Source organism: Eucalyptus grandis, chromosome 3 (assembly GCF_016545825.1).
Source record: "Eucalyptus grandis isolate ANBG69807.140 chromosome 3, ASM1654582v1, whole genome shotgun sequence".
Taxonomy (NCBI): Eukaryota; Viridiplantae; Streptophyta; class Magnoliopsida; order Myrtales; family Myrtaceae; genus Eucalyptus; species Eucalyptus grandis.
The window spans coordinates 19,700,954-19,822,333 of record NC_052614.1 but is presented as its reverse complement, the minus strand read 5'-3'; the positions used below and the strand labels follow the sequence as shown (position 1 = coordinate 19,822,333).

Below are 121,380 nucleotides of genomic sequence, written 5' to 3'. Positions count from 1 at the left end.
TTCCCTGTTTTTGGACAAAGCCGATCGCCAGTTCAAGGTTATAATTTTCTCAGGTTCCGGACATGCTCAGATTCAACAAGTTGCTCATTTATGCCATGTTTGCCCTAGATAAGTCATTTATTTAGTCCATTTCACTTTTTGTCGCCAAAATACAAACTTGAACGCTCACGTTCCTTCCCTTGCTTGGTACAAAGCTATCTATGTTCAAACAGCGGCTCCAACAACAACAACTGAAAGCCGTCGGATACAAGCGGAATGACATACCATTTCTTTAAGGGTATCACTGGTTGGAAAATTGACAAGAGTCAGATTTGATTACCGACTGAATTGATACTCAAATTAAAGTTAATGCTATTTTACTAAACAAAAAAAATTAAGCTAAAATTGGTAGCTCCATAACTAGTTATATTTACATATTCATGTACATACATACATACATACATAGATACATACCATATATATATTATGACTTGAACGTTATTTAGTTATATGTCCGATGACCCGAATCTGTACAACCGAGAGAGAGCGAGCGAGAGAGAGAGAGAGAGAGAGACGTGATTTGCTTGGAACAAAATGCGACATGATAGCTGATAGCTGGTCAAGAAAGAAATTTCTTCAAGAGATCGAAGACATCTTGGTAATGCCTAATCCTTAAAATTCGAGTACAAAGCGCACATTTTGTATCCATATTAGTTCTGCACAGCGCCTTGGTAACGATAGAAACACCACCGATAATTTTCGATCAAGAACGACGCGAATAAGGAGGGGGATTGCACGAAGAAATATGATTCTCTTGCCACAAGGGAATGTGCGATCAATGCGAAGCAAATTCAACATTGTTTTTTCCCTTAATTGTTTTCTTTTCTAAAAAGCATAAGGCTGTGGGTATAACTGGAAGTAATTGCGTTCACCCGGTTCAGTTAGCACAGCATGTGGAGTCCACACAACCCAAGAATGACTTGTATTGGACCATATGATTCGGGTGCGGTCAATAATTTCTTATAACCATGTATTAAAATGTTAAGTCAATACCGTAACAGAGGAACTGAAAAAGGATGTGGCATGATGTGAATTATTATATATTATTAAACGTTTTTGGTGCAAAAGACTGTCAATGAAAGATCCCATTTGAGTTGAATTGAGTCCATGAATCTAGAAACCAGTATTGACCATAAAATAAAATCTAGAAAACAGTGAGAATTCTTGATTTCTCTGATTCTACGTGCTTTTCATTGTATGTCCACCCCCGTGTACTTATGACTATGAATATTGAATGGGAAAAGTACCAAAAAAGTCCTAAACCTCTTGCATTGGTACCAATTCGATCCTAAACTTTTCAATTGGACCAATTCGGTCCTAAACCTTTTAATATTGGTACCAATTCAGTCCATCCGGCCAATTTTGGCCGGCCGTAGCACGTGGACGTCGGTCGGTGGCCGGACGCCGACGCGTGGTGATTTTTATAATTTTTTATGATTTTTTCAAATTTTTTTATTAATTTTTTATTAATTTTTATTAATTTTATTCCTTTTTTTCTGCTTTCTTCTTCGCGGTTGCCGGCGAGCCTCCGGTGAGGCTCGCCGCCACCGGGCGAGGGGCCGCGAAGCCCTCGCTGCCGCCGGCGGCAGGGTCGCGGCCCTCGCCCGGCCTCTCCCGAGCCGCCGGCGAGGCGGCCGCCGGATCAGGGCAAGGCCGGCCTCGCCGCGGGCCGGCGAGGCCATGGCGGCCATCGCCGGGCGGAGGCGATGCGCGAAGCCCTCGCCCGCCACGCGACGGTCGCGACCCTCGCTCGGCCTCGCCCGGGGCGCGGGCGAGGCCGACCTCGGAAGAAGGAGAGGAGGGTGTTGGGGCGACGGGCTAGGGTTTCGGAGGGCGAAGATCGGGCGGAGGAGCGGCGGCGTGAGTCGCTGGAGGTGGGGGACCGGGGCCTCGAATGGGATCTCGTGGAGGTGAGGGCGGCGATGACGAGGTCGAGAAGCTCCGGGGTCGACGGCGGAGGAGGCGCCGGGGACTCGGCCGGCAAGGCCGGGCGAGGGTCGTGACCCTCGCCTCCGCCCCCCAGCGATGGCCGCCATGGCCTCGCCCGGCCGCGGGCGGGCTGGCCTTGCCCGGATCCGGCGAAGCCGCCTCGTCGGCGGCTCGGGAGAGGCCGGGCGAGGGCCGCCCTCGCCGGCGGCGAGGGCTTCGCGGCCCTCGCCCGGTGGCTGAGCCTCACTTAGGAGGCTCGCCGGCAACCACGAAGAAGAAAGTAGAAAAGAAAAGGAAAAGAAAAGAAAAAAAGAAAAAATTAATAAAAATCATAAAAAAATTCGAAAAAATCATAAAAATTGTCACGTCGTCGTCCGCCACCGGCCGACGTCCACGACAGCGCCCGCCAAAATTGGCCGGATGGACTGAATTTAGTACCAATATTAAAAGGTTTAGGACTGAATTGGTCCAATTGAAAGTTTAGGATTGAATTGGTACCAATGCAAGAGGTTTAGGACTTTTTTGGTACTTTTCCCATATTTAATATTCATTTTGAAACGTAAGTAGTTACTTCGAAGAACCTTACATTCCATATAATTAGAATGAATCGGCCATGCAAGATATCAGTTCCACTAGCTACAAATTGGATTGAGAAACAATCTAAGCTACCAATGTACCAAAAAACCCAGAAAACAAAAAAGGAAATTGAAGCTGGGGTTTCGGCCTAAACGTGCTCAAAGATCACCAATCCATAAAATCGAGCCCTCAAGGCCACACGGAAACGAACCAGATGCACAAGCGAAAGCTGGATATGGCAATCAAACCGCAAATTTCACACCAAAAGCTGAAATTGAAGCTATGGAACAGCGTCGAACCTGGCGAAGGAGCGCGAACGGTAAACCTCGAAGCTGCTCTAAACGTGGCAGCAGAACAAAGAGAGAGCCAAGGTTTCTCAAAGGCCTGGCGATTGGAAGCTTGCCGAGTGGAGAGAATTTGTACGAGAGAGAGAGAGAGAGGGATCAGCTTCGTGTCACGAAAGTAAGCCGATCCAAGAGGTTCCTAAGGGACGGCCGTGACACATCCGTGGATCAAGCGACTCTCGACTTGTATCCCGAAGTTCTAGAGTTTTCTCGAGTCTTCTAGAATACTCCTGGGGGCAGGCGATACAGTAATTGTATTCGTATATAATAAATGCGGGTAGTTGGTAATTGGGGATATGCAATCTCCACCGTTAAATCAAAGAGAGATCTACGGATACGGTTTGCCTTGTATTTGTATTTATAGGGGTCTCCTCCCTCTCATTGTACTCATCTCATTCATAAGTAATACAATTCAAAGCTTCTCTCTCTAAAAGATCCTTGTGGGTTAAGTGTGAGAAAGACTGCTTGGGAGAAATCCTAAGGCCGCACGGGCAAGGGAATGTTAGATCGATCAACCTGTGACATTCGCTTGGTTTATGCGTAGAGAGAGAGAGAGAGAGAGAGAGAGAGAGAGAGAGAGAGAGAGAGAGAGAGATGAGGTCGGGTTGCTGTGTGTCAGCGCCGCATGCGATCTTTCTCTCGTCCCATGCGTGAAGTTTATGTCGCCCTTTCATTTGGGCCTCCACGGAATTGACCCATATCTCATCGACGGGCTCGTGATTCGAATTAAGTTAAATAGTTTTCTTACGGATTATTAAGGCCTCAACGAGTTAGTTTGGTTTGGGTTTTTAAAAAATCCGAACAGATAGAGTGAGCAAAAAGTAAATTCAGCAGAGACAAAAGAAGAGATAGAACCAGGTGAAAGAACCTCTTTTTCACCATGTTCATCCGCCTGGTTTATTGCTCATTCCTAGAGATCTAGCCATTCGATTTGGCTGAAATTTGGAGGGTAGGTTCCTCTTACCATCCTCTTCCTTTCCATTAAACATATTTGTCTGGGTTGGTCTACAGCTTGAGATCTCACTATCCCTAGAAGATTCGACCGGTCTTCTTCTCTGGTGCGTTTCTGCTCAATGTGGTGGTTTTGCTGCTCGACCGGTTCTCTCGCTAGTTTGAAGGGGGCTTAGCTTCTTACAATTGGAGTTTATTGAAGCTTTTCCTTGCTTTGAACCTTACATCTTTGGATTTCCAATCGCGGGTTTTACCTTCTTGCGTCTCTAGTGCGTTTCTGCTCGGTTTGCTTCTTCGGTGCATTTCTGTTCGGTATGGTCGTACTCGACCCACTAGTTTGCTCTCGGCCGTGACTGCTAAGCCATTTTTCAAGCTGAAATGACACTGGCTCGGTAGTTCATTTTGGCAAACAGCAAGTGCCCATAGGGCCCCCTCACGTTCGGGTTGCTCTAGGGGTAGGAGCCGCGTTTGGGCCTCTTCCAAGCAACTGAGTGGTTCTACCCAGCAAATAGAGGATCCAAAACATTCTCCCACCCGAACGTTGGCCAATGTTACGAAGCTAGCAGCGAAAGGATACGATTTTGCTTACTCCCTCCCTACTTTTATGGATGGCAAACTAGTTGTTCACCTTGCGAAGGAAGTCTTGGAGGCTTTTGATCCCAAATGACATGAATGCCTTATTGGTTACTATGTGGCAAAGAAGCTTCCCTTCAAACAAACGGAACAAACTTTGATGCAAACTTGGGGCTCCAAGCTTGTAAAGGTGATGGCGGACAATCAAGGCTTCTTCCTCTTCCATATTCCAGACCTAATGTTTCGGCATAAAATCCTAAAAGATGGACCCATCACGGTGGTGAGGATTTCTCTCGTTTTGTAGCAATTGAAGCCACTTATGGACTTGAAGAATGACAAGCAAACCACCGTTTCGGTCTGGATTAGGTTGAATAACCTCCCTCTTGATCTATGGTTGGCTTCGGTTATTGGAGGCATAGCTAGTGCCATTGGGAAACCTCTCTATGTTGACCAATACACGGAGCATACGAAGGTGCTTTCCTTTGCAAGAGTTTGTGTTGAAATTTATGCCAATCAACCTAGATGCTCTACTGTTGATGTAGTTTTAAACGGAGTCTCGTGCTCAATTTCAATTGAATTTGAATGGAAGCCAGCTGAATGTTTGTCTTGTGGCACCTTCGGGCATAGGTGTGAGGTTACTGTGGCCAATATAGGTAGTGGGGAGGCTCCAGATCAGGCCGCCTTAGACCTGCCCGCCCCTACTCAGGCTCCCGTTTCAGCTCCGGTTGTGGTGGAGAACTCGCAGGCTTCACAGCTTAGCTGGAACTTGGTGATAGGGAAAAAGAAGAAGCCTTTGCAATTGAAGGATCGTCCTTCAACCCAGCTGCCTCCTCCTGTTGAGACGGGCAACTTGATGAAGCTCAAAGGCCTTGCTACGGACCAACCTCTTCCCCTGTCCATAGTTCGGAAGTCGTTAAGGAGCGCAAGTGTTTCAAAGCCAACATCCCCTCTTAACCCTTTGGTGAAGAGACCTAGCTCACTGCCAGAGGTTCTTTCCTCCCCCTTTGAGGAGGATAAAGACCAGACCGTAGCCTTCAATTTTGATCATAATGCCGGTAGGGATTCCGTGCTTTCAGATAGCTACTTTAGCTTAGACGATGATTTGCTCTCACCTATTTCGTCCTTGAAGGCTCCTACCTCTTCAAGGAAGGTTGAGACCATCAAAGAGAAACTCACGGCCCTTGATCCGACCCCTTCTCCTGTCGCTACCTCAGTTGCTTCGGTGGCCTCACGACGAAAGCCAAGTAGGCGGAGGTAGGCCCTCCGCTCCTCCACCTGCTCCTCTTATTTTCAGTTTTATATAGATATAAATATAAATAAATAAATAATATATATATATATATATATATAGACACACACGTACATACGAATATTGGTATATGGAACGTCGAAGTCTCCATGATCCCTTAAGACAAGCAAAAGTTAGGAACTCGGTATCTTCTAATGGGCTTTGTCCAATTGGTTTGTTGGAAACCAAAATTTCAGATTCTCTTTTTGACTCTATAACGCTAGACTATTATCGGGCTGAAATTGGGTGGCCAATTATGAGTTCTCTTATAAGGGTAGGATCCGGGTTGGTGAAACCCTTTTTTGGTGGATTTTGAAGTGCTTTCATCCAATAGCCCGGGCAATTCATGGTAATTTGAAATTTATCATGTCTAGTATCTCTTGTTGTGTTTTGATGGTTTATGCTTTGAACATACTTTTTAGCTGAAAGGCCATTATGGGCGGACCTTATTCAAATAAATATTTTATGCCGAGATGTTGCTTGGCTAGTAGCCAGAGATTTCAATGCTATCAAGGATCCCTTTGATCGGATTGGTAGCTCTAACAATTGGCTTCCTTACTTTGATGATTTCAACTTTGTTTGACCCAAGTTGAATAAGAGGACTTGAGATATGTTGTCTTTTGGTTCATTTTGTCTACTTCCTTGGGGGTTAATCGCAATGCTAGGAAAATTGATCGAGTTCTTGTGAATGCTAAATGGAGTCTTCACTTCCTTTATTCGTAAGCATATTTCCTTGCACTTAGTATCTCTAACCACTCTCCTATGGTGGTTAGGGTTTTGCAGCCGGTGGTCTCAAGGAAACCTTTTAAGTTTTTCGACTTCTGGACTAAACACCCGTCTTTCCATAGCATTGTGTCTAAAGTCTAGGAGAGTCCGACTAAAGGGGTTCCTATGTACAGATTGGTGAGTAAGCTGAAGGCCCTCAAAGGCCATTTAAAGTAACTTAACAAAGAATCTTTCTCTAATATCTTTGAGAGGGTTAGTGCAGCGAGAGATGCTATGTTATCCACCTAGGTTGACTTGCAGCAGGATCCTACTAGTGAGCTTCTTGCAGACTTGGAGAAGATGCATCGTAGGATGTTTCTGGATTTGACGAATCAAGAGGAGTCATTCTTCAGACATAAATCCAGGATCAGGTGGCTCAAGGAAGGCGACCGAAATACCAAATTCTTTCATCATTATATTATTAGGAGACAGCTGAGAACATGATTCTCTCTGTTATGGATTCTACTGGTTTTATTATCTTAGACCCAAACTTGGTCCATCCTACCTTCGTTTCTCATTTCCAAGAGAGCACCATGCCCCATGTCTTCCAACCCCTCATTACTAGATCTTCGGGAGGTTATACGGTGCCCTCTCAATGAGGAACGGATGAGTTCTCTATCTTGTCTTTTCTCTGGTTCAGAGATTCAAGATATTATGTTCTCCCTTGCTTGAGGGAAGGCTCCAAGACCATACGGTTTTGGTGTCGAGTTTTTCAAGCATAATTGGGAGATAGTTGGACCTTTGGTCACTAAACAATTAAGGATTTCCTAACAACGGGGAGACTTCGCAAGGAAATCTACAATACCATCCTAATAATTATCCCGAAAGTTCCTAATGCAACGTCTGTTAATGATTACATGCCTATTGTCTGCTGTAATACTATTTACAAATGTATTACGAAACTTTTGGCTAATCAACTTACTGTAGTCCTTAATGATATTATCAGCCCTTATCAAAATGCTTTCGTCAAAGGCAGGAGAATTAGAGACAGGATTCTTATTGCCAATGAGTTATTTGCTGGCTTCCATCTCGATCCTTATGTGCCCAAGTGTGTGGTTAAGATGGACTTTCAAAAAGCTTACGACACAGTAGACTGGGATTTTATGGAGCTGGTTCTTCATGCCTTCAATTTCCCGGATCATTATGGTATGTGTTCGCACTCATAAGTTTTCCATTTCGTTGAATGAAGAACTTCATGGTTTCTTCCCTAGTGGCCGAGGTCTTCAACAGGGGGATCCGATCTCTCCTTACCTTTTTATCTTAATCATGGAGGTTTTTTCTGAGATCCTTAGTGTTCGCACTAGGCAACCAGGCTTCAAGTTCTTTTGGAGATGCAAGGCTTTAAGTCTTTCACGTCTCTTCTTTGCAGATGACGTTTTTCTATTTTGCGAAGCTAACTTGGTTTCCATTTCACTCTTAAAGGAGAGGTTGGATACCTCCTCTTCTTGGAGTGGACTCAAGCCTAATTCTAATAAAAGTGAGATATTTCTTGCTGAATGATCTGTAGATTTGCGCAAAGAGATTCTCCTAGTATTTGGTTTTCAAGAGGGGTCTTTGCCGGTGTGGTACCTAGGAGTTCTTATTATCTTCTCTTGGCTCGGCAAGGCAGATTACATTTCCTTTATGGATCGCATAACTACAAGACTCCAGTCCTGGACTCGACGTTTCCTTTCTTTTGCTAGACGTCTTCAGACTTATAAGGTCGATTCTTCATGCAATCCAAGCTTATTGGGCTAGTGTCTTTATCATCCCTACGGCGTGTTGGATCGTATTAAAAAGATCTTGAGACAATTTCTCTAGAAGGGCCCCGGCCTAGGGAGGGGTGGTGCCAAGGTATCCCGAGATGATGTTTGCCTTTCAAAGGAGGAAGGAGGGCTAGGCATCCGTAGTTTGAAGGATTGTAACAAGGCAACGATGTTGAAATACATATGGATCTTGTTTACAGACAATGAATCCTTGTGGTGTAGGTGAATCCGCTCGACTTTCCTTTAAAGGAAGAGCTTTTGGGTGGTTAAGCAACCCACCTACTGCTATTGGGCATGGAAGTGAATCCTCCACCTTAGGAATGATTTTTGGTTATCTTTTTTTTTTTTTTTTTTTTTTTTTTTTTTTTTTTTTTTTCTGGAAGTTAGGAGATGGCTACTCTGTTTCCTTTTGGTTTGACCACTAGCACCCGAGAGGCCCCCTTAACTTGATGTTTTACGACTCTTTCATTTACATATATGGCCTTCCTAGGCATGCGACGGTGGTGATCTTTTTTTGGCTGTTTGGTCGGACCATGCGAGAAGTTTTACATTCTTAGGAACATCCCCTTCCCTTTCTAGTGTAGGCTCCTGATCGTCTTATTAGGCAAGGAAACACATCTGGTTTATTCTCGGTTGCTTTGGCTTGGCACCTCATCCAAAAAAAAAAAGAAGCCTTAGGTCATTTGGGCTTCATTGATCTGGAACAATGCTATAGCTCCAAGATATCAGTTTATTCTTTGGCTTATAACAAGGAACCGTCTTCCTACGCATGCCTTACTCTTATCACATGGTAGGATTGGGGATGCGGTGTGCCCTTTTGTAAAGTAACTCCGAATTCTATTTATCATATGTTTTCATTGTAGCATTACGGCTAGTTGTGCCTTCTCTTGGGCTGTCGGATGCAATCTCCCTTGGAGGAATGGGACTTGAGTGACAACCTTTGTTGGGCTATAAAGTTCTTATTCAATAAGGACTTCTATCACTCTATCGCCTGGTTCTCTTTTGGGGCTCTTTGCCACTTTACTTGGAAATTTAGGAATGAGATTCTCTTTAGGAACTATACCTTCACGCTTCCGATCATAAAGAACCACCTTATTAAAGTGGTTAAGGATAAGGTTTTAACCTTCTTGAATGTTGAAGATAATCCAACAAACAAGAGACTTCAACATAGCTAGGGGATAGACCCTTGCATCTTCTCTTCTACTCCGGCGCACCCGTAGTATTTCCAGATTGGAGTGGTGGAGCAGTAGAGTTCACTGCTGTGCTTCGCGTTCCTAATGTTTCGGTGCTAGCCTTGATTCATGCCAGTTGTCTCATCCTTTATGCTTGGGCAATGACGTTTTGTTTGGTTTTTAGCTTGGGTTGCCATTGTTTGGCCGACTAGTCACCTTCTTTTTTTTGGTTCGTCTTTTGGATGTGGCCGTAGTTGTGCGGCTTAACCGCGTTTTGTGTGATAGTCTAAATTTTTAGAATTTTTTTTATTAAATAAATCGGGTCTTTTGTTGACGCGCCGATAGTGCTATTCTCTGAGCTAATCACTCACGAGATAACTAGACTATCTAAGGAAGTAATTAAGGAATCTAAATGCACTGGACTTGAGAATTCGACTAAGAATCTACTGCTTGACCATGTTGGTCTACAAGGTCATTACGGCACTGTCAAAAATCAATCAGAGACCGAAGATAGGTCGATTTGATTGAGACATGTGATCAGAATGTGGGTGATTCCACCTTATTGCAAAATACTCATCGATCAACACTAGACTGATTTTTCTATCATTTTGGTACCCAAAGGTGCCCGTAATTGAAACCTCGAGATTTTCACGACAACCGAAAGTTGTCAATGAGTCGAAAATGTATATTGTGACTCGAGATAAATCGATCACGGGTCAATTGCACCAAAAAATTCCTAAAAGTTACCCGGTAAACTAGGTCATGTTAAAAGCGCGTCGGATTGAATTAAGCTGGAATTTGAACCCAATTTCAAAAATTGAAAGTTATGTGGTGTCATGATCTATTTTGGGAACGTCGACTCATCTTTCGAATTTTTTTTGGAGATTCCAGGATTTTTACGAAAAATCGATTTGAACGTTGCGAAAAATTAGTGGAAATTCGGATGGGCTCATTTGAAGGAAATTTGGACTTTCAAGCCGGGCTATGTGCTTATGGGAATTTATAGAATTTATGGGGACTTTTTCTTCTTCAAAATAGGACTTGAATTGGAGAATTTAAGGGTGAAATTGAAGCCAAGGTTGTGTGAAATTCGGATCTATACTTGGGGATGGAATTTTGACACCAAAAGTGGATTATTTTGTGATATTTAAGCAAGAAAGTAATATAGGGAAACATTGAGATATATATGAAGACTAAGGGGACCAAGCATTGATGGATTTGGCTAAGTGTTGGATTTTAACCCTTGCTTTTGATCCAATCTCTTAGTCAAGCAAAACAACTGGCCCTCCCGTCGATATCTCCTTTCTCCACCGCCTTGATCTCTCTCTCTTTCTTCGAATACACGAACAGCCCTTCGGTTCTGCTTTCATTTTCATTTTTTTCCGCTGCATCTCTTTCATTTTTCCTCATTAAATTCCTTCTGCCTTCGACGCCTACTCTCCACCACCTTTTGTTTCCTCAAGTCAACCATTAGGCTTTAGTTGGTGACGACCCCAAATTTCCACCAAAACCAGCGTCAATTCCACTGCTTCAACCATCGACGCTTCTCTCTCTTTGCTGCCCGTTCATCCGTGTCCACTACTCCTCGACACAGCCGCCCTTAGCCACAAATTCTTCTCTAGGTGGCATTGATCCAGCGGTTCGTGTGAACCCGCACGCTTTGTCGCTTGCGGCCGTCACGCAATCAAGCGTGCCGAAGCCGCTTCCACGTCCCCAACTTCTTCGCCTTGGTCAGCGTTTCCTCGGTCTTCCCTAGCTTGATGAGAGCAAGCTGCCCAAAGTTGATTGCTGTCTTCCATTGAACGTCGACCCAAGTTCCCAGCTCAGCCCATCAACCCAGCAGCCTTGGTTCAACCCACGTGAGCGTTCCAGTCCAACGAAGCCCATCTTCAGCAGCCCAGTTTTGAAACCAACGAATTCAGCCCATTGATTAAGTCCACTTGAGGCCCGCAAAGCAAGCCCAAGCCCAAGATCAAGCCCAGCCCAATTCAGCAACAAACCTCAGTTTGGGCTGAGATTTGTTGGGCCAATTCCAGGCCCGGCCCAAGTGTCCATCAACGCCACTGAAAATTTGGATTTCGGCCGCTGTCGCACTGTCGTTGCGATGAACCGGTTTCCACAATAAACCGATGAATTTATGCACTAAACTCTTCTTAGTAGGCTAATGATGTTTAAGGGGTGTTTAGATTTAATTGATTAGGAATTAGGTGGTTAGTTAGATTAATTTAGTGATTTAATTATGCAATTATGCATGTTAGGTGGTTAGATTAGATTAAGTGAGGCCTAGATAAATTGTACTATTTATCTAGAAGGGTTCGAGAATTTTTCTGGTCCGTATTGGTATTTAATTTAGTGATTTTAGCCTAAGATAATATTTTTAGAAATTAAATTGAATTATTTTAATTAATTTTAGAAATTATTTAATTATTAATTATTTTCCCAAAATTAGGCCGAGATAGCCGGTGATCGAAATTTCGTGCTGATTGCAATGATGTGATTAATTTCTGCCATTGAGTGTTAATTTCTACAAATTGAGTCTTGATTGGATTTTGGCATTTAACTCCAAAATTTGTGAGTTTCCAATATTTATTCAGAAAATCTCGGATGTTAGATTTTGACATCGAAAATATTTTTAATGCTATATAAAATAGTGAGATTTTAAATTGGAAAATGTCAATTTTTCTGGATCAAGTTAACCATGTACCCACACATGACTAATTTACAAAGTATTAGAAAAAGTCCAGGTTCACCATTTTAATTGAAGCATTTGAGTGCAATGCATGATGCCCTGTGTCATATTTGAGTAATCATGTGATGGTTAAGAGAAATCGTCCCAGGCTGTTAAGCTGGATATTATCCCTATTTGGGATACCCATTGACAACGGGAAGGTGATCACAGTAGATTCTAAACCCTATGCTCCTTTGGGAAAGTCGTCGACATAGTGACGTGCCGTGCTCAATGGGATGAGACAATGCCTGGCAATGCCAAAAGATCGCCGAACAAAGAGTAGGCCATGCTATATGCCGAGATTAAAACTAGGAACGCACAAATAATTGAGTTGAATGTGTCGGATTATGGGACAAAATTGTGTGGAACGGAATTGGACGTGTTATAATGATTTGGCCATATAATCAGGACCTATGTACTGGTTTAAGAATTGAGTGTGGCGTTCCAGTTGTTGGAGTTTATTTATTGCTCATGCTTTGATGTTGTTTAAGATATAAATTGTACTGACCTGTAGGGTGGATTTAAGAGGTGGTAAGTCTCCTTGATTGTGTGATTGTGTGATTAAGACTCTTCTTGGCGTATTTCCCTCCTAATCGGGGTTTAGAGCATGGACTTGCTGAGACATTATCTCACTGATTATTGTATAACCATTTTTAAGGTTCTTAGAAGGTGGTCGTGGAGGACTTGGAGCAAAGAGGAGGTGATCTGAGGTGTAGGTCAGTTAGGACCGCTTCTTTTTGGAAAGATAGTCCTTTGTAGCCTTTTGGTCATAGACCTTATACATGACTCTATGTGAATATAAGGGCATGTTTGTTTGTGAATTTATTGTTCTGCTTTTCTAGACTGAGATGGTTACTATAAGGGGATTTATTATTCACTTCCACATATGTAATAAAATGAAAGGGTCGGCGACTCGTCTTAGGACGTCACAAAATTTTATCGACCAGAGAGGGACATTTTGTGCCTTGTTAGCTTCCCTCTTCTTCTTCTTCCGGCATCCTTCCACTCATTATGCCTCTGTTCATTATAAGTGTATGTTTTGGTGCCGTTTTTGTTGTAAATATTGGTTATAGCTTATTATGATTACTTTCACCAAAAAAACAAAAAAAAAAGATAGAGTGAGTAGCTGAACTGAACCCAATGTGAACCAATGTGGACCTAATTTGGTTTTTGGTTTTTGGGTTTTCCATTTTTTGCCTCATTACTGGACCAAACTAAATAATGGATGAGATAGAGGAGAAATTTAAGATCGGCATTCAGTTTTTGTTGAGAAATTTAATTCGGCTCGATTGACCAAATCAAATCAAAATGACTCGAACCAGAAGAAAAAAAGGGTTATTTTTCCACTAACGAAACCAAAAACCGAAATGCATTTTTTGGTTGGGTTCAGTTTTGGTGGAGTGCCGAAAGCCTCCAACGACATCAAACCCTACGCTTTCGTCAAGAAACCAGCTACCGATGCTCATCATCGCACTGTGACACAACACGACCGTCGATCTCAGCCAATTCAATGAGTCGAGATTTATAACAAAAGACCGCAGCTGAGCAAGCTGTAAGCAAGAGCTACATGTATCATACTAATATCATGCGCGTGTAAGATCGGGCTCGCCGAAAGCAATACCCTTTTCAGCTTCAAACAGAGTTGATCTTTTTAAACAATCCGCTAGTAGAAGGTGTTATAATTATGGTTAATGGATCAACGAAAGCCAATAAATTAAGATACGTCTTTTCTATTCATGTATCTATTGAATTCATGAATTTCCTAAATTTATGTATATTTTAGTTTATGTATTTATTGAGTTCATGAATCTCTTGAATTCATGTGTCTATGGATTCATGAATCTCTTGGATTCACGTATCTCTTGATTCATGAATTTCTTATACATACGTCTATTTTATTCATGTATCTCTTCAGTACATGAACCAGAAAAGCTCTATAAATAGATAGGAGTATAAAGCTTCATTAGAGTTTTAGTTTTTCGAACTAGATTCCAAAAAGAGCTTTGATATACTTTTCTACTCTTTTGATTTTTCTTGGTATGCTAATTCAATTGAACGGTTCAACTGAGTTCTGTTTGCATAATGCTAATCCAAATAGGTTTAAGGTGTTGTATCTTGGGAGGCATAGTTCATGAATCTATAGAGCACCGTTGACAGGAACTAATCGCCTTAAGGAAATTCGAATATCCGTACCTCACCTCCATTACATTGATATTATGATTACAACAAACATTGTGTTTTCTTTGGATTATATTCCAACAGAAGGATACAAAAGAGAAAAACTACAAGAGGAAGACACAAAGATATATTGCTAGGGCACGCCGTATTGCATCAGCTTGTCTACTCATTTCCGATCGAAAGACAAATATTGCATCTGCTTGTCGAACTCCTGTGCGACGCCTTGATCCTCTGCAATGTCAAAGGAAAATTCAGCTCGTAAGACATTTATTTCGCAGAAGGAAAGATCAAACTTTAAATGAGTTGCATATGTCCTTTTCTTATTTCAAGGTGAATGAACCAACTCATTTGTGCTTCTTTCAGATGTGGGAAGGGCAAAGAAAAGAAAAAATTGACGCAACAAGGCCCTAGATCGATAGTTAACTATGAAAACTGACAGCAACATTTTTCAAGTTGCTGCTCATTATTTGTTCCTCCAGCCATGCCAGGCCGCAAGCCTGGTCGGGCCGTGTCGTTCTAGACCGGTACGAAGGGAAGTACCACCATCTCAACTAGTCATTACCAGCACGGCTGGGTGGTGACGGTGCCAAGAAGGTGATGATATTAAGGATCGGCAGCTTCTCTTTTTGTTTCATTTTGTTCATCAGCTTCATTGGTGAACAAACAACCGCGACGACGATAATAATGCAAACCTAAGTAGGAACTTGAAAAAAATGTTTCTTACCAAAGCAGAGTGATGATGCTGGCCGTGCAGCTTGAGGTGCCTGTGAGGATCATCCAATCGCCGTCACCCGTGCTGTTGGTCGGAGCAGTGAAGGTCACGCCCATGCACGAGACGTACGCATCTAACACGGGCACCCACCACGGACCCAAGTGCAGCCTCCGCTTGGATTTCGCCACCACGTCGATGGTCACCTCCTCACCCTTCAACGAGCTCACCAGGCCCTTCACCCCGAAGTCGTTGACCATCGCAATCATTGAGAGGGCCTCGGCTCGGACTGTGGTCACGTTGTCAGGGCCTTGAGTGAAGGCGGGAATGAGGGAGGGACGAGAGAGAGCGAGTTGGCTGTTAAAACTCAAGAGGAGCTTCATGTGAGGGTACTTGACGGCTATGAGTTTACTGGGGTTCTTGATGGAGAGAGCGATGTTCCATCGGACGGTGACGTAGGTGGTGGAGATGTTGAGGGACGAAAGGGAAGAGCCCGGGTCGAGCCAGAACTCTGGGGGCATTAGGGCTGGTATGGCCAGGAAGATGACCATGAGGAGGCTGAGAATAGTGGCTATGGCATACTCAATACAGTGGCTGATGATGAGCTTGCACCGGTCGGACTGTAGCAGCCCTGGCGAGGGTGACGCTGGATCGGACTGTGGTGGCCCTGGTAACGGTGACTCTGGATCGGACCGTGGCGGCCTGGGTGATGGTGAAGCCGGATTGGACTGTCGTGGCCCTGGTGACGGTGACGCTGGATCACCGATAGAATGGGGCGAGACGGGGTGGGGGGAGATCATTTGGAATTTTTGTGTTGTGTGCAGGTTTTTCTGAGTATTTCTGGGTAAAGTTGTGTTAGGGGACGGGAATTTGAAAGAGGAGAACCACGCAAGAAAAAGGGTCCTCGTCGAATGAGGACGTCTCAAAGAGGACGTCTCATTGAACGAGAGACGTCCTCATATGAGACGTCCCCATTTGCGAATGAGAGACGTCCCCATAATGAGACGTCCTCTCTCATTCGCGCATGAGGACTCCGACGTCTCATTCGTCAAATTCCTCTTTCTACCATTACGAGGAAGCTGCCGTATACTTTTATTAGGCCTTTGCACGGGAATAGGTTTCCTTGTTGCATCTTTCCGCACAGCAATGGTTCCGTCCCTTACCTTACCATTACGTATTAAATCCTTATCAATTGTATTTTTTTTTTTAATGTTTTGACAAAAAATTCTGTCATTCATGGACAGTCACTTGGGGTATAACCGTATTTTCATCTCCAAAGAAGACAGGCGAAAATAGGTTCCCTTGTCTGGGCGCTATCAGGCGCTGTTAGACGAACGGATTATTCTGCTGGCAGGTCATGACCTTCGGTCAAATTGAGACGTCAATGGGACGTCCTCATTGAGACGTCGAATGAGAACAAGGACCCAATGTCCTGATCCCGGGGAATTTAATAAGGTGGAATGAATTTGTTTTATATATTAAAAAAAAAAACTGTAGACAACAAAAGAATGATAGAGAATCTTCACACGTATTAACGAGGTCTATCCCTACTAAACTTCCAATATTTTAAAAGGTGAAGCAAGACCATCCTTGATGCTCCTTAAACCCAACGAGTAAATCCGTGTTTCACCGCATCTCACCGTTTCTCAGGACATCTAATGATTTCTTTTTCCCCATCTAAGAACTCATGCTTTAATTGAGATATTTAACCTTATGTTTTTCTTCGTTTCTGTTTTTGCATAATAATAATAATAATAATAATAATAATAATAATAATAATAATAATAATAATAATAATAATCACACTTTGCACCTCAAATGGATATTATTAAGCCTAATTCCTTAAAAAGCACCAACTTTAACTTGAATCTAATTTATGATCCAATCTTTTTATTATCTCATAAAAAGAAAAACACAAAGATCAAGTTTGACGGTTGGGATAAAATTTCGGATAGAATATGATTTATCCGATCCTACATTTGGTGCTTATTCAAGACAGGATAAAGTCAGATATAAGGAGAATATAAATAGGATCAAATTATCCCATGTGGGAGGTTGGATAAAGATGAATAGGATTTCTAATATCAATAATATGAAAGCTATTTTTCTTGAATAACAAACTTATTAAATTAACAAAATTGAAATTATATTTCAATATAAAAAACATTTGAATTATAATTTAGAAAATTAAAAATTAAAAATATTTTTAATTAATCTTATTTTAATTTATATATTCAACTTTAATTCTATCTTATAATAAACATTCAATCTATAAATTAAATATTTATATTTATTATATATTTTAGGTATTTTTGTATTTTAGGTATGTTAGTACAATTTACTATTTGATAAAATTTTATTAAAGAATGATGAAAATGGAAAAAAAAAATGAAAATAATATAAAACAGAGGAAGAATAAATTAAAAATAAATTAAGAAAGAGTGTTACGAAAGATTTTCACCATCTCGGTTTATGAACATTTAGGTTCATTTATAATGATATGCCGTTTATATTATTAAAAAAAAGTACATGATATGATGTGAACATATTCGACTTTAATAATGCAATTCATCAAATAATGGATGGGATATAAAAAAAATCCTATGATTTTATATCCTATCATATCCAATCTTATTCTAATTAGAAATCCAAACGATTAAACGTAGCCAAACTTTTTCAATTGGCATCCAAATCTTGCCCCCATTGGGTTTCGTCCAATGATGCCGTGTGACGCGTCACTCCACATATACTTGGTGGTTCATGGTTGAGTTGACATGGAAGGACTGCATATAATACGAGAGCTTCCCCTATTTTTGGACATAGCCAGTTGTGAGTTCAAGGTTCCATTTTTCTCTTTTGGACATGCTCGGATCCAGCGAATTGCTTATTTGTGCTATGTTTGCCCCCAGGTAAGTCATTTCTTTAGTCCATTTCAATATTTGTCACCAAAATACAAACTTGAATGCTCACGTTCCTCTTCTTGTGCGATTTGAAAATATCCATATTCCAACAGTGGCTCCAACGACGACATTCATGAGTCGTTAGGTACAAGTGGAATGACACGTTGAATCTTTAATGGTATCACTGGGCAGAAAATTAACAAGAGCCAAATTTGATTAACGATTGAATTGATACCCAAGTTAAATTTGGTCCTATTTCATGAGGAAAAGAAAAAAAGTTGGGCTGGAATTGGAAGCCGCATCTGGTAGACGTTACTTAATTATTTGCCGATGACCTGAAAAGAAAAATAATCGGCAGACCATTGTCACATCTTCTAGCATATCATTCAAGTATGGCCATACGAAATCTTACATAACGATTTGGAGAATAAATAGGCGATTCTAAAAAATCATTTTAGATTACAAAAGCATATTTACATCGGATCATACTCAGATTACATCTCATAACAAGCACAAATGCATGTGGTATTAGGCTAAAAGATGGGTCTAACTTCATGGTAAACATTACACAATATAAATCACCGGAAAATAAACTGCAAAACCTTCGATAATATGCTCATGATGCCCTCTAGATTGCAGCAGTTGATCAGTGCATGAGTGAATCTCTAGCTCTTGAAATGAAGGTTACCCATTCGAATCCAACCAATTGTATGCCAATTGTTTTAGATCAGGACCATTTGTATAGTTCAAATGTCTTGACTTAATCAATTCAATAGGATTTACAGGGTAATCCATAGGTCTCCAAATAATCGGATCTCCACTCCATGCTCTTCCATTATTAAGAAAAAAAAAGGACCACCAATTAATGAGTTTGCGTATAGTTTTCAAGAGCGTGTATGATAGGAATACAAAGTCTGTGAGGACTGGCCATGCTGGTGGCGGCACATGCCATGACGTGGCCATGGCCGTGAGCTCAAGGAGCCGGACGATAGCGTGGAAGCCGCAGCAGAGGTGGTGGAGAAGCCTTGGCACTGGCCAACATTGGAAGAGGGTTGTTGTGTGTGCCATCACATGCGTGATTATGAAAGTGGATATGTCCTCACCACATCTTTACATCTGAATGTCCAAAACACATATACAAGTTGATCATATAATTTCGTGAAAACTAATGAAGTACGGGACCGGCTATCCAGGCTTGATGCAGGCGTGCCCAAACTGGTCTCAGGAGCCAGAAGAGGAAACTGTAAACTGGTTGATAATGTCCATACTTCTTCCTCTGCTTCTTCCAAGTCCTTCAGAGACAGCGAAACTCGAAACTCGCCGGAAGTCAATGAATCTTCAATCTCGCTACTATTTGCTTGTTTCTTAGAGGAAACTCTCGCCGCCCTCCTAAACCAATGCCACAACCACTGCTGGTCGTATGGTTTCCGAAACATGTTCCAAGTACAGGAGCATACGAACGTCGAACCCAGTGAAGGAGCGCGAACGATAAACCTCTAAGCCGGTCCGAACGCAGTAGCAGAACAAAGAGAGAGCAAGGGTTTCTTTATGGACTGGCGATTAAGATTGCCAAGTGAAGAGATTCTGTGCAAGCGAGCGAGAGAGAGGGAGATTCTACACGCTCGGGAAGAGGTAGAAGGACCAGCTTTGCTTGGTCTCCGCGGGGAGAGAGAGAGAGAGAGAGAGAGAGAGAGAGAGGTGATTTGCTTGCAACCCACGCGACATAATAGCCGGTCAGGAAAGAAATTTCTTCGAAAGCTCGAAGACATCTTTGGTAATGCCTAATCCTTAAAATTCGAGTATACGCGCACATTTTGTATCCCTATTAGTTCTGCGCAACGCCTTGCTAATGATAGAAATCCCCCTGATAAATTTTGATCAGGTGCGATGCGAATAAGAAGAACTGTACCGAGAAATACGATTCTCTTGCGACAAGAAACCCGCGATCAAATCGAAGCAAATGTGACATTAATTTTACCCTAATTATTTTCCTTTCTAAAAATCATACGGCTGTGCGTATAATTGGAAGTTACTGTGTGCACCTGGTTCAGTTAGCACAGCATGTGGAGTACACTCGACTTAAAAATGACCTGCATTGGTCCCATATGATTCGGTCAATATTATTATGACAAGATATTAAAAAGTTTACGATGTCAATTATTATATATTATAAAAGGTTTTTGGTACAAAAGACTGTGAATGAAACATCCTACTTGGATTTAATTGGGTCTATGTATCTATAAAATAGTATTGACCAAAAAAAAATCTAGAAGTCTTGATCTCTCTAATCGTATGTGCTTTTCATCTTATGTCCACCTTCTTATACTTATGATTATGAATATTGAATAGTCAAACGGAGATGTAAGATAGTTATTTCGACAAACCTTACATCCCATATAATTAAAGTTAATCAACCACGTGAGATATCAGTTCCACTAGTCGTTCTAATACAAATTGGATTGAGAAAGAATCGAAGCTATGTACATATAACATGGAGACAATTTCAAAAATGGGCCTGAAATGCCCTCATTTTCTCGAATAAAAGTCTGAAGTAAACCTTATTTTAAACAAAGGCATGAAGTGGCTTTGTTATTTCAAATAAGGGTTTGAAGTAGTCATGGTTGTTTCAATAAGGGCTTGACCTCGTCGGTCGCCAATCGACTAACTTTTTCATCAAGTCAAGGGTGTTTTCATCCAATTTATTTTTCTTTTCTACTCTTTTCCTTTTCCGGTGTTGGCTAGCGGTTGCTAGCAAAGGCCAATGAGGGCTCCGTGACCCTCGACGGCCACTGGGAAGGGCCGATCAGGGCTTGCAAGCACTCACCAGTAGTGGGCGAGGGCCTACAAGCCCTTGTTGGCTTTTGGTGAGGGTTGTCAAAAATCCTCACCCGGGGTAGGCGAGGCCGACCCTTGCTAGATTTGGCAAGGGTTAGCCTTGTTGGCAAGGGTGGCCTCGCCTATGGTCGGCGAGGTTGTCCCTAGTGAGGGTTGACCTCGCCTAGGGCTGGTGAGGGCCAATATCGCGGATGGCCACGAGGGGTAGCCTCCCCCTAGGCGAGAGTCGCCTTGCCCAAGTGAGGCCGTCCCTTGCTTGTGCCTGGCATGGTGGTCCTCATCGAATCAAGCGAGGGCAACCCTAGCCCAACCCTTTGTGGGAAAGAAGAGGATCCCAAAAAAGAAGAAGGGAAAGATGGTAAATGACGAAAATATTCTTGCTTGCTGAAAAGTCAAACCCTTATTTGAAATAGAGATAACAACTTCAGGCCTCTTTTTGAAACATATATAATCACTTTAGACTCTTATTTGAAACAAGATTTACTTCATACCCTTATTTGAAAAAGTGATAGCACCACATTTCCCTTATTTGAGAAAATGACAGCATTTCGGACCCTTATTTGAAACAAAGTCTATTTTGAGCCTTTATTTAAGAAAATGAGGACACTTCGGACTTTTTTGAAATTTTCCATATGACATGTCTTGCTTTAGATTTGCCAGATGAATCATCATGCATGAGAAAATCTAGTAACATCAAAACCCCAACTTGTTCATCAACATGAAGTCACTTAGATCTCGCCATGGATCTCAACCAAATTAGAGAGTTGAAAGTAATAGCATCGCGGCTGAGAAAGCTTTTGAGCAAGAGCTACACATATCATGTACCTACAATGAGCCTCACTAAAGCGATAAGAGCACAAACTAGAAGGGAAACAAAGAAAAATTATATCATAAAGCCACACCATACTGCATCGGCTTGTCGATCTCCCATATAACCCTTCCATCCTTTGCAATGTCAAAGGAAATATGTATTAATTCATGAGATACGTGTATGGCAGAGGGAAAGATAAACTCGCTAGTTAGACAATGACATGATACATAGTATCGAAGGTTATATCCTAGACTACTACAAGCACATGAAAGCAAAACATGTTCCCAAAGAATGAGCCAAGTACATCAGCACCACAGCAAATGCATGTCATTCTTCATCAAAACTAACCAGTAACAGTAACTCATAATTTTCCAGGAAAATTGCACCACAAGGCCTAAATAATGACATGGAGTCCTAAAACTTTGGCAATTGAGTCCCAAATTAAGTGAAAAGTTTAGGACTACATGAATTTGGGTCTTGCATTATAATCTTTCCATGAGTTTTCTTACCAAAGTACAGTGAAGATGTTAGGCTCACATTGTAGGGTGCCACCGAGGATCATCCAATCACTGCCGTCCTCGCTGTTGTTCAAAGCCATAAAGATGTCGGCTTATACCTATTAGATGGGGGCAGCACCGGCGAAGGTGACGCTGGATTGTTATTCGCAGCCAGTGGAATGGCTTGGAGGGTTGTCATCTGGAAGTTTTATGCTCAGTACTTTTTTTTTTTTTTTTTATTTGTAAGTATTTCTATGTGAAGTTTTACGACTACACGGCAAATTGAAGGGGGTGTTGAAAGGTCTTGTTTTATAATGAGATGCTCATTGAAGAGAAGATGTGAGAGGATCCATCCATCATCCATTAGTGAGAGGTCTTGCAAGTATTTCTAATGTTTCCTCCCTCTAGAGAGAGGATCTTAGGTCAATGTTCCTACTCTCTAGTAGGTGTTAGTGAGAGGATGCGAGAGGATTCATCCATCATCCATCCATTTCCTCTCTAATGTTCACTCTCTCTACCCATCTCTACCCATTAGAGAGAGGATGTGAGAGGAGCCATCTATCATCCATCATTAGTGAGAGGATCCATCCATTATCCATCCATTTCCTCTCTCTAATGTTTCCTTTCTCTGCCCATTAGAGAGAGGATGTGAGATGATCCATCCATCATCAATTAGTGAGAGGTGTTGTAAGTATTTCTAATTTTTCCTCCCTCTAGAGAGAGGATCTTGGGTCAATGTTTCCTATTCTCTAAAGTAAGAGGATGTGAGAGGATCCGTCCATCATCCATCCATTTCCTCTCTCTAATGTTCACTTTGTCTACCATCTAATGTTCGCTCTCTCTACCCATTCGAGAGAGGATGTGAGATGATCCATCCATCATCCATTAGAGAGAGGTCTTGTAAGTATTTCTAATTTTTGCTCCCTCTAGAGACAGGACATTGGTTCACAATGTTTCCTACTCCCCAATGGGTCTCATTAGTGAGAGTGACAGGGTGCGAGAGGATTCATCCATCATGTATCATCGGTGAGAGGATCTAGCCATCATCATTAGTGAGAGGTCTTGTAAGTATTTTTAATGTTTCCTCCCTCCAGAGAGAGGATCTTGGGCCAATGTTTCCTACTCCCTAATGGGTCCCGTTAGTGAGAATGAGAGGATGCGAGAGGATCCATCTATCATCCATCATTAGTGAGAGGATCCAACCATAATTCATTAGTGAGAGAGAGGTCTTGTAAGTATTTTTAATGTTTCCTCCCTCTAGAAGAGAGGATCTTGGGTCAATGTTTCTTACTCTCTAATGGGTACCATTAATGAGAGGATGTGAGAGGATCCATCCATCATCCATCCATTTCCTCTCTCTAATGTTTCCTTTCTCTACTCATTAGAGGTGAGATATGAGATGATCCATCCATCATTGAGAGGTCTTGTGAGTATTTCTAATTTTTCCTCCCTCCATTTCCTCTCTCTAATGTTTTCTATCTCAATGTTGCCTCTCTCCAATGGATGGATGATGGATGGATCCTCTCACATCCTCTCTCTAATGAGTAGAGAGAGTGAACATTAGATAGAGGAAATGGATGGAAGGTGGATGGATAGAGGAAAAGGATGGATGGTGGACGGATCCTCTCACATCTTCTCGTTCTCAATGATGGGCCTCGTTAGAGAGTAGGAAACGTTAGAGTGAGGATATGGATGGACGACCCAAGATCCTCTCTCTACAGAGAGGAAACATCCCATTAGAGAGCAGGTAATAGTAGGAAATTAAGGATTTGAAGTCCGTCCATGAAATATCTTGGCCATTCGAGACAGCAACTTAGATGTCAAATCTACAGAAGGCGCTTTAGCTAACCCAGCTGGCGATGGAAACAGAATGAAACACATCAGGAGACTTATACTGTTTACCCCCTTGAAGTTTTGGGGTTGTAGCAAGGCAAATCTCAGTGTTATAAAGTTTTTGCATATTACACCCTAATTTGGTGAAATTGGTGCTAACATGCCCCTTCCGTTGGTTCCAACCAAAATTTTTCACATATATTTTACCATGTGCTTGCACCCAACCATGGAAGGAAAATCGGTCATATATCATTTATAAATGCAAGAAAAAAAAAAGACTATGCAAAAATGTAATATGCAACCATATGTTTGATAGGTCTACTATTTTTTAAATGAAGTGTGGGACCTACCGATGCTTTTCACCTAACTGAACACGACATTATCAAAGATAATAAACTGCATCTGAATACTGAAATGACCATGAATTGTCAATAAAATAATGTATCATTTTGAGAATCTTCTCATCATTCTTAATTTTTTTTCAAAGCTCATCCATTTTAATCTTATTATCCTAAACTTAAAAGTTACTTTATGTGAAAAAAAAATGAAAAGAACGGTCTATAGAATAAAAGAAGGATGAGGACTCTTGACAAGTTTATCGAAAGATTTATTCTTACCCGAATTTCCATTATTTCTAAAATTGATAATTTATTTTTTCAATGTGTAAGTATTGGAAAAGTGAAGCAAAACCATTCTTGACATTACTAAAGCCTAAGGGGAAAAAAAGGCTTTCCCATGATTCCGATTGACGTGAGAATATACGTAACGAGAGATGATGGTATTATACTCTGGGGCTAACTGCTATTTCCTTGTCCCAATCAAGCGCCTAAAACTCTTGAATTGATGGAGATGATGGTGTTTTGTAAATTTTTTTCCTTTTTTGAAATACCTTAGTGATCAACAAATCAACTTCTTCCTACCGAATTACTTCAGTCCATTCTGAGAAATCCAAGAAATTTGGTAGCAATTCCTTACGAAACCCGTTCGACCAAGCAAAAATTTCTTGGAAGCAGCAGCCCAAGGGAAGGTCACTTTCAAGTTTAAGTAGTGGTTCTCTTTGGTGGGCCTAAGCCTCCCTCGCATGATGAAAGGCTCGGTCTAAGCATCTATAACTCGAGCTAACCTATCGAGAATTAAACTAAAATATTCTTTGCGGTTGCTGAAGTCAAGCAAAGCGACTGAGTTACGTCATTCGCCGAGCGGCGGCTTAAGGGGGAGAGACTTATGAATTAAACGAGGGATCCTTTAGTGGCGCTAGAGCCTCATCCTTCGGTGCAATTGTGAGTGTTAAGTGTGCTCATGGGAGAGTTCTACCAAGACAGATGGCCTTTTGGGAAAATACTTACTCGTATGCTGAAGGTAAAAATTGTGAGGCTCGGTAAATGACGGGCCAAAGTGGATAATACTTTGAGTGACTTATTTGAAGGATGTCATAATAGGTGCATGGTTCAAGGACCAACAATGTGGAAGCTAATGGGCTTGTAATGACATAGTCCAACGATGGTAGGGAGTGATCGCTTGGCCAAGGGGTCTAGACAATGAGTGACTCTTGCTAGATTTATAGAATGGCAAAAGTGGCAGGATCTAACTGTATTACGCACCAAAATAGTGTTCTTTAATTATATACATGAAATTGAAAATTGATTGAACTCCTAGAAAATGCTTACTTATACCCCAAAAGACAAAACCGTGATGCCTAGTAAAGCGGATAATACCTTAAGTGAATTAATTCAAGAATGTCACATTCATCGTTATCGGAATTCCCTACATTTGTACAGATTTTTCCTAAACATTCTTTATTTTTCTCTTGTCATTGAATCGTATTCATGCTGTACTTCTAGTGAATGTTTTACTACATAATCTAGTTAATAGTTCGCAATAGAGCCATTTTGGGTTTTGGCCTGCTAGATTGCTAATGTGTTAATAATGACTTGACATTTATTTTTTGTTCTTTTAGATTGTTAATCATTTCGAAATACTTAAACTATTAAAAGTATCTAAATAGTACGCCAGAAATAATTCGTTCATTGATTTTCAAAGTTGAGAAATAATTTAAATTATAATCATATGGATATTTAGAATTAATAAGAAAATGTTCATGATTACAATTGTGGACCAACAAAGGGTGGGCCAAATTGCGTTACCTATTTCTCAATAGGAAAATGATACAAATGGCCCCCAAATTTATTTTTTAATCTTTAATTTATTTATTGTGATCCTTGAAGTATTAGTAAATATTCAACGTAGTCCTTCCATTTACTCAAGCGACAAGTTATACATTATTTGATTATTTGGATTGCTATATGCTTAGTTGCAGCATTAAAAATGATGAGTCAACATCTCTATCTTTTTATCCATCTATTTAGAAGAGGAAAATAAAAATAGGGCATTAACAATGGCCATCGCTATTTGATCACATAAAAGGTCATATGATGTTTCAGGATGAATATCTTATTTGGATAATCCATGCATGACTCTTTTTTTTTTTTTTTGCTGTTTAAACTTATTGGATTTGAAGTCACATCAGCAAATTTGATAAACTGAATTCTTGATTTCTTTGATTATATGTGCTTTTCATCGTACGCCCATCCCCCTATAATTATGAATGTTGAATATTCATATTGAAATGTAACTTAGTTAATTTGAAAAGCCTTATATCCCATATAATCAATGTTAATCAACCAAGCAAGGTATCAGTTTCACTAGCCGTGCTTGTACAAATTGGTTTGAGAAACAAGCGAAGCTACATACATATAACATGTCTCACTTTATGTTTTTTAGATGAATCATCATGCACGAGAAAATCCGATAACATCAAAACCCCCACTTGTTCATCAACACAAAGTCACTCAGATCCAGCCATTGATCATAGTCAAATTAAAAAGTCGAAAGTAATATTAAAATATCACAACTGAGTAACTCGTATTTTTCTAGGAAAACTACACCGCAAGGCCTAAATAATGACACGGAGTCCTAAAACTTTACCAAAGGTGCAATTGAGTCCTAAATTAAGTGAAAAGTTTATGACTTAATTGCATTCCTTACATGAATTTGGGTCTTGCTATGTAACTTTTCCATGAGTTTCCTTACTAGAGTACAGTGAAGATGTCAGGCTCGCATTGTAGGTTGCCGCGGAGGATCATCCAATCACTGCCACCCTCACTGTTGTTCGGAGCCGTAAAGGCGACGTCCATGCACGAGAAGTACACATCAAACATGGGCACCCACAGCCACGGACCCAAGTGCAGCCTTCGCTTGGCTTTCACGACCACGTCGATGGTCACCACCCCGCCCTGCAAAGAGTGCACTAGGTCCTTAATGCCCAAGTCATTGATGATCAGCAGCACCGATAGGGCCTTTGCTCGGACTGTGGTGATGTTGCAGGGGCCTTGAGTGAAGGCTGGAATGTGGGAGGGACAAGAGAGAGAGAGTTCGCCTCCGAAGCTCAAGAGGAGCTTCATGTCGATGTACTTGACGGCAATGAGCGTACTGGGATTCTTGATGGAGAGAGCCATGTTCCATCTGGTGGTGACGTCGGAGGTGGAGATATTGTGGGACGAAAGTGAAGAGCCTGGGTCGAGACCGAACTCCGGCGGCATTACAGCAGGTATACCTAGGAAGATGAGCATGAGGAAGCCGAGAACAGTGGGTACGGCAAATGCGATACAGTGGCCAACGATTGGCTCGTACCCATCAGGGGCCGGTGGTGGTGCCGCCGCAGGAACTGGTGGAGATGACAGCGCCACCACCACCGGCGGAAATGGTGGAGGTGACGGCGGATTATTATTCTCAGTGGGTGGAATGGCAGGGAGGCTTGCCATTGGGGTTGACTATAGTATGGAGTGCTTTCTTCTGTTTTGCGGGGGTCCTTGGGAGGGAAGATCGGCAGTTTATACGGGGCCAAATTGTAGAGAAAATATTGGGTACGTCTTATGTAGCCAGCCTGGCAAACAAGAAGGCGGTCGCAACGCGACACGTGTCTCGTGGGACCCACGATTTCAGAGGCGCCCATTTTGAAAATTTTCCTGTACTGTAGCTTCGGAGAGGGGTTTTCAGTCGCGGGTTCTTTCTTTGCGCCTCTGTCTCTACCCTCGCTCTCTCTCCCCGACGAACTCCCTCTCCCTCTGCCCTCTCCTTTTCTGACCGCCGAAGCACCGCGAGCAACCGACGAACCAGGAGGACCGACCGGCGAGACGACCGCGAGCAACCGACCGGCATGCGACCTCCCTCTCTCTGCCCTCTCTCTTTCCGACCGACCGGCGTGCGACCTCCCCCTCTCTCTCTGCCTTCCGGCGTGCGACCACCCTCTTTCCGACCGACCGGCGTACGACCTTCCTCTCTCTCTGCCCTCCCTCTTTCCGACCGGCGAACCACCGCGCCGCACCTCTGGCTCCGGTTCCGGCCCCAACTCGTCCGTCCTTACTCTTTCTCTCTACTCGCGTCTCTGTCTGCCCTCCCTCTCTTCGACAGCGAACCACCGCGTGACCAGCGAACCACCGCGCCCCCTCTGGCTCCAGATCCGGCACCGGCTTGTCCAGGTAATTTCTCGCTTTCTCTTTTCTCTCTTTCTCTCTGTACGACGGGGTGACGGAAGGGATTTTATAGGAGTTCAGCGATGCCTAAAATGTCATTAGTAGTATGCTTTTCGCCTGTAGTTTTTCTTTAATCTTGGGTCTGGCTATTCATCATGCCAGTAGGACATACTCCGAAAAGGCTCTAAAATGAGTGCTATTGTTGCAAATCATGGATAGTCCTTGAAAAGCCAGATCTGTTGTTCTTCCATATTGATGTTTATATGTATATTCCCCAATAACTTTGCTGAGATGCACGGCAAATGCATCCGAGTCTCAATTGATTATTGTCATGCAGTGTAGATTTTTATTGCTTCGAGATCATTTGGTCATATTTGTTTCCGTGTGTTTGCGATGCTTATGGTATAGACCTATGCGATCTCCTGATGATGATTTTTTTTTTTTTGTCGGATTTTAACTTTCTCTGTATTTAATCCAATCGCAGGATGTGGCAGTGAAGGTATTCTCGATGCAAGAATATTCAAAAGAATTGATAAATTCCCTTAGACAAGAGGTTTGTTTTCTTTTTTGTTTTACTATGTCTCATGAGTTCTCTTTGTTTCTAATATTATTCAGCCAGACATGCTTTGAGGGTCGCTTAGACTTTTTAATTTGAATAAGGCATCTCTCGTAGGACATGCTATGCAGGCTATGTCTTGCTCTAAGCCTGTTGGCCTGTCCTTGACTTGTTAATTGAAATCATGAAAACTTCGTTATGATAGCGTTTAGTGATTGCTGGATGCGAGGTGGCTGGTTTAATTTTGATAAGGGCCTTCCTTGACAGGTTGTAATTGCAAACTGATAGTCTAGATTCAGACTGAGGCAAAGAGGGATAATGGGTTGGCCTTTTAGTTGATAATGAGCCCAAAAAGTGATCTATATTATCCCAGGATGTGACGAGTCAACATCGAGGTGCCAAATGACTCCATCTATGGTGTCACTTGCCCCTACATCTTCTGATTGTTCTTTTTTTTCTTTTTCCTTTTGCTGATAAGAACTACATAGTCAAGATGGTTTAGGAAGAACGTTCTGAAAACCAGTGTGATAAAGAGATGAAGTAAGATATACCAATATGTTCGAACTGCATGCATTTATCTCTCTCTCTCTCTCTCTCTCTGCACTTGTATGACTAGCCCGTATTTTATTATTTTATAAAATTCTGAAGCCTTTTAATGAACAGAATTTTTGGTGCTTATTCTGTAGCAACTGGGATTTTTTCCCCAAAGCATGGATATAGTTTATTGGCGTCGGCTCTATTAGTGATGGCATTGGCAATTTTAATTCAAGTGTTGTTCCACTAATACAGCAACACAAACTTTTCCGGACATGTGGTGACAGCAGGTTTTGATCTTTTTTTTTTTCGCCAAAGGATTATGGATATTTTTCTTTATATTTTCCATGCCTTGATCCATTGCATTATGATTAATTGTGTTGTCTTGGATAGATGTAATAGCATGTGGGTCTACGGAAGGATTATACCTTCTCGTTTTACTCAAAATGAGGAACTTTCTCATAGGACTTTGCGATTGTTATATGTCCATGCTCTCCCCCTCAGCGTGCGTAGTACCATGCAGATTCTGAGAACCTCTTTTGATGTTGCCACAATTTTTCTCACTTCTCATAAAGTACGTTCATGTAGAATTTTATGAAACCTCATTAGCTAGTTGTGGAACTAATCTTAAACCTGCAGGGAACTTTAGAGTGTGGTAATTTTTTTTTTAACCAAAAAGTAGTGAAATCCAAAAGTTTGACAGATGTGATGCTAACAATGTAGGATTTGTGCACTTGTCTATCAACCAATTGTTAAGTATTTAATTTGGGTTCTGGGCAATTTTTTTGGTATAGTAGCCTAGTGGGAGACAATCATTTGTATCCTTATCAACTTATGAGGCAGGGTATAAAATAGTAATGATAGTGACTCGAAAAGTCTGAGAGATTTAGACCCAAGTTGTTGGTTACTTCATACACTCCTTTGATTGGCTTTATGTCTCATGGAAATTGCCTGCTTTCATATTCAAGGAAAACATGCCGAATTTGACTGTTATTTTATTAGAGAGAGTACTTGAAGGTAAAATAGAGGTGAAGTTGTCAAAACAGAAGCAAGTTCTTTCCCTCTGCAAAGTTGGCAACATTCAGAGAATACATGGCTTGATAGCAAAACTGAATTAGGTTGGAAGGAGTGTTAACAATAACAACCAACTTGCTGGCTTCTTGAAGAGTTTAATCTCTCCCCATGACAAAGGATTTTGTGGAGTTGATCTTTCGCTTTAATCTTCTTTAAATTTGGCCTTTTGCTTACATGGCTATGTGGTCTCTCCTGTCCGAGTATTTAGTTATGCAAATCAAAGGGGTCGTTTGCTTTTAGTTTTTCAGCGAGCAAACACAATCAAGAAGCTAGCAAGCATTTTTGGAATAGAGATGAAAGCAATTCTGGCACATATAGGCTTTGCAGGAGAAAAGTTACTTGAAAGAGAAATAGAGATGAAAGTGGCTTTGAGTGTCTGCTATGCAGTGGAGTGTGTAATTGGAGTATTGTGTGCACAGATGCTTCATGTTTCTTTATAAAAAAATTTCAGCTTATGGTTTCATTGTGCACCTTCATTTCAAGTGGAACATGCCCTCTGACAAATGGAAATTCCCATGGCACTACAATCATATAGTTTGGTTGACACCACATTACCACATTTGAGTTGTGGAGGATGTAAGATCTTCTATGTGTTGAGGTTGGTACTCGTTACAACTATTAGGCTCAAAGGTTGTCCATAGCGAAAATGAATCCATGCATTATCATCCCTTTCTCAGGGAACCGTTTCATCTAGTTTCTGGCTTGTGTTAACTTGTGCATCTCTGGTGCTGTTTCACAGGTACTCAATGCATAAATTTCTTTTCGGTTATTTGTCATCTCATTTACAATTCACTTGTGGCCCATTGTTCCCTAGGGAGAAAGAATTGGCTACTGTGAAGATCAATGCAGCTGACGTTGATATAATCGCTAATGAACTTGAGGGAGGTCAGCTTATGCCATGTGCTTGAACGCATTTATTCTCACTGGCCTGAGCTTTCTAGTAGTGTATGGTAAATTCTGAAAACAGCTGGATCGGAAGGTGGCTGAAATGACCTTACGCGAGCATAAAGGTGATGCTGTTGTTGCAATTCGTTCCTTCCTTCGATAAAGAATTGGTGGCACGAAAAATGGGATTTGTGATTTTTTTGAGGTTGTCCAAGTAGGATCAAAAAGCTGTATGAGTCGTGCTTCTTTTGGGGATACATGACTTGCTTTCTGGGAGATTGTTTGTACTCGCCGATTTTGGTTGCAAATGTTCAGCCCTGCATTTTTGCCCTTCCATGTATGCCGGGAATTTTGGACGGTATGAAAATCATGTACAATTTCGATGAACAAAAAATCATAAACCCACAAGCCTATGCTCAATAATGTGAGGTCGATTTTCGATACAAAGCTTGGAAGAGTTGTTGGGTTGATGCCTAGTTGGATGGCGACCCTAAAGTCCAAGCTCATTAGACTGAATTTAATTCGAGAAACTAAAGCATCAAACTTTCTGGAAAACTGAAGACCTTTGATTGCACGTAAAATTTTGTTGAAGTAGCCCCTGGCACAATCGGCTAACGACTATACAAAAGGTATGGATATCTTCATTGATGGACTTCCATGGGGCGAACAACTTAGGCTAACGGCGATTTAGAAGCAGAATCTGCCTTGAGCTTTAGTAGTGCACAACCCTGTTACCATTGCAAATCTCTCTGTTTTACCACTAAGGGCTGTCGAAGTCAATTTGATTTGTACAGCTTTATGATGAGAATCTAATGTTCCCCTATAAATGTATCACAAACAAATGGATGGCAATGCCTAATGTGCTCAGCCTCCGATCTCCACAACACTTTACAACATATCTACAAGATCCTTTGTGACTTTTCTGGTAAATGAACAAAGGCGACATACAATCAACCTAGATCCACCCGCAATTGAATTGCTCAAACGAAGGACAAACATTCTATCCTCTCAAAAGGTCCCAAAAATCTGGTCGCCAAATTTCATGGTCCAGAAGCAGCAGACCGAGTTGAGATTGGTTGGCAACATCAACTTCCTGGCGAATAGCCAGGTTTGCTTGGACTGTTCACCAATGTAATGAATAGACAAATCCTCTTGATGCACCGGATGGTTCACGTTTCCCTTGGAGTGCTGTTGCCGGCAACAGAGAAGAAAGCCTGGAATTGAAGTGCATTCTGTCTCTGCAAATCTTTGAATCTTTCCAGTATTTCCTGGAATGTTGGTCAGCACTTTGGATCACTGGTTAGGAGAAAATGCAGTTCCCACATCAGTATCGAATTGTAACAAATTGACAATTTTTGTCCTCACAAAAAGGGAAAAAAAAAAAGCTCCTGAATGACATCAACTTATGCCGGAAGAAAAAAAGGTCATGAAACTGCCTAACTACAAGTGGTACATGTCAAATGCTCATCGGAGATGGAGCATCGTTTTCTGTGTCCAATTCTATTGCATCAGTGACCAGAAAAATGCTTCTCCATTTTCTACCCAAGATGAATGAATTATCCTTTGCAGACTCCATGCTTGTGTTTAGTGTACTTAGGGCTTGATAAACACTAAAGGAGAAGAAGCACCTGTGCCAACAGCTCTCAATTATAGATGCCCACTGTGGATCAACATCATGAGGGATATCTAGCCGCGGATTCATAATCCCCACAGCACCAATTACCTGCAAGTATCCTGAGTAAAGCATTGTTCAAAGCATTCCGAATAATAGATTTCATGTAATTCCTAACAGAAACAAAAGGGAGAGAAAAAGACGGCACATCGGGCATAGTCATTCATCCCCCCTTCATGTTCACATAAAATGTCACAGAATACAAAGCCTGCCAAGTCCATACCCACAGAGAAGTGAAAAAGAGATCCAAGATGCCACAATGCCTTTTTCAATGGATCTTGTTTACTGATCCAAAAGGTGCATTTTTCAGACGAAATGGAATGTGGTGACAGAAAGGAAAAACAATACTTGCACTGCATTGAGATTATCCCACGGGATCTTCTGGGTGGCAATTTCCCATAAGACCACTCCATAACTGGACACATCAGATCTGGAGATGCAGAGAAATATTAGAAGTAAATAAGGATACCAAAGCTATCTTTAGATAGTAAAGGTAGTAGTCTTCAAAATAAAACTCAACAGAGAAAAACGTACTTCTCGTCTGAGGCTTCATTACGGAGAACTTCCAGTGCCATCCATTGAGGCTAGAGAAAGAGAGAGAGAGAGAGAGAGATCACAGGTCAAGTCAGCCAAGAATTATAATTTCAGATAGTTAAAGAGGAAAGTTACAAATGACGACTAATAAGAGTTATTGAAGAAATAGTAAGTAAAATTTTCATACCGTTCCCTTCCCAGTTTTTGTTGTGAGATATGCTTTAGATTTCACACGTGATAGCCCAAAATCACTCACCTAAATTACAATGTTAGCAAATCATAAATGAGCTCATAAGCAAAAACCCATATATTGCATCTAAAAAAAGGGATATATCTTGAAACAGAAGGACGGAACTCTGTAATTGTAGCCACACCTTCACATTCCAATTCTTGTCAACTAAGAGATTCAAGGACTTCAAATCACGATGAATGTAGATGGATTGTAATGATGCAGATAATTCATGCCCCTAGCCTGAAAAGTACCCAATTCAATAATTACATGTTAAAAGCAGCAAGATAACATACAAGAGATAGTAGAATTCAAATAACTGACAAACTCTGGAGGCCAAAAGTTCACGGGCCAAGCAGTCTCAGGAAGTTAGGAATGCTAAGGTGCAAGACACTCGTCTCAAATTTTTATCAGCATGGAAGTAAAATGTACATTTAAAAGATATCAACAAGAACAAAAGCAATATAAAAATGAGCAAAACAAACGCTGACAGGGAAACAGATGAAAAAAAAAACATTCAGGTGACCAAAATGTGAAACACTGCACCTACAAGAAGATGAATTTGGTTACATGCTGAATGTACATGTAAAAGATATCAACAAGAACAAAAAGAGGGCAGTATAAAAAGGAGCAAAACAAATGCTCACTGAGAAACAGATGAAAAAAATAAACATTTAGGTGACCAAAATGTTAAATACTGCACTTAGAAAGCAATGGATTAAGTTACACAAATAAGAAGCAGATACTTGCCACATCCAGAGCCATATGAACACGGTGTCTCCAATCCAACATGGCCGTGTTCCTCTGCAGTAAGTGAAACAAACTTCCACTGCATCAACACACAACAACTGTTAGTTCCATAGAGACGGGATATTGACAGAAATTACAATCACTGAAAACCACTAAACCAGACATTACAACAAACTTTAACATGATGCACCATATAATCAAAAAGCCTGCTTTCAAAAGCATTGAGAAAGTACCGTGGAAGAAACTCTGTGACTATGCAGAGGCGTTGAGGTGAAGTTACTGCTCTCATGAAAAGCAAAACATTGGGGTGCCGAAGTCTTTTCATAAGAGACACCTGCAAGGACAAAAAAAAACTGTCATATTAATGGTACTAGTGAGAAAAATTGTGGCAACATCAAAAGAGGTTCTCAGAATCTGCATGGTACTACGCATGCTGAGGGGGAGAGCATGGACATATAACAATCGCAAAGTCCTATGAGAAAGTTCCTCATTTTGAGTAAAACGAGAAGGTATAATCCTTCCGTAGACCCACATGCTATTACATCTATCCAAGACAACACAATTAATCATAATGCAATGGATCAAGGCATGGAAAATATAAAGAAAATATCCATAATCCTTTGGCGAAAAAAAAAAAAAAGATCAAAACCTGCTATCACCACATGTCCTGGAAAAGCTGCGTTGCTGTATTAGTGGAACAACACTTGAATTAAAATTGCCAATGCCATCACTAATAGAGCCGACGCCAATAAACTATATCCGTGCTTTGGGGAAAAAAATCCCAGTTGCTACAGAATAAGCACCAAAAATTCTGTTCATTAAAAGGCTTCAGAATTTTATAAAATAATAAAATACGGGCTAGTCATACAAGTGCAGAGAGAGAGAGAGAGATAAATGCATGCGTTCGAACATATTGGTATATCTTACTTCATCTCTTTATCACACCGGTTTTCAGAACGTTCTTCCTAAACCATCTTGACTATGTAGTTCTTATCAGCAAAAGGAAAAAGAAAAAAAAAAGAACAATCAGAAGATGTAGGGGCAAGTGACACCATAGATGGAGTCATTTGGCACCTCGATGTTGACTCGTCACATCCTGGGATAATATAGATCACTTTTTGGGCTCATTATCAACTAAAAGGCCAACCCATTATCCCTCACCGCCTCGAGTCCGAATCTAGACTATCAACTGCAATTACAACTTTGTCAAGGAAGGCCCTTATCAAAATTAAACCAGCCACCTCGCATCCAGCAATCACTAAACGCTATCATAACGAAGTTTTCATGATTTCAATTAACAAGTCAAGGACAGGCCAACAGGCTTAGAGCAAGACATAGCCTGCATAGCATGTCCTACGAGAGATGCCTTATTCAAATTAAAAAGTCTAAGCGACCCTCGCATGTCCTCGGCTGAATAATATTAGAAACAAAGAGAACTCATGAGACATAGTAAAACAAAAAAGAAAACAAACCTCTTGTCTAAGGGAATTTATCAATTCTTCTGAATATTCTTGCATCGAGAATACCTTCACTGCCACATCCTGCGATTGGATTAAATACAGAGAAAGTTAAAATCCGACAAAAAAAAAAATCATCATCAGGAGATCGCATAGGTCTATACCATAAGCATCGCAAACACACGGAAACAAATATGACCAAATGATCTCGAAGCAATAAAAATCTACACTGCATGACAATAATCAATTGAGACCGATGCATTTGCCGTGCATCTCAGCAAAGTTATTGGGGAATATACATATAAACATCAATATGGAAGAACAACAGATCTGGCTTTTCAAGGACTATCCATGATTTGCAACAATAGCACTCATTTTAGAGCCTTTTCGGAGTATGTCCTACTGGCATGATGAATAGCCAGACCCAAGATTAAAGAAAAACTACAGGCGAAAAGCATACTACTAATGACATTTCGGGCATCGAACTCCTATAAAATCCCTTCCGTCACCCCGTCGTACGAGAGAAAGAGAGAAAAGAGAAAGCGAGAAATTACCTGGACAAGCCGGTCTGGATCTGGACTGAGCCAGAGGGGGCGCGGTGGTTCGCTGGTCACGCGGTGGTTCGCTGTCGAAGAGAGGGAGGGCGAGACAGAGACGCGAGTAGAGAGAAAGAGTAAGGACGGACGAGTTGGGGCCGGAACCGGAGCGAGGTGCGGCGCGGTGGTTCGCCGGTCGGAAGAGGGAGGGCGAGAGAGAGGAAGGTCGTACGCCGGTCGGTCGGAAGAGGGTGGTCGCACGCCCGGAAGGCGAGAGAGAGGGGGAGGTCGCACGCCGGTCGGTCGGAAGAGAGAGGGCGAGAGAGGGAGGTCGCATGCCGGTCGGTTGCTCGCGGTCGTCTCGCCTGTATCCTCCTGGTTCGTCGGTTGCTCGCGGTGCTTCGGCGGTCAGAAAAGGAGAGGGCAGAGGGAGAGGGAGTTTGTCGAGAAGAGAGAGCGAGGGTAGAGACAGAGGCGCAAAGAAAGAACCCGCGACTGAAAACCCTCTCTCCAGAAGCTACAGTACAGGAAAATTTTCAAAATGGGCGCCTCTGAAATCGTGGGTCCCACGAGACACGTGTCGCGTTGCGACCGCCTTCTTGTTTGCCAGGCTGGCTACATAAGACGTACGAATATTTTCTCCAAATTGTACCCTTGGCATGCGAGAAATGCGGGGAATCGTCGGGGAGGGGTCCGAGACGAGAAAATATTAAACCTCCGACAGGTCCTGATGCACGTTGACAATGACAGGATGGAGTTTTTTTTTTTTTTTTTTTGAACAAGACAGGATGGAGTTTGCCGACTCTGGTTTTGCCGAGAAATTACGTGAAGTGAATCGATGGAGACCCCACAAAATTGTGGACCTGTCCGCGCTTCTCGAGATTCAATATATATATATATATATATATATATATATATATATATATTTTTATGTAACGCAAGAAGTTCCAATAAAATGAATGAACGTGTGGGACCAGCCGGTTTTTCGCCCAACGAGCTAGCCATTAGAAGTTATCCAAAATAAATCGTGAAAGGGATGACTAGAATTGCAATAAATCAACGTGCCCTTTGAGAATCTTGTCGTGATGAACTCGTACATTTTAATCTCACTATCCCCAGGCCTAAAGCTACTATATGTAAAAACAAGAATAGAACGGTATGGCGAATAAAAGAATGATGCGGTCTCTCGACAAATTTTTAACAAGATTTTTTTCCCCAAATTTTCAGTATCCATTAAGTTGATAACTCTCTCTCTCTCTTTCTCTTCTTTCTTTCTTTCTTTTTCTCTTTTTTTTGGAGGAGGGTACTTGGAAAAGTGAAGCAAGCCCATTCTTCACGGTACAAAAGCCTAAGGAAACAAATATGATTCTCTCGTGCCACCGTTTTCCACTTAAGACTTTGTCCATCAAAATTCATTTTTTCCACTTGACTTTTGTCCATCAAGATTACAGGTTTTAAAACTCGTCCATTTTAATGTCACTATCACCAGGCCTAAAGCTACTATACGTAAAAACAAGAATATAACGGTCAAGCGAATAAAATAATGATGCTGTCCCATGATAAGTTTTTAACAAGATTTTTTTTTACCCAGATTTTCAGTATACAATAAGTTGACAAGTTTCTCTCCCTCCCTCTCTCTCTCTCTCTCTCTCTCTCTCTCTCTCTGAGAGGGGTACTTGGAAAAGTGAAGCAAGACCATTGTTGACCGTACAAAAACCTAAGGAAACAAATATGATTTTCTTGTGCCATCATTTTCCATTTAGACTTTGTCCATCAAGGTTCAATTCTAGGGATAACTATTGCTTTTTTTCCCAATCAAACACCAATTTTGAAGCAAACTAGCAAAAGGCGTTTCTAAATTATATACATAAATTTGAAATGAATTGAATTTCCTAGGAAATGCTTACCTATATGCCAAAGGACAAGACCGCGAGGTCATGTAAAGCAGATGTGTCATTGAGTGAATTCAAGTAGGTCACATTTATCATCATTGGAATTCATTGCGCTTGACCTTTTCAAACTCTGTTTATAACTCACTATACATTATTCTATTTTTTTTTCCCCTTGTCATTGGATCATTGTTATTTTGTACTTCCAAAGAATTGATATATGCCTCGAATTTGAGCCTGTGAACAATTCTGATCTAAACGTCCTCAATCCACATGAATATCCGAGTCATTTTCCATGGATATGGATTCCTTAATTTGGAAAGCCCCATTAGACATTGGATGTTGCCGAATATAGGATTTTGAATTTTCTTAGGAAATTAAGAAAAGAAAGTTAATTCCTACTTCAAGCCGGTCCACAATTGACTTCTACTGTGATTTGTTCAACATTATTTACTGAATATATGGGCTCCTCAATTCTCATGAATATCCGAGTCATTTTCCATGGATATGGATTCCTTAATTTGGAAAGCCCTTGTTAGACATTGGATGTTGCCGAATATAGGATTTTGAATTTTCTTAGGAAATTAAGAAAAGAAAATTAATTCCTACCTCAAGCTGGTCCCCAATTGACTTCAATTGTGATTTGGTCAACATTTTTTACTGAATATATGGGCTACTCTCTCTCTCTCTCTCTCTCTCTCTCTCTCTCTCTCTCTCTCTCTCTCTCTCTCTCTCTCTCTCTGGGAAACTTATGGTTGCACCGTTTCTGGTGTGCAGAGGAAAACTTTCTTGTTTGATTCCTTTATAGCCAATAGAAAATCTTGTTTTTCTATTTTTTTTCCTAATAGAAAATCATTTTTAAGATTTTATTTGACTCTTTTACAAGATTGAATATATTGTCTTGTGAAAAATTATGGAACTAATTACTATGTGTGTTAGTGGGTGTAATTGGGGCTGAAATATACTGAAAGTATTTGAGTGACTTGAATATAATTGTAATCCCTATTATATCCCTTAATTTATAGTGATATTTTTCATTGTTTTCCCCGTGAACAAATCACACAAATCTGATATCCAAATTATTTTTTTTTTTTATCTATTTTATTATTCGATCACTTATTTTCTTAACACAAAGATAGCACATATTTTATTTTAATTGATGCTTCGCCATAGATCTATTTTGGGTTTTGGCATGCTAGACTGCTAATGTGTTTATAATGACCTACATTTATTTTTCACTCTTTGATATCCTTGATCATTCCGAAAAACTTTAACTATTAAAAATATCTAACTATTAACGCCAGAAATAATTCTTTCATTCATTTTCAAAGTTTGAAAAATATTTTAAATTCTGGCATGAAAATGAAAAAGGCAATGAGTCTTTTGGCTTTTGAAAAGCGTAAAAATTATATTTTTAGTTTGTATCATATGAAATTGATGTCGAATCAACCGACTGACCTCATTTTTATTACTTGAATTAAGCAATAAAGTCAATGTCGAACAGAAAAGTTAGCTCAAATTATTTTTTCCCATAAAATCTTAATTGGTGAAGTTTACCAAAAGTAGTTAATCTTATTAAACATCGAATATATTAATTTTCGACACTTAATTAAATTACTAACTAGATGTAATTAATCTATGGTTTCCATATCAAATTCTTTTCGTCGAGAAACACTAAGGTTTTCCTGCATCACTGTTTCACTGCCTTTCTTTGTCCGTCCAAATTAATCATCAAGCTACTCCATTGACTGATGTGAGTATATACGCCAAACGAGGTGATGGCATTATACTCCAGGGATATATAATGTTTTTGTTTTTAATCCAACAACTAGAACTCTTGCAATAATTGAGATATCTATACCTTATGTTTTTCTTTTTTTCAGTGAAAAAAATCATACCTTTCACCTTAGATGGATATTGTGATGAAAACTAATTTCTTCATGTGAACGTTCTTGATAAAAGATCATGTTATTGCAAAGTTGAAGATTATTCATGAGAAATGTATTGCCCAATTTAACCACCGCCTACAGTGGCCCAGTTGGATAAAGCTCCCATGATCCTTTGTGAGAAGGAGAGAAGTTCGAATCTCATTGGCCGCACGGGATCTTAGTGTGACGTCGTGGTGGTGAGTCATCCGCTAGCGTCACCCCGATTTACCTCGCCGGTTGCCCGTTGTACGGGGATTCCCTGTGTCATCAAAAAAAAAAATATATTGCCCAATTTATATGAAAGTTATTTCTTATATTGCTTGAGGTAAAATACCGTAACAAATAAAAATGAATGAACAAATTGTGATATCGTAGGCTACCTAAACTACCTATAAAAGAAATCAAATCGGGTCGCAAATTGGCTTGCAAAGGCTTGTCGTAATGGATCACTCCCTTTCAATTGGTTGTCCGTACTTAGATTTTCGTGCTTTCTATTATATTCCCATTTCAACCAAAAAAAAAAAGCTACCTGTAAAGAATTTTTTTTTAAAATTTATCAATTATATATCTGAATTATGCCATGATAATAAATGGCATATTATATAATCATATGGATATTTAGAATTAACAAGAAAATGTTTATGATTACAATTATAGACTAACATGGGATGGCCAAAATTGTGTTACCTATTTCTCATAAGGAAAGTGACATAAATAGTCCATGAACTTTGGTTCAATATACAATGCCATCCATGGACTTTTAATATGTTCACTTTGTGGTCCTTGAGCTATTGATAAATGTTTAGTATAATCCTTTTGTTTACTTAAACAATAAATTAGATGTTATTTGATTACTTGGATCATTATATATTTAGCTGGGGCATTAAAAATGATGAGCCAACTTGTCTATATTTTTATCCATCTACTTTAGAAAATGAAAAAAAATAAAATGGAAATAGGGCATTAACATGTCCTTTGTTATTTTATGACATAGAATATTATATCCTAATTTGGGATGAATATCATTTTGGAATCCACGCCTGACCTTTTTTTGTCCATCATTTAAGTTTATTGGATTGGAAGTTACATCAGCAAATTTTGTTAAATTGAATTCACTGAAGAACAACATTAAATATTTTTATATAATTTTTGGACTATATTGAACATTTACTGGTAATTCGGGAATTAAATCAAACAAATTAAAAATCTAGGGATGACATTGCATATTAGACCAAATTTCAAGGATTAGTTGTGGCAATTTAATTGTGATCACCAAGTAAATAATATGTAGTGTTTAATTCGATCAAATTAGTTTGTTGTTATTTTTTTAACACTACATGACCAACCAAAAACCAACTTCTAGGACCAAAACAATTCATTTATTCATTCTAAATGCCCACTATAAGACATAATTAATTTAGTTCAATAGATTGAGACATATAAATGGATTGCAAAATCCATAATCCAGAATGCCTCTAAGAGTGACACATATGACTCTAAATTGCAAGGGATTGATCATTCTCCCTGCAAGATGTTACTTTTCTTGCACTCTCCATTCATTTTGCTTCCAACTAAAATTTGTGTTTGCCTCATTCGATACCATGAGTTTTGGTCAACAAGGAAAAATTAGTTTTGGTGAGCTTTAAAGTTACAAATAAGCAATAGTGAAAATTCTAATTTTTTTAGTATTTCCTTGAAAGTTTTTTTATTAATCTTTGAGTATTATGATAATGTAGTTGATTCCATATAGAATATCCTCCTACCATCTGACAACAATAAACAGGAATTTTCTATACATTGTCGAGTCCCCTATGTTCTATATTTATAGTAAATGAACTAAGAATTTGTCCTTCTTTTTATTCAAAAGAGGAAGATTCATATAAAAAAAAAAAGGATACAAAAACGACAGGTTATACTAAAATACATATTTAAATTCTACACAAATAAAAAGAAAAACAATGCTCGCGATAAACCGGTATGCTAGTATTTTTGAGTAATATGTAAGTGGGACAATTCTACCGTCCTGTTTCCCAAAAAAAATTAATATCGTACTAGTAAATTTCTAAAAGAAGTTGGCAAATGAGAGGCTTTATTAAGAAAAGCATAGGCAAGCCTGCAAACAATAGAGTTGCAAACGCTTAGGCGTTCGAATTCGAGGCATGCTTCCGACCAAAAATAAAAACCTTGAAGCTCGCTTGTTTGCTTGTAACGCTTGCTGGTGTAGAGAAGAGGCTTTCGCAAAGAGTTCGGTGCTCAACCTCAAATTTTTTTGGCTGAAGTTGTTGCGTAAAAAAAGTCCTAAACCTTTTAATGGTGGTAAATTAGTCATTAACCTTTTGAACTAGTATCAATTTAGTCCTAAACATTTTAATTTTATGTCAATATAATTATTCCAGCTAATTTTGACCAAATATTGCTAATGTGAATGCCAACCGGTTTACATGACACCCCAACGTTGACATGAATAATTTTTACTAATAAAATAATAAAGAATATAAAAATTTTAAAAATTATCCACGTTAGTGTTGACGGTCTTACGTAAGTCAACTAGTGTCCATGTTAGCAGTATCTGGCCAAAATTAGCTGAAATGTTGAATTGGCATCAAGTCAAAATGTTAAACACTAAGTTGGTACTAATTCAAAAGGTTTATGACAAAATTGGCAACATTAAAATGTTTAGAGCTCAATTGCTACCAAGTCAAAAAAAGCTTAGGATTAAATTGACGCAAATACAATGAATTTACAAGTTTTTTTGGACGCTTTTCTTGTTGTTTTTGCCTCCGACACCCTGATGATGATTTCCTATAGCTACTGCAGCTCCACTACTACCGCCGCTACCCATGATCGACTTGAGAGGGCGCCAAAGCGGATGGGTTGTCAAATCCATGAAGGCTGGCCACGCTAGGGGTGGCCGTGACATGTCCATGGCTGTGAGCTTGAGGAGCCGGACAACAGCATGGAAGCTGCCGCTGAGGTGGTGGAGAAGCCACGGCAGTGGCCGACATTGGAAGCGGGTGGTTGTGCCTGCCCTGCACATGTGTGGTTATCAAAATCGACATGTCCTCCGCACTTCTTTGCACCTAAACCTATGTACTTGTCGACCCTATGATTTTGTCAAAAATAATGATGGGACCGGCTACCCGGATCTGATGCAGTTGTCTCGAATCTGGTTTCAGGACCGAGAAGAGGAAACTAAAAACATCTGGATCATGATGTCCATACTTCTTTAGTGACTGGGTGATGAATCCGCTCTAATTTCCCCGGTAACAGAATCATCAACCAATGAGTCTAAAACCAAAGCCCACGACCAAGATTAGAGAACTAGTAGGTATTAATTCCGCTAACTTCAAGTCCTTCAGAGACACCGAAATTCGCAAAAGACAATTTATCTTCAATTGCGCTGGTATTGCTCGTTTCTTAGTGAAAATTCTCACCACTGCTGGTCGCATGGTTTCTGAAACTTGTTCCAAGTACAGGAGCATAAGAACGTCCTCCTGAATCTCTTCTTTTCGTCCGACAACCAAACGCTCATATTAGGCGTATATATATTCCTGATGTATCAAGATCATTTCAGATGTAAGCTGATCCAAACATAGCTAAGCAGACTCAGTCTAAAAAGCTCACTCACCTAAAGTGAACACTGAACTTGGCCTACCTTTATGGCTACTGCATGGACGTTAAAAGTTCCAAGCCGGAGAAGGAGGCTTGCTGATGCTTCAACCGGAGAATCATCCTTTTCTTAACCTAAGCAATATTGCCAAAGTAATACTTTGAACTACATCCACAATCCAACAAGCCCATATTACATTAATTTTTACACCAATCGTTTGCTGATAGTTCAACTCTACCTTTTACAGAGTTAAAAGTCCGCCCGATTATGACATGAAAAGCATTTGAGCGTGGCGTTTCACTACAGGATACAAGTTACACAGCCCTTGTTTGGATTGTGGATTACAATCAGCAGATGAAACCCCCAAACTTGACCTACTTTACTGGTCCCCCCCAGATGGGCATTAATCGGCAGTCCAGCTCTGCTCCACAATCTCCTTTACTCTTCGGTTGCGTTCATGCTTGTTCTCACTGAACATTCGAGCAGCTTCAGAGTTTGCAGGAGAGTTTGGATTGGGATCGCACAGTAAAGACTGTGACAAAGAACAATGAGATTACCAAAGAGGTAAAATGCTTGAGCATGACTGAGTAAACACAGATGAAGCAGTAGCATTAGTAGGAGGTCAAGTCAAGGCAGGGAAATTTTGGTGATTTCTAAGCCAACTGGGAGGCAAAATAATAGGCATAGACTTAGAGTGGTCACCCTTTAACAAAGTATTCCACAACTACTGTCGGCTACTGGTGCAAAGATAAAAATGTAAATACGGCCATTCACCTCAGCAATCAACTAAAGCAAATTCGACTTCCCGATTTAAAAGCCAATCAAGTCTGTGAAAGAAGGCAACGTAACGATAGAGAGCACCCTCTGCCAGTTCACCACCAGTACTTGGTCCCAATGTCTACAGGGACTTCAAAAATATCAAGAATATAGCAAACCCATATTTTAATGAACGGACCAGCTTCTTCTTCTTCTTCTTCTTCTTCTTCTTCTTCTTCCTCCTCCTCCTCGTCTTCTTCCTCGTCTTCTTCTTCCTCTTCCTCTTCTTCTTCTTCTTCTTCTTTGTATAACTTGATATTAAAAAGTTTAGTCATTACCGTAACAGAAGAGCCGAAGAAAGATGTGGCGTGACATGAGTTATTATATAATATACAATGTTTTTGGTGGAAAAAATGCGAACAAAAGATCCCATTACATTGAATTGGGTCCATGAATCTAAGAAATAATGAAAATTCTTGATCCTTCTAATCTTATGTGCTTTTCATCATATGTCCATCCCCTTATACTTATTATTATAAATATCAAATATTAAAACTCTAGTTAGTCACTCTAAAAAGCCTCAAGTCCCAAATAACCATTAATCAACGACTTAACATATTGATTCTCCTCTAGCCATGCTTGGATTGGATTGAGTAATAATCAAGTCAGCTACATACATATAACGTTCTAACTTCATATTTGCCCTAATGAATTATCATCATGCACGAGAAAATTCAATCACATAAAATCCCCACTTTCAAATAGACTCAATCCAGCCGTAGATCCCCCAGCAAATTCAAAGAGTCGAAAGTAACATCAAAAGATCACAGCAGAGCGAGCTTTAAGCAAGAGCTACGTGCATCATGATGAACTTATTTAAATGATCAAATGGGCTGAAGCGAAACGGGTTGAAGCGACGACGTTCTCAGCTTCGGGCAAAGTCCCTATCTTGTTAAACAGTAAGTACGCTAGCAGAGGGGTACAAAAGAGCACAAAAGAGGAAGAAAGCAAAAATATATCACTGTGGATTAGGGGTGAGCACGGTTCCCGGGTAGAACCGGGAACTGGAGAACCGAACTGGACCCGGTTCTTAAGAGACCGGTTCCGGTTCCCGGTTCCATTTTTCTAGGAACCGGCGTTCCCGGTTCCGGTTCCGGTTCCTAAGGAAATCGTAACCGGAACCGGTCAGAATTTAAAAATAAAATAAAATCTAGCAAGTCACTTTCCCCCACGTGATTTCCCTTCCTCCCGCCGATTCTTCCCCTTCTCCTTTCTTTTTCTCTCTCTCTCTTTCTTTTCTCCCCTTTTTCCTCTCCTCACGTCACTTCTTGCCCCCTACTTTTTTCTTTTCTTCTCTCTCTCTCTTTCTCTTCTCTTTCCCCCTCTCTCGGCCAAACCCCACCCTCCTTCTCCTCTTCTTCTTCTTCTTCCTCCTTCTTCTCGCTAGTTGCTGCTTCACCCACCACCACATCGCCACCCCACACCCTACTCACCACCGCCTCTTGGCCACCGAACCACCACCACCCACCGCTCGTCCGACAAGCCGTCTCATCGTTGGGTTCGACGAGCTGTCGTGCCATCCGCGCCGCCCCTCGCCGCCATGAGCCACCGCCGCCGTCCCAAGCCACCGCGACCACCTCTTGCCGCCGCTCTCTAGGCCGTCCAGGCCGTCGTTACTCCGAACCGCCACCACCTCCGCCAGAACCGAGCTCTTCTCCCCTTGGCCGTGGGTTTCGCCGCGACCGCCGCCGTCTTCGCCGCGCCGTCCGTGCCACTATTGGTGCTGTGAGACTCGTGTCTTCGTCGTTGTCGCTCCACCGTTGCCGCGTGCTTGCCCTTGACTTATTGACTACGAATTTATTCTCTTATTTTTTATATAGGAACCGTGGAAAACAAGTGTATTTGGTTTTTCCTGTTCGGGTTCCGATTCGGAGATAATGGGGGAGGTGAAAAGGGGGATGAAGGAATCGATTCAGCTCCATCTCTCTTTGGCTCTTCTGCGGAAGATTCTTGTTCCTTGCGAAACGATAACCACCCAATCGTGTCGAGAACAAGGCCGATCGTCTCCTTACAGATCTGGGTCGATCTTCTCTTACGTGCCCGAATCGTGTTCTGCAAGTCGGGAAGCGCGTCTCTGAGCCATGGGGAGGGGAAAGTTCAAGGGCAAGCCCACGAGTCGCCGCCAGTTCTTGACTCCTGACGAGATGAGTAAGCCAAGAGCGCAAAGATTTGATTTTTCTTGCGAATTTCGACGACCCTCTTTCGTTCGGCATCGCTTGTGATTGTTGGGAATAGCCCATTCGTTGAGCGTCGGTTGGTTGTTTGTTTGGATGTGGTCGGGCTGAATTTGGGTGTGGTTCTGTTTCATTGAATCTGTTTGGTTTTCTGAGATCGCCATGTACAAATATGCAAGTTGTACCAGAGAGATAAGTGATAAAAAGATGGGAAAAAACAATCGACAATTGATTTTGTGCATGCTATTCCCTGTTTTATGTATTGCTTCATGAATGAAGCTTCAATTAGTTCATAACCTTGCGGGTATCAAGAGTTTTCTGAACAATGATTGATCATGTTGTGGCGCTGTTTTAATCCTGTGAAAATGAAAAAAGAAAAAAGAAAAAGAGAACCTGTTTGGGCAACCGAAACCACGGAACTGTAATAATGCAGGGGTAGGTTCCAAGTTCTTAGTTTTGACGGGTAGGTTCCGGGTTCCAAAATTGAGGAACTCAGTATGCCAGGGTAGGTTCCGGGTTTCGACGGAACCGAATCGGAACCGGGAACCGCTCACCCCTACTGTGGATTCACTTGTCGAACTCCCACATGGGGCCTCCATCCTCTGCAATTTCAAAGTGAAAATTGTATTATTTCGGGAGACGTGTGTATGGCAGAGGGAAAGATCAACTCGCTAGACAGACAATTACAGGATACATGGTATTAAAGGTTAATATCTTGGAGGGAAAAACCATGAAAAACCCTAAACTTTTTTTTGTGACGTGAAAAACCCTGAACTTTGCCAACCGTAATACATTTACCCCAAACTTTTATTTATGATACAAAAAACCCCGAACTTCTATCGCGACACATTTACCCCAAAACTATAGGGCATTTTCGTCTTTTTACTTTTTAATTTTTTTTCTTCTCTCTTCCCTCCGTCGGCCATGGCGAGTCGGCGGGGGAAGCTGGTGTCTGCGAGGGCTGCCCTCTCCAGCGTCAGGCAAGGGCCTCCCTCGCGCCCTCGCTAGATCCGGGCTAGAGCGTGAGGGAGGCCCTTGCTGGGCTAGCTAGGGCCGCCCTCGACTCGGGTTGGGCGAGGGCCTCTCTCGCACCCTCGCCGAGCCCTCGCGGCTACGGAGAACGACCCTCGCCGGATCTAACAAGGGGTGCCCTTGCCGACGTCAAGCGAGGGCTGCCCTCACTAGATCTGGCAAGGGAGGCCCTCGCCTGACCCAGCTAAGGACCGCCCTCGCCCGACGCCGAAAGAGCGGCCCTAGCTGGCCCGGGCGAGGGTGACCCTCACTTGATGCCGACGATGGCAACTCTCATCGTAGCGCGGCTTCCCCCGCCCGCTCGCCATGGCCAGCGGAGGAGGGAAGAAGAAGAAAAAAATAAATAATAAATAAAAGAAAAAGGAAAAACAGAAAAATAAGACAAAAATGCCCTTGATGGGATAAATGTGTCACAGTTTGAAAATTTTTAGGTTTTTCATGTCACAAAAAAAATTTGGGGTAAATTTGTCACTTTGGGCAAAGTTAGAGGTTTATGGTGGTCTTTTCCCTATCTTGGACAACTTCAAGCACATGAAAGTAGAACATGTTCCCAGAGAGTGAACCAAATTAATACATCAATAGCAACACCACAACAAATCCATTTCATTCTTCAAAACTAAGCAGTATCTTGTAGTTTTCCAAGAAAATTGCACCCAAGTCCTAAATAATGCAACTAAGTTATAAACCTTTCAATAATTTAATCAAGTCCATAACCTCTACCAAAAGTTAAATTGATTCGTAAATCTTTCAATCATTTAAGTCCCAAATTTTTATATAAAAAATTTGCAATTCATAAAGTGAACAATTTAGGATTTAAGTGCATCCTTTGATAAAGATTTAGGATTTAATTGAATCAAATGAAAAGTTTAGGACTTAATTGCATTCCTTTCGTGAATTTGGGTTTTGTTGTGTAATTTTTGCATGAGTTTTCTTACCAGAGTACAGTGAAGATGTCGGGATTGCATTGCGGGGTTCTACCGAGGATCATCCAATCACTGCCTTCCTTGCTTTTGTTCAAAGCTATAAAGGTGATGTCCATGCATGAGAAGTAATGAAAGTAATTTGAAAGAGAAATGCTCACACTCACACATAGAAGAGAAGAAGATAAATAGGCCTATAGATTTGTGTTACTTTAAAAAAGAATTATTACAAGACTTCCCTATTTATAGACTTGTTATATGACCTTTACTCTTCATAGTAGAAAAAGCTAGCATTCCGGATAAGATCTAAAAACTAGCAAAACAATTAACATATACAATAACTATTTCTAAAAATAATCACTACACCTAGAAATAGGAATAAACTCATTATAGATAATGACGAACAGACTTATTAAAGATAACACTACGGTTATGACTCTTTTTTCAATGCGGGTACCAAACAATTATTTGTACCGATGAATTTGGTTTAATTTCTAACACTCCCCCTAAAACCAAATTCTCTTCCATCAATCATTCAAAGCATGCTCTTGAACTTTCGGAAAGCATCGATTTTGAGAGGTTTGGTAAAAATGTTTGCTACTTGATCTCTCATTTTCAAATGCAACACTTCAACCTCATTCTCCTTAACTTGTTCTCAAATGAAGTGATATCGAATATCAATATGTTTGCTTCGTTCATGAAAAACTAGATTTTTTTGCCAATGTAATAGCAAAAACATCATCAACAAAAATCTCAGTTGCTTTCTTCTACTCCATAAGAATATCCTTGAGTAGTCTTCTTAACCAAATTGCATGACAATCGCCAAAACTCTTATGAAATAATCAACAATAGATTCAGATTCTTTCATATGAATTACCTTGAATTCATCTCTCAAGGTTAGGTGAATCTTCTGAACTTTTTGTACTCCTTGATGTGTGTTGTGAAGAATCTCCAATGCCTCCTTAGTAGTAGCAACATTCGAAACTTTTCGAACATAGAATCATCAAAACTTGATAGATGATTGATAGGGCATATTGATCTTTTGAACGAACCTTCTTTGAGGCATTCCTCTGGTTTTGGTTCAAGGTAGCTTCATCCTCTAGCTCATCATAGCCAGTGTTGACAAGTTCCTACACACCGCAGGCATAGAGTAGAGCTTTCATTCTAACGGCCCAGTTATCATAGTTGTCTTTGGTAAGACGGGGGTATTGAAGAGGAAGTTGATTGTTTGTTAACACCATGATCACAAACCGTAAGCTCTAATACAGCTTCGATGAAAGTAATTTGAAGGTGAAACACTCACAACTCACACATGGAAGAGAATAAGATAAATAGGCCTGTAGATTTGTTTCACTTCAACAAAAATTAATTACAATGCTCCCTTATTTATAGACTTGTTACATGACATTTACTCTTCCTAGTAGAAAAAGCTAGCGTTCCGCTTAAGATCTCAAAACTAACAAAACAATCACCATATTTCATATTATCTCCAAAAACAATCACTATTTCTAAAAATAATCATTACACCTAGAAATAGAAATAGGCTCATTATACATAATGACGAACATACTTATTAAAGATAACGCTGCAATTATGACTATTTTTCAATGCGGGTACCAAACAATCATTTGTACTGATGAATTTGGTTTAATTTCTAACAAGAAGTACACATTGAACACGGGCAACCACAGCCACAGATGCAAGTGTAGCCTCTGCTTGGCTTCCGCCACCACATTGATGGTCACCACCCCGCCCTTCAACAAGCACACCAGGCCCTTAATGCCCAAGTCATTAACAATTGACGGCATCGACAAGGCCTCTGCTCGGACCGTGGTGATGTTGCAGGGGCCCTGAGTGAAGGCCGAAATGCAGAAGGGACGAGAGAGAGCGAGTTTGCTACTGAAGCTCAAGAGGAGTTTCTATGCAAGTGTACTTGATGGGGATGAGCTTACTGGGATTCTTGACGGAGAGATGATGTTCCATTGGGCGGTGATGTGGGAGGTGGAGATATTGAGGGACGAAAGCGAAGAGCCTGGGATGCGCCTGAACTCTGACGGCATTAAAGCGGGTATTGCCAAGAAGGTGATCGTGAGGAAGGCGAGAAAAGTGGGCACGGAAAATATGAGACAGTGGCTGATGATCGGCTTGTTCTTGTTGGGGGACGGCGGCGGCACTGGTGAAGGGGACACTAGATTGTCATTCGCAGCGGGCGGAGTACCTTGAATGGTCGTCATTTTGGAAGTTTCGCGTTGCGGTGAGTATTTCTATGTGAAGTTTTGTGACTGCACAGCAAGAAAATTCAAGGGAATGTCGAGAGGAGAGGTCTTGCAATCTATTTATGCAGGAGGCTGCGTCTTATCTGGTGGGACTTACTGCCAAGAAATACAGGACTGATCTCAAATTCGGATCCTTAATTTCCTCCTCTCTAATGGGACCCATTCGAGAGAGGAGTGTTCCGCTCGTATCTCTATCTCGGAAGCAATAGACGGGACGGGTAGAGAGAGGAAATGCTATAGAGAAATCATTAGAAGAGAAGGCAGGAAGGCGTCTTAATTTTGGTGGGGGAGGGGCCGGGGTGGGCAGGTCCCATCTGAGGGTTAGAAACGTTAGAGGGAAGAAATTAAGGATTTGATGTCCGTTCGCCCACCATTTCTCGCCTGTCGGAGACAGAAAACCGAGATATCAAATCTGCAATGAAACCCATACCTCGGCAAAGGTACATTTTGATGTTGAAAGCTCCTTTTGCAATTTACAACCTAACGTGCCCCCGGGCGTTGATTCCGATCAGAAATTTTCCACATATACCTTACCACGCCACCGCACCCGGCTAGTTGTGAAAGGAATAATCCGAGTGCTTTTTTTCGTCTTCCAAGAGAACAGCTATCTAAAAGGGGCATAAAGGAGCATCGGTCTTGTCCCTGGAATTGTGGGAGGCGGGGGCAATGTTCATGTTAGAGAAGGTTCTGCGGTGACATAAAGTCAACACACGGGGGGCACCCCCAGTACGGCCTTCGCAAGATCCTGTCGAGGAATCCCATGGAGAGTAACGAATAAAAAAAAAAACTCGGGAGAGGGTCTAGCGATCCACGAGGGAAAACATTAGGAGGGTCGGTCGATATATGGAGAAATACGGACGGCTAGTCATGGAAATTCATCGTACATCGTCTATATACCCGTGAAAAGAAAAATATTACTAATGGAGGAACTCTTAAAATTGTACTTCAGAACTATTTGTTTAGGCTCTTGCCGCAACTCCAATCTTATGCTCTTGCACGTAATACAATCTTAAATTATTATTCTTGTTCTACTTCTTTATAAATAAATATTTATACGACGAGTTCGGCCACATGCTGCCCAATGGGGTAAAATTTGTTCGGAGTCAATGCGATGGGACGGTTGGGACCCTTTGGCACGGACGTGCAAAACTAATCCCATTTAACTGGGCATATTCTTTTGCTCAAAAAAAAAAAAAAAAAACTGGGCATATTCTTGTTTCCCAAAAGAAAGAAAGGGAGGAGGAAGCATAAAAAAGAATGCAAGTGCCCGCTACCTGTCCGCGATAATACTCATCATTGACATGAACAAAGCGTGGGGACCCGCCCACGACGACGCCATGAAATCAAAAGATGTTGGCGAAGGGGATGGACTGGAATTCGCTATAAATCGACGTGCCCTTCCGAGAAATTTCGTCAGGATTGTTAATTCATTTTCAAAATTCATACATCTTAATATTACTATCGCCAGGCCTAAAGTTACCTTAATGTGAAAATGAGAAAAGAACGGTCCAGTGAATGAAACAATCGTGTGATCTCTTCATAAGTCTTTAATGTGATTTATTTTTATCTAGATTTTCGTTATTCATTAAGGGTTCATTTGTTAATGTTTCTATTCCTTTGTTTTTTTTTTTTTTTTTGCTTTTGCTCCCTAGAGTTAAAAAAAAAAATCCATTTGGTAACTTCATTTAATTTTTTTATTCTCCAGAATAGAAATATGGCTGGGAAATAAATTTGAAACAAAAACAAGAAGTATAAAAGAGTAACTCATTGTCCCTGAAAATAATTTATAGAAATAAATCTATTTTTCTTTTCTTTTTTCTTTTTTTCTTCTTCCTTACCAATCACGGCCACCTGCTGCCCTCCACCACGGCCGCCGCCTACCCGTTGCCCACCACCCACCGCCCTTGCCCCCTCCCGGCGACTGTTTGCAACATCAGCCAATGAAGAAAAGAAAAAAAAAAAAAAATTCTTAAAAATTTTTAAAAATTAAAAGAAATATTACGTTATAAAAAATATGATTCATACCAAACGCATTTCTCTTATTCCTTTATATCAAAAATAGAAAAAGACTATTTTTGAAAAGAAATTGTTATACAAAGTAGAAGCATTACCAAACGGATCATAAGTTAATAACTTTCTTTTCTTTTCTTCTTTTGCAACGTGGACCACTCTTGATGACATAAAAACCTAAGGAAAGAATATATAGGGTGTTTTTGTACCATCGTTTCACTGCTTCGCTTTGTCCATCCAAGTTTGATCATCAAGGTGCAATTTTAACGAACGTGGATGTGCAATTTTAACGAACGGGATATACACGTCACACGAGATGATGGTATTATAGTCCACGGATAAGCACCATTTTTTTTCCCGATCAACCCTAAAATTATCGAGTGGATTGAGATATCTATTCTTTTATAGGGTTAATATCACCAAAAACTCCAAATGATATGTATATAATAAATTTATCGTAAGCTGGTACACTTATTATAAATATACCCTCTATTAGTTTCCGTTTAATTTTATTATAAAATTATTGAGATGGATGACACATGACAGGTGATTGGTATATCGGTTTGAAAGTTTATTCTCCGTTTGTCATAGTTATATCAATTTTGTGATTTTTAATGGTATTAATCCAATTTGATGGATTGTATATTTATCATAAACATATCGTTTAGAATTTTTGGTAATCAAAAAAATTTGTTTGTAATAAATTTATCACAAGTATTCCATTTTAGGATTAATTTTTTTTTTTATGATCATTTGGGATAAATTTATTATAGATGTACCATTTTAGAGTGTTTTTGTGATAAAAACATTAATTTATGATAAATTTATCACAAATATATAAATTTGAGGTTTTTCATGATATTAACTATCTTTTATATATACTTTTCCCCCCTCTCTTTATTCTTGGGATTCTCTAGTGATCTCGAACAATTAAACAAAGAGGTTTGCTGAAGTCGAGCAAAACCAACCAAAGCGACAACATTCGCCAAATGGCGGCTCAATGGGAAAACTCATCGAATTACCGTACTCCTTTGGTGGCACCAGAGCCTCATCCTTCGGTGAAACAATGACGGTGTTTAATTTGAGGAAGACTTCATTTAGGATAAAGACCTTATCCGATAAGAGTGAAAAGTGATTGCGAGGTCGAGGATAATGAGCGGGTCTTGACAGATTTCTAGGATAGTGAAGGAGACAAGAATAAACCAAACTGCCTTCCGAATTGAGACAAGAGAGAGAGTTTCTAGATTATATAAGTTGAAAAATTATTTAAAAAAATATTTATTATTAAATATATAGATTGACAAATTATGGGCAAAGTTGTGTTACCTGTTTCTCAAAGGATCCAAATATAAATAATATATAACGTTTCATCCGATCAAATTAGATGGTCCAGCTGGAGGAGCCAGGCAACAACATGGAGGTGACCGTGGAGGTGGTGAAGAAACCATGCAGTGACCAACATTGGAAGCAGGTGGTTGTGTGCGCCATCACATGTGTGGTTATAAAAATGGACATGTCGCACTATCACTGCTCGTTTTCCTAGTGAAAATTCGCGCCGCCCTCCTACACCATGCCATAACCATCGTCGGTTGCATGGTTTCCGAAGCAAGGAGTTCAAGAAACGTCAGACCTGGCGAAGGAGTGCAAACGATGAACCTCGAAGCCAGTCCAAACACAGCAGCAGAACAAAGAAAGAGCTATGGGTCTCTTCATGGCCCGGCGATTGGAAGCTGGCCGAGTAGAGAGAATGTGATCGGCTTGTTGTCTTCCGGCGTCGCAGGCAATCTTTCTCTGTGTCCTGCTTGGTCGAATTTGGGCCACCCACTGATCTGGGCTTCCACAATCGGCCCATCTCAGTGGCAGGCCCAATTCAAGCTAAGAACACCGAAATGCTTTTCCTGGACTGGGCGGTCCACGACAGCTAGTAGATCGAGTCACGTGATTCCCACGCGACATAATAGCTGGTCAAGAAAGAAATTTCTTCGAAAGCTCGAAGACATCATGGTAATGCCCAATCCTTAAAATTTGAGTACAAGCGCACATTTTGTATCCGTATTAGTTCTGCGCAACGCCTTGATAATGATAGAAAAACCCCCTTCACCCCCGATAATTTTCGATCAGGCAGGACGCAAATAAAGAGGAGAATTGCACACACACACACAAAAAAAAAAAAAAAACGATTCTCTCGCAATGAGAAATACGTGATCAATGCGAAGCAAGTTTGACATTGTTCATTAACCTAATTATTTTCTTTTCTAAAAAGCATATGGATGTGGGTATAACCAGATGTTATTGTGGGCATCCGGTTTAGTTAGCACAACATGTGTTGTCCGCATGATCCAAGAATGACCGCATTGGACCCATATGATTCGGGTGCAGTCAATAATTTAATTATAACTAGATATTAAAATGTTTAGGATGTGAAATATTATATATTATAAAACGTTTTTGGTGCAAAAATCCCACTTGGATTAAAATGGGTCCATGTATCTAGAAAATCATATTGACCATAAAAATTTTAGAAAAGAGTCTTGATCTCTCTAATCCTATGCGCTTTTCATCTTATGGTCATCCCCTTATGACTATAAATATTGAATGTTTGTACGGAGATGTAAGTTAGTTACTTTGAAAAGTCTTACATCCCATATAATTAGAGTTAATCGACCACATAAGATATCAATTCCACTAATTGTGCTAGTAAAAATTAGAATGAGAAACAATCTAAGTTACGTACATATAACATGACTCACTTTATGTTTACCAGATGAATAACCAGGCACAAGAAAATCCGATAACGTCAAAACCCTCACTTGTTCATCAACACAAAGTCACTCAATTCCAGCCGTTGATCTCAGCCAAATTAAGGAGTCGGCAGTCATATCAAAAGATGGCGACTGAGCAAGCTTTTCAAGCAAGAGCTACATGTATCATGTACGTATGATCAGACTCGATGATCAGACTCACTGAAGCGATCAGACCACAAACTAGAAGAGAAACAAAGAATAATTATAACATAAAGCCACACCATACTACATCTGCTTGTCGATCTCCCAATGACCTCCATCCTCTGCAATGTCAAAGGAAAAAATGTATTATTCCATGAGATGTGTGTATACGGCAGAGGGAAAGATTAGCTCGCTAGATAGACAATAACATGATGCATAGCATCACATGCTATATATCTTAGACTACTTCGAGCACGTGAAAGAAAAACATGCTCCCAAAGGAATGAGCCAAATACATCAGCACCACAGCAAATCCATGTTATTCTTCATCGAAACCAAGCAGTAACAATTACTTTCCAAGAAAATTGCACCATAAGGCCTAATAATGACATGGAGTCCTAAAACTTTACCAAACGCGCAATTGAGTCCTAAATTAAGTAAAAAGTTTTAGGATTTAAATGCATTCTTTACATGAATTTGGGTCTTGCTGTGTAACTTTTTCCATGATTTTTCTTACCAGAGTAGAGTGAAGATGTCAGGCTCGCACTGTAGGGTACCGCCGAGGACCATCCAATCACTGCCGTCCTCACTGTTGTTCGGAGCGGTAAAGGTAATGTCCGTGCACGAGAAGTACACGTCAAACACGGGCACCCACAGCCACAAGCCCAAGTGCAGCCTCCGCTCGGCTTTCAACACCACATCGATGGTCACCTTCCCGCCCTGCAAAGAAGCGCACCAGGCCCTTAATGCTCAAGTCATTGAAGATCGGCAGCATTGACGGGGCCTGGGCTTGCAGTGTTGTCAAGTTGCGAGGGCCCTGAGTGAAGGCCAGAATGCGGGAGGGACGAGAGAGACTGAGTTTGCCGCCGAAGCTCAAGAGGAGCTTCATGTGGGTGTACTTGACGGTGATGAGCTTACTGGGATTCTTGACGAAGAGAGTGATGTTCCATTGGGCGGTGATGTGGGAGGTGGAGATGTCAGGGGACGAAAGTGAAGAGCCCAGGTCGAGCTTGAACTCTGGCGGCATTACAGCAGGTATTCCCAGGAAGATGAACATGAGGAAGCCGAGAAGAATGGGCACGGCAAATACGATACCGTGGCTGATGATCGTCTTGTGCCCGTCGGGGGCAGCGGCGCTGGAACTGGAGAGGGTGACGGCGGTTTGTCATTCGCAGCGGGGGAAATGGCGGGGAGGCTTGCCATTGTGGGGGACTATTGTATCGGGTGCTTTCTTCTGTTTTGCGGAAGGCCTTGGGAGAAGATGAGCAATTTATAAGGGACCAAATTGCGTCCTTGGCATGCGAATTGAGTCATACGCTCTCGTCGCGAATTTAGGCGTTGCGAATTTAGTCAAATGCTCTTGTTGCGAATTCGGCCTCATCATAAGTCATGTACAAACACCCCACTGGAGCTTCAAGCAATAATGCATTCTCACCTGTTTTTTTTTTTTTTTTTTTTTCTTGGGCGGGGCATTTAACGCAAGAAGTACCAATAAGAAGTCCACCCTCATTAATAAAATGGATGAAGTGTGGAACCTGCCCACGCATTTCGCCCAACGTCCTAATCCACATGAATCCCGACGGGGATGACTAGAATTCGCAATAAATTAAGGTTCCCTTTGAAAATCTTGTCACGATTGTTAATTTTTTTTTTTTTTTTTTTAAAACTCGTACACTTTAATCTCGCTGTCGCCAGGCAATTGACTTTTTCCCTCCAATCAAACACCTAGAAAAGCTATTGAACCAATTGAGACATATGTTCCTTATATTTTGTACTTCTTCCTACCGAATTTACTCCCCGTCCCATGCTCACCAATTCAAGAAATTGCGAGCAATGTCTTATGAAACACCTTCGAACATCACAAGGCAAGCAGCAGGAAGTCACTTGCGAGATTTTTGCGGTCCCAAACTCCTATGCGTCCCCCTCGCTGAAATTGAAAACAGCTGGATCAAAGTACATGGATAGCGAGAGGCCTGGCGAAGGGGACGTGAATCAACCGAGTTATGCACCTGGAGGAAAGGGTTTCCGAATTATATGCATGAAATTTGAAATTAACTGGATTTCCCAAGAAATGCTTACCTGTATGTCAAAAGGGAAAATTGTGAGATCACATGAAGGACGAGTTAAAAGGGATAATACATCGAGTGAATTAATTCATGATGATTACATTATTATCATTGAAATTGACTATATTTGTACAGATTTTTTGTTAACATTCTTTTATTCATTTTTTTTTCTTGTCAATTTTGTACTTTTAAAATGCCTCGAGTTTGAGTTTGCGAATAATTCCGATATAAATGTGCTTGTGACTATTCGCGTCATTTTCCATGAGTATGGATTCTTTAATTTGGAAAGCCCATGTTAGACTTTGGATGTTGCCAAATGTAGGATTTTAAATTTTGGTGGGAAATTAAGAAAAAGGAAATTGAACGATGGGTATGGCAAATACGATATAGTGGCCGCACCGGCAATGGGGATGCTGGATCATTATTCGCAGCGGAGGCAATGGCTTGGACTTGGAGGGCTGTCACTTGGAACTTTTGCGCCGAGTGCTTTTCTTTTTTTTCCTTTTTCCTTTTTTGGCTGCAAGTACTTCCACGTGAAGTTTTGTGGCTACACGGCAAATTGAAGGGGGTGTGGGAAGGTCTTGTCATCTACATGGGAGGCTGAATCGTTCGGGACTTACCGCCAAGAAATATAGCCTTAAATTCCCCCCTCTCTAACGGGACCCAGTAGAGAAAGGAAAACGTAATGGGTCCTCTCCCCTTAATGCCGTAAACAGATGAGTCGGGTTTGGTCAAAAATAGTTTGATTCATATCAATCTATTTCACCTATTTTAATCTATTTTCATGTAATATAAATTTAATGACCCACATCCAATTCACTATGTACTCGACCTTACCTATATTATCAAAATATATTAATATTTTAGAAAAATTATTCTCCTCCAGCCCATTAGTAACGGGCTCAAGGAGACATTGAGGGGGCAGTTTCTCTTGACGGCCCCTCTCATGTTTCCTCCCTTTGCAGATGCGCTTTGGCTTGGCCCGCCCAGCGATGGAGGCAAGAAGGAAGAACCTTGGGAGACGGGAGACTTGAAGCTTCCCCCTCTTAAGACTTGGGACTGTGGTAAGGTCCATTTTGATGTTAAATATTTTTTTTTTTTTTTTTTTGCATATTACACCCTAATTTGGTAAAATTGGTGCCGATTGTGCCCCCTCACGTGACTGCACCCGAATAGTTATGGAAGGGAAAATCGAGTGCTTGTTTGGCTTTGCGCGAGGTCTTGTGAGAGAGGACAGCAATTTTGTTCTTTTCTTTTTCTTTTTTTTTTTTGTCAAAAAGGAGACAGCAATTTAAAAGGGGCACTGGGGTTGTCCCTGGAATATTGGAAGGTGGGGTTAGAAAAAAGTAATCTGCGTCAAATCTGGGCCGCCCACTGACGTGGGCTTCCACGAATCGGCCCATATTTCATTGGCAGGCCCAATGCGAGCTAAGAACACCGAATTGCTTGACTGTGACTCGTGGGTCCACGTTAGCTAGTAGATCGAGTCACGTGGAGCCCACGCGACATAATAGCTGGTCAAGAAAGAAATTTCTTCGAAAGCTCGAAGACATCTTGGTAATGCCCAATCCCTGAAATTTGAGTACAAAGCGCATATTTTGCATCCATATTAGTTTTGCGCTACGCCTTTATGATGATAGAAACACCACAATAATTTTCAACCAGGCTCGACTCCAGTAAAGAGGAGAATTGCATGAAAAATATATAATTCTCTCACAACAAGAAAGGTACGATCAATGCGAAGAAAAATTTGACATTGTTTTTTATTGTAATTATTTTTTTTTTCTAAAATGTACACAACTCTGGGTATAATTGAAAGAAGCTATTGTATGCACCTAGTTTAGTTAGCAATCCACATGACCCAAGAATGACATGCATTGGACTCATATAATTTGGGTGCAATCAATAGTTTAGTTGTTACCATAGTAGAGTAACTGAAGAAGGATCTTGCACAATGTGAATTATTATATATTATAAAACATTTTTCGCACAAAAGATTGTGAATGAAAGATGCCACTTGGATTAAATTCACAGGGAAAATTCTTGATCTATCTAATTCTATGTGCTTTTCATTCTACATCCATCCCCTTATACTTATGATTATCAATATTGAATATTCATATTGAGATATAAATTAGTTACTTTGAAAAGCCTTACTTCCCATATAATTAGAGTTAATCAATCATGTAATATATCAGTTTCACTAGTCATGCTAGTACAAATTATATTGAGAAACAATCTAAGTTATGTACATATAACATGTCTAACTTTATGTTTGCTAGATTGTCAACACTCAAATTTTTTTCGACATTTTAAAGTATTCATTTATTTTGCAAAAATATAAAAATTTATAAAAAGGTAAAAAGCAAAAAGTAAAAAAAAAAATTAAAAAAATGAACGAAATGAAATGAAAATCGGGCCCAGTGGGCCGGCGTGTTCAGCCCATCCTTCCAATGAATTTTCGGTCCTTTGGAATACTACACCCAACTTACCACTTATTTTACTCCTTTTGGCCCACTTCCTCTTGCTAGCTAGAGAGAGGTCGCGAGAGAAGGAGAGAAAGGTCTCGAGAGGCTGAAGAAGGAAGATCGCCGGAGAAGTCCGCGCACGAGCGCCGACCTCCTTCGCTGTCCACGGCTAGGCGGAGGCCGCGGGTTCGATCCTCGGACGAGAAAGAAGGTCACTCGGCGTTTGCACAGCAGCAATGGTTCCATCTCTGAACCTGGCAAGAGCTAACTCCTTAATGCCTGTGTATGTCTTTTTTTTTTTTTTTTTTTTTTTTTTTTTACGTGAGGTCGTGGACATCCTCTATAGAAATGAAACTGATCTATGACCAAGAATGCTGATTCATGCTTCTATACGTTGAGATTGAACGTCATTCCGCCATGAACACAGATCTGTAGCTTGCGTACTAAAGTGTCCGCCATGGGTTTGCTGAAATGTCTAAAAAAGACAAAAAAATTCCCATGAATCGATTGCTGTTTTAGGGGAGATCTTGAGGAAACGAGGCTATTTGGTCGCTAATAATGGTGTTCGGAGCCTGCACTGGTTGCTGAGAACCACGCTAAAACCGAATCGGAATACCATTATGGAACTTACATATCACGTGCTTGATAATATGCTTGAAAGAAGGCCGAACCTCGTTCTTCGTTGAACCTTAATATCGATTCATGTTTGCTTCTGCATCGGTTGGATCTTGTCTGACATTTGTGTTTTTGTTGTGTTCTCATGCGATTTGGTGAAATTCCATGTTCGAGTTCAACGTGTATGCATATCCCCGTGCCCGAAGGTTGTTCGTCGGAGACCTCCCCTCTCGCCGGCAAAGTTTATGGTTCAAGCCATCGCAGTCAGTTTATCTTTTCGCTTTGTAGTGTACTGGTGATTTTTTGTTTTTTAGAAAGGCTAGAATGGAAGGGACATTAGTTTCGGATAAATTTATTTTGTTCATGGTTGTGGTTGTCGGGAGTGGCCGGAGTTGGTGGCCGGTCGAAACAAGTGATCACCGATTTGTGGTGGCTCGGTAGCGATTTACATATTGTTGGAAGTTTGTTTGTTAAAACAAAAGGAGTGTATTTTTGTTGTCCCATATAGGAAAAGTGAGAGGAAGTGGGCCAATTAATAAGTGTAGGATTTCCTTTGAGTACCTAAAGGAATGATTAGGTGTGGGCTAGACCTCACTATATCCGTGTGCGGGTGCACGAATAATTGCGCGATTATTTGGCGCACTTAGCACACTTGCGCATCCGCGGTTTAATTAGCACCGATCCCTTTGTTATTTTATTTTTATTTTTATTCTTTTAACAATTCAAAGGTTGTTTTTGTTTATTGAGAATTTTCGGAAATTTAAAAAGTAATAATAATTACTAAATAATAATTTCGAAATTTTATTTATTAAATAATAATTTTTTATTCCGAATTTTGTTTTGTGTCTTTTCAAGACAACCTATGAAAAGGATACTCGTTCAATTTGTGACCTTTCTCGAAGGGTTGCATTTGTTCGTTTTTCAACTTCTTTTGAATAGACACCTTTGTTTATTTGGGCAATTTTTTGAAAGGATACGTTTGTTCATTTTCGCAACTTTTCATGAAGAGTTGTCTACAATTTTAAGACTGTTATATATATGTCAGTTTTCGGAAGAACGTGTAAGTGATCATTTTCATCTTTTCGACCATTCTTTCTGAAAAAAAAAAAAAAAAAAAAACTACATCCATATTTTCAATTGTTTTCTAGAAAGAGCTCTGGAGAAATACTAGAATTACTATCTAGTTTTTTTTTTTTTTTTTTTTTCATTTGAGACTTTGTTGTATCTTGGAGGATTTTTGCCGGTGACCATTAGCAACTTTGTAGGGTAAATAAATCCTTAAAGAAAGTAATATCACGCATCAAAGTCCGACTTAAGTACTCTAAAGATCCGTCTTCATTGTTCTACCCAATTCGAAACCATATTTTCTCAACAATTTTAAGGATTTATTTTGTTCAACAATGGAGTTGGAGACAATCAAAATCATAAAGGTCAAGTAATAATCTTATCGATCATTTGACAAAGGCTTTACTAAGACATATGGTAATAATGACCTCACAAGAAATGGGGCTAAAACTCTTTAATTAAAATCACAAATAATGGTAACCTGACCTTTTTTTTCTAAAACATCACTAGTTATAAGGTTTAATGGGTAAGAACAAGTTATTGAATGTGATTGTTTGATATTGACGTAGCCCTGATATGAGAAGTCAGTATCGTATGTTACGTTTTGTAGGTTGGATTGAACTCTTAATGAAGTATAGTACAAACTTGTAATGTGTTGATGGTAACAGAAACACATGACAAATATTTCACCTATATAAGCTTAGAAGTGGTGCCGCTCCTTACGAAAGTGAGGGTTATTTTCTAGAAAACTCATGAAATATGATCAAGTACAAGGTCATAATAGTGCGGAGTAATATAGAACTTCTCGCTAGGGTGAGCACGATTCCCGGTTCTAAAGAGACCGGTTCCGGTTCCCGGTTCCCTTTTTTGGGAACCGACGGAACTGAACCGGTTAAAGTTTAAAAATAAATAAATCCTAGAGCACGTGATTTCCCCTTTTTGTGATTCTTCCCCTTCGCCTTTCTTTTTCTCTCTTTCTTTTCTCTTATTTTTCCTCCTCACGTCACTTCCTGCCCCTTTTTCTTTTCTTCTCTCTCTCTCTCTTTTCTTTCCCCCTCTCTCGGCCGAAACCCCTTCTTCTCTTCTTCTTCTTCTTCTTCTTGCTAGCTGCTGCTTCACCCACCACCACACTACCGCCCCACACCCTACTCACCACCACCTCTTGGCCACCGAACCACCACCACCCACCGCTCGTTCGACGAGCCGTCTCGCCGTTGAGCTTGACGAGCTGTTGCGCCGTCTGCGCCGCCCCTCGCCGCTGTGAGCCACTGCTGCCGTCCCAAGCCACCATCACCACCTCTTGCCGCCACTCGCTTGACCGTCTAGGCCGTCATTGCTCCGAACCGCCACCACCTTCGCCAGAATCGAGCTCTTCCCCCCTTGGCCGTGGGTTGAGCCACGACTGCCGCTGTCTTCGCCGCGTCGTCTGTGCCGCCGTTAGTGCCGTGATACTTGGTGTTGTGGGACTTCTTCTTCTTGAGGTAATCCTTGTGTCACAAGTTGTATTGTGATTATGCTGGTGTTAAGTGAATATGCATTGGCTTGATCCAAATAAAGATTCTTTCAAAAGGTAGTGTATGACTTATTGTTTGGTCATGGGCCTATAACTTGATGCGAGCATCTATGAGTTTTACTATGCTGACAGGAAATTCCCATGGGTTTTTTGCTGCTTAGCTTTCTCAAACGTTGGTCTTATGTATATGTTGACAACACATCTATTGGCTTTTTTTCTTCTCTGTTACTGAGTTTGTAGTTATAGGCGACAATCTTCAAACTGCTAAAGCAATTGCTTTGGAAAGTGGGATATTAAGTTCTGATATAGATGCTACTGAACCTAATCTCATTGAAGGAAAAGCCTTTTGTGCCTTATCTGATGTTCAAAGGGAAGAAATTGCAAAAAGAATTTCTATATGTTTTGGCTGATTAGTTCCATTGTTTTACACTTTTCTGGTACAGAGTGAAATCTCATCGTGCCTTGCATGTTTAGGTGATGGGACAATCCTCACCAAATGACAAGCTTCTGCTTGTGCAAGCTCTGAAGAAACGAGGACATGTAGTTGTTGTTACTGGAGATGGCACAAATGATGCTCCTGCTCTAAATGAGGTTTCAATATTTCCTTGTTTATCTTTTATTTTTATGGGAAGGTTCGGATCTATTTATGATGTGGTTATGCTGATAGCACATTTGCATTATAGCCCAGCTAGATGGATTGGCATAATTGGCCACATTCGCATTATGTTGCTCATTTGTCCATAGGCTCTTAAATTCTCTAGTTGACTGGTAGACAGTCAAAGTAACTTGGGTGCAATAAATGTCATGTTTTATGTTTTTCTTATTTTGTAGAAACATGTATGTCATGTTTGCTGCACAAAACTCACAGCATGTGATGTTTTGGTTATCTGCTGATGGAATTTTCCTTTTTCACTTTATGCAATTAATGAATCAGGTTGCATCATCTTTGAACTCCTCATACTGTTACATCTTGCATAGCAGCTCCTCCGTACTTATGTGGTATGGGAACCTAACAACCTCAGAGGATTAGGAACTTGTTGAGAGGCAGTTGGATCTGATAAAGGTTTGATAATAGTGAAAATGTCTATAGTTTCAGTATTCATGAGTATACTATGACTTAGTGATTGGCAGCCTTCCTCGAAGACAAATAACTAGTCAAACTTAGTTTTCACATTCTTAAACATCTCCACATGCAGTTGCTTTCTAGTTTTATCTAAAGCTTACTATTATTCTGAGAGGTGCCTTCTTATTTACTCTCTAAATGGGTCTCAATTGTATTCAACCAAATGCACAATGTAAAACACAAAAGGAAGGTGCTGAATCTGAACACTTTTGGGAGTTCTTGGGAGGAAAATCAGAATATCCCAGCCAGAAGATAGCACGAGATTCTAAGAGTAATCCTCACCTCTTTTCTTGCATCTTCTCAAAAGGTATTTATAAGGTGATGTTAAATATTTGTTTAATTTCTACTCCTTCCATTCCTTTCCGTATATAGATGTCACAATTGATCTATCTTTTCTTCCATGTTTTGCCGTAGCGAAAAAAATGCTCGTTGATTTGCAGGAAATCTGAAGGTGTGTAAAATAATTTCCCTGTTGATCATAAGCATTCGCTCCAACTCTTGCCTCTATTCTACAGTATCATAAAACTGAGGCATCTCAGAGTATTCTGATCATTTTACTAATGTCTTCCTGTGTTTTCAATTGCCACTGCTTTAAGATGCTTGCATATATTCTTACTTCTTGTGCTAGCATGTTATCGAGGTCCTTACTTATCCAACCATTATGATATTGTTATTGCAGGTGACAGAAATATACAATTTTAGTCAAGATGATTTGATGACCAAAGATATATTTATCCTGGATTGTCACTCAACAATCTTTGTCTGGGTGGGACAACAAGTTGACTCCAACATGAAAATGCATGCTTTAACCATTGGAGAGGTATGGTTCAACTTGAGGCATAGAGGTGGCATAGTATTTTGAGTCCCATGTATTTTTACATGTTCTTCTGCTCAAGTGTTTAGGTCCATAATTGAAAGCCTTTGCTGCATGAGCAATTTTTGGGGTGTAAATTAAAAATCATTGTTTATGGTTCATAAAAGATGATGAACACCAACCGAACTAGAGCCTATATGCGGCAGAATGTTTCTGCATAAACAGAATGAAATTATACATGGCCGTAGACCTATAAATGCTAATGATAGCCAAATGTTGCCATCCTTTTTCTGATCTTGGCTTGAGCTGACGTAGAAGCTTTGATTTGTCTCCTTTCTTCTTCGTTATAGTTCAAATCTAAAAATGAAAAAAAAAAAAAAACTTGTTGGAACCTAGAATCGACCCCGGAACCCGTGATAGGGTAGGTTCTAAGTTCTTGGTTCGACGAGGTAGGTTCCAGGTTCCAAAAAATGAGGAACCTGTGCCCGAGGTGGTTGCTTCTAGGTTCTAGACAGAACCGAACCAGAATCAGGAACCGCTCACCCCTACTTCTTGCTGAAACAAGAGGTTAGTGTATGTGTGGTATATCCGGTTCTATTACATAAAAGTACAAGTTTAAAGCCAAGCTACTTGTCACTTTGATAGAGCTTTGCTATATTTGCACTAAGTAAAGGTTTAACTCGAAAGAAACCTTTATGTATATATATTAATCTTACTGAAATTTTGGCTGTACGGTTTTAAAATTTTAATTTTTGAAATCTTTGTTTTACAAACAAAGTTGGGGATTGTTGGAAGTTTATTTGTTAAAACAAAAAGAGCGCATTTTCCTTGTCCCACATAGGAAAAGTGGGAGGAAGTGTGCCAATTAATAAGTGTGAGGTTTCCTTTGTATACCTAAAGGAATGATTGGGTATGGGCTAGACCTCACCATACACTCGTGCGGGTGCGCGAATAATTGCGCAATTATTTGGTGCACTTAGCACGCTTGCGTGCTCATGGTTTAATTAGCACTAATCCATTTGTTATTTTTATTTTTTTAACAATTCAAAGGTTGTTTTTGTTTATTGAGAATTTTCGAAATTAAAAAATTAATAATAATTAATAAATAATAATTTCGAAATTTTATTTATTAAATAATAATTTTTATTTCGAATTTTGTTTGTGTCTTTTAAGACAACCTTTTGAAAATGATACTCGTTCAATTTGCAACATTTCCCGAAGGGTTGCATTTGTTCGTTTTTCAACTTCTTTCAAACGAGACACCTTTGTTCATTTGGGTAATTTTTGAAAATATATGTTCATTCATTTTCGCAACTTTTCACGAAGAGTTATCGGTTTTCAAAAGAACGTGCAACCGATCATTTTCATCTTTTCGAGCATTCTTTTAAAAAAAAAAAAAACTACAGCCATCTTTTCAATTGTTTTCTAAAGAGATCCTAGAGAAATACTAGAATTGCTATCTAGTATTCTCATTTAAGACTTTGGTGTATCCTGGAGGATCTTTTCCGGTGACCATTAGCAACTTTGGGGGCAAATAAATCCTTAAAAAATGATATCACACCTCAAAATCCGACTTGAGTACTCTAAAGATCTCGTCTTCATTGTTTTTTTTTGTAAAGTCCGTCTTCATTGTTTTACTCAATTCGAAGCCATATTTTCTGAACACATATTGGCACAAAAAAAAATGGGTGGAAGATAGTATTGCCTTGAGTTTAATGGTTAGGGTTAAATGGCTGAATGAAGATGAAGTTGAAGGGGTGAGGAAAGCTTCGGGGAAGAAGAAAGCTGAAGGAAGAAGATGGTGCCCGGGGGGGAGACAAAACAAAGAAGAAGACAAAAGAGAAAATGAAGAAAAGACAGAAAAATCATTAAAAACTAAAAATTTGAAGATTTTCTTTTCCTTTTAATCCGACTGGGTCGGATCCGGTTTGGATAGAAAAATATTTAAAAAATTAAAAATTCCGAGGATGATAAAAAAGATTTTAAAACTTAAGGAAATAACAAAAAATTAGCAAATTCAAAAATTAATAATAAAAAATGGAATTTTAGAAAATCATTGAAAATTTAAAAAAATCTGGAAAAGTCATTAAAAATTAAAAAAAAAAATCGGAAAAATATTTTTAAAAAAACTTCTAGCATAAAAAGTAAAAAAAATCAGAAAATTTTAGAAAAAAAATTAGAAAACCCTTTAAATAACTAAAACCTAAAATTAGATAAGTCTTTACGACTTTACAATAGGGATTCTTGTTTTGCTTTGTCTTATTTTCTTTTTCGGGGACAATTTAGGATGCTAGCGTACTTTCTATTATGATTATAATCGATTGCACTTTTCAATATTTGAGTATTACCTCCTTGTTCTAGAATAATTAGGACAAACCTTAAACTTTTCTTGATAGACTGTTATGGCATTAGTTAGCACATGATTAGGTTAGGTAGCAAAAGGACGTTAGCCTTAGGGCTTACGTAATCAATTCTCGAGTTTAAAATCTCTAGTTGCGTAACTAGTGGGATATCTTTCCATATCTTACTGGGTTTCTAGTCATTCTTGAAAAAGTTAGTGGCAACTCCTTACTTAAAATTTTCATAGGGTTAATTGATTAAAAATTTGAACGCTCAATGTTGCATGAGGTATTGACCGTTGGGCCGAAGTTGACAATATCCCTAAACCTAATAAGCTCCCTCCCTCACGAGAGGAGTTAGGTCGTGACATAGATGAATCATCATGCACGAAGAAATCTGATAACATTAAAACCCCCACTTGTTCATCGACGCAAAGTCGCTCAGATCCAGCCGTTAATCTCAACCAAATTAAAGAGTCAAAAGTAATATCAAAAGATCATGGCTGAACGAGCTTTTAAGCAAGAGCTACATATATCATGTACATTCGATCAGACTCATTGAAGCGATAAGAGCACAAACTAGAAGAGAAACAAAGAAAAATTGTATCATAAAGCCACGCCATACGGCATCTGCTTGTCGATCTCCTAAATGACCCTTCCATCCTCTGCAATGTCAATGGAAAATGTGTCATTTCATGAGACGTGTGTACGGCAGAGGGAAAGATAGTTCGCTAGACAGACAATAAGTATGATACATAGGATCGCAGGTTATATATCCTAGACTACTTCGAGCACGTGAAATCAAAACATATTCCCAAAGAATGAGCCATATACATCAGCACCAAAGCAAATCCATGTCATTCTTCATCAAAACTAAGCAGTGTCCTGTAACTTTCCACGAAAATTGCACCACGAGGCCTTGACATGGAGTCCAAAAACTTTACCAGACCTATTTGCATTTCTTACATGAATTTGGGTCTTGCAGTGTAACTTTTCCATGATCTTTCTTACCAGAGTACAGTGAAGATGTCGGGCTTGCATTGTAGGGTGCCACCGAGGATCATCCAATCACTGCTGTCCTTGCTGTTGTTCGGAGCCGTAAAGGTGACGTCCATGCACGAGAAGTACACGTCAAACACGGCACCCATAGCCACAGACCCAAGTGCAGCCTCCGTTTGGCTTTCGCCACCACATTGATGGTCACCGCCCTGTCCTTCAACGAGCGCACCAGACCCTTAATGCCCAAGTCATTGACAATCGGCAGCATCGACAGGGCCTCTGCTCGGACAATGGTGATGTTGTGGGGCCTTGAGTGAAGGCTGGAATGCACAAGGGACAAGAGAGAGCAAGTTCGCCTCCGAAGCTCAAGAGGAACTTCATGCGGGTGTACTTGACGGCGATGAGCTTACTGGGATTCTTGACGGAGAGACTGATGTTCGATTGGGCGGTGACGTGGGTGGCGAAGATGTTGAGTGACGAAAGGGAAGAGCCCAGGTCAAGCCAGAACTCCGGGGGCATTAGGGCAGGTATGGCTAGGAAGATGACTATGAGGAGGCCGAGAACAGTGGGTATGGCAAATGTTATACAGTGGCCGATAATCAGCTTGTACCTGTCGGGAGGGGTATGGGTGGGGTGGCACCGGTGAAGGTGATGCTGGGTTGTTATTCGCGGCGGGTGGAATGGCTTGGAGGGTTGTCATTTGGAAATTTTGTGCTGAGTGCGCTTCTTGTTCTGTAAGCATTTCTGTGTTAAGTTTTGTGCCCACGTAGCAAATCTTAAGGGGGCGTGGAAACTGGAAAGGTATTGCTAATATTTAAAGACCATAAAAAGAATGCATAGATCCTCTCTCTAACTTTCCCTTTCCTCTAAGGGCCCGTTTGGTTCGGCTTTGAGGAAATGCTATTAGAAAAATGAAAATACCTTTGAGGTAAGGGGGTTTTCTGAAATGTTAGACTGTTTGGTAAACTATAACCGAAAAGTGCTTTAGGAAAATGCAAGACGGTTTGGTAAATATATATTTGAAAAGTCCTTTAGTATGACCAAATTAAGTTATTTAGTTTTAGTATTTTTAAAATTGCAAAAGAGAAACAATGACTATATAACCTTTTACATTTTTATGTTAAGAGTAATGTAAAAAATATATATTAATAAATTTATTTAAAAATTATATTAAAATAATTTGATTATAGATTAGATGTAAAGTTCAACTTTTAGCCTAGGGTTCTTTTAGGTTTGTTTTCAACTTTGACTTTTTTTTTAATTATTGTAGTATTAATCATCTTCATTAATTAATGATCATTCTAGTGTATTGATAAGAAGTTAGGCTATTGATTGTCAAAAGATAAAAATGACAAAAAAAAAAAGGTGAACTTATTCAGTGGATGGTGAAGTGATCGATTAAGGATGCTAATTTTTTTGAGTAAGCACCGCATATAAAAAGGAGGTCCTACCACCGCCTGCGGTGGCCCACCCGGATAAGGTTCCCATGATCATTTGCAAGGAGGAGAGGAGTTCGAATCCCGGCTGCCGCACGGATCTTAAGTGTGACGTCGAGGTGGTGGGTCCTCCGTTAGCGTCACCCTGGATTTATCTCACCAATTGCCGACTGTATGGGGGTTCCCGGGTCATAAAAAAAAAGGGGAGGTCCTCATTAAGAAAAATAAAACTAAGTTCCTCTCATACAAATTTGACTAGAAAGAGTCATTTCATGATAGTAAACATGGTTATATATGTCTGGAAAAAAGAAATTCATTAATAAGAGGACTAACATTCGCAAATACTGAATGCCCAAAGCAGGTCTCCACCTACTTTGAGCTTTCAGCATTTCAACGTGTTTGGCTTTGCATGAGGGTCATGTGAGAAAGGCAGCAATTTTCTATGCTCTTTTCCCTTCTCTTTTCTCGTTGTCGAAAAAGAAGACAGCAATTTCAAAAAGGCGTCATTGGCGCTGTCCCTGGAGTGCTGGAAGTTGGGGGTTAGAAAATGTAACGCGGGGTTTCGCAAGATTCTGCCGAGAAATTACGTGACGCGTGAAAGGAAAAAGTCGGGGTAGGCTCGGTCTTTTGATGCGTTTTGGTGGGGCCCAAGCGATCCAGCGTGGACACGATCACGAAGGAAAACATTGGAAAGGTCGACCGACAGATGGACCTTCGGACGACTTAAGTCATGGAAAGTCGAATCATCGGACATCATCTGTACACACGTAAAATTAAAAAAATAAAAAAATAAAATTAATGAAGGCCCTATTGAATTTGCATTTCGGGAACTAGTTGACTTAAACTAAGCTCTCGCCACAATTTCAGTCATATGCTCCTGCATGTAATATACTTCTTTGTAAGTATGTACTTATACGACGAATTTGGCCAATATTGGTTACACAACACTGGCCCATTTGATTAGCTATTCCTTGTTTTCCCAAAGAAAAGAAGGGAGAAGCAAACACTAAAATGATAATAATAATGAAGCGTGGGATCCGCCCAGGTGATGATCCATTATCGCGAAGGATGATTGGAATTCGCAATGAATCAACGCGTCTCCTGGAGAATTTTATCGTGATTGTTCATTTATTTTCAAAGCTCACACATTTTGACATCACTATCGCCAGGCCTAAAGTTACTCATAATGTTAAAAAATGAGAAGATCGGTCCAGCGAATAAAAGGATGGTACGGCCCCTTGATCAGTTTTTAACATGATATAAAGTGAAGCAAGGCCATTCTCGACCGCACAAAGACCTAAGGAAAGACGATATAGGGTTTCCCCCGTGCCATCCAAGTTAATCATCAAGGTATGATTTTAACCGATGTGAGTAAACGTGTCACACGAGGCGACGGTGTTATAATCTACAAATAACTACTATTTTTGTCCCCAATCAAGCACACAAAATTCTTGAATCGATTGAGATATTTGTTCCTTTATATGTATATTTTTCTTCCCTTTTCTTCATTCCCAAGATTTTCTAGTGATCTCCAATGATTGAGCAAAGAATTTTCAGCGGTTTGCTGAAGTCAAGCAAAGCGACCAAAGCAACAACATTCGCCAAGCGGCGGCTCAACGGGGAAAACTTGTAAACTAAACAATGGCACCAGAGCCTCATCCTTACAGCAAAACAGTGATGATATTTAAATTGAGGAAAACTTTACTCGGGGAAGCGTCTCAATCTGGTGAGAACGGAGACTGATAGCAAAGGCGAGGGGCCTGGATCCGACATGCTTCTAAGATGGCAGAGGGAAGACGAATGAACTAAACTACGCAGCGAACCCAAAGATAGAGTTTCTGGATTATATATGTGAGAAATTATAAAAAAATAAATGTTTATGATTATGTATATAGATTAACAAATCATGGGCAAGGTTGGGGAAAATACCAAAAAGTCTAAAACCTATTATATTTATATTAATTCAATCATAAACAATTTTACATTAATACTAATTCAATCTATCTAGCCAATTTAGGCCGGAAATTATTGATGTGAACGCATCGCTCTGGTGGTCAATGCTGAGTGGACATTTTTAATAATTTTTTTGAATTTTTTAATATTTTTCCTTTCCATTTTCTTTTCCTGATTGATTGTACTAATGGGACAACGGACAATACCTCAAAACGGCTTCTTCCCAAGTTAAAAACAGGGAAATTTTTCCTCTTTGCCAAAGAGAGGCTTAAGATAGGAAAAAGACAGCTCCTGGAATACAACCATAAAAGCAAAATCTAAAAGGTGTCTGCAGTTACCAGACTGCATGATTTTTTCGTGTTCTGGAATTGAATCGCCACGTTGAGGAATGGTTTCTACGTTTTCACTGCCAAAAGCCGATATTTTCAGTTACTTGGTTAGTCCGAATCGTGACGTTATCGTTCATTTGAAAATCCCAAATCAGAAAATCGTCATGATGTTGTTTTGAACTCCATAATTCATTAGTTTTGACGCTCTAACGGAGCCTCATCGCGAGTTAATCTTAGAGTTATGAATTGAATTGGTAGCAAATAAAGCTCTTTGATGCTGACGGATCTGAGAGAGATTATGCCCCGTTGTGAACTCCTTAAGGCCTGCGTGGCCCACTGCCATCGGAAAACACTAATTCTTCATTGTTAATTGCAAATGCAACCCTAATCATTTCCGATGATGAGCGCAATCCACCTCGACCATGCGACTTGCTGCATAATTTTCACTTATAAATAAGCCCTCTTCTTCATCACTTCGGACCATCGGTGGAAGCAACACTCAATTGTCTTTCAGTTGCTCAATTTTGCATTTCAGCTAAGACATTTTCAATATCGAGCTATAGAGCCGATGGCACCACGAACGACAGACCTGGCTTTGTCTCTCATGATATTCAGCTGGAATAATAGGTCGCCGCGTCTTGCCTAGACAAGGGTAGGCCTCGCTAGGTCGATGGTTGGCCTCCTCAACGCGGGACCCACGCTTGCCTAGGCAAGGCAGCCCTGGCTTAGGTGAGGGTCAACTAGGGGTGAGCATGGTCCGGGTTGGGCCAATCCACCCCCTAACTCTAGGACCAACCCGCACAGTGTTGGTCCTCAATTTTTGGGATCGAGGACTGACTTTATTGAGCTTGGGACTAAAGACCAGACCGACCCAATGAGTTCGGTCCGATTCCAGGGTGAACTCGGGACCAACTGATAATTTTTTATTTCATTTTTGTACTCCTTAAAAAGCCATTAAGGACCAAACTAACCTAATGGGTTTGGTCCAGCCAAGGTCAACCCAGACTAACAAATAATTTTTTATTTTATTTTTTGTACTCTTTCAAAGGGCAACAGAGAACCGAACCAACCCAATGGGTTCAATGATGAGCAAGGTTAGCTAAGAAAGGCAAGCGGTGAGGGTTAAGTGGGCTGAGCGTTGAACAAAATGAGCATCGAATGTCGAGCGGCACTAGTGACCTAAAGCGAGCAAGGCGAGTGTCAAGTGGCGAGCGAAGAAGTTTTTTTTCGATTTTAGCAAATTGAAGACTAAGTGGACAAATAAAACACAATAGAACGAATACTATATGAGGATGCCATAAGGTGCCTTTTTGGACACCATGAGGACTCCTTACAAAAATATTTTTCTCCTTTGGAAATTATGACTATTGACGCCGTAAAAGACATTAAAAACCTAAGTTATTAAAGAATAATATAAAATTACTTAAACTCCTCACTAAAGAGTTGTTTAATGTTGTTGTCGCCGTTTATTTTAAGGTTTTCTCTATATAAAAAATTATAAATAATAAATTTTATATATATATATATAGTCGGGATTGGTCCGGGTTGGACCAACCCGGAACTCTCAGGACCGAGGACTGACCCGCACAGTACTGGTCTAGGAATTCTAGAACCAAGGACCGACCCAATCTCCCTGGAAACCAGACCAGGACCAGTAGGGTTGGGCCGGTCCAGGGTCGGTCTAGGGTCAACCCTGGACTGATGCTCACCCCTAGGGTCAACCTCTTTGGATCTACCGAGGGGCCTCGCCTAGCCGTGCCTGGGCAAGGCATGGACCGGTGAGGCCGATCCTTGCCGGCCATGGCTATGGCCAATGGCTGACGATGGCCACTCACGAAAATGAAAAGAGAAAGAAAGTGGAAAGGAAAAGAAAAAGAAAAAAATTTCAAAATTTCAAAAAATTATTTAAAATGTCAACTTCAATGCTAACCTTGTCATGTAGGATGCCCGAGTTCCACGATAGCAATTTTTGACCTAAGTTGACCTAATGGATTGAATTGATACTAATATAAAAATGTTTAGGACTAAATCGATTTAATTGAAATGTTTTGGATTAAATTAATATCAATGCAATAGGTTCATGACTTTTCTTGGCGAGATCGCGTTACTTGTTGTCGCGACCTAACCTCGGGTGATGAATCACACAGGGTTTGGCTAATGGATTACTAAACCTAAATTTAGCTCGAGCTCTCCCAAGCCCATACCAATTCACGAGTTAGATTCGAGTTCTTAACATGCAAATGATTTTTTAACTAAGAGTCGCCACTAATATATTTTCGGTGGGTCGATTAGAAACCCAAGTAAAATAAAGGGAGATTTACTTTACTTCTACAAACCAGAAATTTGTGAGTTCGAGACTTGATTACGCTAGCTTTCACTAACGCCCTTTCATATCATTCTCTTTTTATTTCAAAAAAAAAAAATTTGGAGGCAGCTTGAATTGATTTTAGTTTATTTCCCTAACATGTGAGGTGATCATGCGGGTGTGCAAACCACCAATTTAACACCCAAATAATGCAATAAATAAATTATAGGACTCATCTCATAATAACGAAAGCGTCTGCAATGTTAGATTTGAATTCACATCAACAGTCCTAGATATGATTTTTAATTAACACACAATCATTTAATTTTTATTTTCACTTGTTTAATGAGAATCATGCTTTATGCAATGCATGCTACTAATTTAACATAAAGCGACATGACATAGCAATTATGACCTAAACTATATGACATGAGTATAGTATTTTTTGTGTTTTCTTAAATAAGCTTTAAATCTATCCTAGAGAAAGAAATTAATTTATTCTAAGACAATGTTTTTTTTTTGGTATTTTATGTGAAATTCGAAATTTTTTTTAAAAAATGTCTATCTAGATTAAGATATCATCCAACTTATATTAGGAATTAGATTAGGCCAAATCCTAATTTAAACTAGAATGTTATCTTAACTAGGCAATCCCTAACCTAAAATGCAATCTATCTAGAAAAAAATTATCTAAACTTATTATTAATTAGGAAGATAATATATAATTGAATTAAAGATGCAACATTATCCTAATATGCAATGACTAGATAACGTGCAAAGAATGCTCTAGTTCTAGGCTTTTTTTTTTTTTTTTTTTTTTGTAAAATTCGAAATTAAAATTGTCCAATAATTAAATGTGCAATTTAAATTAATGAAAAGAAAATCTAACATCCTAAATTGATTTTTTTGGTATTTTTATTTAAAAGATTCGGAATAAATAAAATGTCTAATCTAACTATGCAAACTATCCTAAAACAGGCAGTGTTCTAGCAAGAATCCGATCCAATTTAAATATATTTTTTGGGTTTTCTTTTATGGAAGCAAAATCAATCCAAGCAAAGGCATAAACAAAACAATAAGGCAGCAAATGAGGCCAAATATGATCGATACCCATCTAAAAATTGACGAATCGTATCTCACGCATGAGATCGATTAGCCAATTTTTAACGAAATTGTGAATCATATCTCGGGTGGGCGATTGGATTGGCGATTTTTCCGTGTGATTGTGAGTCATATTTCAATCATGAAATTGGACTATCAATCGTATGCATGTTGTGAAATTAGGAAGATTTCCTAATTTAGAAGGCTACTTGAGATTATAGACATGATAGCATATCATAAATTTCAATTATGTGGATCAACGAATATTTCAAATAAGGAAATGGAATTTTCGGAAATCAAAATAGACAAATTTTTTACCTAATTTAAATATTGGCTTCCGAATTCCGATCCTCAAACTGCTACTTGCGACACAACGTGGTGGTGCTTGGCGTGGCTCGCGGTGGTGCTTATGATGAACGAACCTACAAAGCAGAAATTTCACAAGATGGCTTGATTCGAGGATGAGCTTGACTATATAGCAGCTCGTCTAGGTTGAGGACAACGAGCTCGGCACAGCAAGGCTTGCGGCTCATTGACAAGTTGTCATGGATGATGAGAGCGCTGCGGCGGCGGTGGCGGGATCTCGGCCAAAGCTTGGCCAAGAGAACTCACGTTCTGTCCTCTCTCTTTTCTCACGTATATCTCAATATGTGGCTGCGTATTGAATTGTGGGGTCTCCCTCAATGTTCTTGACCAAGCGTCATTTTATAGGTGAATAGTATGATCTCATTAGGGAAAGAAAATTTCCACACGAAATCTCTAATGACAATGCAATCTCTCTCATTTTGAGACAAAAAAATATATCGTTCAGTATATCCTCCAAGTACAATATTCTTTTTGATTATTTTGACATTTCCTCCGAAATTTTCCAATCTGCTGCGAAATATATCACTCAATATATATATGTCTTCATTGAATATTGAAAGAATATTATGAATCTTTTCCGAAAATATCAAATCACCATTCCTCATAAGTCAATTGTCAGTCATCAAAGAATAATGAACTTCGGCCAGTTCCCTCTCACCGCGGGCTTAATCCAACTCGTTTAATTAAAGTTTATAACCATTAAGTCAAACACATCTATCACTAATCCAATGCAAATGCAATAAAAAAAATGCTCCTAAAACTATATGTTATGCAATTTAATTCTAATATTTTTGTTTAGGGGTTAAAAATTAATCCCTAATTTTTAATGTGATAAATGACTGAACGGGTTGTCAAAATTTAGGTGTCAACACTTGTTTTTCAAAGAATCAAATGTATTGTCTGATTTGATCAAAGTAGTCTCGCCTTACTTTTTCTACACTGCATGACCAACGAAAAACCATCTTCTAGAACCGAAGAGCGTGACAATATATTTCTTCATTCTAAATGCCAACTACAAAACAAAATTAATTTTAGTTCAATAAATTGAGGCAGATCAATGGATTGGACAATCCCAGATTCCCACACTTAACACACATATCAAGACCATCAGTTTTGGTTTAAAAAAATAGTTTTAAAGAGCTTTAATGTTGCAAATTAGCAATTAGTGAAAACTTTATATATATATAGTAAATTTTTCCCGTTAAATATATTGTTGGAAGTTCTGTATTCATTTCTTTAAGTATTATGATAATGTAGCTGACTACATATTGAATATCCCCCTATTATCTAACAACAACAATCATGAATTTTCTATTATTGCCCAGTCCATGTATTTTACGTTGATTGTATTTGAGCTAAGAATTTCTCCTTCATTTTGTTCAAGAAGATTCATATAGAGTAGAAGTCTTACTAAAAAACATATTTCCATTCTACACAAATAAATAAATAAATAAACAAACAAAGCTTGTGCGACGAATTGAGTACCCTACTAGTTTTAAGTAATATAGAAACAGATATTTTTTTCCAGAAAAGAAACAGATATTTTTTCCAGAAAACTCTACTACCCTATTTCCCGTACTAGTAGATTTCTAAAAGAGCTAGTTAGATTGAAAAAGTTACCGATTAATTGATTTCTTGGTAATTTATTAGTAACTTAATGACATTTTTATGAAATTATCAATTCTTTTTACAATTTGCAATTTATTAGCTTTTCCTATTTTTTACTAAATTTATTTTTTGTTTTTTGTTTTTTTTTTCCCAATGCCTCAACTTTACCAACTCTTGTATGAATTTATCTATCTTTATTTGAGTGATCAGCCAACTCTAATAAATGAAAAGTCACTCCATTTTAAAGTTGGTATTGTCTAAAAGAATTTTGTAAATTAGAGGCTTTGTTAACAAATGCATATATAAGTTTGCAAACAATAAAAATGTTAAAAAATAGTTGGCGCTTGAAACTCCAAGCTCACCTGGCCACCGCAAAGACTTTGGTACTCAACCTCAAATTCCGGCTAAAGTTGTTGTCTTCGGCACTTTGATGACGATTTCCCATGATCGACTTGAGAGCGTCCGCCAAAGCGAATTGGAAGTCAAGTCTGTGAAGACTAGCCACATGGCCAAGGCTATTAAGGGTGAGCATGGTTCCTAGGTAAAATCTAGAATCGAAGAACTGGATTGATAGGGACTTTTCAGATTCCATAGTATGTAGGGTAGGTTGAAGGTCCCAAAAATTAAGGAACCTATATCGACAGGTGGGTTCCAGGTTCTAGGTAGTGGAACTTAGAACCTATTTTTGTGTTTTTCTTGGTTTATGTCTTTGCCCGATCCTATGATATTCATGATATCAGATGATGAGCATATAATTTGAAACCACTAGTCTAAACTTCTATTTTATAATTGAGATTTTACTTTGTGAATGTTTTATATTATTCAGGCAACTAAATATAAGTTAATGTCAGTGAATTGTAATAGCAAATGGTGGTCATATTGCAATCATTCAATTAATAATACTGGTGGAACCTAGATAGAACATGGAACCTATGACAAGGAAGTTCTAAGTTCTAAGGTGTGCAAGGTAGATTCCAGTTCCAATAAATAAAGAACCTATTATAACAAGTAGATTTCAGGTCCTAGGTGGAACTTGTATGGAACCTGAAATCGCTCACCCCTAATGGCCGTGAGCTTGAGGAGCCGGACAACAGTATGGAAGCAACTGCGGAGGTGGCGAAGAAGCCATGGTAGTGGCCAACATTGAAAGCGGGTGGTTGTGACCAACGTTGGAAGCGGGTGGTTGTGTGTGCCATCACATGTCTAGTTATCAAAATGTCCGATTTACATAAACAAGTTGTTCTCATAAATTCAAAAAAATAATGAACTATAGGAACGGCTCTCCAAATCAAGAAAAGTATCAAAAAAGTCATAAACCTATTACATTAGTATTAATTCATCCTAAACGTTGCAATTATACAAATTAAGTCATAAACCTTGTTACATTGGTACCAATTTAGTCCATTCGACCAATTTAAGTTGAAAATTGCTGACGCTATGCCACTTATCCTATGTGGCACAGTTCACACTAACATGGACATTTTTCATATTTTTTTTGAATTTTTTGAATTTTTTTTCTTATTTTTTTTTCCTTTTCCTTTTGTTTACCTTTTATTTTGGCCGGTGGTCGACGACCACCGGCCATAGCTAGGGTGTGCAACCGGTCCAGTCAACCCGGTTCTCGGATCGCCCACCCGAAAAAATAGGGTCGGGAACCGGTTCCCGTTGAAACCGGTCCGGAACCGGTTTCAAATATCGACCCTATTTGAACCGGTCTGGGAACCGGTTTCGAGGGATTACCCACCCGGGAACCGGATCGATCGGACCGGTTGGAGAACTGGTTTGAAGCCCCAAAACGCACGAGCAAAACCTAATCTGTCTGTGTCTTTCTCCTTTCCTTTCTATCTCTCGCCGAAATCCCGAAATCGCGGCACCCAAGCACCGACGCCGCCCGCCGCTCCGTCGCCGTCACCCCTCGTGCTCGCACCACCGCCGCCATTCCGCCGGTCATCTGAAGCTCCGCTGAGCCGCTGACCCCGCCGAGCTCCACTGGTTTTGCCCGCGAAGCCGCTGACCCTCGCCGAGCTCGCACCTGAGCACCGACGCCACCTCCGTTCGATCGCCTCATTCCACCTGCTGCTGTTGCCTCGCCGACGCCCCTGACCCGCAAATCTCGCGTCCGCAAATCTCCCCTGCTGCCGATCTACCGCCGCCCGAACGACGCCCCCCTGCTCTACTCGTTGACACCAGCTGAAGCCGCGTCGATCCTTGCCGCCCTCACCAGCCGCGATACTAGCAGCCTGTCGAAGCCATTGCTGAGCTGATCTGCGTCGACCCGACGTCGCCGCATCCCACCAAGCCCCCTGCTGCAGCGCCTCGCCTGCGCTGCCCTCCCCTGCAAAGCCATTCTGATTGTGCTTCTTTTTGAAGTCCAAACTGATAAGTGGGAGTGCTTCTATTCCGTTTTCTGGGATCCAAGCCATTCTAATTGTGCTGTCCATCAGGTAACATTAGTCATTTTTTATTCTTTTTTCACATTAGTATTATTTCTGTCCTTAAATCTGCATCCAACCGTTGCTGTCTTCCTTGATCTTGTTTGCATTCACAACACACTTTTAAGCATTTCATCAGCATCAATAGAATTACGGTAGGAAGAGCGTCCTGCTTATCAACCTTCTTCATGACAGAATTGGCAGAGTTAATATCACTAGAGTTAAGCTCAGTGAAAGCATTATCTAAAAGATTTGCATCATCATTCACCCATTGCCATACTCGTTCATTAAGAATCACCACCAACAGTATTATCTTGCTTTTTTGGTAAAGCTATTGCTCTTCCTAGAATCTTAGGATGAAGAAGAACCCTGTATCTTTCACAACAGCACTGCTAAGGATGGTTCAACATATAGAGATTTGTATGTCATTTTAGGGACCCAAATGTCCTTCCTCTTATTATTCTTTTGGCTTTGAAAATTAGGATTGAGACCATAGAAATTTTCTGTAGATATTCCAGAGAGATTTCCAAAGCGTTTCCATCTTGCAAGAAATGAACTGATATGCTAAATCAGATTTGGGATCAACTTTGACCCTAGCAATTTCTTTGTGATAACCCTTCTCAGTTTCCATATCTATAAACAAGGGACACCTCTAGCACTTGATCTGTTGCCATAACAATTTTTGCTATCTGAACGCATCATCAATATCATGTTTTAGCACCTTTTTGTTGGTTCTATTTTCTAATAACGCACAGTTGTTGGAAAGCATTTTCTTAGTCTTTCTTACTGTTGGACAGGCTTCTAGCCACTGTATAGATTGAACTGCTACAGTCAAGGTTCTACGGCACAAAAATATTTCAGGTACTCTCTGGCAGTTAAATTTTGCTCAACTCTAGGATCGACCATAAACATCAACATCATCGTCTGTGTGGGTCCCACAGTCTTTCTTGAGGAATTGTGGTGTTGTGCTAAATGGTCTACTTCAGCATCACCGAAAATTTGCTTGCCCGTCGAAGAGTGTAAAAGAAGCATCGTTGTTGAATGGCCAGATCTCTGTTCAGTTCTGAGTTTTGCAATCTAAGGGTTGAAAGGCCGTGCATTGTGCAATATGATTATCTCTTTCAAAGCACCGTATTTTAGATTGTAGTAGATTATGTGAAATTGCAGTAGCCTATGACCACCGGTTTCTGAATAAATTCTTGTTACCCTGACTAATGTGAGTAAATCCTCAGTGATTACTTTCGTTACATGGATGCCTTTAAGAAACTCATGGTTCATTTCAATCCAGACTCAGTGGAAAAACTCTTAGAATCAGATAAGAAGAATTTTGTTCAGCTTTTTTGTTTCAGATGCTACATGTTCCTCTTCATCAGATCACTTTAGCACTTGGACCAAGATCTTGAGGGTGGGGCTAGTAATTATTGTTCGCGTGTCATAACCTGAATCTATTATTATGTCAAGTACTATAATATTGTTAACTACATCATATAAGTATGTTCAATTCGTGTAAAAAATTGTCATTCCTATTTGAGGGTTGGAGCATGGACCATGTTGCTTATAATTGGATATCTTGATGCGTAGACTTTGGACTTTGGTACCCTGAATTAGCTTTTCTTGGTTATTTTTAGTTTATATTAGCTCACTTTAGATTTGCTGATGACGTTAATCTTACTGAAAATCTCACATGATTTAATAGTATATGTGAATGGACTAACATAATCTAGGGTACCCAATAATTTTCTCATAAAGTTAGGACCTCAAAGGCTGGAGGCACAATCTTTTGCAGTGAGACCCAGGACCTTGGAGCGAGGACTTGAACCCCAAGGTTCAGCCCTTGGAGTCTGCTGTCCCTTGGGTCTTGAGTTTGGCCCCTTGGATCCTGGATCCAAACGATGTGAACGTTCTATGTGGCAGGGGAAATGATTGCAATAAATGAACTTAGATTTGCAAAATGCGAAAATTTTCTCTCTTGAAATTCCAACATAGATTTTTCTATCAATTTCGGAATTATTCGCTCGTGATTTATTTTACCAGCCACTATAGCACAAAAGGGCTTTAATTCTCAGTTAAATCGGATAGGATATATCAATAGAATGCCTAATCCAGAGATAGAAAAGCAGCAACAACATGCATTATTTGACACCAAAGATGCATTGTAAGCATGTCTTTCTTGAGCATTCCTCATACTTCAACTTTGTGGAATCCTAATGTTATATATATATATATATATATATTCAGTTTTCAGTCAATGGATCAAGACAAAAACATATCAATGAAAGTAGAGGGACATGATGAAATGAGTCCACTCATGGAATTGCCATTCCATGGAGCTGATGAAGTGGAATCTGCAACCATGGGCGCGACAAACAAGGTGAGGGTACCTAATTCTCATACTGCTTCGGGTAAAAGCGAGCTAATCAATCAAATTGTTGGGATCATTTTTCGAGAATTATAGATGAGAAAACACAGAAAACAGTTAAGGTGAAGTGCATTCATTGCGGGATGGATTATGTGTATAATGTTGATCATGGAACCTCTACTATGTGGAAGCACTTGAGAAAGTGCAAAAGTATTCTCACACAGATAAAAAACAAATGTTGTTTGCATCACGTGACAAAAGTGTAGTTGGCGAGGTTGGGGAAAACACTACTAGTGATAGTGTCTTAACGACATGAAAGTTTGATCAATAACGTTGTAGGCATATGCTTGCTCGAATGATTATTATTGATGAGCAGCCATTTTCCATGGTTGAACGTGTTGGTTTTCGGGATTTTGTTACTAAATTGCAACCTCTTTTCCATCATCTTTCACGATTTACAATGGCAAGAGATTGTATGAAGTTATATTTGAGTGAAAGGACTTGTTTGAAAGCTTACTTTGGTAAGCTTAAATCTAGGATTGCACTCACAACGGATATGTGGAGTTCCATTCAAAACTTGAACTATTTGTGTCTTACTGCACATTATATTGATGAAAATTGGCAGTTACAAAAAGAATAATCAATTTTGTGATGATGCATAGTCACAAGGGTAAGGAGATTGGTAAAATGGTGGGGAAATGCATTTATGATTGAGGAATAGAAAGGAAGGTGTCCACAATAACAGTGGATAATACAAGTTCAAATGATGTGGCTGTTAGTTATTTGAAAGAAAAATTTTCAGAAGAAGGATTTTTGATTTTGAATGGTGATGCTTTACATATGAGATGCACTGCTCATATACTTAACTTGATAATAAGAGACGGATTGAATGAGGTGCGTGATTCTATTGCACGCATCCGAAACATGGTTAGGTATGTAAGGAGTTCTCCGGCTAGAGCTAAGACATTCAAAAGTTGCACTAAGAGTGAGAGGATTGCATACAATAGTTCGATCTGTCTTGATGTTGCTACTAGATGGAACTCCACTTATATGATGCTAGACACCGCCATAAAGTTCAAGAAAGCTTTTAAAAGAATGGAAGAAGAAGATTTATATTTCTTAAGGGAAATTGACAATGATCCTCCTGAAGATGAAGATTGGGAAAATGCCATCATTATTTCTAAATTTCTGAGACGGTTTTATGATGCAACCAAAAGGATGTCGGGTAGTTCATATGTTACTTCAAATCATTATTTTGAGGAGATAGCTAAGTTGTACAAGTATTTGAATAATGCGGCGAATTCTTTAGACCCAAAGTTTCAAGTTATGGGTTTAAAAATGAAAGAGAAGTTTGACAAGTATTATGTGAGTTTGGATAAAGTTAATATGATGGCATTGATTGCGGTTGCATTGGATCCTACAAAGAAGTTGAACTATGTAAAGTTATGTTTTGAACAAATCTATGGTGATGAAGCAAAAATTGATGAGATGCATGATAAGGTGAAGGTCGCATTGGAGAATTTGTATAAATCTTATGAGCGATCTTTTGTTAGCTCCTCTAGTAAAGGAAAATTTGGTGATTCAAGTGTGAGTAACAGTAGTAGTGCTTCTAATGTTGATATTGATGACAATGATTGTGAATTCGATGCTTGGCACAAAAACTTTCTCCATGCGAAGAAAAAAGTATTGGATGAAAACAAATCTAAGCTTGATCGGTATCTTGAAGCTGAAAGTGAAGATATCCTTAATATTGATCTTTTGATGTGGTGGAAGACTACTGGGTCAAAGTATGAAATCGTATCTTTGATGGCTCGAGATGTTTTGTCTATTCCCGTGACTACCGTTGCTTCAAAGTCGACTTTTAGTACATCGGGACGTGTACTTGATGGCTTTCGAAGTTCTTTAACTCCTAGAGTGGTAGAAGGTTTAATTTGTACTCAAGATTGGTTGAGAGCTGTTCGCGTGCCAATTAATGTTGAAGAGTGTATCGAGAATGCGGAACAATTTGAGGCGGGTAAGTTATATATATATTTCTTTGTATTTTTGTAATTCATTCGCATAACTATCTATTAAGTGCATGCCTTATTTAATCTCTCTTTTTTTTTTTTTTCTTTTTATAGATTTGGATTGTCTTACCAAGGAGATTATCATTGGAAAATAAACTTCATTTTGTCGAAACTCCAATTTTGTGGTAAGTAAATAGACTTTATTAAATCCTAGAGTATGGATTCTTGTTGATTTTTCTTTATATATGAATTTTAGGTTTTTGTCAGAGATTTTGTACCACGTGGAACGCAAGGCCGAAGAAGGAGAAGAAGATCGAGCACATGAAGGACAAGGTTGATATGTGATTAGCCAAAAATTGTATTACAACTAGTTAATTGGCTAAATTGCTAGCTTGTATATTATTGGAATATGAGAAACTCGATGTATTTTGTGGGATATGGGGATGCGAGATCATCTCACCGAGATGGTCAAATTATATACTTGGTTGTTTTCTTCAAGGGGAGTCCAAATTTTATACATGTTCCCAATGAGTTTGGTCGAAGGATGTGCTTGGTCCGGCCTTTTTGTTTCCGCAAATAACTCATCTAGACTTGCTTTTCTAAGGTTAATTTTTATGCAAAACAGGTTCCAATATAAACAGGATCAACCCTGTTCCCGGACCGGAAAAACAGGGTGGGCCGGGAACAGGGTCCAATGAAAACAGAGTAGGGAATAGGGTCCAAAAATGAGAATCGGTTATAACGGGGTAGGGAACAGGGGTCCAGTCTAGACCCTACCCACCCTGGACCCACTCACCCCTAGCCATAGCCATGGCCAATGAGGGTCAACCTCGCCAAACCCCACCTTGGAGAGGGTGAGCACGGCCAAGTAAGGGCATCTAGCTAATTTGACCAATTCGATCATAAATCTTTCAATTTTACTATTTTAGTTATAAACATTTTCATATTGATACCAATTCAGTCAATTTGGCCAACTTAGGCTGAAATTACTGAAGTTGACATCGGTCGACCGATCAATGTTAACGTGAACATTTTTTAATAATATTCTAATAGTTTTTTTTAATTTATTGAATTTTTTTCAATGAATTTTAATTATTTTTCTTCTTTTTTTTTCCTTCACTTTTCTATTACTTTTCTTTTCACCAATGGCCATCACTTGCCACTTGCCACAGGCAAGGGTCGGTTGCGCCTAGGCGAGGGTGAGCACCGCCATCTAGGCGTGGTTAGGTGAGGCCCCCTTGACGATCCGGCATGTCCGACCCTCACCTAGGCCAGGGCAGCCTTGCCATACCACACCTAGGCAAGGGCAAGGTTCGACAAGCCCCACTAGGTGACGGCGAGGCTTGGAGAGCCTTGCCCTAACCTGGGCAAGGGTCGGTCTCACATTAAGGAGGCCAATCCTTGCCGATTAGGCGAGGGGACCTCGCCTAGATGGCTAGCACTTGTCCTCACCCAGCGCGGCGACCCTTGCCCGTGTCGATAGTCGGTGATGGCCACTAGCGAAAAGAAAAGAAAAAAAGAAAGAAAATTCAAAGTTTATTTAAAAAATTCAATAAATTCAAAACAGTTATTAGAATATTATTAAAAATATCTACGTCAACATCGATTGGCTGATCGGTGTCCATGTCGGCAATTTTCAGCCTAAATTGGGCAGATGGACTGAATTGGTACCAATGTGAATAAGTTTATGAATAAATTAGTAAAATTGAAATATTTATAACTAAATTTGTATCAATGTCATAAATTTATGACTTTTTTGATACTTTCCTATGCAGGTGTCTTCAATCTGGTCTCAGAAGTCGGAAGAGGAAACTAAAAACATCTCGATGATTATCATCTTCAGCGACGGGGTAATGAATCCGCTCTAATATTCCTAGTGTGACAACCTGAATTTTCTTTAATTTGGCCTGTTCAAATTTCCACTAATGTTTCCGCGACGTCCGAACGATTTTCCGCAAAAATCTCGGAATCTCTGAAAAATTAGCGGAAATTCGTACGGGCCACTATCGGCACATCGACGAAATGCCCGATTTATGTAATTGAAAACAAATTCTGAAAATTCAGGCTGTAACACCCAGTGGCAGAATCGACCAATGAGTCTAAAACCAAAGCCACGACTAAGATTAGAGAACTAGCGGGAATTAATTCTGATGACTCCTTCAGAAACAGTGAAGCTCGAGACTCGCATAAGACAATTAATCCTCAATCGCGCTAGTATTGCTCGATCTTATTGATAATTCTCACCACCCTCCTAAACAATGCCATAACCCCAGCCCATCGCATGGTTTCTGAAATTGGTTCCTAGTACAGGAGCATAAGAACGTCCTCCTAAATCTCTTCTTTTCGTCCGACAAGCAAAGTTTGCATTAGGTGAATATATATTCCTGATGCATCAAGATCAGTTCAGAAGTAAGCTGATCCAAACATAGCTAAGCACTAAGCAGACTCAATCTACAAGCTCACTCACCTAGAGTCAACACTGAATTTGGCCTACCTCTAAGGCCACTGCATGGAAGTTACGACTTACAAGCCAGAGAAGGAGGCTTACTGATGCTTCGACCGGAGAATCATCCTTTTCTTAACCTAAGCAATATTACCAAATATTACTTTGAACACGTCCGCGATCAAACAAGCCCATATTACATTAAGTTTTACGCCAATCGTTTGCTGATAGTTCAACTCTACCTTTTACAAAGTTAAAAGTCTGCCCGAGCTTGGGAAGACGAAGGCAACGCCATAAATGATTTTCAAACAATGACTTAACAAGCATTCAAGCGTGGCGGTTTACTACAGAATACAGGTTACACAGGCCTTGTTTGGATTGTGGATTACAATCAGCAGATGAAATCCTTAAAACTCGACCTACTCTACTGGTCCCCCCTGGATGGGAATTAATCAGTAGTCCAGCTCTGCTCCACAATCTCCCTTACTCTCCGGTTGTATTCACGCTTGTTCTCACTGAACATTCGAGTGGCTTCTGAGTTTGTAGGAGAGTTTGGATTGGGATTGCACAGCAAAGACTGCGACAAAGAACAATGAAATTACCAAAAAGGCAGATTGCTTGAGCATGACTGAGTAAATACAGATGAAGCAGTGGCATTAGTAGGAGGTCAAGGCAACTGCGAGCCAAAATAATAAGCATAGACTTGACGGTGGTCACCCTTTAACAAAGTATCCCGCAAAAGATATCAATTCATGTTCAGTTTAGAACTACAGTCGGCTCCTGGGGCAAAGATGAAAATGTAAATTCGATCATTCACCACAGCAATCAACTAAAGGAAATTCTCCTTCCCGATGTAAAAGCCAATCAAGTCTCTAAAAGAAGGTAACTTAATGATAGAGAGCACCCTCTGCGAGTCCACCCCCTAGTACTTGGTCCGGCTATCCAGATCTGATGCATATAGCAAACCCAAATTTTAATGAACTATGGGACCGGTTGGAACCCACACGACATGATAGCTGGTCAAGAAAGAAATTTCTTCGAGAGCTCGAAGACATCTTGGTAATGCCTAATCCTTAAAATTCGAGTACAAAGTGCACATTTTGTATCCGTCTTATTTTCTGCGCAACACCTTGATAACGATAGAAACACCACAATAATTTTCGATCAGGCATGATGCGAATAGGGAGGAGGATTGCACGAAGAAATATGATTCTCTCGCCACAAGGGAATGTGCACTCAATGTGAAGCAAGTTCGACATTATTTTTTACACTAGTTGTTTTCTTTTCTAAAAAGCATATGGCTCTGGTTATAACCGAAATAAATTATTGCGTGCAGCTGGTTTGGTTAGCACAGCACACGGAGTCCACACAACCCAAGAATGGCATGCATTGGACCTATATGATTCGGATGCGGTCAATAATTTTCCTATAACCAGATATTAGAAAGTTTGATTGTTACCGTAACAAAGGAACCGAAGAAGGATGTGGCATGACATGAATTATTATATATTATAAAACGCTTTTGGTGGAAAAAAAAAATGTGAACGAAAGGTCCCATCAAATTGAATTGGTCCATCAATCTAAGAAATGAAAATTCTTGATCCCTCTAATCCTATGTGCTTTTCATCGGATGTTCATCCCCTTATACTTAAAATTATGAATATTGAATATTAAAATTTTTAAGTTAGTCGCTTCAAAAAGCCTCATGTCCCAAATAATAAGAGTTAATCAATGGTGTAATATATCGATTTCTCCAACTATGCTTGTACAGATTGGATTGAGAAATAATCAAATCACATACATATAACGTATCTAACTTCATGTTTGCCCTAATGAATTGTCGTGCATGAGAAAATCCAACAACATCATATGCCCACTTTCAAAGAGTCACTCAATCCAGCCGTTAATCCCAGCAAATTCCAAGAGTCGAAAGTAACATCAAAAGATCACAGCAGAGCAAGCTTTTAACAAGAACAAACGGGCCGAAGTGAGGACGTTCTCCGCTTCAGGCAAAGTCCCTATCTTGTCGAACTCCCTCACGAGGCCTCCATCCTCTGCAATTTCAAGTGAAAATTTTATTATTTCGTGAGAAGTGTGTGGCAGAGGGAGAGATCAACTCGCTAGATACCACAGGTTATATCAGCAGCCGCACTACAGCATATTTATGTCATTCTTCATCAAAACTAAGCAGTATCTTGTAATTTTTCAGGAAAATTGACCCACAAGTTGTCAATAATGTAATTGAATTATAAATCTTTTAATTGTTTAATCAAGTCCTAAACCTCTACTAAAAGAGCAATTGAATCATAAATCTTTAAATTGTTTCAATTAAGTCCCAAATTTAATTGAGTTGGCCATTGAAACCCAAGAGGAGCTTCAAGGACGGTACTTGACGGCTATGAGCTTACTGGGGTTCTTGATGGAGAGAGCCATGTTCCATCAGGCGGTGATGTGGATGGTGGAGATATTGAGGGACGAAAGGGAAGAGCCCAGGTCCAGCCAGAAGTCCAGGGGCATTGGGGCAGGTATGGCCAGGAAGATGACCATGAGGAGGCTGAGAATAGTAGGTATGGCAAACACAATACAGCAGTCGATGACGAGCTTGCACCAGTTGGACTGTGGCGGCCCTGGTGATGGTGACGCCAGATCAGTGATAGCACGGGGCAGGACGGGGTGGGAGGCTTTCATTTGGAATTTTTGTGTTGTGTATTTGTTTTTCTAGAAGTATTTCTGGGTGAAGTTGTATTGGGACACATGAATTTGAAGGAGGAATCACGTAAGAGTGTTGCTTCCTTGACACCCCGGGACATTTAAAAAGGTAAAATCGACACCGCCGGGAGTGTCAAATCAGGTCATTGGGTCCTCATCCTCATTTGGGGATTGTAAGTCCCCGAACGAGGACAAGGGACAAGGTTGACTCATAGTCCCCGAATGAGGACAAGGGATGGCTGACTCACAATCTCCGAGTGAGGACAAGGCATGATGATGATCCTTAGGGACAAGGTTCACTCACAATCCCCAACGAGGACAAGGGATGAATGATCCTCAGGGACAAGGTTGACTCGCAATCCCCGAATGAGGACAAGGGAATGAGGACAAGGGATGATGATGATCCTCACACAATCCCCGAACGAAGACCCAAATGTATTAACGAGGTCTATCCCTACGACGAAACTATGTTTCCTCGCATATCAACATTTCTCTGCCTGCTTTAGTCTATCCAGGTTGATCATCACCCCCACATTTTTCAATGGAGTAAGTTTATGGTATTATAATCTTAGGACATCTCGTGATTTTTCCCAATCCAAGAACTCATGCCTTAGTTGAGATATTTAGACCTTATATTTTTCTTCGTTTCTGTTTTTGTAATAATAATAATAATAATAATAATAATAATAATAATAATAATAATAATAACACTTTTCACCTCAAATGGATACTATTAAGCCTAATTTCCTAAAAAAAGTACCAATTTTAACTCAGATCTAAATTCTCGTCTAAACTTTCTTCTTCTTCTTCTTTTTTTTTTTTTGGTCTCGTGAAAGAAACACAAACTTCCAGTTGGCATCCAAATCTAGCCCCTGTCGAGTTTCTATCCAAGGATGTTGTGCGACGCATCACTCAATGTGTACTGGTGGTTCACGGTTAAGCTGATGTGGAAGGATCACATATAATTCGAGAGTTTCCCCTATTTTTGGACAAAGCCGATCACGAGTTCAAGCTTCAATTTTTCTCAAGTTTTGGACATGCTCGGATCCAGCGAATTGCTCATTTGTACCATTTTTGCCCTTGGTAAGTCATTTCTTTAGTCCATTTCAATTTTTGTTGCCAAAATACAAACTTGAATGCTCACGTTCCTCCTCTTGCTTGATTTGAAAATATCCATATTCCAACAGTGGCTCCAAACAACAGCATTCGGGGGTTGTCAGGTTACAAGTGGAATGACACACCAATTCGTTAAAGGGTATCACCAAACGGAAAATTGATGAGAGTTGGATTTGATTACCGACTAAATTGATACCTAAATTAAAGTTGGTACTATTTTATGAGACAAAAAAAAAAAGATAAGCTAGAATTAGTTAGAGGTGAGCATGGTCCGGGTTAGGCCGGTCCACCCCTAACCCTAGGACCAACCCGCACAGTGTTGGTCCTCAATTTTTGGGACCGAGGACTGACCCCTATTGAGCTTGGGACCAAGGATCGGACCGACCCAATGGGTTCGGTCTGGTTCCGTAGTCAATTCAGGACCAACCGATAATTTTTATTTCATTTTTGTACTTCTTAAAAAGCGATTGAGGACCGAACTGACTTAATGGATTTGGTCCGGTTTCAAGGTCAACCCAAGACCAACCAATAATTTTTTATTTCATTTTTTTTACTCCTTGAAAGGGCAACCGAGAACCATACCGACCCAATAAGTTCGATGATGAGCAAGGTCAGCTAAGGAAGGCAAGTGATAAGGGTCAAGTGGGGTGAGCGTCGAACAGAATGAGCATCAAATGTCGAGCGGGGAGCAACAAACCAAGCGAGCATCAAGCGGCGAGCGGCACGATTGACCCAAAGAGAGTGAGGCAAGTGTCGAGCGGCGATCTTTCGATTTTGGCAAATTGAAGACTAAAAGGACAAATAAGACATAAGAGAACGAATACTAGATAAGGATGCCATAAGGTGCTTTTTTGGACACCGTGAGAACTCCTTACAAAAACATTTTCCTTATTCGTAAATTATGACTATTGACGTCATAAAAGATATTAAAAACCTAACTTATTAAAGAACAATGTAAAATTACTTGAACTTCTCACTAAAGGGCTATTTAATGTTATTGACATCGTTTATTTTAAGATTTTCTATATATATATATATAGTCAGGGTTGGTTCGGATTGGACCAATCCGGAACTCTCAGGACTGAGGACCAACCCGCACAGTGTTGGTCTAAGAATTCTAAGACCAAGGACCGACCCAATCTCCCTGGGAACCGGACTAGGACCGGCAGGGTTGGGCCGATCAAGGGTCGGTCCAGGGTTGACCCTGGACCGATGCTCATCCCTAGAATTAGTAGCCACATCACTAATTACGTTAACGTATGCATGCATATATATATGTGTGTGTGTGTGTGTGTGTATATATACATATATATTCTGACTTGAAAGGTGAATGTTGTTTAGGCAAATGTTGTTTAGTTATATGCCTGATGACTCCAAAAAAATAATCGGTAGACCATTATCACATCTTCTAGCATATCATTCAATAATGACTATGTGAAATCTTACATAACGATTTGGAGAATATATAGGCTGTTCTTAAAAATCATTTTGGATTACAAAAATGTCTACATCGGATCATACACATATTACATCTCCAATCAAGCACAATTGCATGGGGTGTTAGGCTTGCCGAGTGAAGAGAATCTGCACAAGCTATTCTCTCACGACAAGGAACGTACGATCAACGCGAAGCAAATTCAGCATCGTTTTACCTTAATTATTTTCTTTTCTAAAAAGCACGCGGCTCCGGTTATAACCGGAAGAAATTATTGCACGCACCCGGTTCGGTTAGCGCAGCACTTGGAGTCCAAACGACCCAAGAATGACATGCGTTTACATTGTACCCATATGATTTGGGTGCAGTCAATGATTTTTCCGTAACTAGATATTAAAATGTTCAGTCATTACCATAACAGAGCAACCGAAGAAGGATGTGGCACGACATGAGTTATTATATATTATAAAACGTTTTTGGTGGAATATATGGGAAGATAAGATCCCAATAAAATTGAATTGGGTCCATGAATTTAAGAAACAACAAAACTTCTTGATCCCTCTAATCCTATGTGCTTTTCATCGTTATACCCATCCGCTTATTTTCAAGTTAGTTGCTTCAAAAAGCCTCAACATCCCAAATAATAAGAGTTAATCAACGATGTAAAATATCGATTTCTCTAGCCATGCTTGTGCAGACATGAATGAGAAATAATCAAGTCCCACATACATATAACGTATTTAACTTCATGTTTGCCCTAAAGAATTATCATGCCCGAGAGAATCCATTAATAACAAACCCCCACTTGTGCAAATCCAGCCGTTGATGTCAGCCAATTCAAAGAGTCAAAATTAATATCAAAAGATCACAGCTGAGCAAGCTTTAAGCAAGAGCTACGTGCATCATCATGTACTTAATTATATGATCAAACCCGCCGAAGCGGTGACGTTCCCAGCTTTCGACAGTGTCCCAATCTTGTTAAACAGCACAACACGCTAGCAGAGAGGGTACAAAAGAACACAAAAGAGCACAAAAGAGGAAGAAAGCAAAGATATATCACAGCAGCATACCGCAGCGGATCTACTTCTTGAACTCCCACACGAGGCCTCCATCCTCTGCAATTTCAAAGTGAAAAATGTATTATTTCGCGAGACGTTTGTGTGGCAGGGGGAAAGATCAACTCGCTAGACAGACAATAACGTGGTTATATCAGCAGCAGCACCACAGCAAGTCCATGTCCTTCATCATCAAAACTAAGCAGTATCTTGTAATTTTCCATGAAAATTGCGCCACCACAAGTCCTAAATAATATAATCGGTTTGTAATTGTTTAATCAAATCCTAAACCTCTATCAAAAGGGTAATTGAATTGTAAATCTTTCAATTGATTCAATTAAATCACAGATTTTATAATAAAAAAATTGCAATTTATACAATGAATAATTTTATAATTTGATTGCACCTTTCGATAAAAATTTAGAACTTAATTGAATAGAATGAAAAGTTTAGGACTTAATCACTGTCCTTACATCAATCTGGGTTTAGCAGTGTAATCGCTGTCCTTACATCAATACTTTTTAGGCCAGCAGTTTATAAGGGGTGAAATTGGCGCATTGGTGTCCCTGGAATGCGAGGAATGCCGGGGGTGGTACTGTCGCTGAAGTTGGTGATTGCTGGAGGTCCTAAAAAGTAGCGTTTGCTACATAGCACGCGAGGAGCAGGAGCACCCTGGATAGACACCGCCGAACAATGACGTGACGTCGAGCGAATCGATGGAGACCCGAAGGAAAACGATGGGAACACCCATGCCGCAACTTTCGCCCGCTTCCCGTAGCTATAACGTAATTCTGTACTCCTTCTGTATTTCATCGTCTAAACCTCGATCTGTGTCAGAAAGAATGAGCAATTATTTCGAGAACGGAATCGGGGAAGTAGACCGTTATAATTTAATACAGAAATAATTTTGAAAAGTCAAAAAAGAGATGAACGAGATTATCATCAGTCAATCGAAAATCAAAACTAGAAAGAAAGAAGGAAAGGATAGGATCAACGCCGGGGTAATTCCCGCTCAGTTGGAAAAGAGAGGAGGCGGGCACAGCTGGGACCCGCCTGGGACGTTCGCAGCTGGAGGCAATGAAAGGCGAATCCGACGGGAAAGACACCCACCGCCCCCTAATCGCTCCACCCCGTCACGTGAAGGAAACAATGGGAACGAACAGCTCCCACTCCCACCCCAAGCAACTTTAATACCGTAGGAAGTTACACGTTGATGTTTCAATTTTTGCAATTCACACCCTAACTTTGTGGAAATTGGTGATAATGGGTGCCAATTTTGACTAAATCATTCTTATATATCTGATCACTTAACTATACAAGACTAGTCACGCATTGATACTGTATCGTAGAGTGATCGATGATTAGCTTGTACCTATTAGGCGACGGTGGTGATGCCGGATTGTTATTCGCAACAAATGGAATGGTCTAGAGGTTTTTTTTTTTTTTGGCCGTTGGGGGATTATTGGGACGGGTGCTGTTCTTCTTCTTTCGAGGAGCATGCACGTTATAAAGGTGCAAAATTGGGGCATCGATGTTGTTTCTTTTGTAAGTACACGAGGGAGTTGGCAGACGATGGACAGGCCCCACAAACTTTGTGAAGGAGGATACATCCCACTGAGTTACATTCCGCGTTAATTCCGGTTAAACTCTTTCGGCAACTTTAGTCACATGCTCTCACATAAGATACACTTTTGGAATTATTCTTCTACTTTTATATAAGGGTTAATACCTTCAAAAAACCCCAAATTGGTACACCTGTGACAAATTTATCCCAAACTATTTTTTTAACCATCAAAAACCCCAAACTGGTACATATGTGACAGATCTACCCTCCGTTAGCTTCCATTCGATTTTTCCGTTAATTTTGCTGACGTGGTTGCTAACGTGGCAAGCCATGTGGAAAATCATAAGTTTAATACCATTAAAAACTTCAAATTTGTATATTTATGACAAATTTACCCCAAATTGATATATTTACGACAAATTTACTCTAAATTAATTTTTTTTTTTTTAACCCGGGGAACCTCCGAACGCCGCTATGCGAGAGTAAACCCTGGAGCGCCGGGGGCCCCCACCGCTGACCCCCAAGCGCGGTAAGTCGTGCGTTATGCATTGAAGCATCGCTTCCACGAAGGTTCGAACCCTTGCCCCTGCGTTTGGGGTACCAAGCCCTAACCAACACTTCCACCGCGGGCGATGGTCTCTAAATTAATTTTTTCAATCATAAAAAACCTAAATTGGTACACGTGCGGCACATTTACCATCTTTCAATTTTCCCAAATTTGACTGAATTGTGATATCCAATCAATTTTATTTTCCGGATTACTCTAACATTGCCTTCATATCATTAATACTTGATTTTTTTTTATTGAAATCATTATTACAAAACTATTCAAAGGCTACCAGATGTGCACTTCATTCTTGTGCCGAGAAGATGCCCATTAACTAAAAGATGGACAGATCGCTTGCGCACATATACAAAAGAATCACACTCAAAGCACACCTGAAATTAGCGACAAACATAAGTGATTTTGGTTCCGGCATTTCAACGAGTATGTGATGTACGAGTCATTTATACCATTCACATGCAAGTTTCATGTTAAAATTTTGACACTTACGATTCAAGGTAGGAAAACCATGTGGGGCTGAGACATATAAACATAAAACCAAGTTTGTCACAAACAAAAAACGAGTGAAGTAATCACAATATGTGCACTTCTTTTGTATATGTGCATAAGCGATCTGTCCATCTTTTAGTTAATGGGCATCCTCTCAGCACAAGAATGAAGTGCACATTTAGTAGTTTTTGAATATTTTCTAATAATGATTCCAATAAAAGAAAAAAATTAAGATTTAATGATATTGAGGCAATGTTAAAGTAATCCGAAAAATAAAATTGATTGGATATCACAACTCAGTCAAATTTGGGAAAATTGAAAGATGGTAAATGTGCCGCACGTGTACCAATTTAGGTTTTTTATGATCGAAAAAATTAATTAGAGTAAATTTGTCGTAAATGTATCAACTTGGGGTAAATTTGCCATAAATATATCAGTTTTGGGTTTTTAATGGTATTAAACTTATGAATTTTCATATGACTTGCCACGTCAGCAATCACGTTAGCAAAATTAACAGAAAAATCGAACGGAAGCTAACGGAGGGTAGATCTGTCACATATGTACCAGTTTTGGATTTTTGGCGATAAAAAAAATAGTTTAGGGTAAATTTGTCATAGGTGTACCAGTTTGGGGTTTTTTAGGGTATTAACCCTTTATATAAATATATGCTTATTTGCAACATGATTGGAGTTCCAAGCAATAAATCGTTATTGCCTTTTTGAGAATATTGTCACGATTGTTAATTTATTTTTAAAACTCATACATTTTAATCTTATTGTCGCCAGGCCTCGAGTTTTTTTTTTTTGTGGCCCAAGAAACCCGCGCACCATATCAACACGGATAGCCCGAAAGGCTCGAGGTAATGGGGGGTAAATTCTGGGGGCAACACATGCTAGCCACGACACACGTGCCACCGGATAAGTCACTCTGCGACGCCCGGAAATCGAACTCCTCCCCCTTGTGTTAGGGGGAGAAGCTCACCACCAGCAGCGGCGCCACCAGGTGGGTGGTGTCGCCAGGCCTCAAGTGGCTATATGTAAAAACAAGAAAAAGAACAGCCTAGCGAATGCATTCTCTTAACAAGTTTTTAATAAGATTTTTTTACCTAGAATTTTCATTATTCATTAAGTTGACTATTTTGGTTGCGTTTGTTTGTATTTCTATTCAAAAATTGTTAAGGAAACAAAATAGAAAAAACTATTTCTGTTGGGAAACAGAAATAGAAAAAACTATTTATGTTCCGGGAAATAATTTGTGACCAAAAAACGCGTTTGGTAAACTTATTCCGGGAATAAATAAAAAAAAAAAAACAAAACACATTTGGTAAATTTATATTCTTTTTTTATTTCTTTTAATTTTTTAATATTTTAATTCTATTTTTTTCTTTCTTTTTTCTTTTTCTTTTTTTTCCTTCTTTTGGCCGGTCGTCGGCCTCGGCCTATGGCCGGCGACCAACCGACGAGCCCGGCTCGCCCGGCCACGGCGAGGCTCGACCTCAACTTGGCTAGGCGAGCTCAGGTTTGCTCGGATCCGGCAAGGCCGAGCTCGCCCTAGTGACCGGTGAGGCCCGGTGAGGCTCGGCGGCGCGGGCGAGGTTGGGCGTGGGGCAAGGCTAGGCGAGCTCGGCCTCACCGGATCCGGGTGAGCTCGAGCTCACCCAGCTAAGTCGAGGCCAAGCCTCGCTAGGGGCCGGCGACACTCCGATGAGGTCACCGGCCCTCGACGGCTAGTCGCCGACCATGGCCGAGGCCAGCGACCAGCCAAAGAAAAAAGAAGAAGAAAAAAAAAGAAAAGAAATGAAATGAGAGATAAAATTTGTTCTTAAAAATTATTCCGAAAACAAAAAACATATTTTTCTTGTTGTTTGTTTCTGTTCCAAATGTGTTCCTAAAAACAAAAACAAAAATAGATTTTGAACAAAAACGCAAATAAACACGTTTACGTTTTTTTTTTGTTTCCCTTAATAAAAAATAGAAATTTTGTTTATAAACAAAAAAAAAGAACATAAAATAAACAGGCCCTCTTTCTCTCTCTCTTTTATTTTTTGCGGGGGGTTAGGGGTGGAGGAGGGCACTTGGAAAAGTGGAGCAAGATCATTCTTCAAAAACCTAGGGAAAGACATGATTTTGCCGTGTCATTGCTTTCGCCACTTGACATTGTCCATCGAGGTACAATTTTAGCCGATGTGAATGTACACGTCACACGTGGTGATGGATATCAAACGCCTAAAAGCAAAATTTGACTTCCACTGTAATTCGGTCAAAGATTATTTACTGAATTACGGGCTGTTCTCTCTCTCTCTCTCTCTCTCTCGGAAACGTGTGGTTGCACCGTTTCTGGTATGCCGAGGAAAACTTCCTTGTTTGATTCCTTAATAGCCAATAGAAAATCTTGTTCTTTTTCTTTTCTAATAGAAAATCCTTTTTAAGATTTTGTTTGACTTCTTTATAAAATTATATAAGAGTGATAGATTATCTTGTAAGAAATTGTGGGGCTAATTACTATGTGAAATACTGAGTATAATTGGAATTGATAAACACTAAAACTATTTGAGTAACTCGAGTATATCACTTGATCTATAATGATATTTTTCGTTATTTTTCCCGTGGACGAATCACGTAAATTTAATATCCAATATATTTTAATATTTTATTTATTTTATTATTCGATGGCTTGTTTCCGCAACAAAAAAAAAAAATTACTTTCCCACATATTTTATTTTAATTGATGCTTCGTCATAGATCCATTTTGGGTTTTGGCATGCTAGACCGCTAAGGTGTCTCTAACAACTTACATTTATTTTTTGTTCTTTTAGATCCTTGATCATTCCGGAAAACTTAAACTTTTTAAAATATCTAAACATTAACGCCAGAAGTAATTCTTTCATTCATTTTCAAAGTTTGAAAAATATTTTAAATTCTGGCACGAAAATTAAAGAACAATGAGTCTTTTGGCTTTTGAAAAGTGTAAACACGCGTACAAATTACATTTTGGCGTCTCATATGAAGTTGACGTCGCATCCGCCTCGCCCATTGCCTCTACCGTGCGACAAAACCGCGATTAACAATGCCATGTGTTCCCTTAATCTCTCTCTCAACTGGCTCTGTCTTGCCCTCTCTTTCGCACGACAAACCACACCGCCACCGCCGCCACCTCCAACCTTGTCCAAGAACAAGCCCAAGCCCCTCATCGTTCGTGACCCCAAGCCCTCCCTCAACCCCTGCATCCTGGAGGTCCCTCACGGCTCCGATTTCGTCGCCTCCCGAAACTTCACCAGATCCGGGGAGAACAACCCTTGCCTTGGCCGTGAGGGTTGAGCTAGATCCGGCAAGGCCGACCCTCGCGTATGATGGGCAAAGGCCGCAACACCTCACCAGTGTCGTTGCCTCCCAAAGCCTCGCTAGATCCGGCAAGGGCGCCCCTCGGCCCTAGCCACGAGGGTCAAGCCCTTGCAGTATCCGACGAAAGTGACACTCGCCAGCCACAGGGACACCCTCGCCGGCCCTCACGTGTGGCTGGCTAAAAGGAAAGAAAAGATAAAAAAGTGAAAAAAAGAGACAAAAATGGGGAAGAAGAAAGATAAACGAAGGAGAGAGAGGGGGTTGCAGAAGGCGGGCCGGCGAGCGACGCTACCTAATTTTTTCTCCGTACATATAACATGTCTCTTCCAGATGAATCATTATGCACGAGAAAATCGGATAACCTCAAAGCCTTCACATGTTCATCAACACAGAGTCACTCAGATCCGGCCATTGATGTCCGCCAAATCAAAGAATCGAAAGTAATATCAGAAGATCACAGCTGAGCAAGCTTTTAAGCAAGAGTTACATGCATCATGTACATACGATCAGACTCACGAAAGTGACAAGAGCACAAACTAGAGAGAAACAAAGAAAAATTATATAATAAAGCCACGCTATACTGCATCTGCTTGTCGATCTACCATATGACCCCTCCATCCTCTGCAATGTCAAAGGAAAAAATGCGTTATTTCATGAGACGTGTGTATGGCAGAGGGAAAGATAAGCATGCTAGATAGACAATAACATGACACATGGTATCACAGGTTATATGTCTTAGACTACTTCGAGCACGTGAAAGCAAAACATGTTCTCAAAGAATGAGCCAAATACATCAGCACCACAGCAAATCCATGTCATTCTTCATCAAAACTAACCGGTAACAGTAAGTCGTAATTTTCCAGGAAAACTACACCACATGGCCTAAATAATGACATGGAGTCCTAAAACTTTACCAAAGGTGCAATTGAGTCCTAAATTAAGTGAAAAGTTTAGGACCTAATTGCATTTCTTACAAGAATTTGGGTCTTGCAGTGTAATTTTTCCATGATTTTTCTTACCAGAGTACAGTGAAGATGTCGGGCTCGCATTGTAAGGTGCCACCGAGGATCATCCAATCACTGCCGTCCTCGCTGTTGTTCGGAGCCGTAAAGGTGACGTCCATGCATGAGAAGTACACGTCAAACACAGGCACCCACAGCCACAGACCCAAGTGCAGCCTCCGCTTGGCTTTCCCAACCACGTTGATGGTCACCACCCCGTCCTTCAACGAGCGGACCAGTCCCTTAATGCCCAAGTCATTGACGATCAACAGCGTCGACAGGGCCTCAGCTCGCACTGTTGTCAAGTTGCAGGGCCCCTGAGTGAAGGCCGGAATGCGGGATGGACGGGAGAGAGTGAGTTCGGCTCCAAAGCTCAAGAGGAGCTTCATGTGGGTGTATTTGACGGCGATAAGCTTACTGGGGTTCTTGACGAAGAGAGCAATGTTCCACTGGGTGGTGACATGGGAGGTGGAGATATCGAGAGACGAAAGTGAAGAGCCCGGGTCGAGCCTGAACTCTGGCGGCATTAAAGCGGGTATTGCCAGAAAGATGACCATGAGGAAGGCGAGAAAAGTGGGTACGGCATATACGAGACAGTGGCTGATGATTGGCTTGTACTTGTTGCGGGGCGGCGGCACTGGTGAAGGGGGCGCTGGATCGTCATTCGCAGAGGGCGGAGTGGCTTGAAGGGTCGTCATTTGGAATTTTCGCGTTGCGTTGAGTATTTCTTCACTTTTGGGACTCCAAAGCGAGAAAAAAAAATGAAGGAGGTGTCAAGAGGAGAGGTCTTGCCACCTATTTATGGAGGAGGCTGCATACTATCTCCCACCTAGAAAGACTGACCTGAAAGAAAGACAGGACTGCCTTCAAATATTTAATTTCCTCCTCTCTCCTCTGATGGGAGCCATTCTCTCTCCTGTAATGGGCGGGGGCGGGTGGGTCCCATCAAAGGGGAGCCATTCGAGAGGAGTGTTCCTCTCTCTCCTGTAATGGGAGCCATTCGAGAGGGGAGAGAGGTGGGAAGAAAGCGATGCGCTTAATGGGCGGGGGCGGGTGGGTCCCATCAAAGGGAGGATTCATTAGAGCGAAGAATTAAGGATTTGAGGTCCTTCCGTCCACCCGCCATTTCTAGCCCATCAAAGACGGCGGGCAAATCGGGATGTGAAATCAGCAACGGGCACTTGGGCTAATGAGGGCGCGGTGAAAGCTACACCCACCCTCTAAGGGTGCGTTTGGATGGACGTTTAGAAAGCCCCATTCAAATTTCCCAAAGTGGCTTCAACCAAAATAAGGGTGTTTCAACCTTCTCAATGAGCTTTCAAATAAAAGTGGAGTCCTTGAAAATGCTGAAAGCCTAAGGCTAGTAGGGACCAAATACAGGCTTTCAGTATTCTACCAAATGCTGAAAACATTTTTTTTCTTCCTAAACCACCCTCATTAATTTTCATATTTTCATTATTACTCTTGTATTTATTTATTTTTAAATGTAAAGGGCTGACCCTTCGCCGGACCGGCGAAGGCGGGCGGCCGCCAGCGAGCCAAATCTAGTGCCGGCGGTTGTCGGGCGAGGTCCCAGAGGTCGGGCGACCTCCGGCGAGGTCGCACGACCAGGCGGGCCGTCGGAGGCGCCCGACCTCGGGCGACCCGGGCGACCGCCGCTGGTCTCGCGGCGCGGGCGGCCCTCGCCCAGGTCTCACGACGGGAGGCCGCCGGCGGCTGCGAGACCTAGGCGGCAATTGCCTAGGTCGCCCGAGGTCGGGCGACCTCCGGCGGCCCTCGGTACCGGGTCACGCGACCTCGGCCAGACGGCGCCGGATCGCTCGTTGGCGGCCCGGCCCTTCCGGTCCGACGAAGGGTTTAGATGAATTTTCAAAAGAAAAGAAAAATAATACCCATCAAAGCCCCTTGCAAAAGTTTTTTTTACCAAACACACATTCAACTCAAAGTCCATTTGCAAAATTTTTTTACCAAACACAACCGCATTTTCCCAAAATAGCTTTGGGCTTTCGGCATTTGTATTGGACTCAAAGCCCATTGCAAATCTTTGAACCAAACGCACCTAAAGCCTTGGGCTAATGAATATGCTAAATAACATCTATTTCTATTTTTCGAAATAAAAAATAGAAATTTATTTGATAATATTTTTATTCCCGAAAATAAATTTTAAACAAAATAAGAAGTAAAAAAAATTATTTATTTGTTCTAGATAATAATTTTAGAATCAAGTATTTTTTTTCTCTTTTTCTTATTTTTCTTTTTTGAGGAGGGCCGGCGACCTCGCTTAGCCACTGTGAGACTCGGCCCTAATTGGGGCCGACGCTACCCCGAGGCTAGCGTTTGACTAGAGGAAGACAAAAAAAAAGGAAAAAAAAAAAGAAGAAAGAAGAGAAAATATAATAAAATTATTAAAAATTTTAAAAAATTCAAAATCATAAAAATTTTGAAAGTCATACTAAATACATTTATTCTATAAACACTTTCAAATGCTCCTAAATTTATCTAGGGAACAAAATCATGAAAAGTCATTTCTAAATAAAAATTATTTTTGAGATTAGAATAATTAGTAAATGCACTTTAATTTGCCCTTGGCATTGGTTCCAACCAGAGATTTTCCACATATCTTACGAGAAAATATTGGGTACCCTAACAGTGCCACGCAATCCGTGCTCTGAACTTTCATTGCGTGACACCTGTCCATGTGTCAGTCCACGTCGGCTCCCTCGGCTCCCTCTTCTCTCCGACGTCGTTCCAAATTAAATCAACGCGCGGGCATTGAAAAAAGTGAAAAGGGCATTCTCTCTCCTCTTTGCTCTCTCTTCCTCCTCCGACTCCTTCCGATCTAGCGATTCCTCCGACGACCGTCGCTCCCTCCCGACGAAGGCCTTTCTCTCTCCACTCGACGGCCTCTTCTCAAGGCTCCATTCTCTCGGCGCACTTCTTCCTAAATCGCGCTCTCTCCCGACGGCTGATTTCGCTCGCCTCTCTCCGTCCCCCGACTTGCAACCGAGAAGCAATCGCTCCGCCCTGCTCGAAGCAGTCGCTCGAGAAGCCCTAAATCTGCGAGTCAGGTTCGATTTTATTTCCCGAGGTTTTATGTTCGCATCTTTGTTTTGGGGAGAAAGCTTGACCTAAATCTGCGATCAGAAGTTCGCTGGTTTATTGCTTCTGATTCTAAGCGCAGCAACGCGAGAAGTGAAACTGCGACTATCTCTCTCTCTACCCTTGTCCGGTTTTTCCATTCTTGGCAAATTCGAAGATGAGCCCACTTCTGGATACATGATCTTAGGCCGACCCATCAAGTCGAAGCCCGGCGTAATCTCGCTGCTTCGCTCCACCAAGCTGTTGAATCGCTTGTGTCTAGGGGGTTTCAAGATTTTCCGGGGGGGCAATCGCCTGTTCCGTCATTGCAGACTTCCAGGCGAGAAGAAATGTGCCCACAATAATCACCCCAACACCGAACCGCCTCCTTTGTCCTCTCTCAGTATGTCGTCATCCCTTCTCTGCTTTCGTTTTTTCCCTTGTCGTTTGGTTTCAGGAAGTGGTGGGGATGTTACAAGTAAAAGAAAGGAATCGGGCAGTGAGGTTTCACTTGAATTGCGAGAGATTAACGCGGGATTGGTCGACCCCAGGTCCCGTATATGGCGAACGGTATGATTTTTGAATGAAAGCGGGTTCGCATGAGCTATGAGCGTTGGTGGGAAACGAGCAAGAAAGTGGGTTTTGCTGAAAATTTTGATCTTGTTGAAGTTGGACAAGTTGGGAGTCACGGCATTTCTCTTTGTTGAAAGCTAGTTAATCTTAGATGCTGTTTGTCAAGAAAAATTATAGGAAGAGTAGACACTGAACTAATGTGACTCTTTCAATGAACTGAACACATGGGGAAGCTGATATTACTTGAGATCTCTTGGAATAGTTGGTGGGTGTATCTAGATTCATGAACACCCTGGAATTGAATTAAATGGTTGCATTTCTTTTATTGATAAGCGTTTTCTGCTCCACTGCTCATGCTTTGTATCTGACTTTAGTGTCCATTTTTCTTGTTTTCTCATTCTCTTTTTTGGTTTTGCCGTAAAGGGAATTAGTCGAATTGTTTGTGAACTTTTCGTCAAGCACATGAACAAATGGCTCTCACTTTTCACTTGTTACATCTTTCCTTTAAAATGTGTGTAATCTCATCAATTTTTTTGTCCTTTGCCTCTTTGTAAGACACATTTTCTTCCAACTGCTTCTTTATTCAGACTTTCGCATTTTTAAGCCTAGGGTAAAATGCACTAAAGGTGACTCAATTTTCAATATTTTTTTCATTAGCCTGGCACAAACTTTTTACTTGTTGAAAATTTGAGGTAGTTGTCTATGTGGTTTATTTTAATATTGTTTTAGTCTTAATTGATGTGGCTTATTAAATGTGCAGCGATACAATTGCAACATCACATAGTATCTATTGAATACTACAACTACAGCAATAAATGATGTTGCCGAGAATTACTTGCAACTGTCTTGAGTTTGAGATAATGTCTTATAGATTATCATTACAATGGTGAAACAGTACCCAAAAAGAAAAAGGAGTGAGCAAGTTTTCAACAATACAAGTCCCAAAATTTAATGGTGTTGCTTAATTAGGTCGGTTGGATACAGAACCACCTTACTCGAGCTTTTGAATTCTTTGACAAGAATTGAAGCGGATATATTGAATTCGATGAGTTGAAAGAAGCTTTGATAGATGACAATCTTGGTCCGAACAACGAAAAATTTATTGAAGACATCATTTTCGATGCTGATCTAGATAAGGTAATACATAACCAGAAGAACCTACAATTTGGAATCTGTATATATCTTGTTTATATACGAAATAGAGTGCTCATTCTGTGATGGATGTATTCCAGGACGGTTGAATCAGTTATGATGAATTCAAGGCCATGATGAAAACGGTCATGGACTGGAAAATGGCTTCAAGCCAGTAGTTGAGAACGATGCTGAACGCGCTTAGCCAGAAGATGTTCAAAGACAAACTTTCTTATCTCAGAGGCTAAAAGATGTTCCACCCATGGCTTCTTAATCTGATCCAGATGAACCATGGAGAAACAAAATCGAAGTCTCATCAAAAGGGTATTTGGGAAGGAGGCATTATACAAAATCATTGCATTGGTTTGCTACTGCAGGGACATAAATGCTGTGGTTATATTATTTAGCATGTGCCGTTTCTCTGTAATTAGAGCTGCCTTTTGTTCATGCTAGACTTTTGAACAACTGCTTTTGCCTTTCCTATATGAACTACAGATCCTGATTGACCTAAGAATGACAAGGCAACCATTCTTACAAACAAAATCCAGGTGCTGAAGGATTTAACTACAGAAGTTAACAAATTGAAAGCTGAATGTGCAGCTCTTATTGAAGAATCTCGTGAGGTGATTTTATCTTCATCCAGTATCCTGAGGTTCTAATGTCCATTGTTTGCCTTGATGCTCATAGTAACTTTGCATTACAACCAGCTGATGCAGGAGAAGAATGAGCTCAGAGAAGAGAAATCATCTTTAAAATCTGAAGTTGAAAATCTTAATGTCCAGTACCAGCAAAGGACGAGGGTTATGTACCCTTGGGCTGCCATGGATCGATCCGTCGTCATGGGTCTAGCCTACTCATATCCAGTTCCAATACCCGTCACTCCAGGTCCAATACCCATGCTCTCACAACTTCAGCCTTTCCCTTTCTTTGGAAATCAGAATGCAAGTGCTATTCCTGCTCCGTGTTCTACCTTTATCCCAAATTCAATGCCTGCCAATCCCACATTTGAACAGCAGTCAACCCAATATGCTTCCACTTCTCACGTGTCAAATAAAAAAAAAAAAAGACTCCAAAAGCAGGTCTTCAGATCATCAAAGGGCAGCATTGCAGAGCAAGACGAAGATTCAAATAACGTGGCAACAGACCTTGAACTTAAGATGCCTGGAACATCATCACATCAGGTTTTTTTTTTTTATTCTGAACCAGAGCTAGATCTACTCTGTAAATTGGCACAATATGCATAACAGTATATATTATGCAGGACTTGACGTCCGGAGAAAAGAAGGGCAAGCAGACCCAGAGGAAGGAGATAAGTATTTTACTGATGGGAGCTCGTCGAGCAAGCTTTCCTCATCTCAGGCTTTTCCAGATAGTTCCTCCAATAGTGTTAGTGACAACCCAAAGTCCAGTAGATGAAGAGTTGAGTCCAGAAAATCTCAATGCCACAATTTTCTTTTCCTGTTACAGGCCTAACTCATTTTCTAGTGCTTTCGTAGTTTGTACCCCGAGGCTGGTCAGTTGTATATTATGTTGCGTTTGCTTAATTTACAGGGAATTTTTTTAGTTTATACAGATTTCAGAGCATATGCCTGAAACTTGAACAATGAAGGGCACATTCATTACTTTTTTAAGGGTTTAGCTCCAGCAACCATGACATAATTGATTGGAGCTTCTGTTTTGCATCCAAACTATCTTGCGACTTTTGACCTGCCATGAGGCATAAGCCAGGTTGTACTCCTGCATGAGTCATTCGCATCGTGTATTTGTGATGCCCTGGTGGTTATTAGATAAAAAAGTCTCTAGAGATGCTGTCGTCAAGAGGTAACGAATCAGTGTACCGATAGAGATGTGAGCTAGCATACGCTTTTGGGTATTCCCAACATCATTGACCGGAGCAGAAAAAGGCGAATTCTTTATGTTCTGCGCATCACCTCCTACATTTGCTATTCTATTGGCCATGATTCAACGTGATGATGAATGGCTTTTGAAACCAAGAAGCGTCACCCTAAATAATACCCTAAATAATATGATCAACTTATTTTCGTTAATGGCTGCTCAGCATACATCTCTAAATAATTCACAGGAAAAGCAGGTGCATTGCCCATCTCTGAGAGAGACTGAAAAATGCTTACACTTAATTCATTTGCGATGCCAAAAAAATTGGGAAAAGAGAAGGCCTTACAAGTAAAAAACCATTGCCCATTCTATAATAGAACAGGCCCCCAAATTCGAGGGCGTTAAATATACACTCGCAGCCTACACATCCCACACTCATTAGAAGACGTACGCCCGTATAGCCCTTCCCTCTCACCAAGTAAACGACCACAGCCAGCAATCTCTCCAAACCTTCATCCTCAAGCACTTCTCGGCTAACTTGGGGTGCCATGCAAAATCCCTTGATACTAACTTTTGTTCAGGGATTTCCACTGGCAATGGAGCGGAGTACAGAGGCGGTCATCATGGTTGGCTCGGTATATCTTGAGTAACCAAAATACGTAACCTGTCTCGTGCTCCCTCCTCTCTTTTTAACACCCAAAAGCTCCAGAATGGATCTATATCTTCCTCAAATTCCAATAACCAGATGGGCTCGGCAAGTTTTGAGAGCCCATGCTTGCAGTTCTTAACAGCCTTCTGAACTCCGATAAACTTATTTTCCCATCTTTGTCGACGTTGGCTTCCTCTAGCAGAGGACCGAGGGAGCCTTTCAAACCTGTCTGCTAAAAAGGGCATGGGAGCATCATGTCAAGGTTACACGTTAACATGCTTAACCATTTCTTTGTACCAAGCAACATAAAAAACCTGCGCCACTACTTTGAGCAGAATATACAACAAGAGGCAATACATTCGGCTAGTATTTTCAGATGAGACAATAACCAAATTATCAAGGTCACAAGCTGAACAGTTTCTTTATGTGAAGCTGCAACAGAAAGTAGCTATGCTACTATTTTGTGCCCAATATGTAAAAAGACAGAACTTATCCCAACTTTTGGGCAATTTTGCAAGAAACAAACTTCAAGCTCCCAAGAGACAGGGTCAAAATTCAGTTACAAATTAAAACAAATATATTTAGCCCTGTCTACGTAATTTAATTTTCACTCTACCCATACCCATAGTGACAAATGAGAACTAGAGGACAAATGAATGTGGAAGGGATGAATAAATGAAGATAGTCAAAATTACCAGTCGAAGTTCTTCTGGGGTTATATAACCATCACGATCAATGTCAAATTTTTCAAAAAGTGGCCTGTGACCGCAGCTGCCACTTCTCTGAGTCATGTTCCTCCATTCGATGCACACGAAGAGTAGCTGCAACAAACTCAGTAAAATCCACTTAGCTCATCCGTGTTGCTATCGATCTACATGAAGGAAAAATAAAAGAGATTCTTATGCACCATTCAGGACTCACATGTTTGTGCAAAATCTATAAGCTTGGCAGCAGCTCATCTTATGAATGAAAAAATTAGTCCAACATTTCCTGGCTAACAACACAAGCAAGTTTCCAAAATGATGAAACATGAAGCAAGAACTAAATGGAAGCTTCAAGCATCGAATATGAACAAAAGAGAATCACCAAAACAATAAAAGAAGAACGTGAAACTGACAGAAATGGTATTCCACAAAACCCACCAGAAAAGCAAATCTCAATTGCTAATACACAAGGAAAAAAACAAGGCCATAACAAAGGTAAAGATAAAAGTTACCGCTTGAAGAATCTCTAAGACACATGGTTCCTTCATCTTCCAGGGAAGATCCTGAGCAAGGGCCTGCATGCATACAACACTCATGATCATGATGTAATTAAAATATTCATCAGAGTGAATGTGGAATGAGAAAGAAATGGATACCTCTTTCATTTCTTCAAGACTAATAGAACCATTTTTATCTACATCAATTGCAGCAAATTGATCCTTGAGGTCAGCAAGTTCCTCTTCATCAAGTGTGCTTGCTAGTGCCTGCAAGCAATATTTGTTAGACATTGACATGATATAATATCCTTTCCTCCTTGAACAAATCTTACAGAGCAGTTTTGTTAACCGTAAAGCAAATTGTTTCAATCGACCGTACTTCACAAATTGTCTCATATTGTTCAAAACTGATATATCAATAGGGATATCTGATGCATTTCCTCCTTCTCTGACCCATGGATATGCTGAAAGTTGCAGCAATGAATAAAGATCAATGTTAAGAGGAAACAGAAATTATTTTCCCAACATAAATGGTCCATGCTCCAATAAGCAACCACTTCTTTTCCTAAATCTTGAAATGAATCTATTAAAAAGTAGGGTTATAGAAGCACATATGACTAACAAAATTGCCACAGATGTCTCTAATTTACCTGCTCATGATTTGTAAGAGACCGAGATGTAGGAGGTTGCGAAAAACCACTCAAATGAGCCAAAGCATCAGCTAGAGCATTTACACCTTGCTCTTCAGTTAGTTTTTGTGCTGTTGGAGTGAAAAACCCTACAGACTTAGGATGAACCACTTTGAGGGTCGCAACAACTTGCTCAGCGGATGACTCCAAAACTTCATGCATTGCTGGAGGGCTAATAAACTCAAATGTGCAACCTACACCTCACTCAATGGATCTGACAGTTCACCTTTGACTACTTGTATACATCAAGATAGCCATTCCTTCTTTCCCAGCGCGTCCAGTACGAACAGACCGATGGACAAAAGTCTCTGAATCATTTGGCAGTTCATAGTGGATGACCTGGCATTAGGAGTTGCATACTCTTGTTAATCTTATACACGTAGCTTTGTGAGAGGACTAACTAATCGTGCAGGTAAACAAACATAAAAAACTAAATAACCTACGAGATCAACATTAGGGATATCCAGCCCATGAGATGCAACATCAGTAGCAACAAGAACAGTGAACTTCCCCTGCCGGAAACCATTAAGAGTTCTCTCCCTCTGATGCTGAGAGATATCCCCATGCAATGCTTCAGAGGCAATGATACTCATTAATGCCATTGACACCTCATCTGCATCTCTTTTACTCTGTATGAAAACAATGGTCTTCCCACCTTTCGCATACACGTAAGATAGATATACAAAAAGGTCATTTATCTAGTAAAAGCACAATCTATTAAAGCCTACCATAAAGCATGTAGGCAAGAACAAAATCAAAGCCTTCTTCCACTAAGCAGGAAGAATCTTAAGAAACAGCATGATAGAGAAATTCAGGACATATTCCTAATGGGAGACATCCATATGCAAATGTTAGCGAATCAAATAAGCATCTTGATTGGGGAAAAAGATATCAAATATGAGGGAAGCATCTCCTACCGTGATGAGATCACTTAGAATGGTACACTTTGAAGTTGGAGTTGCTGATATGGCATAAATTTTAATTCCCTCTGCGAGTTTTTCATCTTGTTCTCCAACCTACATCAGGAAAATAAAGAGCAGGCAAACCACATAAGCCATCACACGACATTTTGATGAGCCACACTCCTCCATTTCTATGACTGTACTATGCAAAAATTCAGGCCTATACCCAATATCGGATCATGCAAGAAGTTTGGGCAGATGGAGACAGAGAGATTGTTATTGAGAGAAGAACTTTACTAAGTCAATTGTCAAAGGATTGTTCAAGTGCTTTCTCGCCAGTTTCTTCACCCAACCAGGCATTGTGGCAGAGAAAAGCAGGCGCTGTCGCTGTGAGGGAAGCTTTTCCAAGATCACCTCCACATCTTCCTCAAAACCAACGGCAAGCATCTGATCAACTTCATCAAGTACCAAAAATTCCACTTCTCCCAATTTAAGGCTGTTACCGTTGATCAAATCAATGATTCGACCAGGAGTCCTGACAACTACATCGAACCCCTGGGAAAGGACACTTTGTTGGGTAATGTAAGAAACTCCACCATAAACACACACGGTGTTTAAGTAAGGTGTAGATTCCTTAATTTCTTTCTCTACTTGTTTTGCTAATTCCCTTGTTGGTGCTAAGGCCAAAACTCTAGGAAGTCGCCCACATCTAAGAGACATTTACAGTATAATCTGTCATTAGAAAAATGCTCAAACATTGAGGTCACCAAGATAATTAAAATTATTACTCAAATACCTCGGACTTCTATGTTCATCACCATCAGTAAGACGCTTCAGTATGGAATCCCGAAAGCTAAAGTCTTCCCCATTCCAGTCTTCGCACGAGCAATTAAATCACACCCTTCAAGCACAGGGGTTAACACCGCTCTCTAACAATCACAGAATAGTACAAGGAACATGAGTTTGCCATTGAAAACATGATGAAACTTTAGTATAGTGAACAATGAAGGGGGAAAAGTAATGAGTGATGAGTGAACTATCCTAGTGCTGGCAAAAGTAAAGAAACCAAATATCGAGTCGATTGAAAAAACGAATTCTGCCTGTGTAAAGCCTTAGTCCCAACAACATCTTAGTGTTGAACAGCTCAATTTTCAGCATACGATAGTCATCTAATGTAAGCTACGACAGAACATCCCAGAATACCTATTATGATTGCCTGCACTTAACTCCATCCGTGGTTCGCCTAGCACATTAACAAAGGTCAAGGTTTTCTACTTAATTTTCCAGCCAACTAAGTATGCTCAAACAAAGAAAAACTCAGCCAGCAATAAACAACAGCAATTCATACCAAAGCGAAAATATTGGATAACATAGGGGAAGGAAACAAAGGATAAAGCATACTTGAATGGGAAAGAGATGGGTAATGCCACGTTTCTCAAGAAATTCCACGAGCCTCTGAGGCAAACCCAGCTTGGAGAGAGCTAGCTCGTCCTCGCTCACACTCTCAGCCTCGCCACCCTCAGACACGAAGCCGCCCTCATCCTCACTCGCGTCAACCTCGCTCTCCGAGAACCCACCAGTCCTCAACTTCTTGAAAGCCTCCTCGCTCACCACCGAGTTCGGCGTGGCGATGGCAGACGTCACGAAGCTGCTCAGGCTCCTCCTAAGGCCGCGCCTTTTCACGCACCCACTTTCTAAAAGCCCAAAGGGTCTTCGGCCATGGCACTCGCTGGACGAACAGAGCAAGGAATTGAAGTGGGGCTTCTCGGAAAACGATAGAGAAACCACGGCACCAGCCGAGCCATTGCTTCTCGGTCGCGAGTCGGGGGACGGAGAGAGGCGAGCGAAATCGGCCGTCGGGAGAGAGCGCGATTTAGGAAGAAGTGCGCCGAGAGAATGGAGCCCTGCTGAGATGAGGCCGTCGAGTGGAGAGAGGAAGGCCGTCGTCGGGAGGGAGCGACGGTCGGAGGAATCGCTAGACCGGAAGGAGCGTCGGAGGAGGAAGAGAGAGTAAAGAGGAGAGAGAATTCCCTTTCGACTTTTTTAAATGCCCGTGCGTTGGTTTAAATTAGAACGACGTGAGAGAGAAGAGGGAGCCGACGTGGACTGACACATGGACAGGTGTCACGCAAGGAATGGTTCAAAGCACAGATTGCGTGGCACTGTTAATCGAAACTATTCGTTTAAGCTCTCACGGCAACTTCAATCATATGCTCTCGCACGGAACACAATTCTAAATTATTATTCTCCTTCTACTTGTTCATAAATAAATACTCATCCGACGAGTTCGGCCACATGCTGCCCTGACCAAAATTTATTCGGAGTCAAATCCGATGGACCCCTCTGGCATGGAGGTGCAACACTAATCCCATCAAACTAAAAGCATATTCTTGTTTCCTAAAAGAAATGCATCAAAAGGAGCGAAGGGTGTGCGCTACCTTCCCGCGACAATACTCATCATTGACATGAACGAAGCCTAAAAACCCGCCGACGTCAGCAACAAGTTATCAAAAGACATTGGCGTAGGGGATGGGCTGGAATTCGCTACAAGTCAACTTGCCCTTCCAAGTAATTTTGTCAGGATTGTTAATTTATTTTCAAAACTCATACATCTTAATATTACTATCGCCAGGCCTAAAGTTACCTTAATGTAAAAATGAGAAAAGATCGGTCTAACGAATGAAAGAATGGTGTGGTCTCTTGATAAGTTTTTAACGTGATTTATTCTCATTCCGGATTTTCATTATTCATTAAGTTGATAACTTTCTTTTCTTTTCTTTTCTTCTTATGCAATGTGGACCATTCTTGATGACATAAAAACCTAAGAAAAGAAAACATAGGGTGTTCCCGTACCATCGTTTCACCACTTCACTTTGTCCATCCAAGTTTGATCATCAAGGTGCAATTTTAACCAACGTGAGTATTATAGGCCACGGATCAGTAACATTTTTTTCCCCCAACCAAGCACCTAAAACTCTTGAACTGACTGAGATATCTATATTTTTTATAGAGTTAATATTATGAAAAAATCCAAACTGGTACACCTTTAATAAATTTATTCTAAACTCGATACATTTGTGATAAATATATTCTCTATTGATTTCCGTTTAATATTACTCAAAATGCTAAGTTAAATGACACGTAACAGTTAATTAATGTACCGGTTTGAGATTTTATTCTTTGTTTGTCACAATTATACTGATTTGTGATTTTTAATGATATTAATCTAATTTAATGGAAGATATGTTTGTCACAAACGTATCAATTTGTGATTTTCGGCAATTAAAAAAATTGTTTTGTGTAAATTTGTCATTACTGTACCAATTTAAGGTTTTTTGTGGTCATTTTGAATAAATTTATCCAAGTGTACCAATTGAGAGTTTTTTATGATAAAAAAATTAGTTTGTGGTAAATTTATCATAAATATATAAGTTTGAGGTTTTTCATTATATTAATCATCTTAAATATGTATACTTTTTTCTCCTCTTTATTCTTGAGATTCTCCAGTGATCTCCAACAATCAAACAAAGAGATTTGTTGAAGTCGAGCAAAAGCGACTGAAGCGACAACATTCGCCAAGTGGCGGCTTAATAGGAAAACTCATGGAACTAAGCTAGGATCCTTATTCCTTTGGTGGCAGCAGAGCCTCATCCTTCGGCGAAACAATGATGGTGTTTAATTGGAGGAAGACTTCATTTAGGATGAAGACCTAATCCGATGAAGGTGAAGAGTGATTGCAAGGGCGAGAGGCTTTGATAAGGAGCGGTTTCTGGTAGGTTTCTAAGATGGCGAAGGAGGTAAGAAGGAACCAAACTGAGTTCTGAACTAAGACGTGAGAGAGAGTTTCTAGATTATATATGATGAAATTATAAGAAAAAAATTTGTGATTACATATATCGATTGACAACTTATGGGCAAAATTGTGTTACCAGTTTCTCAAAAGCGACATATAAATAACATATAATGTTTAATCCAATCAAATTAAATGGCCCAGCTCGAGGAGCCAGACAACAGCATGGAGGCGGCCGCGGAGGTGGTGGAGAAGCCACGGCGGTGGCCAACATTGGAGACAGGTGGTTTTGTGTGCCGTCACATGTGTGGTTGTCAAAATGGACGCGTCGCGCTAGTATTGCTCGTTTTCCTAGTGAAAACTCTCGCCGCCCTCCTACACCATGCCATAACCACCGTCGGGCACATGGTTTCCGAAACATGCTCCGAGTAGAGGAGCACAAGAAACGTCAGACCTGGCGAAGGAGCGCAAACGATGAACCTCGAAGCCGGTCCAAACACAACAGCAGAACAAAGAAAGAGCTATCGGATCTCTTCATGGCCCGGCAATTGGAAGCTGGCCGAGTGGAGATAATCTGTGCAAGCGAGAGAGAGAGAGAGAGAGAGAGAGTGATATGAATGTGATCGGCTTGTTGTCTGCTGGCGTAGCAGGCAGTCTCTCTCTCTCTCTCTCTGTCCTGCTGGTCGATTTGGGCCACCCACCGATCTGGGCTTCCACAATCGGCCCATCTCATTAACAGGCCCAACTCGCACTCAGGACACCTAAATGCTTTACTTGGTCTCGGGGATCCACGCTAGCTAGCAGATCGAGTCACATGAACCACACGCGACATAATAGCTGGTCGAGAAAGAAATTTCTTCCAAAGCTCAGAGACATCTTTGGGAATGCCCAATCCTTTGAATTCGAGTACAAGCGCACATTTGTATCCGTGCACAGCGCCTTGATGATGATAGAAACTGGCCCAATAATGACCGCATTGGACCTATATCATTCGGGTGCGGTCAATAATTTAATTATAGCCAGATATTAAAAAGTTAAGGGCATGAATTATTATGTATTATAAAAAAATTTTGGTGCAAATATCCTAATTGGATTAAAATGGGTACATGAATCTAGAAGACCCAAAAAAAAAGAAGGGAAAATTACAAAAAAAGTCATAAACTTATTACAAATGTGCCAATTCAGTTCTAAAGTTATTCCCGATCAGTTCATCTAGCCAAAAATGGCCGACCGGCATTGACGTGGTAGCCAGCGAGCTCTAGTGACATTTTTTAATAATATTTTATTTTTTGAATTTTTTTTATTAATTTTTTTATCTTTTATTACTTTTATCTTTTATCTTTTTTTTTTTTCTCTCTCCCTCCTTCCTCCTCCTCTCCTCCTCCCTCCTTCTTCCCTTGGCTCCGGCGACCGACCAGAGGGAAGGGTTGGCTGATCACCAAAGTCAAAGGAAGAAGGAGGAAAGAGGGAGAGAGAAAAGAAAAAAATGATAAAAAAATTGATAAAAATTTCAAAAAATAAAATATTATTAAAAAATGTCATTTAGGCTGCCACGACAATGCCTGCGTCTCGCCGGCTGCTGTGTTAGCATCGGTTGGCCATTTTTGGCCGAATAAACTAATCGGGAATACTTGTAAAGGTTTAAGACTCAATTAGTCAAAAAATTAAGTTTATGACTGAATTAACATAATTGCAATATGTTTAGGACTTTTTTTTTAGTTCTTTTTTTTTTTTTTAAATCTAGAAAAGAGTGAGAATTCTTGGTCTCTCTAATCCTATGTACTTTTCATCTTATGTACATTCCTTTATGATTATGAATATTGAATATTCATATTGAGATGTAAGTTACTTACTTCGAAATGCCTTACATCTCATATAATTAGAGTTAATCAATTGCGAAAGACATTAGTTCCACTAGTCATGCTCATACAGATTGGATTGAGGAATAATCTAAGCTACTTACATATAACATGTCTCATTTAATGTTTGCCGGATGAATCATCATGCACGAGAAAATCCAATAACATCAAAACCCTCACTTGTTCATCAACACAAAGTTACTCAGATCTTGCCATTGATCTCAGCCAAATTAAAGAGTCAAAAGTAATATAAAAAATCGCGGCTCAGCAAGCTTTTAAGCAAAAGCTATATGTATCATGTACGTACGATCAGACTCACTAAAGTGATCAGAGCACAAATAGAAGAGAAACAAAGGAAAATTGTAACATAAAGCCACACCATACTGCATCTGCTTGTCGATCTCCCAATGACCTCCATCCTCTGCATTGTCAAAGAAAAAAATGCATTATTCCATGAGACGTGTGTATATGGCAGAGGGAAAGATCAGCTCACAAGATAGACAATAACATGATTAATAGTATCATAGAATATATATTTCTTAGGATCCATTCGTTTCCCGAAAAATGAGCTATTTTCGGAAAATATTTTCCCAATTGTCATTTTTCAAGAAAATAACAATATTTTCTAGTGTTCGGCTAAAACCTGAAAATGTTTAAAAAAAATATTTTCCGATATTCGGTAAGGAAAATATTTTCTAAGACTTCACTACTTAAGCATACATTAGTTACTAACCTATAAATCCATCAAATATGAACTTGCCTTTAAATTCGAGCAAACTTGCTTCATATCTTTGTTCATTCATTGTCGCCGAACACTCATTTACTCTAAAAAATGTTCGTATGGATTTTAAAAAGAAGTAGAAGAGAAAAGAAGCAAAGTATGTACAGCCCTAATGAGAATCTTCTAGTTGAGTGGCATGTTCTCCCCTGCGTCGTTTGAGTTCTAATAAACAAAAGAAAAAAGAAGCAAAGCATGTAGAGCCATTTACTTGAGTAATGTACAACTGCAGGCTAGAATAGATAAAGAAAAGGATAAACAAGAATGTAGAGCACAAGCTTGAGATTAACGAACTCGAGGTTCGCCTAGCAATGGCCAATGACTAGCCAAGAAAGAAGAAGATGGGAAACAAAGAAAAGAAAAAAAGAAGAAGAAAAGAAATAGAAACGAAAAAGGAAATTAAAAATAATTCGAATTAAAAAGAAAAAAATTAAATTAAAAATAATTTGAATAAAAAAATAAAATAAGTAGAAGAAAGGGGAGGGGGAAGTTAGGATTTGTAAAGATATGAAATAAGAGAGATCAAGTAAGGAAAATGTTTTCCACTTTTGAAAAATGGAAAATATTTTCTTTTTTTTTCAAAAGTGGAAAACATTTTTCTCTAATTAAGAAGACTTTTTCCTTTTCATGGAAAATATTTCCCCCAAGAATTCATTTTCCATTAAACAAACGCCAGAAAATTCAAAAACATTTTCTCGAAAATTATTTTCTGAAAAACGAACGGAATCTTAGACTACTTCAAGCACATGAAAGCAAAACATGTTCCCAAAGGAATGAGCCAAATACATTGGCACCAGAGCAAATCCATGTCATTCTTCATCAAAACTAACTAGTAACAGTAACTCATAATTTTCGGGAAAACTGCACCACAAGGTCTAAATAACGACATGGAGTCCTAAAATTTTGCCAAAGGTGCAATTGAGTCCTAAATTAAGTGAAAAGTTCATGACTTAATTGTATTACTTACATGAATTTGGGTCTTGCTGTGTAACTTTTCCATGAGTTTTCTTACTAGAGTACAGTGAAGATGTCGGGCTCACATTGTAGGGTACCACCAAGGATCATCCAATCACTGCCACCCTCGCTATTGTTTGGAGTTGTAAAGGCGACGTCCATGCATGAGAAGTGCACATCAAACACAGGCACCCACAGCCACGGACCCAGGTGCAGCCTCCACTTGGCTTCCACCACCACGTCGATGGTCACCACCTCGCCCTGCAAAGAGCGCACTAGGCCCATAATACCCAAGTCATTGGCGATCGGCAGCATCGACAGGGCCTCAGCTCTCACCGTTGTCAAGTTGCGAGGGCCCTGAGTGAAGGCCGGAACATGAGAGGGACGAGAGAGAGTGAGGTCACCTCCAAAGCTCAAAAGGAGCTTCATGTGGGTGTACTTGACAACGATGAGCTTGCGGGGATTCTTGACAGAGAGAGAAATGTTCCACTGGGCGCTGACATGGGAGGTGGAGATATTGAGGGACGAAAGCGAAGAGCCCAGGTCAAGCCTGAACTCTGGCGACATTAGGGCAGGTATTCCCAAGAAGATGACCATGAGGAAGCCGAGAACGGCGGGTATGGCAAATGCAATAGAGTGGCCGACGATCAGTTTGTACCCGTCGGGCAGGGGTGGCACTGGTGAAGGTGACGCTGGGTTGTTACTCTCGGCGGGTGGAATGGCTGGAGGTTTGTCATTTGGAAATTTTGTGCTGAGCGTTTTGCTGTTTCTGCAAGTATTTCCGTGTGAAGTTCTGTGCCCTCGCAGCAAATTGAAGGGAGCGTGGAAAGTGGGAAGGTACCGTTACCTACTTATGGAGAGGAGGCTGCATGGTTCCGGTTTCCCTTTCTGCCAAAAAATATAAGCTGCGTGATTTTGGGGTGGTGAGAGGAGAATCTCAGAGGAAAAGGGAGTCAACCAATCCTCTTTTCCAAATCGGTCCCGCCGTCCTCTCTCTCTCTCTCTCTCTCTCTCTCTCACATGCGTTCCATTCCGGCAGGTCAAATCCGGATGTCGCAACTGCAAAAGGCGCCGCAAGCTTTTGACCCAGCCGGCGAGGGAGACGTGAGCAAAACACCTTGGGAGATTCATAACACGTCGATATTACAATTTCCTTTTCTTTTTTGCAAATTACGCCCTAATTTTGGTGAATTTGGTGCCAATGTGCCCCCGGGGACAGTTCCGTTAAAAAAATTTCACCCGTGTATCTTACCACAAGACCACACCCGACTAATTGTGGAAGGAAAATCGATTATGTGTGTGTACTCTCGATTGAAATACACTGTGTGAAGTACATATCAACTTTATAGTGGATGTTTTACCCATCTTTCTACCTTCGTTGATGCGTATGATTACTATATTAATTTACTAGTTTCTCATACATCCCTTATGAGATGCGGTGGGGTGACTCTCTCCATGTGAAGAATCTCCTTCTTCCCAAGTGTAATTTTTACGTTCTTAAGTTCAAATGAAATAATTTTAGGACATGCTTGGGTCCAACCGCACCCAACTAATTGTGGAAGGCAAAACCGAGCGCTTGTGTGGCTTTACGTGAGTGTCATGTGAGAGAAGGCAGCAATTTTCTTTCTCTTTTCTATTTGTTTCTTTTTTTCCGCCGAAAAGAAGACAAAAATTTAAAAAGGGGCATCTTTACCAAAAAGCAAAAAATTAAAATTAAAAAAGGGGCATTGGCGCTGTACCTGGAGTGCTGGGAGTTGGGGTCAGGAAATGTAACGTGGGCTTCGCAAGACACTGCCAAGAAATTACGTGGAGCGTGGAAAGAACCGGGGAAGGCTCAGTCTTTTGATGCGTTTCGGCGGGGCCCAGAGATGCAGTGTGGACACGAGCGTGAAGTAAGGGTGAGCAGTTCCCGGTTCCGGTTCGGTTCCCTTTGGAACCTGGAACTTACTCTCCGGTACAGGTTTCTCAATTTTGGAACCCTAACCTCCGTCAGAAAACCGAGAACCTAACCTACCCTATCACAAAGTTCCGGGTCGGTTCAGATTTCAACATGTTTTTTTTTTTTTTTTTTTGTTTCATTTTCGTAGTGAGCGCAAATATCCAAAAGCTGAAATAATTCAATAGTTGGCCCTCCATTTTCGGTACCTGCCAATACACAGCAATGTAAATCTTTTACATTTAGACGGTCAGCTCTACTTCCAACTTGCTCCACACTCTAATACAAAATCAAAGAGATTCCTCATAAGGGGAAAAGGTAATTCTAAGTGTGATATGACAATGACACATAAGGTTGGCCAGAAAAAAAGATAAGCAACACATACAGCACATGCCTATTAGAGAAAATCTATATCCTCATTTCTATCAAGAATCCTTGAGTAAAATTGTCTCGTGGCTAATTCTTAAGGTACAAGCTAGAGAAATCCTAAGACAGAAAATGCAAAAGAGCCTATATTTACAAACAAGAAAAACCGTCCCAAAGCAATAACAAATTTGATCTGGCAACAAGAATGAATATGCATGACAGCAAAGACCAGCAGAAGGCTAACATGAAAAATCCATTTACCTCTTCCCCAGACATATACTACGGAGCCGATCTCCCAAGATCATGCCCTTCAAAGCAATCATTGCAGCCATCTTCTAGTATTAATATATGAGATGGACAAGGTAGGGCACAATGGTTAGACAGGGAGGTAGATATATACGAGAACTTAAAATATTTTACGAATTTCTATTGTATCATCTAAGTACATTACCTACAAAAGAATAGGGGTACTCTTGCCAACACTAGGATCACCTCCCACCAAAATTAAGGAACCTTTAGAGCCACAATGCAGCAAAATCAATAGCTTTGATAAAATTAAAATCTTCAAACTTCCATACATCTCAAGTGAAAGTTCAAGTAATGCAACAGATTCGTGTGGACCATACAAGAAAAAGTAGGTCGAACTGGCACAAGACCACCGCCTAGCACTCTCGAAACCTCCTCTCCAAAGGGTCCATACCTAAACATCAAGCACAAATCATTTACTTTAAGGAATTAGGCGACATGCCATCCAATTCATCGAGCCGCGAGCGAGGTTCGCGAAGCCCGGC

The 121,380-nt window shown here is 40.4% G+C and overlaps 5 protein-coding genes, 4 long non-coding RNA genes and 1 pseudogene across 13 annotated transcripts; 6 read left to right on the top strand and 4 right to left on the bottom strand.

Annotated features, from left to right (window-relative positions):
- Positions 1-4,731: 4,731 nt before the first annotated feature.
- Positions 4,732-5,670, top strand: LOC120291717. Its single transcript, XM_039309417.1, has one exon. The coding sequence runs from the start codon at positions 4,732-4,734 to the stop codon at positions 5,668-5,670; it is 939 nt and encodes a 312-aa protein (XP_039165351.1).
- A 21,824-nt stretch (positions 5,671-27,494) lies between these two features.
- On the top strand, positions 27,495-29,748 carry LOC120291716. Its single transcript, XM_039309415.1, has 4 exons — positions 27,495-27,796; positions 27,910-28,411; positions 28,890-28,958; positions 29,648-29,748. Exons 1-4 carry the CDS (start codon positions 27,495-27,497, stop codon positions 29,702-29,704), a joined length of 930 nt encoding a protein of 309 aa, XP_039165349.1. The 3' UTR covers positions 29,705-29,748.
- A 2,437-nt stretch (positions 29,749-32,185) lies between these two features.
- LOC108955501 lies at positions 32,186-43,486 on the bottom strand (annotated as a pseudogene).
- A 976-nt stretch (positions 43,487-44,462) lies between these two features.
- Positions 44,463-50,809, bottom strand: LOC120291715. Its single transcript, XM_039309414.1, has 3 exons — positions 50,636-50,809; positions 50,054-50,131; positions 44,463-44,591 (listed from the first exon to the last, which is right to left on the bottom strand). Exons 1-3 carry the CDS (start codon positions 50,807-50,809, stop codon positions 44,463-44,465), a joined length of 381 nt encoding a protein of 126 aa, XP_039165348.1.
- A 14,547-nt stretch (positions 50,810-65,356) lies between these two features.
- On the top strand, positions 65,357-65,773 carry LOC120291507. Its single transcript, XR_005549581.1, has 3 exons — positions 65,357-65,389; positions 65,523-65,533; positions 65,762-65,773. It is a non-coding gene; the product is annotated as an uncharacterized LOC120291507 (long non-coding RNA).
- Positions 65,774-85,042: 19,269 nt separating this feature from the next.
- LOC108959951 lies at positions 85,043-85,497 on the top strand. Its single transcript, XR_005549501.1, has 3 exons — positions 85,043-85,137; positions 85,244-85,314; positions 85,386-85,497. It is a non-coding gene; the product is annotated as an uncharacterized LOC108959951 (long non-coding RNA).
- Positions 85,498-103,641: 18,144 nt separating this feature from the next.
- Positions 103,642-106,681, top strand: LOC104436037. Of its 5 annotated transcripts, XR_005548959.1 has the most exons (6): positions 103,642-103,915; positions 104,029-104,328; positions 105,259-105,635; positions 105,731-105,953; positions 106,125-106,252; positions 106,337-106,681. It is a non-coding gene; the product is annotated as an uncharacterized LOC104436037 (long non-coding RNA). The 5 variants fall into 5 exon arrangements; XR_005548958.1 differs by having other exon boundaries at positions 105,468-105,635; positions 105,731-106,252; XR_005548957.1 differs by having other exon boundaries at positions 105,394-105,635; positions 105,731-106,252.
- A 22-nt stretch (positions 106,682-106,703) lies between these two features.
- LOC120291117 lies at positions 106,704-107,317 on the top strand. The gene is made up of 2 exons (XR_005548961.1): positions 106,704-106,810; positions 106,891-107,317. It is a non-coding gene; the product is annotated as an uncharacterized LOC120291117 (long non-coding RNA).
- A 375-nt stretch (positions 107,318-107,692) lies between these two features.
- LOC104436036 (calcium-dependent protein kinase 28) lies at positions 107,693-110,597 on the bottom strand. The gene is given in 9 exon segments (XM_039309413.1): positions 107,693-108,346; positions 108,810-108,866; positions 108,868-108,960; positions 108,962-108,985; positions 109,331-109,393; positions 109,475-109,779; positions 110,013-110,198; positions 110,289-110,343; positions 110,448-110,597. Coding segments are annotated over 9 exon segments (1,098 nt in total). The 3' UTR covers positions 107,693-108,181.
- On the bottom strand, positions 109,646-120,921 carry LOC104417187. Its single transcript, XM_039309412.1, is given in 10 exon segments — positions 109,646-109,779; positions 109,966-110,343; positions 110,448-110,659; positions 110,922-111,020; positions 111,204-111,615; positions 111,703-111,745; positions 111,748-111,835; positions 112,308-112,881; positions 118,346-119,056; positions 120,851-120,921. Coding segments are annotated over 8 exon segments (2,061 nt in total). The 3' UTR covers positions 109,646-109,779; positions 109,966-110,343; positions 110,448-110,596.
- Between the last annotated feature and the right edge of the window lie 459 nt (positions 120,922-121,380).

Excerpts from the sequence above, each read along its gene's own strand:
- LOC120291717 (XM_039309417.1), top strand. The coding sequence starts at position 4,732 with ATGGACTTGAAGAATGACAAGCAAACCACCGTTTCGGTCTGGATTAGG.
- LOC120291716 (XM_039309415.1), top strand. The coding sequence starts at position 27,495 with ATGAGCATGAGGAAGCCGAGAACAGTGGGTACGGCAAATGCGATACAG. Across the intron at positions 27,797-27,909 it reads AATTGTAGAGAAAATATTGG|CTTCGGAGAGGGGTTTTCAG; the intron begins GTACGTCTTATG and ends CCTGTACTGTAG. Across the intron at positions 28,412-28,889 it reads TCCGGCACCGGCTTGTCCAG|GATGTGGCAGTGAAGGTATT; the intron begins GTAATTTCTCGC and ends ATCCAATCGCAG.
- LOC120291715 (XM_039309414.1), bottom strand. The coding sequence starts at position 50,809 with ATGCCGTCAATTGTTAATGACTTGGGCATTAAGGGCCTGGTGTGCTTG. Across the intron at positions 50,132-50,635 it reads AAATTAAACCAAATTCATCA|GAACTTGTCAACACTGGCTA; the intron begins GTACAAATGATT and ends TGCGGTGTGTAG. Across the intron at positions 44,592-50,053 it reads AGAGGAATGCCTCAAAGAAG|TCTTTACTGTGCGATCCCAA; the intron begins GTTCGTTCAAAA and ends TCTTTGTCACAG.